Source organism: Nicotiana sylvestris, chromosome 4, assembly GCF_000393655.2.
Source record: "Nicotiana sylvestris chromosome 4, ASM39365v2, whole genome shotgun sequence".
NCBI lineage: Eukaryota > Viridiplantae > Streptophyta > Magnoliopsida > Solanales > Solanaceae > Nicotiana > Nicotiana sylvestris.
This window is the reverse complement of record NC_091060.1, coordinates 163071606-163215784: the sequence shown is the minus strand read 5'-3', so window position 1 is coordinate 163215784 and position 144179 is coordinate 163071606. Positions and strand designations below refer to the sequence as shown.

The window sequence follows — 144179 nt, the reverse complement described above, 5'->3', positions numbered from 1 at the left end:
AAATGAAACACAATGAATTCATTATGCTGCAGGAAGAGTACGTAGAAGAAGCTAACTTATGGGCAAAGTCTGCATCAAAAGGACTTATCATAGAAGTTCTAAAGACCAAGCACCTCAACGACTTTGCAGCGGTCATTTCGGCAAATGCCTTATATTTTAAAAGTACATGGAAAGATAACTTTGATGAATATCGCACCATAAACAAAGACAAGATGGTTGTTCTGATGGTAAGCAACCTCCACTTCCAACCAAGAAGTTGTGAGTTCGAGTCTACCCAACAACAAGGTGGGAAGTTCTTGGAGGGAAGGATGCCGAGGGTCTATTTGGAAACAGCCTCTCTACCCCAGGGTAGTGGTAAGGTCTGCGTACACACTACCCTCCCAGACCTCACTAAGTGGGATTATACTGGGTTGTTGTTGTTGTTGTAAACAAAGACTTTCACCCACTCAACGGTGACAAATTTACAGTTCCATTCATGACTGGCTGCGGCGAATTTCTTTATGGATCATATGAAGGTTATCAAGTTGCTAAAATTTGATATGGAATTGGAGAAGACAATAAAGAGATCTCTATGTTTATTTTCCTTCCAAATGAAAAAGATGGATTGCCTAGTCTATTGACAAAAGTGAATTCTAATCCAAAATTCTTTACCCAAAAATTCAGGCTTTGGAAGGAAAAACTTGATGCATTCTACATTCCAAAGTTCAAATTCTCATACGCTGCTATGGATCAAGTGATAGAAACAATGAAGGAAATGGGATTGACTCTGCCTTTTGACGAAGAATTCAGAGAGATAACTGAGATTGTGGAAGATAAAGGGTCATTCTTTATCAACAGGATATTACAAAAAGCATTTGTGGAAATAAATGAGAAGGGTACTGAGGCAGCAGCTGTTACTTTTGAGTCAGATGATGACCTGGGATTTTCATTGGAGGATTTAAGTTTTGTAGCAGATCACCCTTTCTTATTCATGATAAAGGGAAAAGGTTTCAAGATTGGTGATATTCACTGGAGCTGTACTAAATCCTTTGAGTTCGTCAAATGATTCAGATGACTAAGAAAGAGACATGGGATTTTTTTTTTTTTTTTGTGTGTGTGTGTGACATTGGCTATTTGTAGAGGCGGATCCAGAATTTAAAGTTTATGAGTTCCTATAACGACCTTAAGTAAATATACAATAAATTACATGGGTTCAAAATAAAAAATTATGGATATTTAGTGAATTTTTTAAATATATATACAGGATATGTACAAAAGCTACTAGGTTCACGGAACCCACATGTAATAGGTTGTATCTGCCCCTGGCTATTTGTATAAGAACTTTGACGGTCTCCTATTGGTAAAGCCTTGTTACTGAGGGACGTCCCTCAGTAATTCGCATCGATAAAAGGTGGATATTTGGTAGTGATATTAGTGTTAAAACACAATCATTCTATCTTGTTTATCCTCCAACTTTATTGTTAACATGTCACTACCTGGCCAATTGGTTTTGTGGCTTATTACAAACTTGTTTTTAATTTTATGACCTCATCTCTATTTTTACACGTGAGAGATTTGCATTTACATACGAAAGATCTATCTTTTACACGTAAGAGATCTAAAAAAGATATTTTGTAAAATTCAACATTGTAAAAAGCCGTGAAAGCCTAAAACCCCACATGAAAGACGATAATGATTTTCCTAAGTAAAATATCCTCTACATGAAAATATTTCCCGTAAACCATTTTACATTATCCTACTAAACATACCTAATACAAGGTATAAAAGAAAGACCCCTGAAAAGAAAGAAGAAGAATCTCTTTACCCCCTTTGATGCATTGATCCATTCTTGTTGGGCTACGTAGTATAGTCGATACCCATGTTGGGACATGCTCTTCTTTTTTCCATGTGAGTTTTAAATTTGATGTATTGACGTATAAAAATATTTATACAATCATGTTATTTAACAGGTAATTGTACATAATTCTATTTAATATCATTGATTTGTTAACCTATAATAAATGGTAAGTAACATATTATAAGATGTAAGAAGTTATATTACTCTTTATCAGGGGCGGACCCATATTGATTCAACCGGGTTACCCTCTTCGTTAAGAAATTGAATTATTTTTTAGTGAATTTATTTTTCTAAGAAACAAATTGTATAGATAAATAAAGTTGAACCCACTTTGACATATGGAAGGTGTGATAGCTCATGTGGGTTCATTATGAATGAAAAGTCTTGAGTACGATTCTCCTGCATTACATTTTGACTAGTGCTTTATTCTACTCTTTCCAAAAAATGGATCACCTTTGTTGCTCTTATTGTTTCTTCCTAAACCCCACGCCCACTTTATCTATATGTACATATACCTTTTTTTCTCTTTCAAATATTCTTCTGTCTCAATTTTACACATTTTTTATTTGAAGTGTTTCAAATATTTTGTACTAGTCTACTTATGCCGCTCCCTCACCTTTTTTTTAATTATTTGTTCTCATTTAGCTTATTTTCATAGTTCCAGAATTATATACTATTAAATTATTAATTTACTTTAGTTTATAGTCTATTTTATTATTATTGTATCCACTGATTCATTTGTTACAATAAATACTTGAGCGCTTGTTAATTTGTTGAAGTTAATAAACAGTTTAGTATTTTAGTATAGATTGAACTGAATTTTATAAGTAAAATTTCAAAAAGTTGTGAAGTTAATATATTGTCAATTTGGGAAAGCAAACAGATTTATTGTTATTTTATTTTCTTAAGAACACGACCTTAAAATAAAGAGTAGGGGGGAAAATTCTTTGAAGTTATTGTCACGGCCCATTTCCATAACAGATCGTGATGGCGCTCAACACCATTGCCGGGCAAGCCAACACAGAAAATACTAAATAAGTTCTCACTTACTTTTACCAAAATAGTTGCAATAATTCTCTAAGTTAAAGTAAAAACCAGAAATGAACAGTAAGGTGCCAAAAATAATCATACAATCCCAAAATATCAGTCTACTAGTGTGCGTGCCAAGACCTGGTGTCACAAGTTGTGGGCAACTAGTGGAATATACAAAATAATCAATCTATCCTACTGTCCGAAATAGAATAGACAACAAAAATAAATAAGAGAGACTCCTTCAAGCTGCTGAACGGCATGGGAAGGGAAACAACTCACCGTAGAAGTCTCGAAATATGCTCAGGGATGCGCACCAGACTGATAGCCAGAGACACCTGCCTCAGATCCTGTACAATTAAGTACAGAAGTGTAGTATGAGTACATAAACAATATGTACCTAGTAAGTATTGTCACACCTCGTTTTTCCACCTCCGCGAGGGGTGAAGGAGTTTTTTCCAATTAAAGGACAATCGAAACGGGATTTATTTATTTATTTCAGAGTCGCCACTTGGGAGATTTAGGGTGTCCCAAGTCACCAATTTAATCCCGAACCGAGGAAAAGAATGACTCTGTATTACAGTCCGCGAACCAAAAATCCGGATAAGGAATTCTGTTAACCCGGGAGAAGGTGTTAGGCATTCCCGAGTTCCGTGGTTCTAGCACGGTCGCTCAACTGTCATATTCGGCTTGTTTATCTGATTTTATACAATTATGCGCTCATGTGCAAGTTTTAACTCTTTACCGCTTTTATCATTATATTTTTTAAAAGAATGTGAACATCGTTTAAAAACATGTCTTTGGATTGCGTCACATAAAATGCACCCGCGATCCGGAACGTATTTTTATTCAATGTTTTGGGATTTGGATTTGGGTCGCATAAATGCGCACCCGTGTTTAAGAATGTATTATTATTAAAATCGTGCCTAAAGCAATTAGCGTATTATTATTTATGGGTAAGACCGTAGAATTCACTAAACAGTCCATCCCGAATTCTAAATACTTAATTAAACATTTATTGAGGGCCCCGCAATTGGTTCATTTTATTGGGCGAGACTCATCTCATTTTATTTTTTAAAGGACAGTCCTAAAATGCCTACATTTTTCTATTGAAATTTGTCTCTACAAAATAAATAAAAAATATCTTAATTTATTTACATGTTATTACCTAGTTACATTATACTAGGCATGTTCTCAGTTTGTCAAATAAAAAAAACATAGCAATCTAATTTTAATCCTAGACCATTTACATACTGAAATTAACCAATATTATTTAACTAAACAATATTTCTACCAAGTTCCTATTAGATGGCCTATTCGTTTGATTTTTGACTCGACAGAGTTACTACACCATTTATTTATTTTTAGGCAATATATGTAGATAGTTCATCTGTTAAGCTATCGTCGGATGTTCCACTATATGTATTAAATAGCTACATGATTCTGATTTTTGCAAGCTAAATAATTTGTACATACAAATAAAATTCAGAATATAATTAAAGCAAATTTAGAATTTCAACTCTTTTTTCGTATTCATGCTTCATATTTCGGATTACAATAACCAGCGTGTCAGTTGTGTACCTGATATTGGAAGCAAAAGAAAATGAAGATGAGAATCAGCAGCAGTAATAACAATACAGCACAGCAACAACAGTCCAACAACAGTAACAACCCAGGAACAGAGTTTGCAAACCAGTGGAGCAGTAATCCCAAAAACAAAAGCTTCAAGCTTTGATGAAACAACAACAATTAATGTTGATTTCAAACAATGAAAGAAAGCAGAAGATTCTTTTTTAGTTTTTTTTTTATATATTTGAAAGCTTTAATATTTTTCAGAATTTTTCTTTCTCTCTTAAATATTCAGCTCTTTTTTTTTCTCTCTATCTCTGTCTGTTTGTGTTTTTTCTTATATCTGTCCAAGACCTCCTATATATATCACATTCCCAAACCCTTTAATTAACTAATAAATCAATACTTTTTCCTACCAAACCCATTATTCTTCTCATTCATCCCCATTACATTAAATAAATATATCAACGTCACCCCATTATATTTTGTCCCTCATGCCTACCATAAACAATTACCATATTCCCCTCCACTACATTTTGTTTTGTCCCCCATTATGTTAAACAATTATATCAAATACCACCCCATTATATTTTGTCCCTCATGCCTACATAAACAATTATAATAATGTTCAATTACCAAACTACCCCTCCGACTTTATTGCAATTACCATTTTACCCCTGAACGATACTGCAATTTACCAGACTACCCCATCGGCTCTAAACAATCAATTAATCATAACTTAACCAAAATATAGCCAAGATGACCAATTTCTCAACAATCTTCAATAACAAATCATATGAACACGATGAACAACACAACTCAAAATTAATGGAAGTAAATTAACCATATCGGGGACCAATCCTGGTTAACTTAGACCAAAAAATGAATGAGCAAAGAAACAACAAAATACATGATTCAAACTAAATCAACAAATCAAAAACATAAACTCACATTAAATCACTGGATTAAAAATGAACTTCAAACAAAGATGAACATGAACTAAATATATTTTTAAACAACAAATATGACGGATTAAATGATTCAAACAACATTAACAATTTCTGGAAAATACGTTACAACATGAAACAAATTGAAGAAATAATTAATTAAATTTCAATTTGAATCTAACAAACATTAAACTAACAAATTTTTAACTAAACAATAAACAAGAACATGAAATAAACATGAAAAACAACTAATTAAATTTCCATTTGAAATCTGAAAATTAATTCAACAAAACATATGAACATGAACTAAAAAAAAATTATTTCAACGACGAACAAACAAAACAAGAATTGAATCATTTATCGATTTTGGATCCGAAAAATAACGAACAAAAATATGGACGAAATTTGAAACATAAACCAACTAACCGATTCAAAACAACGACGAAGAAACGAAGAAGATGGAGCAGCATGAAGCAGTAGGGGAGGTCGACGGACAGTGGCGGACGCGAGGAGGAGGAAGGCAGCCATGGTCGTCGACATGCTGCTGCGTTCAACAACTATGGTTGTCGAGGAGGAAGAAAACTGAAACAGTAGCAGCAACATATTGCAGCCAAATCAGTGGCACTCTTCATGGTTGCAGCTCGATTAGCTGAAGAAGCGGACGACGCAGCTGGAGCGATGACACAGAAGCAGCTGGAATGGAGTATCAACGACAGGCTGGTCGTTTGGAGTGACGAACTGGACGACGCAAGACGCAGATGAAGAAAAGAAGTCGACGGACTGCCTCATGTTGCTGAAAAATGGTCGACGAGGAGGTCGACGGACTGGTTGTTGACGACGAAAATGCAGCAGTGGTGACCATGATAATGGTCGTTTGGCCGTGCGAAGGGGCTGGTTGGAGGCGGGTCACGACGGGAAGCTGGGCAGCAGGGTCGTGGGGGCAACGACGGATGAAGCAGGCGAACGGAGGGAGTCTATGGCGACGATGAGGGTGGCCTGGGTGGACGAAGAAGAAGGTAAAGGGCAGCCATGGGAGGTGGGGTTTGAGTTTTGAGAAGATGAAAGTAAGGAAGGGGGCGGATAGTTTTAGTTTTAGGGTTTTTGGTTTTGTTTTGTGTTTTGAAAAATGAAGAAGGGTGTTGGGTATTTGGGTTAATGGGGCGGACCGGGTCGACCCGTGTGGAGATGGACCGGGTCATGGGGAAGGTTGGACAATTGTTTGGGCCTGGGGTTGAAATTTGAAGAAGTGGCCCAATCCGATTTTTCTTTGTATTTTTGTTCTCTTTTCTTCTTTTATTTTTCTAAAACTAAATTATAAAAGTACTTAAATTATTATTAAGAACTAAATTAAGTTATAAAAGCGCAAATTAACTCCCAATAACAATTAACGCATAATTAAGTAATAATTAAGCATAAAATTGTATATTTGGACATTAAATGCTAAAAATGCAAAAGATGCCTATTTTTTGTAATTTTCATTTTTTGTAAAACAAACTTAATTACTAACAATTGTACAATTAAATCCTACATGCAAAATGCGACATATTTTTATATTTTTTTAATTTAACAAATAAACATGCACAGACAAATACAAATAATTATTCAAAAATATCACAAAATATCACAAAATTGCACACCAAGGAAAATTATTTTATTTTTTTTGAAGTTTTTGGGAGTAATTCTCATATAGGGCAAAAATCACGTGCTTACAAGTATCCCGTCTAATCTCGAAGAAGTAGAGACGAGAGGTCGACTTGATACTTACTAAGGTCAAATAATATGAGAAAGAATTTATTTAAGCATGGATAACACAATTAATTAGCATTTTATGGCAAGGAATAACAGTTCTTTTTCCAGATAATATTATGGGTATCCCTTTACATTTCAAGGCATATACAAAGTTCAATCCATAGGAAAATACTAAGTAAAGCATGCGCAAGTAACACCGAGGGTCGTACGGCCCGATCCAACATAAAAGTAAATTGTGCACTGCCGAGGGTCGAATGGCACGAACCATAGATGTATCTATTACCCCGCTCATGAATCACACGTGCGACACGGTCAAATATAAATAAACTCAACAACAAACAGACAATAGTGTATATCTGAGGAGCAGTCATTTGCAGAAATATTCAATTTCTCTTTAAAAGGTCAAGGAAAATAAGATTCCCCTTGCTAGTCTCATTTACATTAATCAACATGATTTATACGAATCCGAATTAAACATCAAGTTACAAGAATATCACATAGAGCATGTTTATGGGTCCTAGACTACTCGGACTTAGCATAATAGTAGCTATGCACGGACTCTCGTCATCTAGTGCGCATGTAGCCGCCGCATATAGTAGCAATTTATTCAATTATTACACCTATGAGGACTGTCACACCTCCTTTTTTCGCACCCGATAGGGCGCAAGAGAGTTTTTTCCAATTAAAGGACAATCGAAACGGGATTTGTTTATTTATTTCAGAGTCGCCACTTGGGAGGTTTAGGGTGTCCCAAGTCACCAATTTTAATCCCGAATCGAGGAAAATAATGACTCTATATTAAAGTCTGCGTACCAGAAATCCGGATAAGGAATTCTGTTAACCCGGGAGAAGGTGTTAGGCATTCCCGAGTTCCGTGGTTCTAACACGGTCGCTCAACTGTTATATTCGGCTTGATTATCTGATTTTGTACAAGTGTGAACTTATATGCAAAGTTTAACTTTTAACCGCTTTTATCATTTACTGTGTTTATCAAGAATTGCAACGTTGTGAAAATGTATCTCGAACCGCGTTACAATCAATGTACCCGTGGTCGTCGACATACTTTGACTCCGTTGAGATTTGGATTTGGGTCACATCAATGTGCACCCGAGTTTAAGGAAATTAAATTATTAAAGGCGCGCCTAAAGCGACTAGCATATTTATTTTGGGTAGGACCGTGAAATTTTACTAAACGGTCCATCCTGAAATCTAAACAATTTTTAAAAACAAATATTTACTGAGGGCCCCGTAATTTGTATTTTATTTGGTGAGGCTCATCTCATTCTTATTTTAAAAATGAATTTGCAACATCATGGACACGCACTTCGAACCACGCCACAATCAATGTACCCGTGGTTAGTAAAACATTTCGACTCCGTTGAGAATTGGATTTGGGTCACATAAATGTGCACCCGGGTTTAAGAAGGTAAGATTTATTAAGGCGCGTCCTAAAGAGTCTAACGTATTGTTATTTTAGGAGGGTTGTGAGATTTGCTAAACAACCCGTCCTGGAAACTAAATGCTTCGATAATATACATTTAACAAGGGCCCCGCATCTGCGCGTTTTGTTTATTTTCGTCGAGGCTCATCTCATTCTTATTTTAAAGGGGTATCCTATAGCAACTACGTTTCTTGTCGTGTTTGTCTCTATCAATTGAAAACAGTAGATAGTCCTAATTAATTACATGCTTGCAAGTTATTTGTAACGGAATTCGGAAATGCTTAAAAAAAATCAGGAACGAGGCTGCGTGCACAGTCAGTTGAATAAATAATCACGGGCCCAAATCCAACCCATGCGTGATGGGCCAAACCTGGGCCACTGCTTGCTCGAAGCAGGCCTGCTTGGCCTGTTTTGACCTGAACTCGACCTTCATGGGGTTGATATTGCAAGTTTTATGTTCTTTGTCTTAACAGGTGGTTTACTAGTTATATGAGACCATTAATCAGAAAAGGAAGAACTTAACCCATGATGTACAGTTTTCATGCTTGGCATACGTTACAGCATATACTGCAAAGTAAACTAAATCTGAGATGCAACCTAATTCATTGAGAATACTTTTATCTAACAGCATACATATACAACTATCATTCGATCCCCTACATTGACATCAACTAGGCTTGTAAGCTACCTTCAGTATCCAAAAATGTGAGCTATTAGACACTACATGACATTCAACACAACAATACATGTATATAAACAACATCTGCAGATCTCCTCTTTTATACTCATTGCTCAAACTTTCGAGTTACGTTGGTAGTGTAATTGTGTACCTGGTATAGAGGACAAAGAAGAAAGGAATGATCAGCTGGGCAGTATGCAGTAAACACAGCAACAGCAGATACACAGCAACAACAAAGCAACAAACCAACAATCAAATGTTTTCCACAGCCCACAAACAACCAGCAATATTTCCCAGAACAAAAGAACTAGCAGATAGTCGAGTACCAAACCAGCAATCCCAGGAAAGAGTAAGGAAACAACAGCAGTAACAGCGTATTCGATGCAGCAACACCAACAGTTCAACAAACACAAACAGCTCAGTCAATGCAAACAAACAGAACTTGGCCAAGGCAGCTTGACCAATATGAACTCTTATACCACTTTCAGACAGTGTTTGGTTACAATGTTTACTGGAAACTACCTTATGTTTTCAGTTTTCTTTAAACTCAGTAAACCTCTCTTCAGACTAAAAGTTTTCAGCCTCAAGACTAAAAATTCCAGCCCCTTTTTAAGTTCTCAAATGGCTTATTTATAAGCCAAATGACCCAGTGCAGCTAAGCTGCCTCCCTCCTACTTGCAGACTGCCCATACTCCTTTAAACCCATGCTTAAACATCTTTTGATGCCAGCCATTGGTTCCCCACGCCTGGTTTTCTTTAATCAAGAGTTATGGGCTCATTTTATTATTCATTTTAAGCCCCATACCCTTGTGTCTTGTTCCCCATTGGCATTAGTTTAATCCTAATTTAGTACCCTACTTGTCAGCTTATTTAAACTAATCCTTTCTGTCCTTTTCAAACCCCAGATTACCCCTGTTTAACCTTGATTATCACTGTATTACCCTAACTCTTAATAGTTAGTATATAAACCTCTCTGATTTCAACCAATACCTGACTACTAGCTAATTAAACTCAAACTGCTTTCAGGCTGATTTGTTAGATTTCTAAAGCTAATTGCCAATTCTCTGCCTAAGTTCAGGCAATGATTCAAACTTTTAAGCAAACAGGGGTGCCAATCAAATGGTATGAGTTGGCCACATTGGGAGCCAAGCCTGACCAACTCACAACCAATTGATCCAATATGCAGTCAAGGGTGTAAACTATAATCGACGTGCTACTATATCAGGCTTACAAACAACATCAAAAAATAAAAGAAATAGGCACAGTAGTCGTACTGAAATGTAGGCTCCTGAGTTTTCAATCTTTCAAGTGAATTCAGTTGACGACACTTATTTAGATGACTACACAAACTATAATATACAGCAAACAACCAATAAAACCAACAAACAAACTCATCATTAACTTAAAACGTACACACATGGACAGACGAGTCACAAAACAAAACAAACCAGAACATGAACGACAGATAGACTTTAGGAGGACAAAAGAAAAAGGAAAAATACCTCAAGGAAATGAAACTAAGATTGACACAAGCTCGAACTCGGACCAGGTTTTTTGGGGTCTAATGGAATTTAACTGAAGTGTTCTCAACTGAGAACACTTTGGTAAAAGTCCGCTAGACCCTGATCCTGCCACTGATTCGGACAGACCTCCATAACTCTAAAGTCTAGGGTTTCTGGTGGTCTGATGTGGGATCTGCTCAGTTCCAATCAGATTCGAACAGAACCAAAGTTATTCGGGGGGTGAGGGAGGTCAAGAGACGCTGTGGTGTGAGTTTGGGGTTAATCGGTGTAGATCTGGTTTTTGCTCGAACCTTCGATTGAAGATTCGAGAAGATTCGGGGTGATTCGAGGTGAACGGTTGACAGATTCGTGTTCGGGGTGGTTGGGTGCATCGGGGGTGTTATTTTGGTGGTCATCGGAATCCGAGTGGCCGGGGTTGCAGAGGAGGAACCTAAGGTTTCTTAGGTTTTGAGAGGAGGGGGGGTTCGGGGACGAAGGTGAACAGTGGGGCTAGGGGGGGTTTGGTTTGGAGCGTGGGGGTAAGGGGTCGGGTTTATATACGATCTAGGGGTTTAGATCCTGGCCGTTGGATCAAACGAGATCTATGGCCAGGATCTATTCACTTAGGGAAAACGGTGTCGTTTGGGTTTTGGTAGTGGGTGAGACCGGGTAAGGCTGGATCGGGTCAAAACTGGGCGGGTTTAGGGGAATGGCCTAGGTCCGTTGGATCAAGGGGTTGGACGACTCAGATCACCTTCCTAAGACGACGTCGTTTGGGGTCGAATGATTGGCCCGATCGGGACCGTTCGTTTGAGTCAGATCAACGGTTCTAATCAGGGGTACTGATGCGACGTCGTTTGGGGTCCTGTTGGGGCAGCCTGATTTGGACTGGGTTTTGGGCCTTCAAAATTTGAAATGTCATAGGCCCAATCCGATTTCTTGGGGTTTATTTTGTTTTCTAATTTTTGAAATATAACTAAATTAAAAAAAATGAATTTGAAATACCCAAATCAATATTTAACACAATTGTTCACACACATATATAAAACTTTTTGAATGGTTAAATTACAACCTAGAAATGCATACCCTTTTTTTTTGTATTTTGCTTGATAATGATTAAATAATAAAAAAAATGGACAGACCCACAAATGATTAACAACACATGTCACGGAAAACTCGAAAAATTGTACAGCGAAATCATTTGTCACTATTTTTATTTTCTTTTGGAGCGATTGTCCGTAAAGCAAAAATCACGTGCTTACAGCTGCCCCTCTTTGCCCGAAGACACGGAGGGTTTTCGCGCAAAGATAAAGCGGGCGATTTTTGCTCGTCCGAGTACTCCGTGTGAAGCATTTTTTGAAAAAGATTTGACCGCACCTTTGCTTCAAAGGTTTCCTACATATCCTGGGCTGAACAAGAATCAGGTCAATGTAGTTCGGAAAATTTTTGGTAGCTGGGACTACCGTGTGACTGTAGTGTTTGCTGCTGTTGTGCGCTGTTGCATGTTGCTGTAGGATGCTACCGCTCACTGATCTCCTTGTTACACTGATCTTGAAAGGAAAAACAAGAAGCTAAGCTAGAGTAGGAGATCTCATCTATCTCCGACTTGTTCTTGTTGTCTTGCTTTCTTGTCGGCTAATGCTTTCCTCTGACGCCTTCATTTTGTGAACTTGGCAGATTATGCTGGCCCTTCGCCCTTTCTGAATGCCAGTTTTCATTACTTTGCTTGATTTGCTGGGAACATGGCTTTCTTCTTTAAATCTTTCAATGGTTTCTTCAGTGGTATGTTTCTTCATCAACATTGTTATATTGGGCAATGCTACAACGTTTCCAAACTGCTTCTTCTGAGACGCGTTCCTTCTTCCTCTTGCATTTGCAGCCTTCTGCTTCTTGGCGCTGGGGGATTTTATGGTTTCCTGCTTGGGGGATCTCTGTTGTGACCTTCCGTCTTCAGGTGGGGGGCTACTGATTCCAAAATCTAGGGCTAAAAAGTATTCCCGCATTTTACTGGTGGGCGACCTAGAACTTAAATGTATTCCCGCATTATACTGGTGGGCGACCTAGAACTTAAAAGTATTCCCACATTATACTGGTGGGCGACCTAGAACTTAAATGTATTCCCGCATTATACTGGTGGGCGACCTAGAACTTAAATGTATTCCCGCATTATACTGGTGGGCGACCTAGAACTTAAATTTATTCCCGCATTATACTGGTGGGCGACCTAGAACTTAAATGTATTCCCGCATTATACTGGTGGGTGACCTAGAACTTAAATGTATTCCCGCATTATACTGGTGGGCGACCTAGAACTTAAATGTATTCCCGCATTATACTGGTGGGCGACCTAGAACTTAAATGTATTCCCGCATTATACTGGTGGGCGACCTAGAACTTAAATGTATTCCCGCATTATACTGGTGGGCGACCTATAACTTAAATGTATTCCCGCATTATACTGGTGGGCGACCTAGAACTTAAAAGTATTGAAATTGCTTCCCCGTTCTTCCGAGAAAATTTTCGACAATCGGCAGAAAATTTTCTGCCCCGGTTTTGGTGACTTCCCTGGCGTTGCGTATTGCTGCCATTATCAATCCTTTGTTCTCCTGCAGCAGACAAAAGGATTTAGTCAGTTTTAAACGTGGTGGTAGAGAGTGCCTTTCCGGCGACCGATTTTTCTCTCTTCCCCTTTTCTTGCTCTATGTTCTCATAATTGATTACTGGGTCGAGTTGCCTGCTGGGGTCTCTAGCCTGCTGGGGATTGGCTTTTAATTAATCCCCTTTTCCGCTTTCTCTTTAAGCACGTGCTGTGGGAGTCTGCTTTTAACTCCTGAAACCACTCCCTTTATGAGCTTGCTTCCTCCAAAATTGCCGGGCGCGATTACTGCATTACCTGGGGTCGGCCTTTAGGACTGTTTGTATTATCCTGCATTGGATGAATTCCCCTCCGGTTTCTGGTAGTAAGCTTTGAAAAATCCTTTCAAAACGCATTTAGGAAAAGAAGTAAAAGGTAGAAAAAGAAGAAGATTTTTCTGAACCAATATTTTGGTGGGAGAAGAAGCTCAAAAGAACTTATCTGGAGGATATGACTGGTCCCCGTGATCATGACGTGCACCATAGATTCCCGACCCAGTCTATTTGTATCAATCGATTCGCCCGATGGTCTGACTTGCTGGGGATGATAAAGGAGTGTCCGTTTCGGATGTTGTAGCTTTTGTTGATCTGTCTTGTCGCCTCATAGTGCCCTTCGAGGGGTTTTCACTAATGAGACTCTCTCTTTTCTCTCATATCCCGGCGCCTTATGGTGCCTGTGAAGGTTTTCACCAATAAGACTCTCTCATTTCACATCCCTCATCTTACATCGCCTCTCGGTGCCTGTGAAGGTTTTCACCGATAAGACTCTCTCATTTCATATCCCTCATCTTACATCGCCTCTCGGTGCCTGTGAAGGTTTTCACCGATAAGACTCTCTCATTTCATATCCCTCATCTTACATCGCCTCTCGGTGCCTGTGAAGGTTTTCACCGATAAGACTCTCTCATTTCATTTCTTTCGAGGAATCGGGGCGTTGTAGATACGACCCTCTCTTCTGGAGATTCCTTTGACCATCAATTCATTCCCAGTCTTACGATCCTCTTCTTTGCTGGGGATCGGTGTATTATTCTCGGCCTCATTTGCCTGACTCGACATCTCTTGAACATTGATCGGGAGGTCTTTTGGACGTTGATGTTGGTTTTGGTGTGGAGTTAAAGAAAGGCTATGAAATTGAAAATAATTTGATGGGTGGTGTGCTACAACTTTTGGAATCAAATCTTTGTTGGAACTTAAAACATAACCTCTGCCCCAGTTTTCTTGCTTGGGGAATTTGTTTTTTACACTTATGTTGCGTTATGTGCGTTACGCACAATGTGCCTATTATGCACACTATGTACCTTATGCATCCTATTATTCACTATGATGCATACTATGACCGAGCCGTGAGGCGCCTACGTATCCTCTTTGAGGAATCAGGTCAAACGTAGTTCCCACGGTTTTGTATTTTCTTATGATTTTATCTTTTTTTTTCTTTTCTTTTCATTTTCTTTCTCTTTTCTCTTTTCTTTTCTCTTTTTTTTTTCTTTTCCATTAGTGATTCCAAAAGAGGGGTATGAAAGAATTACTTAAGGCTCAAAGGGGGAAGCAAGGGTTAAAAGTGTTTGGATAGAAGAAAGAATTGCCTCCGTCATCTCATTATCCAACAAATGCCAAATACAAACAAATAAACCAAAAATTGCCATAATTAAAGAAATTACGCATAATATCTCTTGACTGCATCTGAATTGATAGCCATGTCGACACATCTACCCTCGACATCTGTCAAACACAAAGCACCGTTGGACAATACTCTGGTCACGATATAAGGCCCTTGCCAATTTGGGGCGAATTTGCCTTTTGCCTCGACCTGATGTGGGAGGATCTTCTTCAATACCTGCTGCCCTACTTCAAACTTCCTGGGGCGCACCTTCTTATTATATGTTCTTGCCATTCTCTTCTGGTACAGCTGACCATGGCACACTGCTGCCAATCTTTTCTCATCTATCAGGCTCAACTGTTCCAATCGAGCTTTGACCCATTCATCATCATTAATCCCGGCTTCAGCGACAATTCGGAGGGACGGAATTTCGACCTCCGCTGGTATTACGGCCTCAGTTCCATACACCAACAAATAAGGAGTTGTGCCTATGGAAGTTCGGACGGTAGTGCGGTAACCCAACAAAGCAAAGGGTAATCTCTCGTGCCATTGTCTGGACCCTTCCACCATTTTTCGCAGTATCTTCTTGATATTCTTATTGGCTGCTTCGACTGCTCCATTCGCCTTGGGACGATATGGGGTGGAATTGCGGTGTGTAATCTTGAATTGTTGGCATACCTCTCTCATCAAGCTGCTATTAAGATTCGCACCGTTATCCGTGATGATCACTTTTGGGATCCCAAATCTGCAGATGATATGGGAGTGAACAAAGTCCACCACTGCCTTCTTGGTTACTGATTTGAAGGTTTTAGCCTCAACCCATTTGGTGAAGTAATCAATGGTCACTAGAATGAACCTATGACCGTTGGATGCTGCCGGCTCGATGGGCCCAATGACATCCATGCCCCATGCCACAAACGGCCAGGGTGCTGACATCGTATGTAACTCTGTTGGCGGAGAATAAATCAAATCTCCATGTATCTGGCACTGATGGCATTTCCTCACGAAAGTGATACAGTCGTGTTCCATGGTGAGCCAATAACACCCTGTTCGAAGGATCTTCCTTGCCAATACATATCCGCTCATGTGTGGCCCACAAACTCCAGCATGTACCTCTGCCATAACCGTCGTTGCTTGACTGGCATCTATGCATCTCAACAATCCCAAATCCGGGGTTCTTTTGTACAATATTCCCCCACTGAGGAAGAAACCATTAGACAAACGCCGAAGGGCTCTTTTTTGGTCCCCAGAGGCATGTTCTGGATATATCCCCATCCTGAGGTATTCCTTGATATCATGAAACCAGGGTTCGCCATCTGCTTCTTCTTCTATGGCATTGCAGTAGGCGTGCTGATCACGGACCTGGATGTGTAGAGGATCAACATACATTTTGTCAGGGTGGTGCAGCATTGATGCTAAGGTGGCTAAGGCATCCGCAACCTCATTGTGAACTCTCGGGATGTGTTTGAACTTCACCGATCGAAATTGCTTGCTCAGATCATGCAAGCATTGTCGGTATGGTATGAGTTTTAGATCTCGTGTTTCCCATTCTCCCTGAATTTGATGTACCAAGAGGTCCGAGTCTCCCAAGACCAAGACGTCTTGGACATCCATGTCAGCAGCCAAGCGCAGACCCAGAATGCAAGCCTCATACTCGGCCATATTGTTGGTGCAATAGAAGCGTAGTTGAGCTGTAACAGGATAATGCCGTCCTGTTTCAGAAATGAGTACCGCTCCTATTCCAACCCCCTTTGCGTTTGCAGCTCCATCGAAGAAAAGCTTCCAACCCGGTTCCTCAGTTAATTCCATCTCATTAGTGTGCATTACCTCCTCATCGGGAAAGTATGTTCTTAAAGGCTCGTACTTTTCATCAACGGGGTTCTCTGCCAAATGGTCTGCCAGCGCCTGGGCTTTCATGGCCGTCCTCGTTACATAGACGATATCAAACTCTGTGAGCAGAATTTGCCATTTTGCCAACCTTCCCGTGGGCATAGGTTTCTGAAAGATATACTTCAATGGGTCCAAGCGGGATATGAGATAAGTAGTATACGAAGACAGGTAGTGTTTCAACTTCTGAGCTACCCAAGTTAGGGCGCAACATGTTTTCTCGAGTTGAGTGTACTTGACCTCATGTACTGTGAATTTCTTGCTAAGATAGTAGATGGCTTGCTCCTTCCTTCCTGTGTCATCATGCTGCCCCAGTACACAACCAAATGAATTTTCTAGGACCGTTAGATAAAGAATTAAAGGCTTCCTGGGCTTAGGCGGGACCAATACGGGTGGATTAGACAGATACCCTTTGATTTGGTCGAAAGCCTCCTGACACTCTGCCGTCCAACCTACCGCAGCATCCTTTCTCAGCAGCCGAAATATGGGCTCACAAGTTGCTGTGAGTTGAGCGATGAACCTGCTGATGTAATTGAGTCTACCCAGCAAACTCATTACCTCTGTTTTGTTCCTTGGCGGTGGCAAATCTCGGATGGATTCAATTTTGGATGGGTCTAACTCAATCCCCCGTCGACTGACGATGAATCCTAGCAACTTTCCTGATGGAACCCCGAATGCGCATTTGGCCGGGTTAAGCTTGATATCATACCTCCGGAGTCTTTGGAAAAATCTCCTTAGGTCTGCTACATGGTCCTCCTGACGCCAAGATTTGATGATCACATCATCGACGTACACCTCAATTTCCTTGTGTATCATGTCATGAAACACCGCAGTCATTGCTCGCATGTACGTTGCCCCGGCGTTCTTTAACCCGAACGGCATTACCCGATAGCAGTAGGTTCCCCATGGCGTAATAAACGCTGTCTTCTCAGCATCCTCTTCGTCCATTAGGATCTGATGATAACCCGCATAGCAATCCACAAAGGATCCGATCTCGCGCCCAGCGCAATTATCGATCAGGATATGAATGTTGGGTAACGGAAAATTGTCCTTGGGACTTGCTTTGTTGAGGTTGCGGTAGTCGACGCACACCCTGATTTTTCCATCCTTCTTTGGGACTGGTACCACATTGGCCAACCACTCGGGATATCGAGTGACCCGAATGACCTTCGCTTGCAACTGCTTAATCACTTCTTCTTTGATTTTTACACTCATTTCTGTTTTAAATTTCCTTAGTTTTTGCTTGACCGGAGGGTATGCCGGGTCAGTGGGCAATTTGTGAACCACTAAATTGGTGCTTAATCCAGGCATATCGTCATATGACCATGCAAAAACATCTTTGAATTCCATGAGGGTTTTGATCAATTCTTCTCTGACATTCGGCTCAATGTGGATACTAATTTTGGTCTCTTGGACGTTATCAGCGTCTCCTAGATTCACAGCCTCGGTGTCATTTAGGTTAGGCTTGGGTTTCTCTTCAAATTGGCACAGTTCTCGGTTTATCTCTTCGAAGGCTTCCCCTTCGTCACATTCAGATTCATCATCACAAACGACCTCTTGCATCATTGAGTCAGATTCAGATTGATTTATTAGACTAGGTCGAAGATCCGCTGTGCATGCCATGTCATTAGAACCAGTAAAAAGAGAACTGTTCAGAAAGAAAAAGAACAAAACAAAATTAAAATGGAACAAAAGAAAAGAACTTTATTAAACTTGCGGGATAAAAGGGTTCACACTTTTACAAAAACGAAAGTAAAATTTGGATTACACCCTTGAATAATCCGAACAAAACAAACAAACAAAACATAAATCAAAGCCTACTACCAAGACTCCCTCGGACAGGAAGAGGAGTAACCGTCCAATTGTTGGTCTTGGCCTCAGGCCCCACAAATTGTATCTTTGCTCTGCTGGAACCTTCTCCAGCTTCCACCATACTGACATCCGCGAATAGTCTCTCAAAACTCTGATTCAGGTCTTCATTTATATCGATCAAAGGTCCTAGAATCTTTGGGACCGGTGACCCCTTGGCACTTGCTTTGACAAAAGACCTTGAGAGACGTGGCACTGGTTTAGGCAGAAACCAAACCCTCTTCTTCATTTTTCGCGCTTGCTTCCTATCTGCTGCGGTTGGTTTGAACCCCAATCCGAAAGTTTCCAGATTTTTGGGAAGGGAGACAGGTTGGACAATCCCTTGAAGCTCGACTCCCAGGCCTTTTCCTGGCACAAATCCATTACCCAGCATTTCTGAGACCATCATGACTGTTGCAGCAACTACCCTAGGGTGCGGGATGATTTCTCCTTCCGAAATTTTGTTGACCGATCCTGTATCGAAAATCTGGTAGACCCAAGGACTTTTGTCATCAGCGGTCTCTATGAAAGGTACAATGGCTCCGCCCATGGTGCATGTTGTATCCTCGCCGTGTAACACGACCTCTTGTCTTTCCCACTCGAACTTCACTATCTGATGTAGGGTGGAGGGCACCGCCTTGGCTGCATGAATCCATGGTCGTCCTAACAGCAAGTTGTAAGATACTGCGGCGTCTAATACCTGGAATTCCATGGTAAACAGGACTGGACTGATGATCAGTTCAAGTACAACATCCCCTACAGTGGCTGTTCCGTTTCCGTCAAACCCTCGGACACAGATGCTATTCTTCCGGATTCTTCCGCGGTCGATCTTTAACTGGTCCAGAGTGGATAATGGACAAATATTGGCGCTTGAGCCGTTATCCACCAACACTCGAGTTACCACCGAGTCTTCACATTTGACGGCTAGGTATAGAGCTTTATTGTGCTCCGTACCTTCCACCGGCAGGTCATCATCTGAGAATGTTACCCTGTTCACCTCGAAAATCTTGCTGGCAATGGTTTCCAGAAATCTCACTGGGCACATGAGCTTCATTCAATATCTTCAGCAGGGCCCGACGATGCTCCTCAGAGTGGATCAGTAACGACAACAGTGAGATCTGGGCCGGTGTTTTTCTCAGCTGTTCGACCACAGAATAGTCATGTACTTTCATCTTCCTCAGGAACTCTTCAGCCTCTTTTTCGGACACAGGTTTCTTGGTTGCAACTGGGTTGGTTCTTCTTAGCTCCACCGGAGCAAAACATCGACCTGATCGAGTCAGCCCTTGCGCTTCACAACTGACTTCCTCCACCTGTTTTCCTTTGTACATCACCACCGCCTTTTCATATTTCCAAGGCACAGCCCTGCTGTCAATCATCGGCAGCTGGACCACAGGCTTTATGGTCACCCGTTCTCTACATACCCCTTTCAACACGACCGCCGGTGTGGGCGGGATCCCTGGTATTACCAACTTGCTTGGCTCGGGTTTGCTTGTTATGGCGGACGGGCTCTTTCCCAATATCACTACCGGCTTGACGCCTTCTCCCTGCGACTGTACACTCGTTCCTCCACTGGTTGAGACTTCTTTCGGGGCGGCTTGGATCATCATCACTGTTTGTGAGGGTTTTCTCAATTCTCCTCCCTCACACACCAACTCAATCATGTGAGTTTCGTGGTGCGCTGGCAGTGGGTTTTGGTTGATGTTAGGAGCTTCTGGTGTCTGGACCTCGATCTTATTGGTGTCGATAAGATCCTGTATGGCATGCCTTAATTTCCAGCACTTCTCGGTATCATGCCCGAGCATCCCTGAACAGTATTCACAACTGATTGATCGATCCAAATTCTGAGGTGGGGGATTTGGTTCTCGAGTCTGGACAGGACTAACCAAACCCAATTGCCGCAGCTTGTGGAACAAAGCGGTGTAGGTTTCTCCCAGCTCCGTGAAGGTTCTCTGCTTCCGCAACCTGTCATTCCTAGCATCTGGATTTCCCCGGAAGCCTGCCCCTGAAGGGTTTCTATATGCCCTTGGTGGAGGGTAGGTGTTTTGTGGTGGTGCATATATGTTCTGGGGAGCCGGTGCGCGCCATTGTGGGCGAACCAGAGGCTGAGTGTATACCTGGGCTTGGTGTACGGAACAATGTGGTTCTCGAGGTGGATAGAAATTTTGTGGTGGGCTGTATGGGTATTCTGACCTGTGAGGTCTGGGTTGGTTGTAGTGTGGCCTGCCAGCCCTGGACCAACTGCCTGCCTCGATCGTGGCAACCTCTTCTTTCTTTCTTCTCAACGCACCTCCCGTGCCGTTTTGAATAGCCTGGGTTGTGGCCTTGAGTGCCGAATAGTTCAAGATCTTGTCAGACCTCAAACCCTCTTCTATCATGACCCCTATCTTGACCACCTCGTTGAAAGATTTTCCAACCGTTGTCACCAAGTGACCAAAGTAGGTTGGATCCAATGTCTGCAAAAAATAGTCCACCATCTCTCCCTCTCTCATGGGAGGATCGACTCTAGCTGCTTGTTCTCTCCAGCGGAACCCGAACTCGCGAAAACTTTCCCCGGGTTTCTTCCCAGTTCTCAATAATGTGAGACGGTCAGGGACTATCTCGAGATTGTACTGGAAATGACCTGCAAAAGCCTGCGCCAGATCATCCCACGTGTACCACCTGCTGGAATCCTGCCTGGTATACCATTCTAGTGCAGATCCGCTCAGACTTTGGCCGAAATAAGCTATCAACAGCTCATCCTTGCCGCCTGCCCCTCTCATTTTGCTACAGAATCCCCGCAAATGTGCCATGGGATCACCGTGCCCTTCATATAAATCAAACTTAGGCATCTTGAACCCAGCCGGGAGTTGGACGTCTGGGAAAGGGCACAGATCTTTGTATGCTACGCTGACTTGATTGCCCAGCCCGTGCAAGTTCCTGAAGGACTGCTCCAGGCTTTTGAACTTTCTCAATACTTCATCCTGTTCAGGGGCCTTAGCCGGCTTCTCAATCTCTGCCGGCACTTCCAAATGTGGATTGTAAGCCTGTGGTTCGGGGGCATGAAACGTAGGCTCGGGGGGGTAGTATTGTGTATCGTGAGCCTGAAACAATGGCTCACTGGTCGTTCTTTGCAAAGGGGCTGATGTTGGTCCCACAAAAATGGGAATATTGGGTGTTGGGAGAGGTTGATGGGGTGGTGGAGCTTGGGAATCATGAGGGCTTCTTTCTTGATGATAAAGGGGATTTGGACGGCTTGTGGAAGGGCCAGAGTGAGGGTATTCCGGCATGTGTCCCAGTGTTTCAGGGCTCTTTTGTGTTTTGGCTAGGGCTAGCTGCATTGCATTCATCTCTAGTCCCATCCTTTCAATCTTTTCCATCGCTTCTTTTAGCAACTGGCTCATTGGCCTTTCTTCCTCATTACTATTCTCTGAAGTAGTCATGCTTGTTGCTACCGGTCCTTTGGATCTGGTTTGGTAGGAGTGTGTTGCCAGAGTTCTTTAACAACTAACTTGTCTGGTATAGACAACAACAAACTTTGTTAGCGTTAGAGTTTAACAGATTTGATCATAACACATAGAGGATGCAATGCACCTAGGCAGTTAACCGTTTCTACATGCTTTGCTTCAAACAACATGCGTCATCCCGGTTTGCTCATTCGTCCCTTTAAAGTATTTTGGGAAACCCTGTGTTTTATTTTGTATTTTCTCTTTTCTTTATTAAAACGGTCGAATCTTATGGGGATTGCCTACGTATCACGTCCCCGCGTGAATCAGACCAGGCGTAGTTCTGCCTCGAAGTAAAGACACATAGAAGTTCTTCTGGAGTTGCTTAATTTCATTATCAAAATTTGCTATTACACATTGCTTTAAACAAAATAGCCACAGTACAGACTCCACGGTTTTAAACTTGGTTTGAGGAAAAGAAAACAACATATGGGGAAACAACAAACAAAACGACCAGGACTCGATCAACAACTAATTTTCCAACTTAGGGACCCACGAGGCATCTTTCGCGGCCCTAGGTGTAAGGTCTCTTTGCAGGCTCTTCAACTCGTTCATAATCCGGTGGACGCAGCCCATGATGGAAGCAATGAGGGTTTCCCGAGGTGTTTGCTCGCATGCCAAACATTTTAGGTAGATGTAATGCCCGATTTCGTCAATTCTTGCTCGAATGTTGTCCCTTTCTGCGAACAACTGCCTTATCTGTCGGCTCTTTAATCCTAGCGTTTGTGCATTGGTGGCGAGCTGATCCTGGAACATATCCATTTGCCTTTCCATCCTTGTCATTGCATTGTAATAGCGTGTTCGGTCGGCTTGGGCATCTTGTGTTTGCTTGAAGATCCGCCCTTGCAGGGCGGAATTTGTTTCTTTTGCTGCTTTGACGCTCAGTTCACAATTCCTCATGACTTGCTGTAGGCGCTTCCTCCGGGACATTGTACCTTCTGCCCATTTGACCCTCATCCTTGCTATGCAAGCCTCTGATTGGTCTAATTCTTCTTGGCTCTGGATGACCTGATTTCTCAAACTGGCTATCAATCTTTCGTCGGAGCAGCGCTTCTGTCGGTCGATGTTATTCTTACTGGCTTGGCGAAGGCGGGCCTTTCAGGGTTTGGTTCTCTTGGGCTAGCTTGTCTTTTTCAGCCTGCTCTTGGGCGACTTGCACGTTGTTTTCGAATACAATCCTTTCAACTTGTCGCTTCAGCTTCCTGATTTCAACCAGGTAACCTTCTTCTCTTGCGAGCCAGTCCCATTGTTCTTGCGATGACTCAACAAATTCTTGGAGGTGAGGCCGTTTGGTTGGCCGTTTCACAATGTTCTTCTTGTTATGCCAAGTGAGATAGGCCGGCGAGACTTCACCCCTAGACACATCATTTACCCAGGTATTTGCCGTCAAGTACTGGCATTCACTCCATATGCAACGAACTGTCTTTTCAGGAAATTGGCCGTCACTGCTGACCTCGACTGCATAAGTGCTGAGATCTTCGTCCGGGTGTAGTACTTGACATCTTCCCAACTGTCTCATTACCCTGTAAGGGGCATAAGGTTGAATACCCCTGAGTCCCATCAAGAGGAAGTGAGGACCAGTGGCGGGCATGTATATGATTTCTTCCACAGAAAGCCAACCCAAAGTCCAGTTTATTTGGTCTGCGGTGATGACCCGGAGATAGGATATCCATTCTTCAAACCCTCCCGGTGATCGGAAACCTGAAACCCTTAGGCTATAACCCTCGATGCAGCCCCCATTTGTAGACATGTAGCGCATATACTGAGGATGGTGACACAAGTGTTCGATCATCCACATCTGTAACAACAAGTTGCACCCTTCGAAGAAGTCTGCTCCGGCCTTACAAGCCGTGAGGGCTCGGTATATTTCTGACATTATCATAGGAGCAAGGATGCTTTTATCGTTGGTAATCAGGATTTTGACGATTCCAGCCACCTTCAGGTCGATATTTCTATCTTTTCGGGGAAACACCACAAGGCCCAAAAATGCCACCGTAAAAGCGAACCGCCTATGCTCCTTCCATTTTATCAGATTTCCCCTGCTGCAAATACCACTTTCTGGATCATTAAATCCCCCTTTGCTCCCGTACCTCTAGTATATGAATTGTAGGGTAGAAAAACCTCTATCCAGTTCAGCGTATGGGACTCCTTTGCTTATCTTCAACAGATCCATGAATTTGTGTGAATTCACAGCCCTTGGAGCGATCAAGTATTTGTGTCTCAAACCTTCAGTGACGTCCATGTAACCCGCCATTTCTTCTAAGGTTGGGGTGAGTTCAAAATCTGAGAAACGGAACACGTTGTAGGCCGGATCCCAAAATGTAACCAAAGCCTTTATGATGTCGCACCGAGGCCTGACTTTCAACAAATCAACCAAACCTCCCAGGTGCAGTTTGACCTTGTCTTGCTCTGACTTTTCCAAATCCTCCCACCATAATCGCACTTCCAGGGGGATTTTGCTTCTAACTGTTACCGGCAAACTTGGACTCATGCTCATTCTGCATGTTTATTGGGGTGATTAAGCAAAGATCCAGACTCATTGGACTCAAATACACAAATTGACACACTATTTTTTTTCTAGAAAAACGAAATTTTGGTTGTTTCCGAAAAGTACGATGTTACCTTAAAAACTTTCGTTATTTGGATTGTACCTATATTTTGAAAAACAAGTTGAGCCCGATGGGGGTTGCCTACGTATCTTGCACCCTGCGAGAATCAAACTGACGTAGTTCAGGCATAAGCCGAATTTTGGAGACACACTATTTTTCTCTTAGAAATGAATCAAAGACCCTTACTAAAACAAATTAATAAGACACACATTTTCTTTTCTTTTTTTTTTCAAAATTCTGGCAGAGTTTTAACCATTTTCTGGGTATTGATCTTTCAAAAATAATTATCTCCTTATCCGTGATTGATCAACATAACAATTCACCCTTGAATAAGTACAACATGTAGCACATAGGATGCCAAAAGATGGTCTATTATTTTCAGGTTGCTTGTCCTAGACGGACCCAACCCCTGTGTTGAGTCCCCTAAGTCAAATGCACATGATGCAAATAAACGTTCCTACTAGGGATCCGGCATGTGGCTTTGTTATACTAAGTTCATAACCTGGGTATTTGTTCTAGACCTGGCTTACCCGAGCGGACAACTCGAGCCAAGGATGGGAGCTGTGTACCGGTAACCAAAAGGCCATCCGATTTTGCAACTCCTCCGAATCCTCGTTCTATTTTGGTATATGACACTAACAGAAAGAAGTAACGACCAGCGTGCACTCCTCAAGAGAGAGAAGAGAGGGGTTTCGGCACAGTTTATATGTACAGTCCAAATAGTATCAAAGCGGTAAAAGCAACATTTAGCACAACAGGCTCAAACATATAATAAAATCAGATAATAAATAAAGCCAAATAATAACAATTATTCTAAGCTCGAATTCTTAACCCTGAACCAGTGGTTCTGGGTTATAATACCCAGCATAGTCGCCAGAGCTGTCACACCTCCTTTTTCCGCATCCGATAGGGCGCAAGGGAGTTTTTTCCAATTAAAGGACAATCGAAACGGGATTTGTTTATTTATTTCAGAGTCGCCACTTGGGAGGTTTAGGGTGTCCCAAGACACCAATTTTAATCCCGAATCGAGGAAAATAATGACTCTATATTAAAGTCTGCGTACCAGAAATCCGGATAAGGAATTCTGTTAACCCGGGAGAAGGTGCTAGGCATTCCCGAGTTCCGTGGTTCTAACACGGTCGCTCAACTGTTATATTCGGCTTGATTATCTGATTTTGTACAAGTGTGAACTTATGTGCAAAATTTAACTTTTAACCGCTTTTATCATTTACTGTGTTTATCAAGAATTGCAACGTTGTGAAAATGTATCTCGAACCGCGTTACAATCAATGTACCCGTGGTCGTCGACATACTTTGACTCCGTTGAGATTTGGATTTGGGTCACATCAATGTGCACCCGAGTTTAAGGAAATTAAATTATTAAAGGCGCGCCTAAAGCGACTAGCGTATTTATTTTGGGTAGGACCGTGGAATTTTACTAAACGGTCCATCCTGAAATCTAAACAATTTTTAAAAACAAATATTTACTGAGGGCCCCGTAATTTGTATTTTATTTTGGTGAGGCTCATCTCATTCTTATTTTAAAAATGAATTTGCAACATCATGGACACGTACCTCGAACCACGCCACAATCAATGTACCCGTGGTTAGTAACACATTTCGACTCCGTTGAGAATTGGATTTGGGTCACATAAATGTGCACCCGGGTTTAAGAAGGTAAGATTTATTAAGGCGCGTCCTAAAGAGTCTAACGTATTGTTATTTTAGGAGGGTTGTGAGATTTGCTAAACAACCCGTCCTGGAAACTAAATGCTTCGATAATATACATTTAACAAGGGCCCCGCATCTGCGCGTTTTGTTTATTTTCGTCGAGGCTCATCTCATTCTTATTTTAAAGGGGTATCCTATAGCAACTACGTTTCTTGTCGTGTTTGTCTCTATCAATTGAAAACAGTAGATAGTCCTAATTAATTACATGCTTGCAAGTTATTTGTAACGGAATTCGGAAATGCTTAAAAAAAATCAGGAACGAGGCTGCGTGCACAGTCAGTTGAATAAATAATCACGGGCCCAAATCCAACCCATGCGTGATGGGCCAAACCTGGGCCACTGCTTGCTCGAAGCAGGCCTGCTTGGCCTGTTTTGACCTGAACTCGACCTTCATGGGGTTGATATTGCAAGTTTTATGTTCTTTGTCTTAACAGGTGGTTTACTAGTTATATGAGACCATTAATCAGAAAAGGAAGAACTTAACCCATGATGTACAGTTTTCATGCTTGGCATACGTTACAGCATATACTGCAAAGTAAACTAAATCTGAGATGCAACCTAATTCATTGAGAATACTTTTATCTAACAGCATACATATACAACTATCATTCGATCCCCTACATTGACATCAACTAGGCTTGTAAGCTACCTTCAGTATCCAAAAATGTGAGCTATTAGACACTACATGACATTCAACACAACAGTACATGTATATAAACAACATCTGCAGATCTTCTCTTTTATACTCATTGCTCAAACTTTCGAGTTACGTTGGTAGTGTAATTGTGTACCTGGTATAGAGGACAAAGAAGAAAGGAATGATCAGCTGGGCAGTATGCAGTAAACACAGCAACAGCAGATACACAGCAACAACACAGCAACAAACCAACAATCAAATGTTTTCCACAGCCCACAGACAACCAGCAATATTTCCCAGAACAAAAGAACTAGCAGATAGTCGAGTACCAAACCAGCAATCCCAGGAAAGAGTAAGGAAACAACAGCAGTAACAACGTATTCGATGCAGCAACACCAACAGTTCAACAAACACAAACAGCTCAGTCAATGCAAACAAACAGAACTTGGCCAAGGCAGCTTGACCAATATGAACTCTTATACCACTTTCAGACAGTGTTTGGTTACAATGTTTACTGGAAACTACCTTATGTTTTCAGTTTTCTTTAAACTCAGTAAACCTCTCTTCAGACTAAAAGTTTTCAGCCTCAAGACTAAAAATTCCAGCCCCTTTTTAAGTTCTCAAATGGCTTATTTATAAGCCAAATGACCCAGTGCAGCTAAGCTGCCTCCCTCCTACTTGCAGACTGCCCATACTCCTTTAAACCCATGCTTAAACATCTTTTGATGCCAGCCATTGGTTCCCCACGCCTGGTTTTCTTTAATCAAGAGTTATGAGCTCATTTTATTATTCATTTTAAGCCCCATACCCTTGTGTCTTGTTCCCCATTGGCATTAGTTTAATCCTAATTTAGTACCCTACTTGTCAGCTTATTTAAACTAATCCTTTCTGTCCTTTTCAAACCCCAGATTACCCCTGTTTAACCTTGATTATCACTGTATTACCCTAACTCTTAATAGTTAGTATATAAACCTCTCTGATTTCAACCAATACCTGACTACTAGCTAATTAAACTCAAACTGCTTTCAGGCTGATTTGTTAGATTTCTAAAGCTAATTGCCAATTCTCTGCCTAAGTTCAGGCAATGATTCAAACTTTTAAGCAAACAGGGGTGCCAATCAAATGGTATGAGTTGGCCACATTGGGAGCCAAGCCTGACCAACTCACAACCAATTGATCCAATATGCAGTCAAGGGTGTAAACTATAATCGACGTGCTACTATATCAGGCTTACAAACAACATCAAAAAATAAAAGAAACAGGCACAGTAGTCGTACTGAAATGTAGGCTCCTGAGTTTTCAATCTTTCAAGTGAATTCAGTTGACGACACTTATTTAGATGACTACACAAACTATAATATACAGCAAACAACCAATAAAACCAACAAACAAACTCATCATTAACTTAAAACGTACACACATGGACAGACGAGTCACAAAACAAAACAAACCAGAACATGAACGACAGATAGACTTTAGGAGGACAAAAGAAAAAGGAAAAATACCTCAGGGAAATGAAACTAAGATTGACACAAGCTCGAACTCGGACCAGGTTATTTGGGGTCTAATGGAATTTAACCGAAGTGTTCTCAACTGAGAACACTTTGGTAAAAGTCCGCTAGACCCTGATCCTGCCACTGATTCGGACAGACCTCCATAACTCTAAAGTCTAGGGTTTCTGGTGGTCTGATGTGGGATCTGCTCAGTTCCGATCAGATTCGAACAGAACCAAAGTTATTCGGGGGGTGAGGGAGGTCAAGAGACGCTGTGGTGTGAGTTTGGGGTTAATCGGTGTTGATCTGGTTTTTGCTCGAACCTTCGATTGAAGATTCGAGAAGATTCGGGGTGATTCGAGGTGAACGGTTGACAGATTCGTGTTCGGGGTGGTTGGGTGCATCGGGGGTGTTATTTTGGTGGTCATCGGAATCCGAGTGGCCGGGGTTGCAGAGGAGGAACCTAAGGTTTCTTAGGTTTTGAGAGGAGGGGGTTCGGGGACGAAGGTGAACAGTGGGGCTAGGGGGGTTTGGTTTGGGGCGTGGGGGTAAGGGGTCAGGTTTATATACGATATAGAGGTTTAGATCCTGGCCGTTGGATCAAACGAGATCTATGGCCAGGATCTATTCACTTAGGGAAAACGGTGTCGTTTGGGTTTTGGTAGTGGGTGAGACCGGGTAAGGCTGGATCAGGTCAAAACTGGGCGGGTTTAGGGGAATGGCCTAGGTCCGTTGGATCAAGGGGTTGGACGGCTCAGATCACCTTCCTAAGACGACGTCGTTTGGGGTCGAATGATTGGCCCGATCGGGACCGTTCGTTTGAGTCAGATCAACGGTTCTAATCAGGGGTACTGATGCGACGTCGTTTGGGGTCCTGTTGGGGCAGCCTGATTTGGACTGGGTTTTGGGCCTTCAAAATTTGAAATGTCATAGGCCCAATACGATTTCTTGGGGTTTATTTTGTTTTCTAATTTTTGAAATATAACTAAATTAAAAAAAATGAATTTGAAATACCCAAATCAATATTTAACACAATTGTTCACACACATATATAAAACTTTTTGAATGGTTAAATTACAACCTAGAAATGCATACCCTTTTTTTTTGTATTTTGCTTGATAATGATTAAATAATAAAAAAAATGGACAGACCCACAAATGATTAACAACACATGTCACGGAAAACTCGAAAAATTGTACAACGAAATCATTTGTCACTATTTTTATTTTCTTTTGGAGCGATTGTCCGTAAAGCAAAAATCACGTGCTTACAAGGACAATTCCCTCTTACAAGGTTAGAAAGGAGACTCACCTCACTCTCAAGAACGAACCCGAACTCTCAATTTGGAGCGGAACGATCCAAAACTAGTTAAATGAGGTAGGAACTAATCAATACTAGCTCACAAGATCATATTCGAGCTATTTAAGCAATTTTCCAACCCTTAGCACAAGTTTCCTAAAATCCGACCCCGGGCCCACATGCCTAGATTCCGAATTTTTCCGAAGGAAGTTGCTCTCCATAACCTAAGGATCAATAATATATGATTTCTAATTCATTTCATAACAAATTTCGTGGTTAAATCTAATTTTTGTCAAAACCCTAGGTTTTGCTCTAACCCCTTGATTTCACCTTAATTCTAGTGTTTAATCTACCTAAGACACATGTATTAAACTAAGAATAGGTGGAATAAGCTTACCTCAAGATGCTTGGTGGAAGTCTTCTCTCAAAAGCTCCCAAAATCACCAATGGAGGAGTGAAAAGTGGCAAAAAGGGACTTAGAACCCGTATTAAATGAAGCTCACTGCTTCAGTGATTTCCGCATCTGCGGTCAGGGGACCGCATCTGTGGTCCCACTTCTGCGAGAAAGCGAACGCATCTGCGGAACTGGCCAAATGGGCTGTGACTGCTTCTACAGTCTTGAGGCCGCTTCTGCAGTTTGGGCCTGGCCTACCCTGGGCCGCATCTACGATAGGCGGACCGCTTCTGCGGTCTCGCACCTGCGGCCGACCCACCGCAAGTGCGGTTATGACAGAAGCAGATGCTTCAGCACTTCTCAAAAATTCCAACTTCACTCGAGCCTCGTCCAATTGACGCTCGGGGCTCCCAGGCCCCGCCCGAATATACCGACAAGTCTGAAATCATGAAACGTACCTGCTGAACCTTCGGAACGCCCGAAACAACGCTAAATCTAAGAATCACCCCCTAAAACCAATTGAATCAAACTTATGAGCTTCAAGTTCTTAATTTCTTCTAACGAGCCGAAATGCCTTTAAACTACTCGGATTGGCACCAAATTTTGCGGGCAAGTCTTAAATGTTATTTCGGACCTACATCGGGCTCCGGAACCAACATACAAGCCCAATATCCATGTGATCAATCGTTAATTAGTTTCTTTAAATCATTAGAATTTCAGTTTAACAATTTCTAATAAAAATTCATTACTCGGGCTAGGGACCTCGGAATTCGATTCCGGGCATACGCCCAGGTCCCATATTTTCCTACGGACCCTCCGGGACCGTCACAACACGAATTCGGGTCTGTTTGCTAAAAATGTTGACCAAAGTCAAACTTAGCCTTTTAAGAAAATCCTAAGGAGTCAAATGAGCATATTTCAACCCAAACTCTTCCAATTAGTTAAAGCAAGCGCGAGAAATTTTATTTAAGGGAACAGAGTTCTAGAAAGCAAAACGACCAGTCGGTTCGTTACAATTATGAACCAAAATAAAGAGCGGAGGGCACAACTAGTTTGTTTTGCCTAATGTCGCTTCTATGATAAGATTATATCGATGATTTAGTCTCCATCTTAACCCGCTTACTCAAAATTCTGGATCCGACAATGCTCTTGACAACATATATAACTTAAATACTCACCATATCTGCATGGGAAAATGAGGTATTAGTGTTCTAGCTACGTGCAGAGGCATATGCGCCTTATATCACGTGGTGTCACAGCCTCACGGGACACTACTTGGTTAAAAAATGTCACTAGATGTTTATATGAAAAATGAAAATATTATGGATACGCATAAAAAGTAATACCGCTTTAAAACGCTTGTGTAAAAACTTGTGCGTCCATTTAGTTTGGTTCTTTCAATCAATTATCCAAATTAATAAACATCAATATCTTGAATTTACCAGTCTAAGAGCGAGTACTACGTGGTCCTTCATTGATTCCTTCCTGTGTATGAATGCAATCTTCAGAAAATCAAGCTCCACGATCATGCATGTTCTTCATTCTCCATTCCTCCATATGAATTTCATCGGAATCAATTCAAAACCCCACGTGTTACTTCTAACTCTAGTATAAATTCTTGAAAAAATGTCAAATCACAATAGATGCTAGTCTCATCTTAAATAAAATTTTAACTAAATCTTAAACACTATGGGACTGTTTCACTCTCAATCGTCTTCCTCCCCTGTAGAAATCCATCACCATTCACCAACCAAACGGACGTTTCTTTCCTGCTTGCTAAACACGTTTTCTCCAGAGAGATTACAGGCGATTCGAACCTGGTGTTCTCTCCTCTCTCAATTCAATTAGTCCTTAGCCTAATTGCCGCTGGCTCTAAGGGTCCAACACAGAACCAGCCGCTCTGTTTCCTCAAATCCAAATCTATTAATGACCTCAACTCACTTTACTCTCATCTTGTCGATATCATTTTTGTTGATGGCAGTCCCAGAGGAGGTCCCCGTTCGTCCGTTGCAAATGGTGTTTGGATCGATCGATCACTTCCTTTCAAGCCTTCTTTCGAACAGGTGGTGGACAAAGTTTACAAGGCAACTTCAGAGTCTGTTGATTTTCAGAACAAGGTTAGGCCTTTATTCATTTCGTGAAATTAAATCCAGCTTGTTAATTTGTATCACGAAAACTTGTTTCTTCGTGCTGACAGATTGAAATTGTTTTACTAACTATCATAACCTCTCTCTAATATGTGCTCTAGGCTTTTGAAGTCGCCAATCTAGTCAATCAATGGGCTAACCAGAAAACAAACTCATCAAACAGATTCTTCCTCCTGGCTCAGTAGACACCACAACAAGGCTCATCTTTGCCAATGCTCTGTACTTCAAAGGTGCATGGAATGAGAAATTCAATGCTTCAAAGACAGAGGATTCCAAATTCTGCCTCCTCAATGGTAGCTCTGTTCTCGCACCTTTCATGACAAGCGAAACAGATCAATTTGTCAAAGAATTTGGTGGTTTCAAAGTTTTGCGACTTCCATATTACCAAGGTAATGATGACACGCGCAAATTTTCCATGTACTTGTGTTTGCCTAATGCCAATAATGGACTACCTGCTTTAATAGACAAGGTCAGTTCAAAATCTGGATTCCTAGAGCAGCATCTTCCTGTTCGAAAAGTAAAAGTAGGGAAGTTTCTTATACCAAAATTTAAAACATCTTTTGGATTTGAAGCTTCCAAGATTCTGAAAGGACTTGGTCTTATATACCTTTCTCTAAGGGTGATCTCACTGAAATGGTGGGTTCCCCTCAGGCTACAAACCTGCTAGTTTCAGACATTTCTCATAAGTCCTTTATTGAGGTTAATGAAGACGGAACAGAAGCTGCAGCTGTTACTGCGTCAACGATGTTTCTGTGTGCTGCGCCCATAAATGAATACAAAATTGACTTGTTGCTGATCATCCGTTCTTGTTCTTTATAAGAGAGGATACAACTGCAGCCGTATTGTTCATAGGGACCATGCTTAATCCTATTTTTAATTAAGTTGCCTTGTAGCAGTAAAGAGTACTTTGTACTAAGTGCGAATGCTAACATGCCTATGTTGTTGTTCATAAGTAGCTTATTTGAGACCTTAGTTGAGTCTAGAAGCTGGTTAAATGTGTGCTATGTGATAAACTAGTCTCTTGTATAGCTTAGTGTCTCTTTATACAGGTGCAATAATATGATATTTGGGTAAAAGAATTTTAAGCATGTTTAGCTTCTGCTGCTTAAAAGAATTTACCTGAACTTGTGTTATTAGCCAATTACTCCTAACATTAATCCCTGCTACAACTGTACGTGTTGTCAAATTCCACCAAGTATCTAGATGAAAGTTAAAATTTCTATCTTATGCTAAATAAAGGGCTCAATATTTACTCGTTAACCTGAATGATTAAAGTTAAAATCTACTTAAAGAAAAGGAAAACTCACTCACTCTCTCAGTCATCTTCTTCGCAAGGTGAAATCATGGAAGAATGCGTGAGAAAAAGAAAAAGAAAATTCAGAAGCAGTGAGAAAAAGAAGAGGAAAACTCACTCAGTCTCAGTCATCTTCTTTGCAAGCAAATATGGATATGAAAGAGTTCATCACCAACCAAACAGATGTTTCTTTCTTGCTAACTAAACACTTTTTGTCCAAAGAAGTTAAAGGCGATTCGAACCTGGTGTTCTCTCCTCTCTCTATTCAAATAGTTCTTGGCCTAATTGCTGCCGTCTCAAATGGACAAACTCGGGACTAGGTGCTCTCTTTCCTCAAGTCCACATCCGTTGACGACCTCAATTGTATGTATTCTCATATTCTTACTAACGTTTTTGCTGATGGAAGTCCCAGTGGAGGTCCGATTTTGTCCGTTGCTAATGGTGTTTGGATCGACCGATCAATGCCTTTTAAACCTTCTTTTAAAAAGGTTGTGGATGAAGTTTACAAGGCTGCTTCAGAGACTGTTGATTTTCAGAACAAGGTTAGTCTAAGGTTGCCAGTCAAGTCAGTCGGTGGGCTAAAGAGAAGACTAATGGTCAGAGATTCTTTCCCAAGGCACAGTAAACAATATGACAAGGCTCATATTAGCGAATGGACTATACTTTAAAGGAGTAAGGAATGAGAAGTTCAGTGCTTCAGACACTAAAGACCATGAATTCCATCTCCTGAATGGAGGGTCTATTCGAGCACCGTTCATGACACGCAAGAAGAAGCAGTACATCAGAGTCTTTAAAGGCTTTAAAGTGTTGGGGCTTCATTATAAACGGGCAAGGACATGACTCGCCGGTTCGGCATGTATTTAATTCTCCCAGATGCAAATGATGGGCTACCTGCTTTAGTGGACAAAATCAGTTCAGAACCGCAAAGAGAAGTTAAAGTGCGCAATTTTCTTATCCCCAAATTTAAAATAACTTTTGGGTTTGAAGCTTCTAAGGTTCTAAATGGACTTGGCCTCACGTTGCCTTTCACGATTGAGATGGTTGATTCCCCTTTATCCAAGAAACTGTTTGTTTCAGAGGTGTTTCACAAGTCCTTTATTGAGGTAAATGAGGAGGGAATTGAAGCTGCAGTTGTTACTGCTGCTAAAGCACGGGTAATGTGTTGTAAAATCGAGAAGCCAAAAGATTTTGTTGCGGATCATCCATTCTTGTTCCTTATAAGAGACAATGCTCCTGGAGTGGTGCCGTTCATCGGGAGCGTGTCGAATCCTCTTGCTGGTTAGCCTACAGAAGCAACATATAATGATTTTTGTTATTGTATTTTGACCTGATATATAGTATTTAAGAGCGACTTAAAAGTTTGATTAATCTTATTTACAGTTTCTTAGCTTTTTCTTATTCTTGGAACAACTTGGGTTCCAGACTCGGATTAGAGAGATCATAAAGAGGAGGGAGGACTTGTGATAATACGTCCTTATACCTATAAGAGGAAAGGACATGTGTAATCTTTTACATCTGAGATCCATATGCATGAATAGAACAATAGTGATATATCTATCTATATTTATATCTATTTATATCTATATCTATCTATATCTATATTATTATAAAAGTACTAATGTTTCACGCTAAATGTTGGTCGACTAAAATATCCTTAAAATATTGATCGACTTTTATGCCCTTCAAAATATAAAATATATCTTCATTAAATTAATTCATAATGGACAAAGTTGTAATGCGTAAGACTTTTCCTAATTTCACATAAATTTGTGATGTCGATCAAGTTCCGAATTTTTAGATATGATGTCCTATTCTTACTTGAAGTTTTAAATCATACGAATTCCACATTGAGAAGGAGATTGAAGCTCTCTTACCACTATATGAATAGTTTGCGGATTGAATTTTTCAATAATCGACTTTATCAGTCGTTGCCTCACATAATGTTTTGCTTAAAAAGTTAATTTGCATGCCTTGCAGTTTTTACACATAATTTGTATATATTGTCGTTTGATAGCATGCGATTCTCCCGGAATGCTCAAACCGATTACATGGACAATACATTTGCATCTGTAATATTGAGTTTTTATTTATTTTTCACTGATGAGCAGTAGAATACTCGAGAAGGAGATGACATAGAAAGGAATATGGTTGTGAACTTGTGATTCACATGCGCTACCATTTTAAATAACTTTCATTGTATATATTTGAGATGGGATGATCAGACAATTCTGATTTGTGAGATTTTGAGCAAAGCAAAAAATCGAGAAAGGCAATATTTTGACAAATATTTTATGAAATAGTAGCTGAATTACTTATAAGGTATGTTTATTCTTTGAGTATAAGCTTTTTGCATTGATGCTGTAAAAGTTATTTAATTCTTTTGTTGTTTCGTATTTAATGCTATTGAATCTCTTTCAGTATTGTATTATTATATGCATATATAACTTGTGATGCATATATAATGTACATGCTACAATTTCGGGAACTAAATCTATATATACATATAAAGCTGGGAATTGGCTAGCTGATGTGGCATCCCTATATGACCAACTTTCATATTTATCTTTTTTTTTTCCTAGATTTTTGAGATTTTTTCTTAATTTTAATACAAAAAATCATTTACTACCTAGAACTAATGACGAAACTAATGAGGCTTATGGATGAGGAGATTTCAGTTATGGAATATACAAAAAAAAGTGTAATTACTACTTTCTTTCAGTTATTGAATACAAAAAGAGAGAAATTAATTAATTAACTTGTAACTAAAGTGCACATTGGTTATATGGGCTACCATGTGGCAATTCACAAGATGTAATAGTGACGGGCTACATTATCCCATTAGTTGCCTTGCCCATTTTTTATTTATTTATTTACTAATATATATATAGAGAGAGAGGATGAAAAAAATGCTTACATGTCACCTCTTTTCATTTAGGATTGGTATTTATCTTTTACCTCCTTTTATTTGACTCCTATACCTTTTTTTTTATACCTCTTTGTTTTTTAATAGGTACTCTAACTCTTCCAATTAATTTTGAGTAGTTATTTTTGAAACTCTTCCTATTTTGAGGAGTTATTTCTCTTTTAACTTCTCATTAATTACGCTCCGAAATGTAACCTTCATCCCCTCTAAAACGTTGTCTTGAAAAGTGTAAATCTAAAATCTAAACCAACAAACAAATGTTAGTATTTTTCTCCTTTTTTCCCCTCTCTTCAAATTTGCAGGGGCTACGGTTATCTTTAATCCTTCTTCGTTTGATGTGGCTTTGGATCAATTGAGGCGAAATCATCATAATCAGCTTCAGATATTTTATTTTTGTTGACTTCTTTAACACTAACTAACTGTTGCGGAAGCCAAATGTATATAGTGTGAATAAGTCACAACTACTATACCAAAAATTATGACAGTCACCAAATAATAAATAAGACAATAAAGCAATAATAAAGGGAACACCAGAATTTACGAGGTTCGGCTAATTTTGCCTACTCCTCGGACACAGCCAATATTTTATTCCACTCCAAAATACAAGTGAAATAATACTAAAGAGAGAAGATACAAATGCCTTAAACAGATGAGAAGGCAAATGAGTGGTATGTTTAAATCCTAAACATTAGGCCTTCTTTTATAGGGGGAAAATCCCCCCAAAACTTAAGAGCCCACCGATGTGGGACAAAAATTTTCCAAATTCAACAAATCTCCACCTTGGCAAAATTCCACATCTTCAATTTTCTCTCAATAACAAATTTTGATTGTGTCTTCATCTTCAATCTTCAGTTTTCAAAAATGTTGATCAAATCCAAACAATGTTGAAACTTGATCGCAGTCACCACCTTAGTTAGCATATCAGTAGGATTCTCCGTAGTATGAATTTTCTTCACTGTGACTCCTCCTTCTTCTATGATTTCTCGTACGAAATGATACCGAACATCAATATGCTTCGTCCTTGCATGATAAACTTGGTTCTTCGCTAATTGAATAGCACTTTGACTATCACAAAAAATTGTGATACCTTTTTGTTCAACACCAAGCTCCTTTAGCAATCCTTGAAGCCAAATTGCCTCTTTCACAGCCTCTGTAATAGCCATGTACTCTGCCTCTGTTGTAGACAAAGCAACTGTTGACTGCAAAGTAGACTTCCAACTAACTGGTGCCTTTGCAAAAGTAAACACATAACCAGTAGTTGATCTTCGTTTGTCCAGATCACCCGCAAAATCTGAGTCACAATATCCAACTACAGACTGATTGTCTTCCTGCTCAAAAACTAACCCGACATCTACAGTATTATGAATATACCGTAGAATCCACTTCACAGCTTGCCAATGCTCCTTCCCTGGATTGTGCATATATCTGCTAATAACTCCAACAGCTTGTGAAATGTCAGGCCTTGTGCAAACCATTGCATACATCAAGCTACCAACAACATTTGCGTATGGTACCTTTGACATATACTCTCGTTCAGCTTCATCCATTGGCGACATAGTAGTACTTAGCTTAAAATGGGAAGCAAGTGGAGTACTAACTGGCTTAGTCTTGTCATCTATGCCAAAACGTTGAAGTACTCTCTTCAAATATTCCTTTTGAGATAAACAGAGTTTCTTTGAACGTCTATCTCTAATTATCTCCATGCCAAGAATTTTCTTTGCCTCACCCAAATCCTTCATCTCGAACTCCTTCTTCAGTTGAATCTTCAACTTATCAATTTCTTCCGAATTCTTGGAAGCTATCAACATATCATCAACATATAGGAGAAGATATACAAAGGAACCATCTTTAAGCTTGTGCAAATACACACAATGATCGTATTTGCTTCTCTTGTACCCTTGCCACAACATAAACTCGTCAAATCGCTTGTACCATTGTCTAGAAGATTGTTTCAATCCGTACAACGATTTTTCAAGTTTGCACACCATATTTTCTTTTCCAGCAACTTTGAATCCTTCTGGCTGAGTCATGTAGATTTCCTCCTCCAAGTTTCCATGTAAAAACGCAGTTTTTACATCCATCTGAACTAGTTCCAAATCCAATTGTGCTACCAAAGCCAACATAATTCTAATGGAGGAATGTTTTACAACTGGAGAAAACACTTCATTGTAATCAATTCCCTCCTTTTGAGCATATCCTTTGGCCACCAATCTTGCTTTGTAGCGAACATTTACTTGGTTAGGAAATCCTTCTTTCTTTGCAAATACCCATTTGCACCCAATTGCTTTCTTTCCCTTCGGGAGATTGGCCAATCTCCATGTATGATTCTGATGAAGGGACTGTATTTCATCATTCATGGCAATCCTCCACTTATCTTCTTCTGAACTTTGGACAACATCTTTATAAGTGGTAGGAACATCATCAGCTACAATTGAGGTTGCACAAGCAACTGTCTCTATGAGACGAACAGGTTTCGTTATTGTTCTTTTTGGCCTGCTGGTTGCTATTGATTCAAGTTGTTGTTGAGGTTCCTGAGTTGGAATCTCCTCTACTGGCTCTTCTTCCAGAGGGTAATCTTCATTTGTTTCCTCCTCTGCTTCTTGTGTAGGAAAAATAAATTTTCCCTCAAACTCCACCTGCTTAGAAGCACCTTTATTTTGTTTGGTGTCTTCTGTTACCTTATTTACCATAGCAGATTCATCAAAGGTAACATCCCTGCTGAATATTACTTTCTTTGTCATAGGACACCATAAGCGATATCCTTTGACTCCAGAAGTAATTCCCATAAAAATAGCCTTCTTTGCCCTTGGATCCAATTTTGACTCCGTCACATGATAATATGCAGTTGAGCCAAACACGTGCAAAGAGTTATAATCTACAGCAGGTTTTCCATACCATTTTTCAAATGGTGTCTTGCCATCAATAGCAGCAGATGGTAGACGATTAATGAGGTGGCATGCATATGTAATTGCCTCAGCCCAAAATTCTTTGCCCAAGCCAGCATTGGACAACATACACCGTACCTTCTCCAGCAAGGTCCGGTTCATACGTTCTGCCACTCCATTTTGTTGTGGTGTATGTCTAACAGTGAAGTGTCGGACGATGCCATTATTTTCGCAAACCTTATTGAAATGATTATTTTTGTATTCACCTCCATTGTCTGTGCGAATACACTTGATCCTCTTGCCTGTTTGATTCTCCACCATCGTCTTCCATTTGAGAAAAATTCCCAACACTTCATCTTTGCTCTTCATTGTATACACCCATACTCTTCGGGAAAAATCATCAACAAAGGTTACAAAATAGTGCTTCCCACCCAATGAAGGTGTTTTGGAAGGACCCCAAACATCTGAGTGTACATAATCCAAAATGCCTTTAGTATTATGGATCGCTGTACCAAATTTAACCCTTTCTGTTTCCCTTTAACACAATGCTCACAAAGCTCCAAGTTGCAAGCCTTTACTCCTTTTAACAATCCTTGATCTGATAGAGTTTTCAAGGATTTTCCTCCAGCATGTCCCAAGCGCATGTGCCATAGCTTGGTTGCTTCTGCCTCTTTGTCGTCACTGGATGTCACTGTCGCTGTCCCAATAACTGTACTGCCACGATAGCGGTACATATTATTATTCTTCCGATTAGCCTTCATTACCACTAGTGCACCGGAGCATACTCTCATCACTCCATTTTCTGCAATGATTTTGAACCCTTTTGATTCTAGGGCTCCCACAGAGATGAGATTCTTCTTCAAATCCGGTACATATCGAACATCTATCAATGTTCTGATCATTCCATCATGGTTCCTTAATCGTATTGAACCAATGCCATATGAGGTAAGAGGGCTGTTATCCGCTGTGTGGACGACTCCATATTCTCCTTCTTGAAATTCCACGAACCAGTCCCTGTTGGGACACATATGATAGCTACAAGCCGAGTCCATCAACCATATGTCTGATGATGTTGATGACTCTGTTGTAACTAATGAGAAGTCTGAATCATCACAATCAGCTACATTTGAATCCATAATAGCCTTTCCATTGTTATGTTTGGCCTTATTCTTCAACTTCGGACAGTCTTTCTTCCAGTGCCCTTTTTCTCGACAAAAGGCACATTCATCTTTGCTGGGTCTGGATCTTGACTTGGATCTTCCCTTCTTTGTCCTCGTTTGATTTTGAGGACGACCCCTCACAAACAGTGCTTCTCCTTCTCCGCCCTTCTGTTTTTCTCGCTTTCTTTGTTCATAGCTGTACAAAGCCGAACAAACTTCTCTGAGAGAAATTTCGTCATTTCCATGGAGTAGAGTAGTTTCAAGGTGCTCGTACTCATCAGGAAGTGACGCCAACAACATTAAGGCCAAGTCACCATCATCATAAGTTGTATCCATATTTTGCAAATCTGTGACCAACTTATTGAAACTGGTGATATGTTCATTCATCGTGGTACCAGGAACATAGGTGAAGTGAAACAGTCTCTTCTTCATGTACAATTTATTTTGACTGTTTTTCTTCAAAAATTTATCCTCCAGTGCTTTCCATAATTTACTTGCAGAAGTTTCCTTTGTGTATGGATATTTCTGCTCTCTAGCAAGGTAGGATCGAATGGTACCGCAAGCAACACGGTTGATAATTCTCCAATCTTCTTCTCCAATAACATCTGGTTTCTTTTCTTCAATGGCCAGATCTAGCCCTTGTTGAAAAAGGACATCTAGAACCTCGCCTTGCCACATCCCAAAATGTCCGGACCCGTCAAATATTTCGACCGCAAATTTCGCATTTGACACAATTCTTGTCATAAGCGAAGATGCCAATGATGACGTATTGTTGACACTTGATGTAGATTCTTCTTGTTTATTGTCTCCCATCTTTGACACAAATATTATTTAATAGCTGACGACACAAATCAAGATTATTTCCTTTCTGGTGTGGAAGATCAGACTAAGCTGCAACCACAGAGCATACTCAGACAGAACCTTGACTCAGTTACCAAGATAAATCTTTTCTGATGTGGAAGATCAGACTATGCTGCAACCACAGAGCATACTTAGACAGTACCTTGGCTCTGATACCAATTGTTGCGGAAGCCAAATGTATATAGTGTGAATAAGTCACAACTACTATACCAAAAATTATGACAGCCACCAAATAATAAATAAGACAATAAAGCAACAATAAAGGGAACACCAGAATTTACGAGGTTCGGCTAATTTTGCCTACTCCTCAGCATGTCCCAAGCGCATGTGCCATAGCTTGGTTGCTTCTGCCTCTTTGTCGTCACTGGATGTCACTGTCGCTGTCCCAATAACTGTACTGCCACGATAGCGGTACATATTATTATTCTTCCGATTAGCCTTCATTACCACTAGTGCACCGGAGCATACTCTCATCACTCCATTTTCTGCAATGATTTTGAACCCTTTTGATTCTAGGGCTCCCACAGAGATGAGATTCTTCTTCAAATCCGGTACATATCGAACATCTATCAATGTTCTGATCATTCCATCATGGTTCCTTAATCGTATTGAACCAATGCCATATGAGGTAAGAGGGCTGTTATCCGCTGTGTGGACGACTCCATATTCTCCTTCTTGAAATTCCACGAACCAGTCCCTGTTGGGACACATATGATAGCTACAAGCCGAGTCCATCAACCATATGTCTGATGATGTTGATGACTCTGTTGTAACTAATGAGAAGTCTGAATCATCACAATCAGCTACATTTGAATCCATAATAGCCTTTCCATTGTTATGTTTGGCCTTATTCTTCAACTTCGGACAGTCTTTCTTCCAGTGCCCTTTTTCTCGACAAAAGGCACATTCATCTTTGCTGGGTCTGGATCTTGACTTGGATCTTCCCTTCTTTGTCCTCGTTTGATTTTGAGGACGACCCCTCACAAACAGTGCTTCTCCTTCTCCGCCCTTCTGTTTTTCTCGCTTTCTTTGTTCATAGCTGTACAAAGCCGAACAAACTTCTCTGAGAGAAATTTCGTCATTTCCATGGAGTAGAGTAGTTTCAAGGTGCTCGTACTCATCAGGAAGTGACGCCAACAACATTAAGGCCAAGTCACCATCATCATAAGTTGTATCCATATTTTGCAAATCTGTGACCAACTTATTGAAACTGGTGATATGTTCATTCATCGTGGTACCAGGAACATAGGTGAAGTGAAACAGTCTCTTCTTCATGTACAATTTATTTTGACTGTTTTTCTTCAAAAATTTATCCTCCAGTGCTTTCCATAATTTACTTGCAGAAGTTTCCTTTGTGTATGGATATTTCTGCTCTCTAGCAAGGTAGGATCGAATGGTACCGCAAGCAACACGGTTGATAATTCTCCAATCTTCTTCTCCAATAACATCTGGTTTCTTTTCTTCAATGGCCAGATCTAGCCCTTGTTGAAAAAGGACATCTAGAACCTCGCCTTGCCACATCCCAAAATGTCCGGACCCGTCAAATATTTCGACCGCAAATTTCGCATTTGACACAATTCTTGTCATAAGCGAAGATGCCAATGATGACGTATTGTTGACACTTGATGTAGATTCTTCTTGTTTATTGTCTCCCATCTTTGACACAAATATTATTTAATAGCTGACGACACAAATCAAGATTATTTCCTTTCTGGTGTGGAAGATCAGACTAAGCTGCAACCACAGAGCATACTCAGACAGAACCTTGACTCAGTTACCAAGATAAATCTTTTCTGATGTGGAAGATCAGACTATGCTGCAACCACAGAGCATACTTAGACAGTACCTTGGCTCTGATACCAATTGTTGCGGAAGCCAAATGTATATAGTGTGAATAAGTCACAACTACTATACCAAAAATTATGACAGCCACCAAATAATAAATAAGACAATAAAGCAATAATAAAGGGAACACCAGAATTTACGAGGTTCGGCTAATTTTGCCTACTCCTCGGACACAACCAATATTTTATTCCACTCCAAAAATACAAGTGAAATAATACTAAAGAGAGAAGATACAAATGCCTTAAACAGATGAGAAGGCAAATGAGAGGTGTGTTTCAATCCTAAACATTAGGCCTTCTTTTATAGGGGAAAAATCCCCCCCAAACTTAACTCCCAACCAATGTGGGACTTTGGCATTTTGCCAAACTTCAACAAATCTCCACCTTGGCAAAATTCCACATTTTCAATTCTCTCTCAATAACAAATTTTGGTTGTGTCTTCATCTTCAATCTTCAGTGTTCAACAATGTTGATCAAATCCAAACAATGTTGAAACTTGACCGCAGTCACCACCTTTGTCAGCATATCAGCAGGATTCTCTGTAGTATGAATTTTCTTCACCGTGACTCCACCTTCTTCTATGATTTCTCGTACGAAATGATACCGAACATCAATGTGCTTCGTCCTTGCATGATAAACTTGGTTCTTCGCTAATTGAATAGCACTTTGACTATCACAAAAAATTGTGATACCTTTTTGTTCAACACCAAGCTCCTTTAGCAATCCTTGAAGCCAAATTGCCTCTTTCACAGCATCTGTAATAGCCATGTACTCTGCCTCTGTTGTAGACAAAGCAACTGTTGACTGCAAAGTAGACTTCCAACTAACTGGTGCCTTTGCAAAAGTAAACACATAACCAGTAGTTGATCTTCGTTTGTCCATATCACCCGTATAGGTTATATTATATCTCGAGACATCAAAGAAAATTGCCATACTAGACCATGAGAAGAAGAAAACCTATGTACTCCTGAAAGAAGGACTACAAGAAAATTGGCTTTTAATGAAGGGAAATCCAGTCGTTAAAAGTTCAAATCCAGTCGCTATAAGTCAATAACTAGCTACCAAATAAAATCCGGTTGTCGCCGGTCACTAAAGGCTCCATCGTTAAAAGTTAACGACCGAATTAGAATGCGATCGTTAAATTCCTTTAACGACCAGAAAACTTTCCGTCGTTGTTCCTATTTAGCGATTGGTGTTTCCGTCGCAAATTGCCAAATTTCCCTTCGCTAATGCACCTGTAACCATTTGATAATCCTGTTGTTAAAGAGTTTTAAAGACCACATTTTCCTTCGTTGATGTGAAATTTTAATAAATATAATTACACCAATTTATATTTTTTTCTGTAGTTATCCAATAATAATCATTACCATATGCTTTCTCTCACACAAATATATACAACAACTAAAAATATACCAAATAATCAAAATTCATACTCAACAAAATTTCATTGTTCATTACAAAGAACCGAAGGATCACAATGTCTATAAATATACTCAATCAAATTGCATGACACTATTTTTATCAACTCCTAAAAACAGACACTAGAACTATAGCACGATGTACAAATGATAAAATCCTAACAGAACAAAAACTATATTGTGCTTCAACTTGCTCGGCACATTCTTCAAGCATAGCTTTTTCAGACTTCAAGTTCCTGATCTGTTAAGAGAAGAAGTCATGTCACTTTAGTGAAAAAATTATGGACCAGTGCAAAACCTTAAGGATCTCTTGCGTAACAGTGTTAGGTCCTATTGATGAAAAGGTTGCCATGACTGGAGCGGCTTTGTTCCCAATTGAGTCGTTGGATGTGTAATGAAAACTGTAGGTGTACTGCATAAAACGTTTAACAAGAGAATGAAGTGGCATAGTGAGACGATCTACACCGTTAGTGTATATAAGTTAAATCCATTAATAAATTGTTATACCTTGTTGAATTAACATAAGCAAAGAGTTCAAGCCCATCAGTGTAACTAATTTGCGTAGTAGGTAAGACGTGAGGATCAGCAATAATTTCATCACTTATTTTCTATTTTTTGAAGAAGAAAAAAAAGCGAAGCATACGAGAAAAGAAATATGAAACACAAGATGATCTACTTCTCAATTCTCATACACGTAGAATAAAAACGCAAGACTATCTACTTCTCTTATCTGTAGAATAACAATTTAATATTATGATTGTCAGTTGTTATTTCACATATACAGAGTGGAGCAATATATTTCACATTCATTAATTAATTAAAGTTGTAACCGTTTTTAATGCCGCCTTTAGCGTTTCCTTTGTTATTTCGTGCAAGAAATATTATCTAAATTTTATAAAGTTTTCACTAAAATATTAGAAATATAGAACTTTAGATAGTTTCTTGAAACGCCCAAAATTATAAACTACAATTTCTCTTTCCAATTGAGAGGACGAGAGAACTCTATCATTATAGAAGTACAAAAAAGAATGAAATGATTCCATTTGCATTGATTTTTTATATGTATTCTTTCCTTATAAATTCGTTATATATATATATATATATATAATCTTTTATATTTTGCGCATACTTAGAAGAAGTTTTTATGAGCGCGCGAAAGCACGGGGTAATACACTAGTATATATATAAAGCTGGGCAATCAAAGAGCTTATATGGCAGGCCTCACAAGCCAAAAAAAATCTATTTTCCAATTTTCTCAGATTTTAGGCATTTTCGGTCTTTCTTTTCCTTCAAGATCTACCACGTCTCTTAAATTCTGAAACGGTCCATTAATTCATCCGTAACTGTTCACTCATTCTCTTTAACTTGTCACATCTCCTTGTATTCTAACCAACTCGTACCTCTACATGTGCTGATGAATTTCGACGGATTCTATTGTTCTTTCTATTCTATTCTATATTGTATTCTTTTTTCTTCCTTCTTTCTCTAGCTCTTTCTCTCTTCCTGATTTTGAAATTTCGTTGTCCAATAGGACATATATACACTAATGTGAATTTGCTACCAAGTCAAGGTAATTATGCTTTACAATGATTTTAGTTGTTACTTGAAATTTTATCATAACTTCTTCAATGAAAATTTGTCATTGTGTAAATTTCTACTGATGATTTTTGATTTTTACGGAAGTGGGTAAGATATTTTAGGATATATGTACATTACTATGACTCTATAAGTAAGGATGTAATAGCAATTTGGATCTCAATGTGATCTTTCCCTCTAGCTACTTCTACCTATTAATGATTTATTCTTTCCATGTTATTACTGCTTATTGACAATGTTATCCCTTTCTTAAGAAAAGTGGTTTATGATTTAATTTATTCCCATGCTATTTTTGATTTATGTCATATTAGTTGGAACTTCTCTCTTCATTTTCGCTGTATTGCATTTATCAGGTAATTGAATCTCACTTCTAATTTTATGCTCTGATGGAGTATGCGAGAAAAGAGATTTGGTGTTTATCTTTACTTTTATTTAATTGCATTTTTTCTCCTTTGTCCAAAAAGTCTTCACATTTTTTTTCTTTTCAAATCAAATTTTGAATAGAAATACTGTGCAAGTTAATTTTCCAAATTCTAAGGTTTTTGTGCATTCGTACAGGTCTTGATAACACTAAATGAGTTCCTGCTGGGATTTTAGAGAATACTTCATTATTTTCCCAACCGTTACAACCTTCATTACATCCTTTTTATTTTCCCAACTGTTACAACCTTCAACTCCTCCCTCCATAATAAGTAAGGAATGAAACACAATCTTCGTCCCACTTCCAGCCTTCTTCCCGAGGCTTATATTTGGCGAGAAATATGGGCTGTTAGTTTATTGTTTAATATGCCTCATCATTGCCTTTACAACAGAGTAGAAGAAGCCACGGTTTGAAGCTTCATGTTTATACGTAAATTGGTGTTTAATTTTCAAATATCTCTTTTAAGTTTTTGTTTTTCTATCTCGGGGCTTATATTTGTTTTCCTCGACTTTGTGTTACAGTTGTTGGAGGTAATTAAGAGAGTATCAAGGAACAAGAAGATTCGGTTCTTGCACAAGAAATGTGGATGTAATTCAATATCCTTCGATAGGACACAGTTGGTGCAATCTGATTTTTCCTTAATATTTTGTCTTCAGAGTGCGAGAGAAGAAGAAAGTCTCTTTTTGAAAGATTTCTATTATTGTGGAGGGTACTTGAGTTGATTAAACAATTCCTCTAGCAAATACGGCTTAAAAATATTATTAAAGTAAAAAAAAAATAGTTTCTTCTAGAAGTCCTTGATGTACGCTTCAGGTAATGTTGGGCGAAGTGAAATGGGCTTCCTAAAATTGCTTGGCCATAGTGTTAACTGCTAATTGTTCCTTGAACTGTTCATTCAGGAAGTTCTGCAATACATTGATAGTTGTTGCTTGTTGTTCTCTTTTCAAAAGAAAGGAATAATTGGATGCTCACTGCCTGGATAGCAACATTCGAAATATTGAGAAAATAATCCTTGCGTTCCTTTATAACTCCTTCTGTATATTTGGCATGTTTTTTCCCCAAAGGATATAATCAATTGTTCTTCTCTCGAGTAGTTATTGTTTTCCTCTAAATTCATATGGTGTGTTGTTGAGAAATTATTTATTTTGAAGCCTTCATTTGGAGAAATAATGAGGAAGCATGCTCAAAGAAATAAATAGCATGCAAAAGCTTCATCAAGTTCAAGTCCTCATACGACTATATTTCTATGTCTGAACTATATTGATGTATTTTTGTTGGGAATGTATATATAATGGTTCTTGAAAATTAATTCCATATTCCTGTTCCAAGATATGGTAGAATTCTAACGCCGTCCAATGCATGATATAGTGATATGCCATAGAAATCTCATCTTTGTGGCCATGGAGGAGTTTGTCACATTCTTTTCGGGTAACTACTTTGAACATTTGCTAAAATAATAGACAGTTGTACTGCATATTATGCATTTTCTTTTTGTGAATTTCTGCTATGTTTATGTAGCGATGTTGTATCTATATACTTAGTGATTGCCGGGTTAATTGCCTTCTATAGAGCTGCTCATTCTGATTTTTAATACCAGCAAGGCGTACTTATTTTCTATTTTTTGAAGAAGAATTGGGTAAGATTCTTTAGGATATATGTATATTACTATGACTCTATAAGTAAGGATGTAATAGCAATTTGGATCTCAATGTGATCTTTCCCTCTAGCTACTTCTGCTTATTAACGATTTATTCTTTCCATGTTATTACTGCTTATTGACAATGTTATCCCCTTCTTAAGAAAAGAGGTTTATGATTTGATTTATTCCCATGCTATTTTTGATTTATGTCATATTAGTTGGAACTTCTCTCTTCATTTTCGCTGTATTGCATTTATCTGGTAATTGAATCTCACTTCTAATTTTATGCTCTGATGGAATATGTGAGAAAAGAGATTTGGTGTTTATCTTTACTTTTATTTAATTGCATTTTTTTCTCCTTTGTCCAAAAAGTCTTTACATTTTTTTTCTTTTCAAATCAAATTTTGAATAGAAATACTGTGCAAGTTAATTTTCCAAATTCTAAGGTTTTTGTGCATTCGTACAGGTGGAGATTTGTTGAAGTTTGGCAAAATGCCAAAGTCCCACATTGGTTGGGAGTTAAGTTTGGGGGGATTTTTCCCCTATAAAAGAAGGCCTAATGTTTAGGATTGAAACACACCTCTCATTTGCCTTCTCATCTGTTTAAGGCATTTGTATCTTCTCTCTTTAGTATTATTTCACTTGTATTTTTGGAGTGGAATAAAATATTTGGTTGTGTCCGAGGAGTAGGCAAAATTAGCCGAACCTCGTAAATTCTGGTGTTCCCTTTATTGTTGTTTTATTGTCTTATTTATTATTTGGTGGCTGTCATAATTTTTGGTATAGTAGTTGTGACTTATTCACACTATATACATTTGGCTTCCGCAACAATTGGTATCAGAGCCAAGGTACTGTCTAAGTATGCTCTGTGGTTGCAGCATAGTCTGATCTTCCACATCAGAAAAGATTTATCTTGGTAACTGAGTCAAGGTTCTGTCTGAGTATGCTCTGTGGTTGCAGCTTAGTCTGATCTTCCACACCAGAAAGGAAATAATCTTGATTTGTGTCGTCAGCTATTAAATAATATTTGTGTCAAAGATGGGAGACAATAAACAAGAAGAATCTACATCAAGTGTCAACAATACGTCATCATTGGCATCTTCGCTTATGACAAGAATTGTGTCAAATGCGAAATTTGCGGTCGAAATATTTGACGGGTCCGGACATTTTGGGATGTGGCAAGGCGAGGTTCTAGATGTCCTTTTTCAACAAGGGCTAGATCTGGCCATTGAAGAAAAGAAACCAGATGTTATTGGAGAAGAAGATTGGAGAATTATCAACCGTGTTGCTTGCGGTACCATTCGATCCTACCTTGCTAGAGAGCAGAAATATCCATACACAAAGGAAACTTCTGCAAGTAAATTATGGAAAGCACTAGAGGATAAATTTTTGAAGAAAAACAGTCAAAATAAATTGTACATGAAGAAGAGACTGTTTCACTTCACCTATGTTCCTGGTACCACGATGAATGAACATATCACCAGTTTCAATAAGTTGGTTACAGATTTGCAAAATATGGATACAACTTATGATGATGGTGACTTGGCCTTGATGTTGTTGGCGTCACTTCCTGATGAGTACGAGCACCTTGAAACTACTCTACTCCATGGAAATGACGAAGTTTCTCTCAGAGAAGTTTGTTCGGCTTTGTACAGCTATGAACAAAGAAAGCGAGAAAAACAGAAGGGCGGAGAAGGAGAAGCACTATTTGTGAGGGGTCGTCCTCAAAATCAAACGAGGACAAAGAAGGGAAGATCCAAGTCAAGATCCAGACCCAGCAAAGATGAATGTGCCTTTTGTCGAGAAAAAGGGCACTGGAAGAAAGACTGTCCGAAGTTGAAGAATAAGGCCAAACATAACAATGGAAAGGCCATTATGGATTCAAATGTAGCTGATTGTGATGATTCAGACTTCTCATTAGTTACAACAGAGTCATCAACATCATCAGACATATGGTTGATGGACTCGGCTTGTAGCTATCATATGTGTCCCAACAGGGACTGGTTCATGGAATTTCAAGAAGGAGAATATGGAGTCATCCACACAGCGGATAACAGCCCTCTTACCTCATATGGCATTGGTTCAATACGATTAAGGAACCATGATGGAATGATCAGAACATTGATAGATGTTCGATATGTACCGGATTTGAAGAAGAATCTCATCTCTGTGGGAGCCCTAGAATCAAAAGGGTTCAAAATCATTGCAGAAAATGGAGTGATGAGAGTATGCTCCGGTGCACTAGTGGTAATGAAGGCTAATCGGAAGAATAATAATATGTACCGCTATCGTGGCAGTACAGTTATTGGGACAGCGACAGTAACATCCAGTGACGACAAAGAGGCAGAAGCAACCAAGCTATGGCACATGCGCTTGGGACATGCTGGAGGAAAATCCTTGAAAACTCTATCAGATCAAGGATTGTTAAAAGGAGTAAAGACTTGCAACTTGGAGTTTTGTGAGCATTGTGTCAAAGGGAAACAGACAAGGGTTAAATTTGGTACAGCGATCCATAATACTAAAGGCATTTTGGATTATGTACACTCTGATGTTTGGGGTCCTTCCAAAACACCTTCATTGGGTGGGAAGCACTATTTTGTAACCTTTGTTGATGATTTTTCTCGAAGAGTGTGGGTGTATACAATGAAAAACAAAGATGAAGTGCTGGGAATTTTTCTCAAATGGAAGACGATGGTGGAGAATCAAACAGGCAGGAGGATCAAGTGTATTCGCACAGACAATGGAGGTGAATACAAAAATGATCATTTCAATAAGGTCTGTGAAAATGATGGCATCGTCCGACACTTCACTGTTAGACATACACCACAACAAAATGGAGTGGCAGAACGTATGAACCGGACCTTGCTGGAGAAGGTACGGTGTATGTTGTCCAATGCTGGCTTGGGCAAAGAATTTTGGGCTGAGGCAATTACATATGCATGTCACCTCATTAATCGTCTACCATCTGCTGCTATTGATGGCAAAACACCATTTGAAAAATGGTACGGAAAACCTGCTGTAGATTATAACTCTTTGCACGTGTTTGGCTCAACTGCATATTATCATGTGACAGAGTCAAAATTGGATCCAAGGGCAAAGAAGGCTATTTTTATGGGAATTACTTCTGGAGTCAAAGGATATCGCTTATGGTGCCCTATGACAAAGAAAGTAATATTCAGCAGAGATGTTACCTTTGATGAATTTGCTATGGTAAATAAGGTAACAGAAGATACCAAACAAAATGAAGGTGCTTCTAAGCAGGTGGAGTTTGAGGGAAAATTTATTTTTCCTACACAAGAAGCAGAGGAGGAAACAAATGAAGATTACCCTCTGGAAGGAGAGCCAGTAGAGGAGATTCCAACTCAGGAATCTCAACAACAACTTGAATCAATAGCAACCAGCAGGCCAAAAAGAACAATAACGAAACCTGTTCGTCTCATAGAGACGGTTGCTTGTGCAACCTCAATTGTAGCTGATGATGTTCCTACTACTTATAAAGACGCTGTCCAAAGTTCAGAAGAAGATAAGTGGAGGATTGCCATGAATGATGAAATACAGTCCCTTCATCAGAATCATACATGGAGATTGGCCAATCTCCCGAAGGGAAAGAAAGCAATTGGGTGCAAATGGGTATTTGCAAAGAAGGAAGGATTTCCTAACCAAGTAGATGTTCGCTACAAAGCAAGATTGGTGGCCAAAGGATATGCTCAAAAGGAGGGAATTGATTACAATGAAGTGTTTTCTCCAGTTGTAAAACATTCCTCCATTAGAATTATGTTGGCTTTGGTAGCACAATTGGATTTGGAACTAGTTCAGATGGATGTAAAAACTGCGTTTTTACATGGAAACTTGGAGGAGGAAATCTACATGACTCAGCCAGAAGGATTCAAAGTTGCTGGAAAAGAAAATATGGTGTGCAAACTTGAAAAATCGTTGTACGGATTGAAACAATCTTCTAGACAATGGTACAAGCGATTTGACGAGTTTATGTTGCGGCAAGGGTACAAGAGAAGCAAATACGATCATTGTGTGTATTTGCACAAGCTTAAAGATGGTTCTTTTGTATATCTTCTCCTATATGTTGATGATATGTTGATAGCTTCCAAGAATTCGGAAGAAATTGATAAGTTGAAGATTCAACTGAAGAAGGAGTTCGAGATGAAGGATTTGGGTGAGGCAAAGAAAATTCTTGGCATGGAGATAATTAGAGATAGACGTTCAAAGAAACTCTGTTTATCTCAAAAGGAATATTTGAAGAGAGTACTTCAACGTTTTGGCATAGATGACAAGACTAAGCCAGTTAGTACTCCACTTGCTTCCCATTTTAAGCTAAGTACTACTATGTCGCCAATGGATGAAGCTGAACGAGAGTATATGTCAAAGGTACCATACGCAAATGTTGTTGGTAGCTTGATGTATGCAATGGTTTGCACAAGGCCTGACATTTCACAAGCTGTTGGAGTTATTAGCAGATATATGCACAATCCAGGGAAGGAGCATTGGCAAGCTGTGAAGTGGATTCTACGGTATATTCATAATACTGTAGATGTCGGGTTAGTTTTTGAGCAGGAAGACAATCAGTTTGTAGTTGGATATTGTGACTCAGATTTTGCGGGTGATATGGACAAACGAAGATCAACTACTGGTTATGTGTTTACTTTTGCAAAGGCACCAGTTAGTTGGAAGTCTACTTTGCAGTCAACAGTTGCTTTGTCTACAACAGAGGCAGAGTACATGGCTATTACAGATGCTGTGAAAGAGGCAATTTGGCTTCAAGGATTGCTAAAGGAGCTTGGTGTTGAACAAAAAGGTATCACAATTTTTTGTGATAGTCAAAGTGCTATTCAATTAGCGAAGAACCAAGTTTATCATGCAAGGACGAAGCACATTGATGTTCGGTATCATTTCGTACGAGAAATCATAGAAGAAGGTGGAGTCACGGTGAAGAAAATTCATACTACAGAGAATCCTGCTGATATGCTGACAAAGGTGGTGACTGCGGTCAAGTTTCAACATTGTTTGGATTTGATCAACATTGTTGAACACTGAAGATTGAAGATGAAGACACAACCAAAATTTGTTATTGAGAGAGAATTGAAAATGTGGAATTTTGCCAAGGTGGAGATTTGTTGAAGTTTGGCAAAATGCCAAAGTCCCACATTGGTTGGGAGTTAAGTTTGGGGGGATTTTTCCCCTATAAAAGAAGGCCTAATGTTTAGGATTGAAACACACCTCTCATTTGCCTTCTCATCTGTTTAAGGCATTTGTATCTTCTCTCTTTAGTATTATTTCACTTGTATTTTTGGAGTGGAATAAAATATTTGGTTGTGTCCGAGGAGTAGGCAAAATTAGCCGAACCTCGTAAATTCTGGTGTTCCCTTTATTGTTGTTTTATTGTCTTATTTATTATTTGGTGGCTGTCATAATTTTTGGTATAGTAGTTGTGACTTATTCACACTATATACATTTGGCTTCCGCAACATTGATAACACTAAATGAGTTCCTGCTGGGATTTTAGAGAAAGAACGTGGAGTCGGAGCATGAGATTTTCAATTAAGCTTTTACATAAGGCGACTGGGCATATTCTAAGGTCTGCTTCCTTCTGTTGCTTAGCTTTATCAGATAAAATTTGCTGTTGTTATCAGATATAATTTGCTGCTAGGATAAGATGTCAAGGTTTTTCCATATATATACTGATGTTTTCTTCATATTTAGTAGTAAGATGATGAAAAAATTCATGAACCATGTAGCATTGTAAGAATTCAATTGGTTTAACATCCTCACATAAAGTATCAGTTACTACAAAATAGGTAACCGTTGCTTTTGGAAAACAATATGCAGAAACGTTTCATTTTTAAAGAATCTATATATGCTGCATTCTTGCTCACGTATTTGAAGGTTTCCAAAGCTTTCGAGTATTAGATTGGTTTTTGAGACATTTTCAATTACTGAGACCAACAATGTTAATTATATTTGCTTTCTCAATTTCACCTTTCCCCTTAATTACCTCTTCTGTTAATATCTTTTTCCTCTGTTTAGAAAGGAATATCTGGACTTTCTTTTCGATTACTAATTTATGGTTGCATGAGTCTTGAATTCTTCTTTGTTTTTGTTTTTGTTTTTGTTTTCTTTTGCAGATGGGAGAGGCGCGTGTTTTTTATGCTCCATATGGAGATTTTCTGAAGCCAACAATCTATGAGGTTATGTAATTTACATATAACTAATTCAATAATTCGATGTGAGGTTATGTGTTTTGGTTATGCCAGAAGCTTTTATTGACTTTATGCCAATTAGAACCTAAAATCGGTATTTACTCATATATTTTTTATAACGACTCTATGAAATTTAATTTTTTATGATACATCTAAATATGCTTTATTTGCTTTTGTAATTGTATTTTTGGATATTTTAACATTTTAATTTTTGTATAATGTGCAGGTTGCCGAGCTATCGACTATATGAATGAATGTAACTTTGTTGAATGGGGCAAGTAGGGTCCTTCCTCAAGACAACCTTTCTTCATTAAACTGATTCCCTTCTTTGTGTTTTTTCTTGCGTGATAAAAATGTATAAACATTTTCCTTTACTTTTCGAGCATCTTATGTTATATACCTTCATCATGGTATTAGTTTCTTAAAATATCTCCTTTATTATTATATTTTGAGTGTTTTGGTTATTTACATTTATTATTGGGATGTTGGAGAAGGAGAGAGAAAAAGAAAACTTGATATTCTTTTCTGAAAAAGAACTGGTAGGGATTAAGGAAGGGAAAAAAGATATAGAAGGAAAGGAATAGATAAAAAGGTAAACAAAAAAAAATCAATGGAAAAAATTGTTACATCGGTTTTTTTTTTTTTTTTGCTTTTACTTATATACTTTAAGAATTGATTTATATTACCATTTTTATAGCCTTATACACATGGTTTTAATATTAATTATTTTTAGAAGCAAACAATAATAGTAGACTGCACATTTTCAAAGAATACTTCTTATTAGGAAAACATATCATATATATAAGATTATTATACAAAAACCAAGTACCTCTAGAACTTTTAGAATTATCTAATTGAAATATTAATAGCAAGATGTATAGCTTGAAATTTTTTAATTTATGAAGTTTACTAAACCGCATGACGCGCGAACAAATTAACTAGTAATATTACTATATTCATTCCAATAAGATTTATGGAATGTTTGATTTGATGATCAAATTTAGGGACCTCCGGTGGCATCACTTACAGGTTACAAAGTGCATCAGTTCAAATTAGCTTAGTTGGAAACTTATCCGTCAATATTGTAAGTTTTAGCGTGATCCTGTGTTAATTAATTTTTTTTTGTTAAGTATGTTCACCTTATCAAGAAAACGTTATCATGTTTTAATTTGGATTGCGTTAACAGTATTTTAAGAATATATGTGGAAATATCTCTCCACTATTATCCATATACGAACAAATATTTATAGTATCATCGAAGTACTTGAAATCACAGTTGTCGATAGTGATTTATCACCTAATAGCTTACAAGTCATACCACCTTAGCGATATCAATGAAGGAGCACTCATAAATACACCCAAAGAAATTAAGGAAGATACGACTAAAAACATATTTGTACCTTATAAATAAAAAGTAGTACAATCACAAATTATATGTAACCTTTTTATGGTGATCCTTTAGAGGGACAAGCAATAGCCAATTACGTTTTGAACTGAAATATTAGTTTATCCACAGCGGTAACTAAATAGATACATTAATTAGTTCTATTGTATTACTCTAACAAATAATACTATTACAATACATACGCGATTAAAATTTTAGTGTCTTCGTAAAATTATGTGATACTTGACTTATATTCGTGCGTACGAGCATAGAGACTAGTATGTATGTATGTGTGTGTGTGTGTGTATATATATATATATATATATATATATATATATATATATATTAAAGGAATAAAGTTGTCATATATAATTGGCATTGTGTTTAAGCCAAGTGGCAAAATATTAACAAGCCACTTGGCAATTTTAGAACAAGATAATAAAATAATGTAATTAATTGTTAGTTTATAATTAGAATGTGGTTAATTTTGTTAAAAAAAATTTTATTCATCAAAATCTGAATTAAAAGAAATCAGCCACGCCACAAAGATTCCTAATTGCTAGACGTAGATTTTTTAAGGAATCCTTAAACCGTCTTCCTTAATTAGCGGGACATTCAAATAGATAATCATGAACTTTTATTTTAATTTAGCATCTAGATTTTTTCTCATTGCTGTTTGGTCTAAATAAATAGTTCATTGGTTACAGTGTTATAATATTAACGTAGAAAAGGTCAATTTACTGATCTTACTCATTGTAAAGGTGAGTGCTTTTTCAATAAATAGATTAAAGTTCTATTTCTTGATCTTCCTTATTTAAATCTATTTATATTATATTAAAAGAAGGATAATCAAGCTTGATATTAAGCTAACTAGCAATTTTTTAGAAAAAGTTAATTGGCATTTTCGTATAAAATCTAAAAATATTTTAGACAAATATAATCTATATATCTATATATAAATTCAATCAAATTTTCTTTTATATTTACTAGAAATATAGAGGTAAAAATTTAGTAAAAAGTCATAACAGAAAGAAAGATAAAAAATACAGAAATATGCAGATTGGCTATTGGTGTTGAACCCAACCTTTGTTCTAGCTCGTCACTACTTTCAACCTAAGGTTAGGTTTGCTACTTATTGAGTACATGGGGTTGGTCGTACTCATACTACACTTCTGCACCTTGCGTGTAGATGTTGGATGCTGACATTACTGTAATCGACGGGAGCTAGAATTGAAGACGTACCTGCATTCCGGTTGTAGCTGCCTCTTGTTCATGGTAGTCTTAGATTTATAAAAATCTATTTATGTACATTTCGAATGGATGATGTATTTATTTCATACCAAATTTCTAAATTCTAATCCTAGAAGCTCATGATTTGTACTTCCCGTCCTTGGAGAATGTATAAAACTCAAATATTTTCTTTTGCTTAATTGTCTTATTAAATATCATTGAAAATGGGATAGTTGTTAATTGGCTTACCTAGCGGGTTGGGTTAGGTGTCATCACGACTTGTTAAATTTTGGATCGTGACAGATTGATAGTGGTACGATTAAAGTATATTCTTCCTTTGCGCCTCGTATAGTATATATGTGATTTGAAAGCCAGTCTTCTAGGTGTGACAATTCCATAGATAGTGGGCAACCCAAAGGAATTGATCCTTAGAATCAATCAAGATTGATTTCTTCCAAAAATAAGATAGTAACTTTCTATACTTGGTCCGTTGCTTTCGTGATTGATTTTCTTCCGCAAGTCGTTGCTTCCTTGATCGACGTGATTGATTATCCTCCGCAAATCTTCCATGAGATTGATTGTTGTGCCTTCCGTAAATAACTGGAATCAAATATTTGTTCTCCATGACGCTCGTAATTATATCATTGCTTCTAGATCTTCTGTGGAATCTTGATTTTTTATTTATTGGTACTCTTCCATTTTACCTTCTCACTTCCTTCTTTGGAGTTGTTTTCCTGCAAATAGAAGTAAGTTATTTTTCATCATTAAAATATATAACTAATATTGTAAACCTTAATTTACAAAATACCACCAAATTAGCAAGAAAACTATCATAATATGCTATTCTCCATCTTGTACAATTACTTTATGTCACCATATTTGTACTTAGCCAAACATCTATATATAAATATAAAGTTGGGAATAGAAAAGAAGATGTGGCATACTTTTTTAACAGTATGATAGTTTATCCTTTTCCTCAGATTTTTTAACCTTTTTCTTATTTTCTGTCAAAAAAATGTCCATTTTCTTACAATATTTTTTTATTTCTCTCTATAAAATCCAAAGCTGTAAGGGCAGGCATAAGACTGAGAAGAAGCTAGTGTTGGAGAAACCCTCCGATGATAAAACTATGGCGGAGAAGAAGCCGAACGCTGTGAAGATGCATCTCAAAGATTATTTTTTGGTGCTGCCATCAGCTTTTTGCCTTTTCCCCTTATTTTACTTTCTTTTTTTTTGCTTTTAACATTTACTTTTTCTATTCTCAATGATGTTAGTTGGAAGTATTGTGCTTTGTGTTTGAGGCCTTTTTCTCCTCGAATTGTTGAAAATTGAAATATATATTGTGTTTAGCATGTTATTCTCTGGTGTTATATTTATTGCAATTTCATTGTTTAATATTTTGGGTTTGGTTGTCTTTGAAGGTTAATTTTGTTGCATTTGGATTATTTTGATTTTGAAGATGTTGTTAGAGCTGTTTTGAAATTGGGATTTGGAGCAAAGTTTTGGTTATGCTGAATTTGCTTGTGAGAAAATAAAAACACGCTTCGCATACAAGTCTAATTCTACAAGAAATAGAAAAGAATATTAAATAGTTTATTATTTTCCTCCCTTTCCCATCTCTTTTGTTGCTTGATTTTTCAGTTAGTATGTGAAGTTTTTGTCATTACAAAATAAATTCGAGTAATGCATAATTTATAGTAAAACCTTGGGGGGTTCATGCAGTAATATTATGATGAATGAAATGTGAAGAATTTAAAATATATTTATCATACACTTATATATTTATCATACACTTCTATTAGTACTAGCTACAAGGTAAAAAAAGTTTAATTGTTATCATAATATTATGGTAAAATTTTAACTTTTTGGAGTGTAATAACAACTATGGGGGCGGGGAGGTGAAAAAATGAAAATAAAGAACAGCACAAGAGTGAAACTAAAAGCTACAACATGAACTTCTTTTTAATTTGATTCAGTATTAACATGGAAATTTGGCATTGTTTGTTTTTTTATTCTTTTTTTTACTTTGAATTTTGTTTTCCTTAAAAAAATTGAAAACTTGAGATAACGAAATCACATGTTATATCACGTGTATAAAATTAGATTTCAAATAAACGGGAAGAAATTCGAACATACAACATGAATTTTTTTAGTTCAATTTTGTCTTTAAACACGAAAAGTTGGCATTGTATGTTCTTATATTTTTTTCCTACTTTAATTAATTCGTTTTTCTACTTCGATTAGTTTCGTTTTTTTTTATACATCTTACATTGTAGGGATAATGCATAAAATTTTCCCCGACCTATGATCATATTACCAACTACACACTTTTTCTTTAAAGGGGTCTTATTATCCTCCTGAATTATTTTGAAATGTAATTAATTCCACCGTGTTGCTGACGTGGCATAAAACAACCAAACAAGCATCCGATAGTGTTTTGCACGCGCGTCACTGCCCTTTTTTATTTTCTTCTTTTTTTATCATTTAAAACCTTTTTTTCATTTCCTCTCATTTTCAATGGATGACCTTTTCCATTTTCGTTCTTTCTTTCAGTTAGCTTTTCGATTTCAAGCTTATAATTCTTTTATTTTTCAGCAATTTCAACTTCTTCTTCTATTTCTCTCTTTTCTTTTTTTCCTTCATCTCTGTGACAGAACCTCCTTTTCCACCGCAAATTTTGCAAAATTAGTATTGCGAAGCTAGCTATATTCCTCAAAGATGTATGGAGGGGAAATTGACAGCAATTGTGAAAGCATTATTTTATCCTTTTCTCATATGTTCTTGGAATAAAGATTTTGGTGCACTGGAAGAAAAACAAAGAGGATTTTTTCATGGATTTTATCTCGGAGAAAGGATTTGCTTTAATTGTGAAGAGAAGCAGATTGCTTCCGGGGTTTTTATTTTGTGAGTGGTCATAATTTGTACTTCACCATTGGAGGGGTAGATTGAAGAGAAATTGTGGTGGCAGTGTTGAGCAGGTTATGATTAGAGGAGATTCAGGATTTAAATCCCGTGGGTTCAATTTTAAGGTTTTTAGCATGGAAACCATTAGATTTTTAAAGTTATGCGTTCAAATCTATTTTTTTGTAATTTTAGTGAATTTTTACATATAAATTTTTACTTCGCGTCGAAAATTATGGGTTCAGTTGAACCCAATCACAACACTGCATCCGCCCCTGGTTATGATATGGAGGAAGTGGTTGTGGGCGGTCATGAGTGGTGGGATAAGTTGCAGATTTGAAGAGAAATGGAGAAGAACCTTAAACAAAACTTAAAAAAAAAGAAGAAATGTATCTCTTGGACACGTGGCATAAAGACCATGTATCTTTAGTTTGCATTTGTCTTTCTCACGCGCTAGATGCATGTGCAATACACTGCTAGTGCCACGTCAGCTAATAAGGTGGAATTAATTACACTAAAAAAAGTTCGGGGTAATAGGACGCCCAAAAAGAAAAGATGTATAATTGATAATATGATCATAGGTCGGGGAGGATTTTATGCATTATCCCTATATTGTAGGTGTAAGAATTGGATTTCAAATAAAAAGAAGAAAATCAAATAATAAGACGTCCATTAAAAAAAGCGTTTACTCAAAAGCATATAAATTAATTTATACATCGGAATTACTATTTGAGAAAATTTAACCAAATATATATGCTACAGTGTCATATAATAAAAATATTACTATACTTTTTATAAAGTTACTAGAAACGGTTAATGCAGTTCTAAAATTAGTAGAAAATAATTAACTGTGCTTTCTATTGTCCTAAAAGAACTAAAGTAAAATATTAATCGAAACCTAATCCCTTTTATTTGAGAAATTTTTTTAGAACAAATTATGAGGAAAATATTCAAAATAAATTCACTATTAAATGAGATGTAATATTAATAGAAACTCTACTTTTTTTTTTTTCGCTCACTAAACTTTTGATTTTCCCCTTACACGTGATAACCCTTTTTGGGTAACTAACCTTTTTTCTTTTCAATCAATAGATTTTTTACTTTTTTCGTTATTGTTATATTCAAGGACTCAATGTGAAATTAAGACTTCCGAAGAGCATCACTTTCAAGAGCATTTGATGGTAACTTTGAAGTACTGAATGTTGACATAGTGTGACATAAAATAATTTTATTCGAATTATATTGTAAATTCTCATTCAAAAAAATTTAGAAGCAAATATGTTTGTGCATTTTCTTTCATTGTTCTACTTGACTAAATTTTTATTGATATGGTATTAGAGCTTGATTTATATAAATAAGAATGTATTTCACCATTTCTCACAATTCTTCATATTTTTCAACAAAATTCACACAAAAAAATTATTTTTGTAATGTCATTTGTGTTCTTCCAGAAAACTACGCGAAGAGCGTATTCATTTACTTGTTAAACTAATAATTTAGAAAATAATTTTGTAAGATAAAATAATTTATGGAATGTAGTTTTGAAGCAACGGTAAAGTTGACTTTGTGTGACTTTCTAAAATAATTTCACTTGCATTAGGTTAGACTGTCTATATCGCGCACAAAAGGGTCATTGATGCTGGATGCTTTGTGCACCGGGACTGCCGTTCCAGAGGAAAAAGAATTTATGTTATACCAGATACACCATAAAAAAATAAACAAAAATATTTGCTTAATTTGGACGCCAGAATATCAACTGTTATTTATTTGGGACAGACTGCATTGATTCTCTTCTTGTTGGGCTAACAGCTGGGACATAATCTCCTTTCTCTCCATATTTTGTGCACGAAGAAGACGACTTAATTTCCAAGCTACGTGCTTCAATCTCTGTACTTCGTGTTTTTATTCAATTATCCACTCAATAAACAACAATATCTTGACTCTACTTGTTGAAAGTGAGTGTTAACGTGTTCCCTTCCTCTGTTCTTTCTTGTGTATGAACGCAATCTTCTAAGAATAAAGCTTAATGTTAAAATTTTTATTTTCTTTATTCATCATTTCTCCATATGGGTTTTGCGGAATCGAATTCAAATTCAAAAACCCCACATGTTAGTTATCAGTGATTGTTATATAAATTCTTGCAAAGCTTTCAACTTTGTGATCAATTTGCCCGTCATGGGACACTCTCACTCTCATTCTTCTCATTCTCACTCTCACTTTCACTCATCTAAATCTTCCGATGATCAAAATATGGATATGGGGGAATCGATCACCACCCAAACAGACGTTTCTTTCATGCTCGCTAAGCATGTTTTCTCCAAAGAAGTTAAGGGCGATTCCAACCTGGTGTTTTCTCCTCTCTCAATTCAAATAGTACTTGGCCTGATTGCGGCCGGTTCTAAGGGGCCAACTAAGGATCAGCTGCTCTGCTTCCTCAAGTCCAAATCCATTGATGAACTCAACTCTCTTTATTCTCATTTTGTCAGCGTCGTCTTTGTTGATGGCAGCCCCAATGGAGGTCCTCGTTTGTCTGTTGTTAATGGTGTTTGGATCGACCAAACACTGCCTTTTAAGCCTTCTTACAAAAAGGTTGTGGATAAAGTTTACAAAGCAGCTTCCAATTCTGTTGATTTTCAGTGCAAGGTTAGGCCTTTATTCGTTTGTTTCATTCAAATCTTGTTTCTTTTGTGCTGGGGTTTAATATTCTTTGTTCATGCTGACTGCTGAAAATTGGTTCTTTAACTAGTATAATTGACCCTGCATATTACTCTCATCATAAGCCCTCCAAATATATCATATAAAATGGATATACATATAGTAAACTGCAACTAATTAACTTGGGATTGAGGTATAAATGATTGATTGACCAATCTGACTTTAAAATAATGAAAAGTGTTAAACAATTAGGACAGAAGCTGTATTGCTTAGCCTCAAGTAGTAACAAAACTAAATAATGTCAACGGTTGATACTCGTTTCACAGAATTGAGGCAGTTTAAAGAGTAAAAAGTATTGGTTGTTAATTTGAAAAGTAAGATGAAAGAGTCACAATTCATCTTCATCAATGCTTATTGTTTAGCAGGTTAGTTGACTAGTTCGACATTTTACTGAGTGGTAATAAGCTTCTTTTTTGTAGGTAGCTAAAGAAGCCTAAGTAGTTCTAAGCTCAACTGGATATGTGGCCGTGCTTAATTTTGTAAAACTTCAGTTTTTGGCCTAAATCTACACCCAATCAGTGCTTAAAATATACCATGTAAAGCATCCAAATTCTCACTTACCCCTTGCAAGTACTGTAATCAATCTTCTTACTGCAAACTCCCTTTGTTGGCTAAAGCATATACGTGTTAATTCTGTCGTATACTCTGTTTGTCTTGCTAATTGAATAAGGCTGCTGAGGTTGCCAATCAAGTCAATCAGTGGGCTAAAATGAAGACAAATAATCTCATTAAAGAGATTCTTCCTCATGGAACAGTAAACAATATGACAAGGCTCATCTTTGCAAATGCATTATATTTTAAAGGAGTATGGAATGACAAGTTCAATGCTTCAGAAACAAAAGACCATAAATTCCATCTCCTCAGTGGAGGGTCTATTAAAGCGCCGTTCATGACTAGCAAGAACAAGCAATATGCAGTAGCCTTTGATGGCTTCAAAGTGTTGGGACTTCATTACAAGCAAGGCAAAGATATGCGTCGTTTCTGCATGTATTTAATTTTGCCAGATGCTCGTGATGGATTACCAGCTCTATTGGACAAGATTAGTTCAGAACCTGGTTTTATAGATCATCACATTCCGTTTGAAAAAGCTAAAATGCGCAAGTTTCTTATCCCTAAATTCAAAACAACTTTTGGTTTTGAAGCTTCCAAGGTTCTAAAGGGACTTGGCCTCACATTGCCTTTCTCCAGTGGTGGCCTCACTGAGATGGTGGATTCCCCGTTAGCTGGGAGGTTGTTTGTTTCGCAGATTTTTCACAAGTCCTTCATTGAGGTAAATGAGGAAGGAACAGAAGCTGCAGCTGTTACAGCTAGTGTAATAATGACCAAGTCCTTGATAATTGAGAAGGAAATGGAGTTTGTTGCTGACCATCCATTTCTATTCCTTATAAGAGACGAATCTACCGGTGCTGTGTTTTTCATAGGGAGCGTGCTGAATCCTCTAGCTGGTTAGCCCACGGAAGCAACAAAGAAATCTGGAAGGAAAGAGATCTGAATCCGAATTATTGCATGAATAATATAAAGCTTAGTTTAACATGGCGAGATCTTATATTTGTAAAGAAGGATTGATCTATACTGGACAAGGATAAGTGTTATGTATATAAATAACCTGTTTCTTGATTTGTGTATCTGCTTGATGAGAAGTGTTATGTATCTAAATAATCAGTTTCCTGATTTGTGTATCTGTTTGATGAGATCTTGTACTTCATATCTGGCATCTTATATAATTGACTCGTCTTTGCTTGATTTTTTGTGCGTATTGTGACATGATATAGAGTTTAAGAGTAACTTAAAAGTTTACTATGGACTTGATTTATTTATGTCCACAACTTAGTTATCAATTATGACTGTTTTACTTATAAAACTAATGGTACCCATATTATGGTGTGTTGAGTAAAATTACATTTTTTGGTGCTGATAATGTTGAAAGCTGTTGAAATAGATAATTCAAATCAACTTTGGGCTGATGAAGAGAAGGGGAAAAAATAACAAGTCCTTACTAAACACTATACTGTAACTTTCTGAATACTAGCAAATTAAGATAATACTTTATTGTGACATTTTTTTCTCAATTTCTCATTCTTATCCGAAAAATTTAAACCATCTTTTGGTCTTACATTAATTTCTCTGAGGCGGTGTCGGTGATATTGTGGCTTCCTTTCAAGCTTAAAACCTGTTAGTTTCAGACATTTTCATAAGTCCTTTGTTGAGGTAATGACCAAGGAATGGAAGCTGCAGGTGTTAATATTGCCTTGTCAATACTATTATGTTCGGTGCCCATTAATGAAATCTCGTCGACTTTATTACTTATTCTGTTCCTGTTCTTCATAAGGGCTGATACAACTGCAAGTCTGCAACTATATTATTCATAGGGAGCTTGTACTTATGTTGGCTCTGTAGCAGTAAGGAATTTGTCCTAAATAAGTGTATAAGGTAACATGTCATTTTCTCTTTCATGTACTCATTTTTTAGATATTATTTATATACCTTAACATCCACCTAAAAGCTGACTTGATCAAGACAACGTAATTACTAAAATGAAAAACTAACACTAGTCTGTTGAATAGTCACAATTTTACACGCTTCTAACACAACAGGTTGATAACTCCCAAGTCAACGCCAGGTGGACATTACATGCTCTGCTTGCCTTTTCCGTGTCATTTTGTTGTTGTTTCCCTCTAACAGCTTCCCTTCGTTTCCATCAATTACAATTAAATAATACTACCTCCGGTAAACTCATTTGACTGGACATGGAGTTTAAGAAAAGAGAGAAGATTTTTGATTTTGTGGTCTAAAATGAGTCACATATATTATGTGTGGCTATAAATCTTTGTGTAAAGATAAATTGTTTCTAAATAAGGAAAGGGGTCATTCTTTTTGGCACAAACTAAAAAGGAAATAGGTTTACGTAAATTGAAACGGAGTGAGGGAGTAGGTGCATTGAACTTCCTGTAGAATATAATATTGATTTTGTTGTGGAAAGACAATGCTACGTGTGTGTTCCTTTCTTCCGGCGTATGAATGTGATATTTAAAGATTGTTTCCTTATTCGATCGCCATTTCTCCAAATTCAAAACCCCACCTGTTAAGCAACAGTATAATATATAAATTCTTGCCTCCTCCTACTTCTTCTTTGCACGCATAGCGCAACTATGGATCTCAGGGAGTCAATCAACAACCAAACGGATGTTTCTTTCATGCTCGCTAAGCACATTTTCTCCAAAGAGGTTAAAGGCGATACCAACCTTGTGTTGTCTCCTCTCTCAATTCAAATTGTACTTGGCCTTATTGCTGCCGGATGTAAAGGACCAACGCAGGATCAGCTGCTCTGTTTCCTCAAGTCCAAATCGATTGATGAACTCAACTCTCTTTATTCTCATCTTGTCAATATCGTCTTTGTTGACGGCAGCTCCAGTGGAGGTCCTCGTTTGTCTGTTGCTAATGGTGTTTGGATCGACCAAACACTCCCTCTTAAGCCTTCTTTCAAGCAGGTTGTGGACAATGTTTACAAGGCTGCTTTAGAGTCTGTTGATTTTCAGAACAAGGTTAGTCCTTTTCTTTAACTAGTCTTACCGTAAACGGGATGTGCGTGTACTCATGTGTTGAATAAAAACTTCTTAAAACTGACATAAATATCATTTAAAAAATATATTTTGCGTGTAAGATATTAGGATTCACAATGTTAAATCTCAGTTTGCATTTTTGTTGTAGTATGTTTGTACTTTAACGAAATATTTTCAAAGTTTTAATTCTAGTCTTTTATTAATTATAGGTAAATATTAACTCATTAGTACTATTTAACTTGATATTGTTGGAATTGAAAATATGAAGGGTACGACATCTTTATTAATGAAGGATTTGGGAGATTGGCAGAATAAACGTGGTAAAGATTTTGTGATTTAGTTGTTAATTTTGGGTCGTTGGAGATTTTTCTTTATTTTAATAATTTATATATAAGGTAAAAGTTCATTTAATTTTAAAGTCCTAAATATTTTGACTTCATACAACAACAACAACAACGGCCCAGTACAATCCTACAATTGGGGTCTGGGGAGGGTAATATGTACGCAGACCTTACCCCTTCCCCAAGGGGCGGAGAGGCTGTTTCCAGGAGACCTTCGGCTCAAGAAAGCAACAAGAGAAGATATATTAGTATCATCAATAAACTCATAATAAAATAACAGTAATATAAGAAATACGAAATAGATGGATGACACAATAATAACCAGCAGATAAAGCCCTGCATCAGTAGATGACCAGTAGCAGCCAAAGACTAACTCTTAATTGGCTAGTCTCACTCTAGTGCGCTGTATAAATATTCACAACTTCCCCTAACCTACAACCTTAATGCTCGACCTCCATAATTCCCTGTCAAGGGCCATGTCCTCAGTAATCGTAAGTCGCGCCAAGTCCTGTCTGATCACCTCTCCCCAATACTTCTTAGGTTGCCCTCTACCTCTCCTCGTGCCCACCACAGCCAGCCGCTCATACCTCCTCACCGGTGCATCAGTGCTCCTCCTCTGAATGTGCCCGAACCATCTGAGTCTTGCTTCCCGCATCTTGTCCTCCATGGGGGCCACACCCATCTTTTGTCGAATATCTTCATTCCTAATCTTGTCCATCCTTGTATGCCCACACATCCACCTCAACATCCTCATCTCTGCTACTTTCATCTTCTGGACGTGTGAGTTCTTAACCGGCCAACACTCAGTCCCATACAACATGGCCGGTCTAATCACTGCTCTATAAAACATACCTTTTAGTAACGGTGGCACTTTCTTGTCACACAGGACTCCCGACGCTAACCTCCACTTCATCCACCCTACCCCTATGCGGTGTGTGACATCCTCGTCGATCTCCCCAATCCCCTGAATAACCGACCCAAGGTACTTGAAACTACCCCTCTTGGGAATGACTTGAGAGTCCAGCCTCACTTCCACTCCCACTTCCGTCGGTTCGATCCCAAATTTGCACTCGAGGTATTCTGTCTTCGTCCTGCTCAACTTGAAACCTTTAGACTCAAGGGCATGTCTCCAAACCTCTAGCCTCTCGATGACGCCGCCTCGTGTCTCGTCAATTAGAACTATGTCATCAGCTAATAACATGCACCATGACACCTCCCCTTGAATATGATGAGTTAGTGCATCCATCAACAGGGCAAATAGGAAAGGGCTGAATGCAGACCCTTGGTGTAATCCCATAACAACTGGAAAATGCTCGGAGTCGCCTCATACTGTCCTAACCCGAGTCTTAGCTCCATCATACATGTCTTAATCACTCTAATGTATACTTATTTCAAAAAAGGAATAATTTAGTAAAAAATATTTTAGTTTTTTTCAAAGTCTTAAATATTAAGAAATAATCAAATGACTATTTTGTCTAGTGTGAACTCTATTTAAAAAAAAAAAACACGAATGATATTTCGTTAAAAGTAGGGTGTGCACTTTGCGCGTCTTCCCCTTGTCAATAAGTAGATAACTTCTTTAAATATTACATAAATAATATTAAATAATGTTTTGAGTTATAATAAAAATAAAATAAAATGTATAACTTTCTGAAAATATTTTTGTTGATCTCATATCCAGCGCAATGAAAGTCCTTGTAGTTTTATAAGAATATCTCATGATAATTATTGTTATTTTATGCATTGGTAATGATCAAATAATTAAAATTAATTACTTTTATCATGACGAGGTTGGCTTGAAAAAATTGATATGTGAAAATATAAGCGTTAAAAATAATAATTATTGAGAAAATAATTAATATATATATATATATATATATATATATATATATATATATATATTAATTATTTATCTTTCATTTATTAAAATATTTGCAAAAAGAAAAAGATAATTAACGGCGACTCATTTAGAATCAATTTTTTCTTCTATTATTTTATCGTTATTATTTTAAGTTTGCATACATTAATAAAAATAATAAGTGATTGTATGTTGTTTTATAATTAGTATTAGATTCTACACATTGAGAATAAATGATGTTTGGATGTCGAAATAATTATTGAGTGTAGTTTCAAATATTATACAAAAGCTCAATAGATAAAATTTAGTTGATTTCAAAATTCCAGATACTAAAAAATTAATATGAAAGATATTACTATAAATGTGTTACACACTTCAAATAAGTAAATAATTTATTTAATATTTAAAATATTATAATTTTGTATATAGCTATAATAAAGAGTTATTTAATAACTAAAATTTTAGTTTATTTAAAAGTTTTAAGTATTAAATTATAACTTTATCCGATAATTAAGTTAAGAGTATTTTACTTTGTTTTCCAACTATACTGAATTGTACACTATTTATTTTTCATTATTTTTTTGTATAGTTGTCAAGTATTATTTCAAAAATTCGATTTTAAGTTTTTCATAGTACTCATGATTTTTAGATGGTTAGAAAGGGCTAAAGTTATAGATAACAAAAAAAACTACAATTAATAACATAAGTATATTTTCAAGTAAATAATAATATAAATTGATGTATATAGAGTAGTTTAAATATTTTATTGGAAGAAAAGTGTGTACTACATTGAATGGAGCTTTGCACGTTCCTAAAATATTCTATGCACGTAGAATAAGAAGAAGAAAATTATAAACTAATTGTTTGATTTTTAAATGGTAAACTTAATTTATTTTGATGTCCTAAATATTATGATTTTTTGTGTAAGGAAAACTTTAATAAGTAAAGTTTTAATTGACTTCAAAATAGTAAGTATTATGGGAATAATTAATGACTATTTTGTCTAGTGCGAACTCTATTTTAAAGGGATAAAAAAGACGACCGGCATTTCGCTAAGGGCCTTCGTGCTTTTAATATAGTATAGATATAGATATAGATTTGTTTCATTGAATTCTTATTACTTTTTCGTGTTGACCGTGATACACCCGAGATTACAAACAAGAAATTAATAAGAAAACCCAATCTTCTAAGGTGTTAAAAGAGAAGATCTCCTGAACAAAGACCGAAAAGAGAAGAGACGAATTCAGTGAAGAAGAAGAAGGGAAAGAGATTCCATTTCATCATATGAATGTGTACATTTGAATTCCCTATCTATTTCCAACTAATCACTGTAAAAATCCCTAAGGCCCTCCCTAATTCTGTTAACGACCTCCGCCCTTTTTAACCGTCTAACTAACACCTTCAAACGACGCCGTAAGACACTTTTCATTAGCTACGAACTCACTTATCTAAACGACAACATTTTATTTATTTTCCCTTATTCTCTTATCACTAAACCAAACGACACAATATAGCTACTATTTACATTTCAGAGTATATCAGACTGATTAAAATTAGTTTGTAAACTATCATAACCAATATTTACTATTCACATCATTAGCCTGGAAACACTAACATATGAGATGAGTGCAGATGTTTGCAATTAATATGGGATGGACGCATAATTGATTATTTGATTAATAGCTTGATCAATCTGACTCTAAAAGAGCGGAAAGTATCAGACAATTAGGACAGTTGAAAGAATCAAAAAAATTATTTGATAAGCAGCCAAGAATGAGAGGAAAAATTTATGAATGCCCTATCATGAATGTGATACGGTAGTTAAATAATTGGGCATTTTATTGAGTGATAGTAAGCTTCTTCAGTAAATAAGCATAAATGGTTCTAAGCTTAACAAGATACAGGTCTGTGCTTAATTACTTAAGCTCAGATTGGCCTCACTTGTGCACTGCCTAATCCCAAATCATTGCTTAACTAACATGTAAAACAGCCAACTTCTGATCTTACTTACCCCTTCCTTGTACTGTGATCGATTTATTACTGCAATTCCCCTTTGTTGGCTATATTTTAAAAAAAAATATTGGCTGAAGCATATATGTGCTAATTCTATCATTACCTGTTTGTCTTGAAAATTGATTAAGGCTGCTGAGGTTGCCGATCAAGTCAATCAGTGGGCTAAAATGGAGACAAATGGTCTTATCAAAGAGATTCTTCCTCGCGATGCAGTGAACAACATGACAAGGCTGATCTTGTCCAATGCACTATATTTCAAAGGAGAATGGAATGAGAAGTTCGATGTGTCAGAAACGAAAGATCATGACTTCCATCTCCTCAATGGAGGGTCTATTCAAGCACCATTTATGACTAGCAAGAAGAAGCAGTACATAGCAGCGTTTGATTGCTTTAAAATATTGAGGCTTCCTTATAAACAAGGCACGGATACGCGTCGCTTCTGTATGTATTTCATTCTCCCAGATGCCCATGATGGATTACCTGCTTTACTGGAAAAAATCAGCTTAGAACCAGGATTTTTAAATAACCATGTTCCATATGGAAAAGTTAGAGCGCGCAAGTTTCTTATCCCTAAATTTAAAATAACTTTTGGATTTGAAGCTTCCAACATTCTAAAGGGACTCGGCCTCACGTTGCCTTTTTGTGGTGGTAGCCTCACTGAGATGGTTGATTCTCCTATGCCTCAGAACCTGTCTGTTTCACAGGTTTTTCACAAGTCTTTCATTGAGGTAAATGAGGAAGGAACCGAAGCTGCAGCTGTTACCGCTACTGTAATAATGACCATGTCCTTGATTATTGAGAAGGAAATGGATTTTGTTGCGGACCATCCATTCCTATTCCTTATAAGAGACGAATCTACTGGTGCGGTGTTATTCATTGGCAGTGTGATGAATCCTCTAGCTGGTTAACCTACGTGAAATGTCTGAATTCAAATTATAGCATGGACGATAGAAAGCTTTATATTAGCATTGAGAGGAGTGTTATATTTGCAGAGAATGATATATTTATCATCTATTAGGACTAAGTTGAGTGGTGCTACATATTTTCCGGAAACAGCCTCTGCCTTCTTGAAGGTATGATCCTCCCCAGACCCCAGTTGTAGGATTACACTTTTTTTATTTGTTGTCATTGTTGTTGTTGTACCCTTATGATGAAACCTTAATTCATATATCTCTGGCATCTTATATAATTTTATTTGTGCTTTATATCAAAGAAAATCTAATTATGATCGAATACTATTAACACAAACCTAATTAAAGCAGGCTAGCAACTTCTATGTCAAGAATCCGATTATATCAAAAGACATAAAAAAGAAAAACTCGAGCAATCTCCAAGTTTTTACTCACCAAGTATATAGTATTTTTGACAATATGGATTTCTATAGATCAATCTTAAAGCAAACGGATGTTTCTTTAATGCTTGCAAAACATGTATTCTTCAGCAAACTTCGTCAGCCCAATGCCAACATAGTATTATCCCCACTCTCTATTCAAAAAGTTCTTGGTATGATTGCTGCTGGCTCAAAAGGTCGTTCATTGGACCAACTGTTGTCTTTTCTCAAGTTCAACTCCATTGAAGAACTTAACTATGTTTCTTCTCGGGTCATCACTGATGTCTTTGCCGATGGCAGCCCCTATGGAGGTCCTCGTTTGTCCATTGCTCATGGCGTTTGGATTGACAAAACTCTCTCTTTTAAGCCTTCTTTCAAACAGATTATGGACAATGTTTATAAGGCTGGTTGCAGTTCTGTTGATTTTCTGCACAAGGTTGTTGTGATTCTCGGATCAATATGAAGATTATTTGGGAGGAAAAACAACTCTATTTCACAATAATAAAATTACAGAGAATTTACACCAAGAATTTCTCTCTACAAAAAAACCTCACCAAACTCTCTTTTGTTCTCACAATCTCTTCCTGGATTGTATTTCAATCTCTCTGGATTGATATTTCTGTGTAAAACATAAGGCTCTATTTATAGCCTTAAAGAAGGTGGTTGGTGGTTGAATTCTTCATTCAACAATGGAGGCTTCAACAATGGTGGCTTCAACAATGGTGGACTTCTAGAATTGGTAGTTGGCAGCAGCTGAACTTATCAATTCTCCCCCTTCAGCTGCATTCCAACACAGCTACTATTTGAAAGTTATTCCAACTATGTCTCTGCACAGCTCTAACTTTTCTTGAGTGACCACCTTTGTTAACATGTCTGCTGGATTCTCCTTCGTATGGATCTTCACTAGTTTCAACAGTTGTTGATTCATCACCTCGCGTATCCAGTGATAGCGAATGTCGATGTGCTTTGTCCGAGAATGATACATTGAGTTTTTGCTTAAATCAATTGCACTTTGACTATCACAATGTATCTTATACTCTGTTTGATTTATCCCTAGTTCTTGGAGAAACCGCTTTAGCCACAACATTTCTTTTCCAGCTTCCGCTACAGCAATATATTCTGCTTCAGTTGTGGATAGTGCAACACATTTCTGCAATCTTGACTGCCATGACACAACTCCCCTTACAAAAGTATAAACATATCCTGAGGTTGATTTTCTTCCATCAGGATCTCTGGCCATATCTGAATCTGTATAGCCTTCCAAGACTGGATCAGCTCCCCCAAAGCACAGACTTGATTTTGAAGTACCTTTAAGATACCTGAGAATCCACTTAACTGCCTCCCAATGTTTCTTTCCAGGGTTAGAAAGAAAACGACTTACCACACCTACCGCATGTGCGATATCTGGCCTCGTGCAAACCATGGCATACATTAGACTTCCAACTGCTGAAGAATATGGAATTGTAGACATCTCCTCAATCTCTTTCTTGGATGAGGGGCACAAACTCTTGCTCAACTTGAAGTGATTTGCCAAAGGGGCACCTACCGGTTTGGCATTACTCATATTGAACTGTTTGATCACCCGTTCAATATAATTTTCTTGAGATAGCCATAACTTCTTGTTTCTCCTATCTCGAGTTATCTGCAATCCCAAAATATGTTGAGCTGGACCTAAGTCTTTCATTTCAAAGGACTTAGAGAGTTCTTTCTTCAACTGTCTAATTTTTGTTGCATCTTGTCCGACGATCAACATGTCGTCTACATAAAGTAGAAGTACAACAAAATTGCCATCCGAAAATCTCTGAATGTAAACACACTGATCTGCAACAGTCCTTTTATATCCTTGACTTACCATAAATGAGTCAAACTTTTTGTACCACTGCCTTGGTGCTTGCTTTAGGCCATATAAACTTTTCGTAAGCTTATAAATGAGGTTTTCTTTTCCTGAAATCTCAAAACCTTCCGACTGCTCCATATAGATTTCTTCTTTTAGATCACCATGAAGAAATGCTGTCTTGACATCTGTCACACCTCCTTTTTCCGTCCCCGCAAGGGGTGAAGGAGTTTTTCCAATTAAAGGACAATCGAAACGGGATTTATTTATTTATTCAGAGTCGCCACTTGGGAGATTTAAGGTGTCCCAAGTCACCAATTTAATCCCGTATCGAGGAAAATATTCGACTTTCCAAATGAAGTCTGCGAACCAGAAATTTTAAGTAAGGCATTCTGTTGACCCGAGGGAAGGTGTTAGGCACCCCCGAATCCCGTGGTTCTAGCACGGTCGCTTAAACTGTTGTAATAGCTAAAATATCTGATTTTAATACATGTTCAAAAATTATAGTGCAATTTCAACTTTTAACCGCTTTATTGTTATTATTATTATATAGAGAATTGCAACATCGTGAAAATGTATCTCGAACCACGTCACATCAATGTACCCGTGGTTATCGACATATTCCGACTCTATTGAGATTTTGATTTGGATCACATAAATGTGCACCCGAGTTTTAAGAAAATTAAATTATTAAAGGCGTGCCTAAAGCGACTAGCGTATCACTTACTTTGGGTAGGGCCGTGAAAGTTTGCTAAACGGTCCATTCCGAAGTCTAAGCAATTTTTATAGTAAATATTTACTGAGGGACCCGCAATTTGTGATTTACTATGGCGAGGCACACCTCCATTTTTAAAAGGATCGTCCTATAGTAACTATGTTTTTCTATTTCCGTCCGTCTCTAAAATAAAATAAGAAAAAGTACCTAATTTATTTACATGCTTGCGGGTTATGAGTTAAGATCCGTATACGATTTATTAATTCTGAAAATGATGCAATAAGGGCGATCCGTTTGCCATTTATTGGGCCCAAGTCCAACGTATGTGAGGTAAAACTGGACCCGGGCCATCCTTAATCCAATAGGGCTAATTAATGGTTTCTACACATTCATAGCTTGTAAAAATGGTATCATCTTATTAACAAGTTTCTTCAAATTTAAAGTGGCGTTCTACTGGAATGTAAGAACTTGGAAATCTAATTAATTTTTTTTCTAAACCATTTACATGCATTAAATTAACTACTTGTATCTAATTAAACAATGTTCCTATCAGTTTCCGAAACAGGCCATTTGTTCAATGAGATAACTATTGAATGTTTGATAATAATCTAAATGGCCTAACATGCTTTTGATATATGCAATTTAACAAATAATACTGAAGTAACAGAACAAGAGTTACTATATCATCAATCCTTTTAACTAAACATACATGGGTAGTTTTCTTACTAAACTATTACAAAAAGGCATGTCCAATTATACATAAATAAACACTTACATGATTCTAATGAAAAAGGTATTCTAATACGTATACAAATTAATAAACAACTATAATGAATTTAAAACTTCAACTCTTCACTTCTTTGTATTCATGCTTCAAGTTTTAACCTACAAGAACCAGTGTATCAATTTGTGTACCTGGTATTTGAAAAGCAAAGAGAAGAAGAGGAGGATCAGTGCAGAAAGCAACAATAGCATACACAGCAACACAGCAGTACAACAACAACCAATAAATCCAGGAAATACTAAAACTGAAAACCAGCAGTACCAAAATGAAACACAGACAGATGCAAGGAAACAGTCTTCTGATTTGTTAAACACTCAAGAAAAGCAGCCTGAAACTCTTAATGTAAAAGTTTAGCCTTAACACTCTAACTCTTAGTGTAAAAGTTCTGATTTTTACTTTCTGAATTTTTTCCTCTCTTTTCCAGTATTTTTCCAGATTCCTTCTCTCTTTCAGTCTGCTCTTTTTACTTTAAATCCCACTAAGGAAGCCTTTTCCCTAATTTTCAGCCCCCCATTACCTTTTGTTCCCTATTAATGTATTAATTAATACCCCCATTAACAAAGCACTAACACTAAAATATAAACCTAACTGTTTCAATCCCAAATCACCCCTGAAACCAATGTATTTTACTGTCCTAGCCCAACCCTTTGTACTTTATCAGCTATAACCAATTTCCTTAGTCAAAACAAAACAGCAATTCAAACCTCATAGATTAGACCAAACAACAAACTATAATAGCTATAATCAATCCATCCTACCAAATTTTAATAACTAAATGACTAAGGCTAAATTCTAACTGGAAACAACAGACTCAACTTGAATCCAAACCGTATTAACACCACACAGGACTTAACAGAACCAACCATTAGAAACTGAAATTGGAAATTGAAATCAAAATCAACATCAGGTAGGATCATTGTCAGCATATTGACAAGCTTTGAAGCTAATTGTCTAAAGATCAACACATACAACACTTGACCTTAAACCATTTGACGAAACTACTAATAAAAACTTGAATTAATTGATGATAACTATTTATAAAATTGCCTACAACACTTACAACAATCAATCAGAAATGGACAATTAGGCAATTCAAATAGCATTGACAAAAACAAAGGTTTGTAATAAAACTTAACTAATCGGCGAAACTTATTTGAATCGATTACACACATTGTAACTCATAATAATTACAGCAAACAGAAACAATGCCAGAATTGGATCAAACAAACAGGTCCACTGGAGATGAGCAGATGAATTGAAAAGCAGGGGAAATTAATAAAACTAACTAAGCAGAATACATAGATAGAAAGATCATAAATAGAGGAAAAGATAAATACCTCAGAACTTCAGAATTATACGGACCCAGGCTCGAACTCAGACCTAAGCACTTTGAGGTTGAACAGACTTTAATCGAAGTGTTCTCAACTGAGAACACCTTGATTAAGGTCTATTAGACCCCAGCCCTTCAATTAATTTGGACAGATTCCATGATTTGAAATTTTAGGGTTCCGTTTTGGGGTTTGAACCTTTCTGGTCAGATTCGAACCAAACCAAGTTTGGTTTGGTTATGAGTGAGGTCAGGAGAGTGACTGGTGTGATTTTGAGGTACATTAGGGTAGTTTTAGGTTTTGCTCGGATCTTCGAATGAAGATGCGAGCAGTTCTAGGAAGATTCGACCTATGCTACTACCGGATCCATGACGAGGATGGTTAGGGGGTGTTGTGGTGTCAATTAGGGACTGGTTGGTTTGGATCTGAGTTTGGCTCGAATCTTCAAATGAAGATTCGAGAAGCTCGATGAAAATTCGAGCTAAACGGTTACCATATTTGGATTGAGGGTGGTCAGGTGGTCTTAGGGTGTTGGTTTGGTGACCAGCAGCGTAGTGGCTGCCGGGTTTCAGGCGCGGGGGAGTTAGGGCGGCTAGGGTTTGGGGGAGGGGCATCATCTTAGGGACGATGATGAACAGGAAGACGAGGGGGGGTTTAGTTAGGGGGCTAGGTTGGGAGATTGAGTTTATATAGGGGAGGGGTGTTTTGATCTTGGCCGTTGGATCCATCACGATCCACGACCAGGATTAATTCACTTAAAGGGGACGACGCCGTTTTGTTTAAGTTGGGGGATGGGTTGGCCCGGGGTGAAGTGGATCGGGTTGTAGTGAGGCCTTGAGGCCGTTGGATCAAAGAAAATGGATGGCTAAGATTGAACATTTGAAACGGTGTCGTTTCAACTATGCAGGGACTGAACTGGGTCGTTCGATCCAGTTTGATCAACGGTTCAGACTTGAGGTGCCAATACGACGTCGTTTGAACTGGTTGCAGGTGGACTGAATTTTGGCCGGGTTTGGGCTGGTTTTTTGGGCAGGTTTAGGGTATATTTCGTTTGGGCCTTGAAGCTTTTGGCCCAAATCCGGATATTCTAATTTTGAACTCTTTTCCTTTTTCTTCTTTAATTCCTAATTTTACACAATTCCTAATTAAATTGTAAAATAAAAAATACAACTAACCAAATATTAATTAACACTTGACAATAAATATCACACAAAGGCATACTTAAATGACAAAATTACAACAATTACATATTTTTGTGATTTTCCCTCTTTTAAAACCAACTATGGTTTATTTAATTCCTAAATATATTTTTATTTTATTTTATCCTTTTATATAAACCAATGATTAATTAATTATGAAAATGCAACATTAATTCCTAAATGCACATGTACCTATATTACTATTTTTCTGTATTTTTCTTTAATTAGAATAAAATAAAAATGTACATATAAAATGCCACGAAAAATTCAAAATCGTATACAAAGAAAAATTATTTATGATTTCTTTGGGAGTAATTCTTGTGAGGCAAAAATCACGTGCTCACAGCTGCCCCTCTTTGTCCGAAAACATGAAGAGTTTTTGTACAAAGATAAAGTGAGAGGATACGAGCGATTTTTGCCCGTTGGAATACTCCGTGTGAAGCATTTTTTGAAAAAGATTTAACCGAACCTTTGCTTCAAAGGTTTCCTACATATCCCTGGCTAGAAGGGAATAAGGTTAATGTAGTTCAGGAAGTTTTGGTAGCTGGGACTACCATGAAGCTGCTTTTGCTGTTATTGCTGTTGCTACTGCCTCCCGATCTCCTTATTACACCGTTGCCAAAAGAAAATAAGAAGCTAGACTAAGCTAAGAATTACAAAATCTTATCTGTCTTCCCCTTGCTCTGGTTGTCTCGCTCTTGTCGGCTTGTGTTTCCTCCGGTGCCTTTCTTTCGAAAACTGCTGGGGATGACACTGGCCTTTTGCCTTTTTGAGCATAAGTTTTATTATTCCGTTCTGTCTGCTGGGGACACTGCTTCCTACATTAAAGCTTGTTATGCTGGGGATCTTTGTTGTACTCCTCCTGATTACTGACTTCTGTTTGATCTTGAAATGTATTCCTCTGTTCTGCAGGCGGGCTCCTGACTTCAACATCTTCCTCAGAATTTTAACACCTCCATTCTCCAGGCGGGCTCCTTACTTCTTCAACTTCCCAAAATAATCCAGCCTCCATTCTCCAGGCGGGCTCCTGACTTCAATAACTTCTTAAATTCTAACACCTCCATTCTCCAGGCGGGCTCCTGACTTCTTCAACTTCCCAAAATAATCCAGCCTCCATTCTCCAAGCGGGCTCCTGACTTCAATAACTTCTTAAATTCTAACACCTCCATTCTTCAGGCGGGCTCCTGACTTCTTCAACTTTCTCAAAATTTTAACACCTCCATTCTCCAGGCGGGCTCCTGACTTTTTCAACTTCCCAAAATAATCCAGCCTCCATTCTCCAGGCGGGCTCCTGACTTCTTCAACTTTCTCAAAATTTTAACACCTCCATTCTCCAGGCGGGCTCCTGACTTCTTCAACTTCCCAAAATAATCCAGCCTCCATTCTCCAGGAGGGATCCTGACTTCAATAACTTCTTAAATTCTAACACCTCCATTCTCCAGGCGGGCTCCTGACTTCTTCAACTTTCTCAAAATTTTAACACCTCCATTTTCCAGGCGGGCTCCTGACTTCTTCAACTTTGAAAATAATTCAGCCTCCATTCTCCAGGCGGGCTCCTGACTTCTTCAACTTCCTCAAAATAATTCAGCCTCCATTCTCCAGGCGGGCTCCTGACTTCTCCAACTTTCTCAAAATTGGTGTTTTATTCCTCTGAAAATTGCTGGGGATAACATCGATATTTTATTTCATCAATGTGTCATTTTCTTTCTTCAAAGACTATTTCCTTTAAAGCTGGTGCTTTCACTTCCCTGAAACCTGCCGGCAATAACACTGCTGGGGAATTATCTTTCTCCTTTTAACAATGGTGGGGATGATACTGATTATCTTGCTTCTTCCAAGATTGCTTTTCTCTTAAAACTTGTATCTCCCTTCTCGTATACTGCTGGGGATTTTTCTTCCTTCAACACTTGTGTTATCTTCTCTCTTTCCCAAATGACTATCTGATTTTAAGAAAATTTTCGTAATGAGAGAAAATTTTCTGCCCCAGTTTGATAATCTTCTTTGTGACCCTGTCTTCCTGCGGTCAATAATATTTCCTTTCCATGTTTCAAATCAAAGAAAAACTTATTAGTTTAAAACGGGGCGAGTGGTCGTGCCACTTCTGCTGAGGATGGTTTTTTCCCTTTTCTTTTCCTTGCATTGCTATAAAACTTGTTGGGGAGAATATTGATTGTTGGGGCTGATATTCCTGCTGGGGATGGTTGTCGTTTTTCTTCCTTCCCCGCTCCGTGTTGTCCGACCATTGTGGAGCTTGGAGAGAATCTGTCAGAGTTGTTTCTGTATCTCACAAATCTGCTGGGAATCATCTTGGAATTGATCTGTAACTTCCCTTGGAAATGTGGGCCTCTTAGGATCTAGACCCATTCATCATTTGGTCTTGCGACAAACTTCTTTTCGCTTTGTCGCCTTATCTTTGACTTGTCCTTTTCGTATTTTGCCTTGCACCATTTTGGCAACTGGTAATAAGCTCTGAAAATCCTTTTCAAAAATAAACTGTTGGGGAAATAAAATCTTTTAAACCAAAAATGAAAGAGTGATAATTTTAAAGATAGAAAAAGAAGTCTTTCTGGACAAATGCTGGGGAAAAAGAAAAGAAGAAAAAAAAACTTATCTGAATGATATAATCAATCCCAACGATCATGTCGTGCATTCTGGATTGATCAACCCAGTCTATTTGTATCAATCAATCTTTCGGATGGCCTCATCTCGCTGGGGATAAATAAATACTCCACTTTTGCCAAATGTGGACCTTTTCCGCCAATCTCGCCTTGTCGCCTCATAATGCCCTTCGAGGGGTTTTCACTAATAAGACTCTCTCATTTCTCTCAACTCTCGTCGCCTCATGGTGCCTATGAAGGTTTCCACCGATAAGACTCTCTCATTTTATTTTATTTTTCAGTTGGGGATTGGAGCGTTGTCGATATGACGCTCTTTGTTGGGGATTCTTTCGGCTATCAATTCATTTCCAGTTTATGATCCTCTTCTCTGCTGGGGATCAGAGTGTTGTTCCCGACTTCCACGTGCATGAACTTGGCACTTCTCGGATACTGATCGGGAGGTCTTTTTTGGACATCAATATGGTTTTTTTTGTGTATGGCTAAAAGGAAAAGGGGTATCAAAAGTTTAAAATAATTTGGAGGGGTGAAACAGTACAACTCTTGGAATCAAACTTTCTTTTCACAACTTCTGCCCCAGTTCTTCTTACTTGGGGATTTTTATTTTTTGGTTACACTATGACCGAGCCGTGAGGCGCCTACGTATCCTTCTTGGAGGAATCAGGTCAAACGTAGTTCCCACTTTCTTTGTTTTTCTTGTGACTTTTCTTTTGTCTTTATTATTATTTTTCTCTTTTTATCTTCTATTTTAATTACTGACTCCAAAAGAGGGATATGAAAGAATAAATAAGGCTCAAAAGGGTAAGCAAAGGTTAAAGTGTTTTGATAGAAGAAAGAATTGCCTCCGTCATTTCATTCTCCGATAAATGCCAACCACAAACAAATGACAATTACAATCAAAAGAGATCATACATAATATCTCTTAACTGCGTCGGAATTGATAGCCATGTCGACGCATTTTCCTTCGATATCTGTTAAACATAAAGCGCCATTGGACAATACTCTGGTTACAATGAATGGTCCTTGCCAATTCGGGGCGAACTTGCCCTTTGCTTCTGCTTGGTGTGGCAGGATTCGTTTCAACACTTGTTGCCCCACTTCAAATTTTCTGGGGCGCACCCTCTTGTTGTAGGCTCTTGCCATTCTCCTTTGATATAACTGGCCATGACACACAGCTGCCAATCTCTTTTCATCAATCAAGTTCAACTGCTCCAAACGGGTTTTGACCCACTCGTCATCATCAATCTTAGCCTCAGCGATAATCCGAAGGGATGGAATTTCAATTTCCGCCGGTATTACTGCTTCAGTTCCATATACCAACAAATAAGGGGTTGCATCTATTGAAGTCCGGACGGTAGTGCGATAACCCAACAATACAAATGATAATTTTTCATGCCATTGCCTGTATCCTTCTACCATCTTCCTCAGTATCTTCTTGATGTTCTTGTTGGCTGCTTCAACAGCTCCATTCGCCTTGGACGATATGGTGTGGAGTTACGGTGTGTAATCTTAAACTGTTCACATACTTCCCTCATCAAATTTCTGTTAAGATTGGCACCATTGTCCGTGATTATCACTTTCGGGATCCCAAATCTACAGATGATATGGGAATGGACGAAATCCACCATTGCCTTCTTGGTTACTGACTTGAAAGTTTTGGCTTCAACCCACTTGGTGAAATAATCAATGCTTACCAGAATGAACCTGTGACCGTTCGAAGTTGCCGGCTTAATAGTCCCAATGACATCCATGCCCCATGCCATAAATGACCATGGTGCTGACATTGTGTGCAATCCCGTTGGCGGAGAATGAATCAAATCTCCGTGTATTTGACATTGATGGCATTTCCGCACGAAATTGATACAATCCTCCATAGTGAGCCAATAATACCCTGCTCGAAGAATCTTCTTCGCCAATACATATCCGCACATATGTGGCCCACAAACTCCAGCATGTACCTCTGTCATAACTGTCGTGGCTTGACTGGCGTTTATACATCTCAGCAATCCCAAATCTGGGGTTCTTTTGTACAACACTCCTCCACTGAGGAAGAAACCATTTGACAATCGCCGAATGGCTCTTTTTTGATCTCCGGTGGCCTGCTCCGGGTATATCCCCATCCTGAGGTACTCTTTGACGTCATAAAACCATGGCTCGCCATCCATTTCTTCCTCTATCATGTTGCAATAGGCATGCTGATCAAGAACCTGGATGTGCAACGGGTCAATATGAATTTTGTCTGGGTGGTGCAACATTGATGCTAAAGTGGCCAATGCATCGTCAACCTCATTGTGAACTCTTGGGATGTGTTTGAACTCCACTGATCGAAATCGCTTGCTCAAATTGTACAAACATTGTCGATATGGTATGAGCTTCAAATCCCGTGTTTCCCATTCGCCTGAATTTGATGTACCAGGAGGTCCGAGTCCCCCAAGACCAAGACGTCCTGGACATCCAAGTCTGCAGCTAATCGCAAACCCAAAATGCATGCTTCGTACTCAGCCATGTTGTTGGTGCAATAGAAACGCAGTTGAGCTGTAACATGATAATGACGTCCTGTTTCAGAAATAAGCACTGCTCCTATTCCAACTCCCTTCGCATTTGCGGCTCCATCAAAGAAAAGCTTCCAACCTGGTTCCTCAGGTAAGTCCAACTCATCTATATTCATTACTTCCTCGTCAGGAAAATACGTCCTCAACGGCTCGTATTCTTCATCCACAGGATTCTCAGCCAAGTGATCTGCCAACGCTTGGGCCTTCATGGCTGTCCTTGTCACATAGACGATGTCAAACTCCGTGAGTAATATTTGCCATTTTTCTAACCTTCCCATGGTCATAGGCTTCTGGAAAATATACTTTAACGGATCCAAACGAGAAATGAGATAAGTAGTATATGAGGATAAATAATGTTTCAATTTCTGGGCCACCCAGGTTAGGGCGCAACATGTCTTCTCGAGTTGAGTGTACTTAACCTCATATACTGTAAACTTCTTGCTGAGATAATAGATGGCTTGCTCTTTTCTTCCTGTAATGTCGTGTTGCCCCAACACACAGCCAAATGAATTCTATAACACCGTTAGATAAAGAATTAACGGTCTTCTTGGCTCCGGGGGAACCAATACAGGTGGATTTGATAAATATTCTTTGATCTGGTCGAATGCCTCCTGGCATTCCACCGCCCATCCTACTGTAGCATCCTTCTTCAACAGCCGAAAAATGGGTTCACAGGTTGCTGTGAGTTGAGCAATAAATCTGCTGATGTAATTCAACCTTCCCAACAGACTCATTACTTCTATCTTGTTCTTCGGCAGTGGCAAATCTTGGATAAATTTGATCTTTGACGGATTCAGTTCAATACCTCGCCGACTGACGATGAATCCCAAAAGCTTCCTAGATGGAACACCAAATGCACATTTGGCCGGGTTGAGCTTAATATCATACCTTCGAAGTCTTTGAAAGAACTTCCTTAGGTCTGCTACGTGGTCTTCCTGATGCTTGGACTTTATGATCACATCGTCTACGTACACCTTAATTTCTTTGTGGATCATGTCATGAAACACAGTGGTCATTGCTCTCATGTACGTCGTCCCAGCATTCTTCAAACCAAATGGCATTACCTGGTAGCAATAAGTTCCTCATGGCGTAATGAAGGTTGTCTTTCCGCATCTTCCTCATCCATCAGAATCTGATGATACCCAGCATAGAAATCCACAAAAGATCCGATCTCTCGTCCGGCACAATTGTCGATCAAGATATGGATGTTGGGTAAAGGAAAGTTGTCTTTAGGGCTTGCCCTGTTCAAATTGCGGTAATCGACACACACCCTGATCTTTCCATCTTTCTTTGGTACCGGCACCACATTAGCCAACCAATCAGGATATCGAGTGACACGAATAACCTTTGCTTGCAGCTGCTTGGTTACTTCTTCTTTAATCTTCACACTCATATACGTTTTGAACTTCCTCAACTTTTGCTTGACGGGAGGGCATGCCGGGTCAGTGGGCAATTTATGAACCACTAAATCTGTGCTTAACCCCGGCATGTCATCATATGACCATGCAAAAACATCTTTGAAATCAATAAGTGTTTTGATCAATTCCTCCCTGATATTTGGTGCAATGTGGATGCTTATTTTAGTTTCTCTGATATCGCCGGCATCCCCTAAATTGATGGCTTCTGTATCATTTAAGTTGGGTTTGTATTTTTCTTCAAACTGGCTTAACTCCCTGTTTATCTCCTCGAATGCTTCATCCTCATCGTATTCTGATTCATTATCATAATCGAACTCTTGTATGGTTAGCTCAGAATCAGATTGATCTTTTAGACTAGGTTGAAGATCCGTTTTGCATGCCATGCCATTAGAACCAGTATGAAAAGAACTGTTCAGAAAAAGAAACGAAAGAAACAAAATTAAAATAATAAAAAATAAGATAAGAAATAAAGAAGAAACTTTTCATTTTATTGAATTATGGGATAATAAGGTTTCACACTGTATTGAACACAATAAAAAGAAATCTGGATTACAACCCTGGAATAATCCAGAAAACAGAAAAGGAAAATCAGAGCCAACTACCACGACTCCCTCCAAGTAGGAAGAGGAGTAGCCATCCAATTGTTGACCTTGACCTTAGGACCCACAAACTGTATGTCTGCCTTACTTGAACCCTCTCCAGCTTCTATCATGTTGACATCAGCAAACACTCTTCCAAAGCTTTCATTCAAATCTCCGTTTGGCCCCATCAGAGGTCCAAGAATTTCCGGGACTGGCAACTTTCTGCACCCTGCTTTGACAAATGATCTGGACAGGCGTGGGACTGGTTTAGGAAGGACCCAAACTCTTTTCTTCAATTTTCGGGCTCGCTTCACATCCGCTGCAGTACGCTTGAATCCCAACCCAAAAGTTTCCAGGTTCTTGGGCAAAGAAACTGGATGGATCATTCCCTGCAGATCAACCCCCAGGCCTTTTCCTGGTACAAACCCATTATTCAACATTTCTGATGCTACCATGAAGGTTGCAGCTGTGATTCTGGGAAGTGGAAGGCCCCCGCCCTCAGGAATTTTGTCTACTGAGACTGCGTCGAAAACCTGATAAACCCATGGGCCCTTATCATCGTCGGTTTCTATGAAGGGCACAATAGCATCGCTGACGGCATGTGTGCCGCCATCACCGTGTACCACAATCTCTTGTCTATCCCATTCAAACTTGACCATTTGATGCAGTGTAGAAGGCACTACTTTGGCTGCATGGATCCAGGGTCGTCCCAACAAAAGATTGTACGACACAGCCACATCTATTACTTGAAATTCCATGGTGAACTCGACCGGACCAATGGTTAATTCCAGTACGATATCACCCACTGTGTCAGTGCCACCCCCATCAAAACCTGGGACGCAGATACTGTTCTTATAGATCCTATCATCCGCAACCTTTAGTTTGTTCAGAGTGGCCAAAGGGCAGATATTGACACTTGATCCATTATCAATTAGTGCTCGAGTGACCATCGATTCTTCACATTTTACCGTCAGATAGAGTTCTTTGTTGTGTTAAGTACCCTCTACCGGTAACTCATCGTCAGAGAATGTCACTCGGTTTACTTCAAAGATCTTGTGCGCTACTTTCTCCAAATGGTTCACTGAGAGCTTTTCCGGGATATAGGCCTCGTTTTGAATCTTCATTAAGGCCTGACAATGATCGTTTGAATGGATTAACAAGGATAACAACGAAATCTGGGCTGGGGTCTTTCTCAATTGCTCTATAATTGAGTAATCCTGCGCCTTCATCTTCTTCAAAAATTCCTCTGCTTCTTCCTCTGTTACTGGTTTCTTTATTGTTTCAGGATTGACCCTTCTCAATTCTGCGGGAGCAAAACACCTTCCCGATCGAGGTAACCCCTGTGCCTCGCATACGTCTTCCATAACCTCCTTCCCCTTATGCGTCACTGTCACTTGACTGTAACTCCACGACACAGCTTTCTCACTCGTTATCGGCAACTGTATGACCGGCTTGATAACAAATGGTTCCACGTGGACCCCTTTCACTACTAACATTGGTTTGTTTGCTACTCCTTGCAACACTGCTCTGACTGACTTTGGCTTCTTCGCAGTAATAGACGATCCTTTCCCTGCTACCACAAATGGCTTGTCATATACCTTTCCCGACTGTACCATTGCCTTTCCACTGGTCGACTCTTCATTAGCACTGGCGCGAATCATCATTACCGTTTGTGAGGGTGTTTTTGGTTTCCCTCCTTCGTGCACTAGTTCGATCATATGGGCTTCATGGTGCACCGGTAACGGGTTTTCATTGATGTTGGGTGTCTCTGGTGCTTGAACCTCGATCCTATTTGTGTCAATAAGATCTTGTATGGCAGTCTTCAACTTCCAACATTTTTCAGTACCGTGCCCGGGAGCACCTGAACAATATTCGAAGCTTACTGAATGGTTCAAATATCTGGGAAGGGGATTTGGCAATTTGTTTTTAACAGGACTTAGTAGGCCTATCTGCTTCAACTTGTGAAATAGAGTAGTACAGGTTTCTCCCAACGGAGTGAATGTTCTTGGCTTCTGCATTCTTTCGTTTCTGAAAGCCTAATTTCCGCGGAAGTCTGGCCCTGAAGGATTCCTGTAGGCCCTCGGTGGTGGATATGTGTTTTGTGGAGGTAGATATGTATGTTGGGGATCCGGTGCACGCCATTGCGGACGAGCCGGAGGCTGGGTGTAAGTTTGGGCGTGATGGACGGAAAAATGTTGTTCTTGTGGTGGGTAGTAGGGTTGTGGAGGGTAATTTGGAATGTGTGAGTAGTTTAGATGATGGGGTCTGGGTTGGTAATGAGGGGAAGGACCTCTAGATATGGACCAATTGCTTGCCTCTATTGTCGTGACCTCCTCTCTCCTTTTCTTTCCAAGCGCACCTCCCGTGCCGCTCTGAATGGCCTGAGTTGTTGCCTTAATTGCCGAGTAACTCATGATCTTATTGGACTTAAGTCCCTCTTCTATCATACCTCCCATCTTCACCACTTCATTGAAGTATTTTCCAACTGACGTCACCAAGTGACCGAAGTAAGTCGTCTCTAGAGTTTGTAGAAAGTAATCTACCATTTCTCCCTCTTTCATTGGAGGATCAACTCTGGCTGCCTGTTCTCTCCATCAGAACCCAAATTCCCTGAAGCTCTCTCCGGGTTTCTTCTCAAGCTTTAGCAATGTGAGACGGTCTGGGACTATCTCAAGGTTGTATTGGAAGTGTCCTGCGAAAGCATGTGCCAAGTCATCCCAGGTGTACTACCTGCTCGGATCTTGTCTTGTATACCACTCCAGTGCCGACCCGCTCAAACTTTGGCCAAAGTAAGCTATCAGTAGCTCATCTTTTCCCCTTGCTCCACTCATTTTGCTACAAAAGCCCCGTAGATGTGCCATAGGATCGCCATGACCTTCGTACAAATCGAACTTGGGCATCTTGAACCCTGCTGGTAATTGAACGTCAGGGAAAGGGCATAGATCCTTGTAGGCCACGCTGACCTGGTTGCCTAACCCGTGTATGTTCCTGAAGGACTGCTCCAGGCTTTTAAATTTCCGCATCACCTCGTCCTGCTCTGGGCTCTTAGCCGGCTTTTCAATCTCCGCTGGGACCTCAAAGTAGGGATTATAGGTATGTGGCTCGGGTGCTTTGAATGTGAGTTCAGGGGGGTAATATTGTGTGTCGCGAGCCTGAAACAGCAGCTCAGTGGATGATCTGTGCAATGGGGCTGGGGGAGGTTCCACAAAGACGGGAACATTTGGTGGAGGAGGGTTTTGACTGGGTGGTGGAGCTTGGGGATCATAGGCCTCTCTTCCCTGATAGTAGTGATGGCTTGGGAAACTCGTCGAAGGACCGGGAGAGGGGTATTCTGACGTGTGTCCTGGTTGGAGAGTAGGAGTAACAGGTAGTTCCTGCCCTTTTTGGGCTCTAGCTAAGGCTATCTGCATTTCATTCATTTCCAGCCTCATCTTTTCCATTTTTTCCATGGCTTCCTTCAGCATCTGATTTGCCGTCTTTTCCGACTCAACACTTTTGTCTGAACCAGTCATGCTTTCTAGTATGGGCCCTTTTGATCTTGTTTGATAATGGTACGGTGCCAGTACGCTTTAACAAACTAACTGGTAGTGATTGCAAAAACAACAAACTTGTCAGTGTTAGAGTCTTAACAGATATTGTATTTGCACGTTGGGGGGTGCAATGTTCTTAGGCAGTTAATCATTTCTAACATACTTTTGCTCCGACCGCATGCATCATCCCGACTTATTTTATTTGTGCCTTTTCGAGTGTTTCAGGGACCTTTCTTTTCTTCTTCTCTCTTTTTTTTCCTTCTTTTTTTCCTCTTTTTTTTTTAATTACGGTCGAATCCTATAGAGATTGCCTACGTATCGTGACCCCGCACGAATCAGAACAAGCGTAGTTCGTGCCACAAGTAAAACAAAGACCCAATTTTACTTTTTATTACCCAAATATGCTATTACAAGCCATCATTTGAAAGAAAAACAAACAAAAATACAGTCTCCATACTTTTTAAGAATGTTTGAAGAGAACATAAGGGTAGACAACAGACTCTGACGAACAAACAAGTGCAGGATTTAACTAAGGATACATTAAAGCCTTGAATTTTGGTGCCCGCGAGGCATCATTCGTCCTTTCCGCGGGCTTTGGTGTTGGGCCTCTTTGCAAGCTTTTTAATTCCTCCATGATCTGGTGGACATAACCCATGACTGAGGCAAAAAGGATATCACGAGGCATTTCTTCACATGTTAGGCATTTCGTGGTGATGTAGCGCCCAATCTCATTGATCCTACTCCTGATTCTATCCCTCTCTATGCACAGCTGTTCTATTCGTTGATTCTTTAGTCCCAATATTCGAGTATTGTCAATGAGCTGATCTTGGAATCTCTCCATTTGTTCTTCCATTCGGGCTATCGACTCATAGCAGCGTTCCCTATCTGTTCTAGCATCCCGGGCTTGTTTAAGGACCCGATCACTGAGAGTGGAATTTATTTCTCTCAATGTTGTAACACTCATTTCGTAATGCCTTTTCACTTGCCATAAGTGCTTTCTCCGCGTTGCTGTAACTTTTGCCCACCTGGTCCGTAATCTTGCTATGCTAGCCTTGGATCTTTCCAAGTCTTTCTGGCCTTCAGCGACCTGATTCCTTAACCCTGCTATCAACCTTTTATCAGCCCGACTTCTCAGTTGGTTGTCGGCATCCATTTTCATCTTCCGGATCTGAGCTTTGAGGATCTAGCCTTCTCTGGCTAATTTGTTCTTTTCTCCCTTGTTGGCAGCAAACTGCACTTTGCTTTCAAATTTCAGATCTTGAATCTGTTGTTTCAGTTTGCCTATTTCGGCAAGATATTCCCGCTCTTTGGCCAACCAGTCCCAATGCTCTTGTGAGGACTTGGCAAATTCTTGAAGGTGAGATCTTTTAGTCGGCCTTCCGGACGACATTTCCCCTTTGTACCAAGCCTGATATCCAGGTGAAACTTCCCCTCTTGCCTGATTCAGCACACAAGTATTTGCCTCTAAGTATTGACACTGACTCCAAATCTGGCAGACTCTTGCTTTAGGAAACTGACCATCGGAACTGATCTCAATTACCTAGGTACTTAGATCCTCATCTTTGGGCACTATCTGAAACCTCCCTAGTTGCCTCAACACCCGATACGGCGCATTAGGTTGAATGCTCTTAAGTCCCATCAAGAGAAAATTGGGCCTAGCTGCTGGCATGTATATGACTTCGTCGACCGGTAACCATCCCAGTGTCCACTGTATTTGACTGGCGTTGAGGGTCCGGAAATATGAGGTCCATGCCGAGACTCCTTCAGGTAGGTGGGCCTCATTAATTCTGGTGTAGAACTCCTCTATGCAGGTCTTTTCAGAAGATCCATGGCTCAGGAACTGGGTTCGGTGACATAGGTGTTCGGTCATCCACATTTGAACAACAAGTTACAACCTTCGAAAAAGTTTCCTCCGGCTTTGCAGGCCGTGAGAGCTCGGAACATATCAGATATAATCATGGGCGCCAGCGTGCTATCTTTTTGAGTGAGCAAAGTACTGACGACCCCAGCTATCTTTATGTCGATATTCCCGTCTTTTCTTGGGAACACTAAGAGACCTAAGAAGGTTATCATGAAAGAAACCCGTCTATGTTCATCCCACTTTCGACGGTTACTTTTGCTGCACAACTTATTTTCTGGCTTGTCGAATCCTCCTATGTGACCATATCTTTGGTATATGAAACTCATAGTGCAAAAACCTTTTGCCAAGTCAGGGTTATGGATTGTTCTGACTATCTTTAATGAGTCCAAAAATCGGTGTACCGCTACGACTCTTGGAGCAACCAGGTATTTATGCCTCAATGGAACCTCAGCACTGCCGATGTACCCTGCTATTTCCTCTAATGTTGGGGTAAGTTCAAAGTTCGAGAAGTGGAAGACATTGTGCGCAGGGTCCCAGTGAGGGACCAGTGCCCTTATAATATCTCCTCGAGGCCTGATATCCAACAAACTCGTGAGACCTTTCAGATGTTTCTTGATTTCGTCATGCCCTTCTTTGCCTAAATCATTCCACCATAGCTGCAATTGGAGGGGAATTTTATTCATGATTGAAAAAGGTTCATTTTGAGTCGTGCTCATTCTGCACATTTATTAATAAGATTTAAACAAGCGAAAATTTATTCGACTAAAAAAAATATGATCATTTTTCCTAAAAAAGAATTTCTGAACACGACCTTTCAGCACTTCAGGGACGAAGATTTTAAGGTTGTGTGATTTAACCAAAATAAAAAATAAGAAGTGGCCGTTTATACAAAGGCATCCTTCCGGAGTTCTTTTTGGGAACATTCGGCTATTTTTGATATAAACAGCATCACCCGACTCTATGATAGAAAAAATGAAAATTTGACATTTTTATTATTTATTAATTTTTTACCAAAATGGGAGGTTGGACCCGACGAGGGTTGCCTACGTATCTCACGTCCTGTGAGAATCAAACCGGCGTAGTTCGCCCAACATAAACTAAACTTGTAAACAAGACTTCTTTTTTTTTTTCAAACACATTAAACTAAAAAAAAACATTTTCATTTTTTTTTTCAAAATTTCGGCAGGGTTTTGATACTACTCGGACATTGGTTTTATTTTTCTAAAAAGTAGTTATCTCCCTACACTGCTATTTTTCTCTTCTTTTTTTTTCACAAATTTTTTTTCAAAAATTCTTGATTTCAGAAGCCAGTCAGCATGCAGATCTGAAGCAAATAAATGCGCACAACATACAGGATGCAACAGGATGGTCTTTTTCCATTTCAGGTTGCTAGTCCTAGACGGACCAAACCCCTGTGTTGAGTCCCCTAAGTCAAATGCAACATGATGCAAATAAACGTTCCTAATAGGGATCCGACATGAAGTCACGTTATTCTATGTTCAAAACCTGGGTCTTTGTTCTAGACAGTGCACCCGAGAGGACAGCTCGAGTTGAGGAAGGAGCTCCTTTCCGGGAACCAAAAGGCCAGCCGGCTTAGAAACTTTCCGAGCCTTTTTTATTTAGGGTACGACACTAACAAAATAGGGAGTCTTAACCAGTAAGCATATCCCCGGAGGTAAGAAGAGAAGGCTTCGGCATAGTTTATATGTACAGTTCAAATAATATCAAAGCAGTAAAGAGCATCATTTTGCACATTTAGCCCAAAACATGTAATAAGATCAAATAATAAATAAAGCCAAATATAACAATTCATCTAAGCTCGAATTCTGAACCCTGAACCAGAGATTATGGGTTCTGGTCCCCAGCAGAGTCGCCAGAGCTGTCACACCTCCTTTTTCCGTCCCCGCAAGGGGTGAAGGAGTTTTTCCAATTAAAGGACAATCGAAACGGGATTTATTTATTTATTCATAGTCGCCACTTGGGAGATTTAAGGTGTCCCAAGTCACCAATTTAATCCCGTATCGAGGAAAATATTCGACTTTCCAAATGAAGTCTGCGAACCAGAAATTCTAAGTAAGGCATTCTGTTGACCCGAGGGAAGGTGTTAGGCACCCCGAATCCCGTGGTTCTAGCACGGTCGCTTAAACTGTTGTAATAGCTAAAATATCTGATTTTAATACATGTTCAAAAATTATAGTGCAATTTCAACTTTTAACCGCTTTATTGTTATTATTATTTTATAGAGAATTGCAACATCGTGAAAATATATCTCGAACCACGTCACATCAATGTACCCGTGGTTATCGACATATTCTGACTCTATTGAGATTTTGATTTGGGTCACATAAATGTGCACCCGAGTTTTAAGAAAATTAAATTATTAAAGGCGCGCCTAAAGCGACTAGCGTATCACTTACTTTGGGTAGGGCCGTGAAAGTTTGCTAAACGGTCCATTCCAAAGTCTAAGCAATTTTTATAGTAAATATTTACTGAGGGCCCCGCAATTTGTGATTTACTATGGCGAGGCATACCTCCATTTTTAAAAGGATCGTCCTATAGTAACTATGTTTTTCTATTTCCGTCCGTCTCTAAAATAAAATAAGAAAAAGTACCTAATTTATTTACATGCTTGCGGGTTATGAGATAAGATCCGTATACGATTTGTTAATTCTGAAAATGATGCAATAAGGGCGATCCGTTTGCCATTTATTGGGCCCAAGTCCAACGTATGTGAGGTAAAACTGGACCCGGGCCATCCTTAATCCAATAGGGCTAATTAATGGTTTCTACACATTCATAGCTTGTAAAAATGGTATCATCTTATTAACAAGTTTCTTCAAATTTAAAGTGGCGTTCTACTGGAATGTAAGAACTTGGAAATCTAATTAATTTTTTTTCTAAACCATTTACATGCATTAAATTAACTACTTGTATCTAATTAAACAATGTTCCTATCAGTTTCCGAAACAGGCCATTTGTTCGATGAGATAACTATTGAATGTTTGATAATAATCTAAATGGCCTAACATGCTTTTGATATATGCAATTTAACAAATAATACTGAAGTAACAGAACAAGAGTTACTATATCATCAATCCTTTTAACTAAACATACATGAGTAGTTTTCTTACTAAACTATTACAAAAAGGCATGTCCAGTTATACATAAATAAACACTTACATGATTCTAATGAAAAAGGTATTCTAATACGTATACAAATAAATAAACAACTATAATGAATTTAAAACTTCAACTCTTCACTTCTTTGTATTCATGCTTCAAGTTTTAACCTACAAGAACCAGTGTATCAATTTGTGTACCTGGTATTTGAAAAGCAAAGAGAAGAAGAGGAGGATCAGTGCAGAAAGCAACAATAGCATACACAGTAACACAGCAGTACAACAACAACCAATAAATCCAGGAAATACTAAAACTGAAAACCAGCAGTACCAAAATGAAACACAGACAGATGCAAGGACACAATCTTCTGATTTGTTAAACACTCAAGAAAAGCAGCCTGAAACTCTTAATGTAAAAGTTCAGCCTTAACACTCTAACTCTTAGTGTAAAAGTTCTGATTTTTACTTTCTGAATTTTTTCCTCTCTTTTCCAGTATTTTTCCAGATTCCTTCTCTCTTTCAGTCTGCTCTTTTTACTTTAAATCCCACTAAGGAAGCCTTTTCCCTAATTTTCAGCCCCCCATTACCTTTTGTTCCCTATTAATGTATTAATTAATACCCCCATTAACAAAGCACTAACACTAAAATATAAACCTAACTGTTTCAATCCCAAATCACCCCTGAAACCAATGTGTTTTACTGTCCTAGCCCAACCCTTTGTACTTTATCAGCTATAACCAATTTCCTTAGTCAAAACAAAACAGCAATTCAAACCTCATAGATTAGACCAAACAACAAACTATAACAGCTATAATCAATCCATCCTACCAAATTTTAATAACTAAATGACTAAGGCTGAATTCTAACTGGAAGCAACAGACTCAACTTGAATCCAAACCGTATTAACACCACACAGGACTTAACAGAACCAACCATTAAAAACTGAAACTGGAAATTGAAATCAAAATCAACATCAGGCAGGATCATTGTCAGCATATTGACAAGCTTTGAAGCTAATTGTCTAAAGATCAACACATACAACACTTGACCTTAAACCATTTGACGAAACTACTAATAAAAACTTGAATTAATCGATGATAATTATTTATACAATTGCCTACAACACTTACAACAATCAATCAGAAATGGACAATTAGGCAATTCAAACAGCATTGACAAAAACAAAGGTTTGTAATAAAACTTAACTAATCGACGAAACTTATTTGAATCGATTACACACATTGTAACTCATAATAATTACAGCAAACAGAAACAATGCCGGAATTGGATCAAACAAACAGGTCCACTGGAGATGAGCAGATGAATTGAAAAGCAGGGGAAATTAATAAAACTAACTAAGCAGAATACATAGATAGAAAGATCATAAATAGAGGAAAAGATAAATACCTCAGAACTTCAGAATTATACGGACCCAGGCTCGAACTCAGACCTAAGCACTTTGAGGTTGAACAGACTTTAATTGAAGTGTTCTCAACTGAGAACACCTTGATTAAGGTCTATTAGACCCCAACCCTTCAATTAATTTGGACAGATTCCATGATTTGAAATTTTAGGGTTCCGTTTTGGGGTTTGAACCTTTCTGGTCAGATTCGAACCAAACCAAGTTTGGTTTGGTTACGAGTGAGGTCATGAGAGTGACTAGTGTGATTTTGGGGTACATTAGGGTAGTTTTAGGTTTTGCTCGGATCTTCGAATGAAGATTCGAGCAGTTCTAGGAAGATTCGACCTATGCTACTACCGGATCCTTGACGAGGATGGTTAGGGGATGTTGTGGTGTCAATTAGGGACTGGTTGGTTTGGATCTGAGTTTGGCTCGAATCTTCAAATGAAGATTTGAGAAGCTCGATGAAGATTCGAGTTAAACGGTTACCATATTTGGATTGAGGGTGGCCAGGTGGTCTTAGGGTGTTGGTTTGGTGACCAGCAGCCTGCCGGGTTTCAGGCGCGGGGGAGTTAGGGCGGCTAGGGTTTGGGGGAGGGGCATCATCTTAGGGACGATGATGAACAGGAAGACGAGGGGGGGGTTTAGTTAGAGGGCTGGGTTGGGAGATTGAGTTTATATAGGGGAGGGGTGTTTTGATCTTGGCCGTTGGATCCATCACGATCCACGGCCAGCATTAATTCACTTAAAGGGGACGACGCCGTTTTGTTTAAGTTGGGGGATGGGTTGGCCCGGGGTGAAGTGGATCGGGTTGTGGTGAGGCCTTGAGGCCATTGGATCAAAGAAAATGGATGGCTAAGATTGAACATTTGAAACGGTGTCGTTTCAACTATGCAGGGACTGAACTGAGTCGTTCGATCCAGTTTGATCAACGGTTCAGACTTGAGGTGCCAATACGACGTCGTTTGAACTGGTTGCAGGTGGACTGAATTTTGGCCGGGTTTGGGCTGGTTTTTTGGGCAGGTTTAGGGTATATTTCGTTTGGGCCTTGAAGCTTTTGGCCCAAATCCGGATATTCTAATTTTGAACTCTTTTCCTTTTTCTTCTTTAATTCCTAATTTTACACAATTCCTAATTAAATTGTAAAATCAAAAATACAACTAACAAAATATTAATTAACACTTGACAATAAATATCACACAAAGGCATACTTAAATGACAAAATTACAACAATTACATATTTTTGTGATTTTCCCTCTTTTAAAACCAACTATGGTTTATTTAATTCCTAAATATATTTTTATTTTATTTTATCCTTTTATATAAACCAATGATTAATTAATTATGAAAATGCAACATTAATTCCTAAATGCACATGTACCTATATTACTATTTTTCTGTATTTTTCTTTAATTAGAATAAAATAAACATGTACAGATAAAATGCCACGAAAAATTCAAAATCGTATACAAAGAAAAATTATTTATGATTTCTTTTGGAGTAATTCTTGTGAGGCAAAAATCACGTGCTCACAACATCCATTTGTTCAAGCTCCAAATTCAAACTGGCTACCAATCCAAGGATGATGCGGATTGAAGTCAATTTTACAACTGGTGAAAATATTTCATCAAAGTCAATTCCCTTTTTCTGTAGGAATCCTTTGACTACTAACCGGGCTTTGTGCTTCACCACCTTTCCTCTGCCATCTTTCTTGAGCTTGAATACCCATTTACTCTTTAGTACCTTCTTTCCTTGTGGAAGTTTCACAATCTCATAGGTGTTGTTTTTCTATAAAGAGTTCATCTCTTCGGTCATTGCTTGCAACCATTTTTATTTATCCTTATGAGATATAGCTTCATGGAAACTCTCTGGTTCTCTATCTTCAGAAAGTAGAATATACTCGGTTTCTGGGTATCGAGTTGATGGAATCTGACTTTGTTCAGATCGATGAGGTTGTTGATTATTAGCTTCAGGAGGTGTACCATCATCGTTCCCCTGTGATGGTTCTGTAGTTTCCTGAGGGGTTTGTGCCTCCCCCTGCCAAACATCCTCCTGTTCTGCTTCTGGTACTGCTTCATGCTCCCCCATGCTATTTGTGTCAAACTGCAATGGTAGTGGATCTGGACCAACTTTTTGGGCACTGGAACCTCTTTCATAAGACATTGTGGGCTTTTCAATGTCTTCAATTGTCTGGTTTTCGTGGAATACAACATCCCTACTTCTGATCACCGTCTTCTGTATTGGATCCCATAATCTATACCCAAATTCTTCATCTCCATAGCCTATGAAGATACATGGTATAGTTCTACCATCAAGCTTCTTCCTGAGCTCCTTGGATACATGTGCATGTGCTAAACAACCGAATACCCTTAAGTGAGAATATGAGGGATTCTTACCCGACCATATTTTCTCTGGAACCTCAAAATTCAACGGGGCTGATGGTGACCGGTTGATTAGGTAGCAAGCGGCGCGAACAGCTTCTCCCCAGAATGGCTTAGGCAGCTTTGCCATACTGATCATATTTCTGACTCTTTCCATAATTGTCCGGTTCATTCTCTCGGCTACTCCATTGTGTTGTGGGGTGCGTGGGATCATCTTTTCATGTCGAATCCCTTGTCTCTTGCAATAGGAATCGAACTCCTTGGAGGTATACTCGCCTCCATTATCTGAGCGAAGGCATTTTAATTTCTTTCCCGTTTCACGCTCTACCATGGCATGAAATATCTTGAAATAATCAAAAGCCTGGTCCTTTGTCTTTAAGAAGTACACCCACACCTTTCGAGAAGCATCATCAATGAAAGTCAGAAAATACCTATTGCCGCCAAGTGACTTCTCCTCCATGGGACCACAAATATCAGAGTGTACCAGACTGAGTAACTCTGATTTTCTGGTTGAAGAAAATGTAAAAGAGACTCTATGTTGCTTTCCGAATAAGCAATGATTACAAGGGTCTAAAGCAGCATTCTTGTCCATTCTGATAAACTGTTTTTTCGTTAGAATTGATATCCCCTTTTCACTCATGTGACCGAGTCTCTGGTGCCACAGGTTTTGAGACGCCTCTTTTTCCATAACATTGCGGCTGTCTGAACATACCTTCACATGAGTTTTATATAAGTTGCCACAAATATGTCCTCGAGCGAGAATCATAACCCTTTCCAGTAATTTCCATGTGCCTTTTCCTAAATAACTTTCATAGCCCTGTTTGTCAAGAGCTATACCTGATATTAGGTTTAGACGAAGATCTGGCACATGACGGACATCCTTCAATATCATTGTACTCCCGATATTTGTTTGTATTTTGATATCACCAATTCCAACTATCTCACAGGAAGAAGTGTTCCCCATCTTCACTACTCCAAAGTCTCCTGCTTTGTATATGTTTTGAAGAAATCTTTTCGGGATGTGGCGTGGTATGATGCTGCAGTATCTACCACCCATTCGTTTTCTTCTTGACTTGAGACGTGAAGGCATGTCTCTTCTTGGATGAAACAAATGGCTACCTCTTCGTGGGTAGTGACTAATGCATCTCCATCCTTCTTCTTTAACTTCTCCTTCTCCTTATGCAATTTTCTGCAGTTCTTCTTTAAATGGCCCTTTATTCCACAGTGGTAGAACGCATAAGATGACTTCCTATCATCTGTGGATTTTCCCCTACTCTTGCTTCTGCCTCTCCTCTTATCTTGACTTCTTTCTTGTTGTCTCCCTCTTTCTGTAATAAGGGCATGCGACTCACCATGATCGATGTCCTTTCTTCTGGCTTCTTCATTAAATAAGGCATCTTTAACCATAGACATGGTCAGATTTCCACTAGGAGCTGAATTACTAAGAGAGACTACCATCGTCTCCCAGCTATCAGGAAGAAAACTAAGAAGTAGTAGGGCTTGCATCTCATCCCCGAGCGGCATGTCAACAGACGATAATTGATTTATCAAGCTCTGAAACTCACTGGTATGCTCGACAACTGAAGTTCTGTGCTTTAACTTCAAATTTACCAAACGCCTCATCAACAAGGCTTTGTTCCTAGCGGTCTTGGCTTGATACATCCCTTCTAACTTCACCCAGAGGGCATACGCGTCTATCTCTTGTGCAACATGATGAAAAACGCTATCGTCAATCCATTGTCGAATTTGACCGATAGTTTTTCTGTTTAATTTCTTCCACTCTGCTTCTTTGGTGGAATCAGGGTTCTTACCCTTTGCTTCTATGGGATCAAACAAATCTTTACAACTGAGGAGATCTTCCATCCAAGGTCTCCACAATGTGTAATTTGTGGCAGTAAGCTTTATCATAGCTCCAGATGATGATGACTCTTCCATTATATCTTTAAAATGGCTTGGTCAAAATTTTGGAGCAGAATCTCACCAAACGGACCTCACCAACGCGTCCGAAATGATGAAAATTGGTAGGATTGACTCTTTTTGGGTCAAAATAGGGCCTCCAGAAAATTTTCAAAATTTACACCAAACTTTTTGGGGTTAAATCGAAAATATACTGAACTTGTGGGGCAGATTTATAATTTCAGTAACTTTAGGGGTTATTTCATAAATTTCTGAAAATTTATGATGACTGGACACTGACTAGATGCTGACTGGATGATGATATGGCGCTGACTGGGCAATTACTATTCATCATCTTCTTCCTTGGACAGAAGAAGAAAAATAGTAAAATTTAAATTGCCATAACTTCTTTGTTTTAGCTTTGTTTTGCCTCCGGAAAATTGCGTTGAATTTGTATCGACGCAAGGAATCTAATGAAATGATCAAAACACACCGAAGATCACGTTTTCGAAAAACGTAAATCCGGGTTGAAATTTTCAGTGTTCCGATATTTCTCGATGAACACAGAATTGAAGGCTCTGATACCACTTGTTGTGATTCTCGGATCAATATGAAGATTATTTGGGAGGAAAAACAACTCTATTTCACAATAATAGAATTACAGAGAATTTACACCAAGAATTTCTCTCTACAAAAAACCTTCCCAAACTCTCTTTTGTTCTCACAATCTCTTCCTGGATTGTATTTCAATCTCTCTGGATTGATATTTTTGTGTAAAACATAAGGCTCTATTTATAGCCTTAAAGAAGGTGGTTGATGGTTGAATTCTTCATTCAACAATGGGTTGGTGGCTTCAACAATGGTGGGCTTCTAGAATTGGTAGTTGGCAGCAGCTGAACTTATCAAAGGTTAGTCCTGCGCTGATAGTCAAATCAACTACTTTAACATTTTAACTGTAAATAAGTACAGCACAAAAGAATTTGCCTTTCGAATATTAAGACTTTAGATTACTTTAACTTTTTCCCTTTTTAACATAGAGGTACGGATTTAACGTGATGCGATCAGGGACGAAGATACATGTCTTAAAAGATCGTCAATTTGTGGGGTCCATCCCACAAATTTAGGAATACTTTTCTTCCTTTGTTGGTTTTTCAAAGTTGGCAGCAACTTTTTCTTCTGCATTGACAAAAATGGTAGGCTGCAGAAGAAAAATGACAAGTGTAGTAGGCGAGGCTCTGCCTATAAAAGGAGAGCTTCGACTCTCATTTCTACACACCAAAAACCTCAGACAATACATCTGAGTGAGAGAGAGAAAGGTATTTCATAGACTATAAAAAAATAGTCTGTGAAGAAAAATAGAGTGTGAGAAATATTATAGTAAAGTGGAAAAAGCAAAAGAGTGTTATTTTTGAGGGTGTAGTAATTTTAGGAGTATTTGTACTCGTTACTGCACAATGTAAAATTCCTTGTTATAGTGATATCAGTTGCTCTTCTTGGCCGTGGTTTTTCCCTTATTCAGAAGGGTTTCCATGTAAAATCTTGGTGTCATTTTTGCTGCATTTTTATTCTTGCTGATTTAACCATAACTTAGTGGTCCGCGTTTCTCACTAATACCGTGAATATTATTTTTACGGGATTTATTCCCAACAAGTGGTATCATAGCCAAGGTTCTGTCTGAGTATGCTCTGTGGTTGCGGCACAGTCTGAACTTTCACATCAGAAAAGAATTACTTTGGTCTCTTAATAAATAGTATTTGTATTTGTGATAAACGATGGAAGCCAACACTAGTAGAATGGTTACTTGAGTGGCACAAATTATGTCATTTGGAAGGGCAAAATGGAAGATTTGTTCTATGTTAAGAATTTTTATCAACATGTCTTCGCTACTATAAAGCATGATAATAAATCAGATGAAGAGTGGAATTTGTTACACAGGCAGGTTTGCGGCTTTATTAGATAGTGGGTTGACGATAACATTTTGAACCATATTTTTGGGGAGACATATGCTCGGACCCTATGGGAGCACCTTGAAAGTCTGTATGCTCGAAAAACTGGAAACAACAAGATGTTTCTAATAAAGCAGATGTTGGGTTTAAAATACCATGATGGTTCCGTGATGACAGATCATCTGAATAATTTTCAGGGGATCATGAACCAATTATTTGCTATGGGCATTAAATTTGATGAAGAAATTCAAGGCCTGTTTCTACTTGGTTCCCTACCATATCCTTGGGAAATTCTTAGAACTTCATTATCAAATTCTGCTCCGAATGGTGTGATCTTTATGGATCTTGCCAAGAGCATCTTTTTAATGAAGAGATGAGAAGAAAATCTCAAGGTTCCTCCTCATCAGATGTCTTGGTGACTAACTCTAGGGGGAGAAGCAAGAATCGGGGTTCTCAAAATAGAGAACATAATAGAAGCAAATCCAGATGCAGACTTAAAGATATTGAGTGCTATCATTGCGGGAAGAAAGGGCACACAGAGAAGTTTTGCCGGATTTTGAAAAAGGATAATAGAGACAAGGAAGAATAGAAAGAAGATGGCAATCCTGTAGCCACCATCACTACAAAAGATATTGTTACTGTCCTTGATGCAGATCTGATAAATATTGCTTGTGATGAGTCAAGCTGGGTTGTGGACAGTGGTGTCGCATCTCATGTTACATCAAGGACGGAATTTTTCACATCCTATACTCGGGGTGGCTTTGGAACTTTGAGTATGGGTAATGAGACTGTATCTAGGGTGGCTGGTGTTGGAACGATTTGTTTGGAAACTAGTATTGGATGGTGATGTTCGTTTGCACTTGATCTCTGTTGGTGTTTTGGATGATGGGGGATATGTCAGTACTAATGGTGCTAGAAAGTGGAAGCTCACTAAGGGTTCCATGATTGTGGCTCGTGGGAAAAAGCGTCGTGGTCTATACTGGACTACGGCCTCTACCTGTGTTGATATGTTAATGCCATTGAGAGCAATAACTCTTCAATGTTATGGCATAAGAGGCTTAGCCACATTAGCGAGAAAGGACTAAATGTTCCGGCCAAAAATAAATTGTTGTCAAATTTTGAAAGTGCAAAATTAGAAAAATATGAACACCGCTTGGCTGGAAAACAAAAAAGAGTTTCTTTCAAATCTCATCCTCCTTCAAGAAAGACACAGTTGCTTGAGTTGGTGCATTTAGATTTATGTGGTCCAATGAAGACAAGGAATTTGGGTGGTGCACTTTATTTTGCTACCTTTATTGATGACTGCTCAAGGAAACTTTGGGTCTACATCTTGAAGACTAAAGACCAAGTGTTGGGTGTCTTTAAGCAGTTTCAGGCTTCAGTTGAAAGAGAAACTGGAAAGAAGCTGAAGTGTATTCGTACTGATAACGGTGATAAATATTGTGGACCGTTTAATGAATACTACAAGAAACAGGGTATCAGACACCAGAAGACTCCTCCTAAGACTCCTCAGCTTAATGGTTTAGCAGAAAGGATGAACATGACCTTGATGGAAAGAGTCAGATGTTTGCTTTCTGAAGCAAAATTGCCGAATTCCTTTTGGGATGATGCTTTATTGACCGCCGCACATGTTATTAATCTATCCCCTACGGTTGCTTTGCAAGGTGATGTTCCAAACAGAGTTTGGTATGGCAAGGATGTTTTCTATGACCACTTGAAAGTGTTTGATTGCAAAGCTTTTATATATGTACCTAAAGATGAGAGGTCAAAATTAACTGCCAAGATAAGACAGTGCATCTTCATTGGTTATGGCCTTGATGAGTTTGGTTACAGGCTATATGATCCAATTGAGAAGAAGGTCGTGAGAAGCTGTGATGTTATCTTCGTGGAGGATCAAACCATTGAAGATATTAACAAAGCGGAGAAGCTAAAATCTCCAAGTTCTGAAGGTTTAGTTAATATTGATCAAATTCCTCATACAAATGCGGATGACGTTGGTGGGCTCAATGATGATGGTGATGCCCAGAACCATATTGCAAATCAGCATATTGATGGTGATGGTAATAACAATGCTAATGCTGATGAGGTAAATGCTCCTACTCACGAAGCTGTGGACGAGTTAGATATTCCACTCAGGAGGTCTTCTAGACCTCGTACTCCTTCCTCCCGCTATTTACCCAATGAGTATGTATTACTCACTGATGGGGGAGAACCTGAATGTTATGTGGAGGCCATAGTAGATGAGCACAAAGATCAATGGATTGAAGCCATGCAAGATGAGATGAAATCTCTGCATGAGAACCATACTTATGAGTTGGTGAAATTGCCTAAGGGCATGAGAACTTTGAAGAACAAGTGGGTGTTCAAAGTTAAAGCTGAAGAACATAGTTTGAAGCCTAGATACAAAGCTAGATTGGTTGTCAAGGAATTTGGTCAAAGGAAAGGTATTGACTTTGATGAAATATTTTCTCCTGTCGTGAAAATGTCCTCCATTCGGACAGTTCTTAATTTGACTGTCAGTCTTGATTTGGAGATTGAGTAGATGGATGTGAAGACTGCTTTTCTTCACGGTGACTTAGAAGAGGAGATTTATATGGAATAACCTGAAAAAGGTAAAGAAAATCTTGTATGCAAACTTAGGAAAAGTCTATATGGATTGAAGCAATCTCCCAGACAGTGGTACAAGAAGTTTGAGTCTGTTATGGGGAAGCAAGGCTACAAAAAGACTTCTTCAGATCACTGTGTGTTTGTACAAAGATTTTTTGATGATGATTTTATCATCCTCTTGCTATATGTGGATGATATGTTGATTGTGGGCAGGAATGCTTCCAAGATTGACGAATTGAAAAAATAGTTGAATAAGTCTTTTGCAATGAAAGACTTGGGTCATGCTAAGCAGATTTTGGGCATGAGAATTACTCGTTTGAGAAACGAAAGAAAGCTTTACTTGTCACTGGAGAAGTACATAGAACGTGTACTGGAGCGCTTCAATATGAAAAGTGCTAAGTTGGTTCGCACACCCCTTCCTGGTCATCTGAAGTTGAGTAAGAAGATGTGTCCTACAACAACGGAGGAAAAAGAGAGAATGATCAAGATTCCTTACTCCTCTGTTGTCAGAAGTTTGATGTATGCAATGGTATGCATTCGACCAGATATTGCTCATGCAGTCGGTGTTATTAGCAAATTTCTCGAAAATCCATGAAAAGAGCACTAGAAATTTGTAAAGTGGATACTCAGGTATCTAAGAGGAAGCTCACATGAATACTTATGTTTTGGAGGATCAAATCCAATTCTGAAGGGCTATACAGATTCTGATATGGAAGGTGACCTTGATAACAGAAAATCCACTACTGGATATTTGTTTACTTTTTCAGGGGGAGCTATATCATGGCAGTCGAAGTTGCAGAAGTGTGTCGCACTATCTACAACTGAAGCGGAGTATATTGCAGCTACTGAAGCTGACAAAAAGATGATATGGCTCAAGAGATTTCTTCAAGATCTTGGATTGGAACGGATGAAGTATGTTGTCTATTGCGACAATCAGAGTGCAATAAACCTGAGCAAAAACTCCATGTACCATGCGAGAACAAAACACATCGACGTCAGATATTATTGGATTCGTAAGCAAGTGGAGAATGAATCACTTCAAGTCAAAAAGATTCACACGAGTGAAAATCCTACAGATATGTTGACCAAGGTAGTACCAAGAGACAAGTTCGAGCTTTGCAAAGAACTTGTCGGCATGCACTCAATCTAGAATCTCAGGTGTTACCTCCTTCAGGTGAATGGGACTGGAGGGGGAGATTTGTAGAGTCCATCCCATAAATTTAGGAAGACTTTTCTTCCTTTGTTGGTTTTTCAAAGTTGGTAGCAACTTTTTCTTCTGCATTATCAAAAAGGGTAGGCTGCAGAAGAAAAATGTCAAGTGTAGTAGGCGAGGCTCGGCCTATAAAAGGAGAGCTTTGGCTCTCATTTCTACACACCAAAAACCTCGGACAATACATCTGAGTGAGAGAGAGAGAGCAAGATATTCCATAGACTATAAGAAAATAGTCTGTGAAAAAAAAATAGAGTGTGAGAGATATTATAGTGAGGTGGAAAAAATAAAAGAGTGTTTTTTTCTTTTGAGGGTATAGTGGTCTTAGGAGTATTTGTACTCGTTACTACACAATATAAAATTCCTTGCTATAATGATATCAGTCGCTCTTCTTGGCTGTGGTTTTTCCCTTATTCAGAAGGGTTTCCACGTAAAATCTTGGTGACATTTTTGCTGCATTTTTATTTTTGTTGATTTAACCATAACTTAGTGGTCCGCGTTTATCACTAATACCGTGAATATTATTTTTACGAGGTTTATTCCCAACACAATTGACCGCCCTTCGTCGAAAAATTATACTGCGTATATTAGGTAAAATATTAGGTTTTAGAGGTATATAACATATATTGAACACCCTTTGTCGGGAAAATTTTTTCACTTCTTTCAAATTTGAACATCCTCGAGGAAATTCCTAGCTTCACTACTGGATGTAATGTAGGGGTGTTCAAAACTGAACCGAACCGAAACCGAAGCTTAATGGCTTATCGGTATCGGGTTAACGGTTTAACGGACGAGGAACAGATTGAAATTTTTTCATTAACGGCTTATCGGTTTGGGGGCGGATTATTCAATTTTCTTAACGGATAATCCGTTAACCCGTTAAGAATATATATATATTAAATATTAAAAACTCTTCCACTTTAGTCTTCCACTCTTCCAGTATAATTTTCTCAACGTCTGACTCTCAACCATCAAACTGCAGCCTCTGCCCGCCCTCTTTCATCTACTTACATGATGGTCACTTCTACTACTGATCTAAAGCTGAACGAAAGGGATAACCTGACAACCTTGGAGGAGATGTTGCTCCAACTGGACGTGGGGGAGAAAATGGCAGGAAGAGAAAAGCTGAATGAATATGGGCATCATAGAATGTCTTGTGTCAACAGTTCAGACATTCTTCGAACTGCAAGGAACACGCTAAACCAGTATCCCCGCTTTTCTCTGGATGGCAAAGATGCCATGTACAAGTCTTCTTTCCATGTTGTGTCTCCTTTGCTAACCACAAGTGTTGGTGCAAGAAAATCAGTATAGATTGAATTAGGCTTATAAACCGTCCGATAACCGCCCAATAAGAGTTAAATCGATACCAATCAGCCCGATATCTTATCGGGTGATTAGCATATTAATATATTTAAAAGCCGATAACCGATAAGCCAAACCGTTAAGAGTAAATAACCGCTCATTCCGTCCGATAAGCAGCCCTAATGTAATGTTTAGTGCAAATTTTTGATAAACCCTTTCCCATATATGCTGAAAAAAATGCTGATCAGCATGTTTGTTGACAACATATTTTCAAATTAGTAAGTAGTATACGGGAATCTTATTTAGATACGGACGCCGCCCTTGCTTATATTAGAATTTATACATTCATCAATGATAGGCAGGGCGGACCTACACGGTGTCAAAAGGCTTCCTATAAACTCGCTTCATCGCAAAATTATAGGGTATGTAAATATAAATATCATCTAAAACAGAAGAAACTTTAATATATAATAGAAATTGAATCCGCTTGACATTAAACATTATCCTGGGTAATGATCAGGTTGGTTAAAAATAACCGGGGGGTCTCGTGTTCTATCTTTTAGTGCCATCACTTTTCCTTGCTTTTTGCAATTTCTGGCGTTTATGCTTGAATGACGTGCAAATTTGGTCTGTACTGAAACTGTATATTTGCTCTATGTTGTCCTTTTGTTTATTTATTATTATTTGTATTAGTTTAGTTTAATTCACAACTCTTTTGTTCGATTTTTTCCTCTTGTCAACAACAACTTTGTTTTTGTTATATAATAAGTAAAGAAATTCAAGTTTTGTCGTATGTTCTAGCAGATTTTGTAATTCCTTTTTTTAAATACATTACGTGGTAAAAAGAATGAAGAGCGGTGACTTAAAAATGATGACATCATTTTGAGGTAACGAATAAGAAAATAGAGTAGCTAGCAAATCTTGCTTGCTAAGCCTAATGTTAGATTTTATTTTCGCCTATCCTCATGTAAATTTGAATCTGATGGATTATAATAAGCAGCGGAAGCAATCCCAGTATCAAAATCACATGTAATCTAGACAACTAATATATACGGGGTTTCACGGGTTACCTCTTGAAGCGTGAACATATCTCTTCTATCACGTGAGCCTTCAGTTCCATAACTTGTCAATGGAATCTCCATCACCCGCACAATCGTGATCCTCGAACGTTCCACGATTTTCTACTGTGTTACCCAAATAATACCGAAAATAGAAATTTCGTGTAGGCGAAATTTCTAGGAAAACTTGGCTGAAAATTTCAGCCACCATCTACTCATCCCTCTAGGTGGAAAACCTTATGTATTTATAGCACAAGTTTTAAGGGTTAAGACCCTTTTCCAAAACCTGTTGGGTTTTCTTTTCCACCAGAAAAATGATTCCTTTATTTCCTATTATTTAGGCACAGTAGGGACCACAAAATTTAATTAACAAGACTTCAATTATGGAATTAATTTCTAATTTTCGAAATTAATATCTACCATAATTAATTACGAATTATTCTACTAAAAATCCGTAATTGCACTCTTTATCCAATTTCGAAATTCATCCATTAAATCTTATTTAACTCCACATATTAAGATTCAGATATTAATCAAGTAAATTAAATTACTGACGATTTAATTTATTGATTATTTCCTTTAGACTTTCGCTTAACTTATTTCATGTGTCGGATACAAAATCCACCGGCCGGGTTTACACATGAAAACTTATAAGCTTTCATAAAGGTGTATCATCAATCTCTAAACCGAGACATGGATTCCATCAACTAGCTATTACTTCACCAATGTACATTATTATTATCCAATTTACCAGGCATATTGACCCACGAAAGAATCTCGCCTTTTAATAAATCAAAACAATAATAATATACACAGCTAATAATAATTATATCAAGATTAAGAGTATAAGTACATTTAATGGCTAGAGAGTTTATTTTATTAAATCAGTATAAAATACTTATCTCTACCTGGTCCGTTCAATACATACAAAATGTATTAGCACAAGAAGTTGGAATTAAACCATTCCCATAATCAAGATAAATTATATTTAATCTTGTGCTACAATCATTCCTGATGGTTTGTCCAATTCCATCATTAGATTGTGAACTCAAACTTTATACTTATAAGAACCGATGATTTAATCTTCCGTATATAAGCTAAACTCTATACACTAAATCATCTACTATATAAGCAAAGGACACAGACTAATATATGATCTATTTAAAACTTTATTAAAACTGAATAAATAATTATTTCGTAATAAATACTATATCTAAATCAAACTCATGGTTAATAGTATATATCTCAACAATCTCCCACTTAGACTTTTAACCATGATAATATTAGAATATACTATATCCAAATGCATGGGTAATAGTATAAACTAAAGTTATATCTGATGCAATATTTGTCCAGAAGTACTTTGTCGTAATTATCTAGTTTGGTATTAACCTCTTCAGGGATCCTGTTACTGAAACTATCCCAAGAATGAACACCGAACTATGATTTTATTTAGCTTTATTAAAAGGCGTTCATAAAGGTGTATCATCAATTTCTAAACCGAGACATGGATTCCATCAACTAGCTATTACTTCACCAATGTACATTATTATTATCCAATTTATCAGGCATATTGACCCACGAAAGAATCTCGCCTTTTAATAAATTAAAACAATAATAATATACACAGCTAATAATAATTATATCAAGATTAAGAGTATAAGTACATTTAATGGCTAGAGAGTTTATTTTATTAAATCAGTATAAAATACTTATCTCTACCTGGTCCGTTCAATACATACAAAATGTATTAGCACAAGAAGTTGGAATTAAACCATTCCCATAATCAAGATAAATTATATTTAATCTTGTGCTACAATCATTCCTGATGGTTTGTCCAATTCCATCATTAGATTGTGAACTCAAACTTTATACTTATAAGAACCGATGATTTAATCTTCCGTATATAAGCTAAACTCTATACACTAAATCATCTACTATATAAGCAAAGGACACAGACTGATATATGATCTATTTAAAACTTTATTAAAACTGAATAAACAATTGTTTCGTAATAAATACTATATCTAAATCAAACTCATGGTTAATAGTATATATCCCAACAATCTCCCACTTAGACTTTTAACCATGATAATTATTAGAATATACTATATCCAAATGCATGGTTAATAGTATATGCCCCAACAATCTCCCACTTAGACTCATAACCATGCATCTACAACTTTCTCAGGCATTCTTTTACATGACTATTAAAAGTCTTCACCAAATAAGGTTTTGTTAAAGAATCTTGCCAAGTTATATCTGATGCAATATTTGTCCAGTAGTACTTTGTCGTAATTATCTAGTTTGGTATTAAACTCTTCAGAGATCCTGTTACCGAAACTATCCCAAGAATGAACACCGAACTATAATTTTCTTTAGCTTTCTCCCACTAAGACGAAGTACCACTAATATTACCTTCGTTACCTCACGACATTGAAATATTAGTGACTTCTTACTATAGTGTTCAATGTTCAAACATCACTCCCACTCGATAAAGGCATATTATGTCTATTAACGTTCTCCCACTACTTAAATGCAATGGAACGTCAATTCTGATGTATGGGTTTTGATGTTCTTGAACATCTAGTTATTTCTTTGCCCAGTTCTTGTAAAAATAGTTTACTTCTCGGAACATGTTTTATTAAACATTCCTTATCTAGAAAAATGCATTTGTTTTAACAATTGCCTTATTTTCTTTAGGACAATAAAATAAAGCTTCATTCGTTTTCTTGGATATTCGATAAACATGCACCTATCCATCCTTAGTTCCAACTTACATATCTGTTTTCCCTTTTAGCACATATGCGGGACAATCCTATATCTGAACATGCCACAGACCAAGCTTACATTTAGTCCACAGTTCTATAGATGTCCCAGTACTAACTTAGAAGGAACTAAATTCAGAATGTAATTTGCAGTTTCCAGGAAATATTCCAAAAACAAATAAGGCAAATCTGAATAACACGTCATTAGTCTATGCATATCCAAAAGAGAATTATTTGTTCTTTCTACTACACCACTCTATTATGGAGTTTACGGTGTAGTCAATTGAGATGTAATCCCTTATTCTGATATGTAACTAAAAAACTCTTTAGAGAGGTGCTCGCCACTATAATCAAATTGTAGTAACTTAATATATTTCTTTGGTGCTTCTCTGTTTCAAGTCTTAAAAACCTTGAATTACTTAATTCATTAAGACTTACAGTGCATCAAATAAATATATTAATATTTTGAGTAATCATTTATGAACGTCACAAAATACTCAAAATCTATCTCTTACGAGTATGTTCATTTAACCATACAAATCAGAAAGGATTCATTCTAGCTTATGACTAGTTTTATTTCCTTTTAAAGGGAAACATGTTTTAGTCAAATTTCCTTCCAAACAGGATCCACAAGTTGGTAGTGCCTCTACTTTCAATAAACCTTATGGTCCATCCTTGACCAACTTGAAATCCTATCCAGATTAATATGGCTTAGACAAAAGTGCACAGATAAGTTTTACTCAATTTTGAAGAATATATTCTCTTATGGGGTAGACTAATATTGTTCTGTTCAGGAGAGACATCAATATACAATAACAAAGTCATGCATTTATGTACCACAAGAGATAAAATATTTATTAAGCTCAATAACTCAAGAGTTATTCGAAAAATAAAACAAATATCCATCTCTTATTTTGCCCAAAAACCGGAATTAAATTCCTTCTAACAAAAGTACATATATTGCATCCTTAAAATTAATGCCTTATCACTAAAAGAAAATATTAACAAGTAATACGACCAATTGCATAAAATCATTGTGGAGTTGAGATAAAAACATTAAATAGATCATAATAAGTCAAAACACTGAATAGTAAAATTCAGACTGCATTCAATATTTATATACATACATGCATCTAGAATAATAAATTTCGATAGGAAAAGAATCATTCATGCAAAGTATATTATATAATGCAAGAATTATAGAATCCAAAAATAAATAGAACCAACTCAGATGGAGAGCATACTATTATTTTCAGTCAATTGTATATAACTTTTTAATACAAAAATTTTAAACACACTACACATATATGTCATGCATCTTGAATAGCAATTTCGATGGGAAAAGAACTACTCATGCAACATACATATGCAATGCCAGATTATTCACTCCAATAATTAAAACAAACCCAACTCAGATGGAGAGTATACTGTTAATTTAAGTCAAGTGAACATCATTTATAATAGCTCTAGTTCCATTGATCCAACATGTATACTCAGATGGAGAGTAAGTACACGATATCAATTACTAGTATTTCACCTAGTGAGCTTACAATAAATTTATCCGATATGGAGGAAGACCTAAAGTCAACGCGTAAATTTATTACTCACTTGAAATTAATAGTGAAAGACCATAGAAATATAATTCTATCACCATTTAATCATGATTGTATTTTAGTTACAAAATTGATTCAACCCTTAAACTCAGATAGAAAGATAATACAGGTTATCAATAACTAGTAACTATATCCAGTGAGTTCATAATAAATTTATCTGATATGGAGGAAGACCTAATGTCAACACGTAAATTTACTATCTCACTATAAATAAAAAAAATGGAGATCATAGGGGTTAATTACTATCACCACTTTATCACAACCACGAACATTTCTCTGAGGATTAAGTTCCATAATTTAAAAAAAATACTCAATACCCCATTTAAACAGTCTTAAAATACTAAAATTATTCTTGTTCACTGGACTGTTTCTGATAAATCTACCAAACTTCATATCAATCGGAGATCGTTAAAATCACAATCTCCAAAAATTGCGACCAAATTTGGAAAATTATCATTTTAAGTATTTTTTAAGAATTTAAAATATGACCTACATTTTTATCATATACCAATTCATGTCAAATCAACATGTGTTATCATGTTCCAGATTAGACATAAATAAAATGATAGAAAGAATGACTTTTCGTATGTAAATCGCATTTTAATCTGTCAAACCTCCAAAATACTCATCTAAACGATCCTGAATCGTCAAAATACGATGTGATTCACTGCATAGCAGTGAGTTCTTCTTTAATGATCGTTTCCGATGATCCTATCGAATTTCAGGTCATTCGGAGATCGTGGAATTCATGATCGCCAAAACTAGACCAAATTCGAATAAATTATTTTTGGCATAGTTAGGATTAAATCCATGTGATTTGCATTCTTCATATATATCATATCAAGTTAAATCACATGCTTCAGATTTAACACAAATATAGCCGATATATAAAGAATAATTTTTCATATTTATAACAAATTCAATTTAATAAACTGCTTGAAAACCCATCTAAACGACCTCAAAATGCCAAAAAAACAACATGATTCACTGCATAGCAAGGAGTTTTTTTTTCACTAGATCGTTTTCGATGAACCCACCAAGTTTCAGGTTAATCGGAGTCCGTCAAATTCATGACCACTAGCCTGTAACCAAACTCGGAGAATAACCGTTTTAAGTAGTTTCATGAATTAAAATAAATATGATATTGATTTCCATTCTCTTTATAATTACACTATGAGCTCAAGGCATATATTATATTCTTCCTATTTCTAGGATATATAATATATTCTTTTGCAATAAATTATTCTTTTATTAAATACACAAGAACCTGAAATATTATATTTTCTCCCGTTCGGCGAAAAACTTAATATCTCTTCTCATGGTGGAGTTGGTATCACTAGTACCCAAAGATAAAACTCTTTTTCTAGTTAAGAACCTCCACCACTAATGTAGGTTTATCAAGGATAATTTTCACATGGTACATTAAGCAGATTTTAATGACTCAAATAAATAGGCCGTTTTGTGGATCCTACTTATTAATCATCATGCTCAATCCATGAATAGACACAATTTCACATGTACAAATTTATTAAATTTTTTTCATTTGTTCATATAAACAAACCACTTCAGTGATAACTATTTATTACTCATAAAATTCTCAATTTACAAGTGAATATATATGTAGCTCATAAAATTATTTTATGGTAGAATATGGACCACATCTTAAAAGCCATACCAACAATATAAAACTCATACAGAATACCGTCATATTTCACTTAATTAGAACCTCCAATCAAAGAACAAAAAATTCGTCATAGAAAATCCAAAACTAATAATCACGTAGGGCATGAAAACATAAACTTAAATTTGAGAAATTTTTTATGCATAAATATGCCAAACGCTCCAATCATTAGTCATCCAGGATATCAAATAGAGAATTTTACTTTCTTACAAAATAATTATATCATCACACAATATCAATTATACCTTGCAAGACCTAGTCAATAAAATCCTACACCTCTATTATTGAATTTAATACAACAACACGTCTATTTGCTAATAGCCAATGTGTAAACCTATTATATGACTAGTATTTAATCATGGGGACCATGGGGAGTCACCCCACCACCATTGAATTAAAAAGGAATTAAAATTATTAAGAAATAATTTTCAGAAAATAGAAAAACGTCCAAAACACAGTCCAAACGACCTCAAAACGCCGAAAATACCATGATTCATTGCAAAAGCAGTGCGTTTTTCTCACCACGTCATTTCCGATGGACCCACCAAATTTCAGCTTAATCGGAGTCCGTCAAGTTCGCTGACCTCCGAAAATACCGGCTATTCGGTCAAAAACAGGTTTTGCGTTTTTCTAGGGTTTACCCCAAAAAATTCAGATAATCTTAATCAAATATCAATAAGAAAACAGATCTCTCATGATTACAAGAATGGTCCAAAAATTTTGCACAGTTAATTCACAAAACAGCAGTGCAGTTTTTGAGAAAACCACATATATATGTAATTCAAAAAACGCACATAAATACCATATTCTTGTTTCACGAAAAACTTAGTTATCTAATTAGATGTGAGTGTGCTCTGATACTAATTGATGGATTATAATAAGCAGCGGAAGCAATCCCAGTATCAAAATTACATGTAATCTAGACAACTAGTATATACGGTATTTCACGGGTTACCTCTTGAAGCGTGAACATATCTCTTCTATCACGTGAGCCCTCAGTTCCATAACTTGTCAATGGAATCTTCATCATCCGCACAATCGTGATCCTCGAACGTTCTACGGTTTTCTACTGTGTTACCCAAATAATACAGAAAATAGAAATTTCGTGTGGGCGAAATTTCTAAGAAAACTTGGCTGAAAATTTCAGCCACCATGTACTGCTACTTCTAGGTGGAAAAACTTATGTATTTATAGCACAAGTTTTAAGGGTTAAGACCCTTTTCCAAAACCTGTTGGGTTTTCTTTTCCACCAGAAAAATGATTCCTTTATTTCCTATTATTTAGGCACAGTAGGGACCACAAGATTTAATTAGCAAGACTTCAATTATGGAATTAATTTCTAATTTTCAAAATTAATATCTACCATAATTAATTAGGAATTATTCCACTAAAAATCCGTAATTGCACTCCTTATCCAATTTCGAAATTCATCCATTAAATCTTATTTAACTCCCCATATTAAGATTCAGATACTAATCAAGTAAATTAAATTACTGACGATTTAATTTATTGATTATTTCCTTTAGACTTTCGCTTAACTTATTTCATGTGTCGGATACAAAATCTACCGGTCGTGTTTGCACATGAAAACTTATAAGCTTTCATAAAGGTGTATCATCAATCTCTAAACCGAGACATGGATTCCATCAACTAACTATTACTTCGCCAATGTATATTATTATTATCCAATTTACCAGGCATATTGACCCACGAAAGAATCTCGCCTTTTAATAAATCAAAACAATAATAATATACACAGCTAATAATAATTATATCAAGATTAAGAGTATAAGTACATTTAATGGCTAGAGAGTTTATTTTATTAAATCAGTATAAAATACTTATCTCTACCTGGTCCGTTCAATACATACAAAATGTATTAGCACAAGAAGTTGGAATTAAACCATTCCCATAATCAAGATAAATTATATTTAATCTTGTGCTACAATCATTCCTGATGGTTTGTCCAATTCCATCATTAGATTGTGAACTCAAACTTTATACTTATAAGAACCGATGATTTAATCTTCCGTATATAAGCTAAACTCTATACACTAAATCATCTACTATATAAGCAAAGGACACAGACTGATATATGATCTATTTAAAACTTTATTAAAACTGAATAAACAATTGTTTCGTAATAAATACTATATCTAAATCAAACTCATGGTTAATAGTATATATCCCAACAATCTCCCACTTAGACTTTTAACCATGATAATTATTAGAATATACTATATCCAAATGCATGGTTAATAGTATATGCCCCAACAATCTCCCACTTAGATGCACAGGTCGGCAAAGCTCTTCAGGCTCTAGTTAGTCGATTTCCTGCTGCACCACCCACACCAACTCCTAATAATAATACATTGGAGAATCCCCGTTTTAGTCTTGTTAATTCTGGGAATGGAGGAACCACCAGTGAACCACAGGAAGGGGGACCAGGTAATTCAAATAATTCCTATTTGCAAAATTTAGTACTAACCTTGCAGAAACATATTAAGGAACAAAATGAGCGTATTGAACAAATCCCTGGAGTTCCGCCTGTAATAAAGGGAGTTGACATGGACAAATACTCACAACAACCTTGGAAGCCAAGTGCTGCTCCCCTTCCAATTCCGAAAAAGTTCAAAATGCCTGACATCCCGAAATATGATGGTACTACAGACCCACGTGACCACGTGACTGCATTTACAACAGGCGTGAAAGGCAACGACTTGACCAAACAAGAAATTGAATCAGTACTGGTCAAGAAATTTGGAGAAACACTCACCAAGGGTGCATTAACCTGGTATTCTATTTTATCTGAAAATTCTATAAATTCTTTTGTTGAGCTTGCAGATTCTTTTATTAAAGCATATTCGGGAGCTCAAAAGGTTGAGAAAAGAATGGAAGATATTTTCAAAATCAAACAAGGGGATTCAGAGTTGCTCAGAGACTTTGTTGATAGATTCCAGCGTGAAAGAATGACTCTACCCCGTGTGCCTGACAACTGGGCTGCAATAGCTTTTGCAAGTAATTTAAATGACAAAAGTTCTGAAAGCCACGAGAAGACTCAAAGAAAGCCTTCGAGAATTCCCTGCAACCACGTGGAATGATGTTTACAACAGGTATAGTACGAAGCTGCGAATTGAAGAAGATACCGTACCTAAGTTTCATCATGAAGAAAGGGGCGGTTCCAGAAGATCAGAAACCGAAAAAAGATCAGGTAAAAACAGGTACGATCCATATATGGGACCTGCAGGAAAAGACTCACGGTCAAAACAAGATAGCCAGCAATATGATAAAAAATCGAGGAACAGGGACTCTGGTTCTTCATCAAAATTCATAAATGATCGGAACAGACAAGAGTCATGAGATGATGACAAAAGTTTAAAGGCACGGTTCGGCGGATATAACTTTAATGTCACTACCTCCGAGCTCGTGGCTGTTTTGAGAAGCATGGGAGATAAGGTACGGTGGCCAAAAGAGATGCGGTAAAATCCAAATAGACGCAATCTAGATCATTGGTGCGAATGCCACAATGATCACGGGCACAAAACTTCAGAATGTAGATTCTTGCAGAGTGAAGTGGATCATCTATTGAAGCAAGGGTACCTCACTGAGTTATTTAGTGAAAAGGGTAAACAAGCCTATATGAAAAATAGGCAAGAGCCACCAAAGCCTCATTCACCCAAGAGAACAGTGAATGTGATAAGTGGGGGAGGAGATATTCACGGTATAACCTACATAGCTTCCAACAAGGTTTCTAAAGTAACAATTACACACGGGAAATGGGTATGGCAGGTTTTAGAAAATGAAAGTATTTCATTCGATGATACAGATACCAAAGGAGGGATAACTTCACATAATGACGCACTGGTAATATCTTTACTTGTGCATGATACTAATGTAAAACGAGTTTTGATTGATCCAGGGAGTTCCGTAAATATTATACTACTAAGGGTATTGCGTGAAATTCAAGCTGAAGACAAAATGATACCCAAGGCGCATACCTTGTCAGGCTTCGACAATTCAAGTGTGATAACAAAAGGAGAGGTAATTCTAACAACTTTTGCTGCAGGTGTTGTTAAAGAAACTAAATTTCAGGTAGTTGATATGGAAATGGCCTACAATATGATCATGGGGAGGCCTTGGATCCATGATATGGATGCTGTTCCATCAACTCTACATCAGGTTGTTAAATTTCCATCACCGTGGGGGATTTGTCAAATTCGAGGGGATCAGCAAACAGCCAGGAGTATCAATGCTGTAACAAATACGAGTACCGTAAACAAAGAAAAATAGCAATTATAGGAAATAGTTGAAGGTGCCAGCAATCAAACCTCAACTGAGCAAGAGAAAATAGATTTAAACTCGAGACCTGATACAATTCAAGAACCTGAGGAGAATGAAAATATCAAAACAACCATCGAAGAACTCGAGGCTGTGATATTATTTGAGCATTGGCCTGAACGGAAAGTTTATGTTGGAGCTAATTTAAACTCAAACATGCGAGGTATGTTAATTGAATTTCTAAAATCTAACGTGGACTGCTTTGCTTGGTCCCATGCTGACATGACAGGAATACCACCGAATGTGATGACTCACAAGTTAAACGAAAACCCATCCTTTACACCAATAAAGCAAAAGAAAAGAAAGCAAGGGTATTTCAAAAACCAGGTGATTCAAGATGAGGTCCAAAAGCTATTAAAAATTGGGTCAATCCGCGAGGTAAAGTACCCTAATTGGTTAGCCAACACAGTTGTTGTACCTAAGAAAAATGGTAAGTGGCGAGTCTGCGTAGATTATACAGATCTTAATAAAGCTTGTCCAAAAGATTCTTTTCCTTTACCACATATAGATCAATTAATTGATGCAACTGCAGGACATGAACTTTTAAGTTTTTTAGATGCATATTCAGGGTACAACCAAATTAAAATGGACCCTAGTGATGAAGAAAAAACTTCTTTCATCACAGACAGGGGGACTTACTGTTATAAAGTAATGCCCTTTGGTCTCAAAAATGCTGGGGCAACCTATCAAAGGTTGGTCACCAAAATGTTCCAGGAACATTTAGGAAAGACAATGGAGGTATATATAGACGATATGCTCGTCAAAACCCAGCAGTCTCATGATCATATTTCTCATCTATCTGTAACATTTGAAATTTTGCGAAAATTTAATATGAAACTCAACCCAGAAAAATGTGCATTTGGAGTTTCATCAGGTAAATTTTTGGGTTTTCTTGTTTCTAACCGTGGTATTGAGGTAAATCCTTCTCAGATCAAAGCAATAGAAGAAATCCCTGATATCCTTACTAATAAAAAGGAAGTTCAAAGATTAACGGGAAGAATTGCAGCTTTGGGGAGATTTATTTCCAAATCTTCAGAAAAATGTTTTAAGTTTTTCTCTGCACTCAAAAAGCAAGATTGTTTTGAATGGAATGAAGATTGTCAACAAGTCCTTAGAAATTTGAAAGCTTATTTGTCAAAACCACCGTTATTGGCAAAACCAAAGGTGGGAGAAAATCTTCTCATCTATCTGGCTGTGTCTGAAGCTACGGTAAGTGCTGTTTTAGTCCGTGAGGACCGAGGTAAACAATCTCCTATTTATTATATAAGTAAGTCCTTACTAGATGCTGAAACACGATACCCACAGCTAGGAAAGTTAGCATTAGCTTTGATCATGACATCTAGAAAATTAAGACCTTATTTTCAATGCCATCCCATTGTTGTAGTTACTGCTTTTCCGCTTCGAAATATTTTGCATAAACACGAACTGTCAGGAAGATTAGCAAAATGGGCTATAGAACTAAGTGAATACGAAATCATTTATCAACCCAGGACCGCTATAAAATCTCAAGTACTAGCTGATTTCGTGGCTGATTTTAGTCAGGGGATGCATTTAGAAGCAGAAAAAGAATTACAAGTTTTTAATGGTGCAAACCCGGGGACTTGGGTTTTATTCACTGATGGTTCATCTAATGTAAAAGGAGCAGGTCTGGGTATAGTTCTCATACCACCTACAGGTGAAACTATTAGGCAAGCTATAAAATATCATTCTATAACTAACAATGAAGCAGAGTACGAAGCTGTAATTACAGGTTTGGAATTGGCAAGAGAACTCGGCATAACACAAATTATAATCAAGAGTGATTCTCAACTCGTGGTCAATCAAGTGCTGGGGACTTATACAGCCAGGGAAACTCGAATGCAAGAATATCTCGAAAAGGTACGTGAACTAATTAAGCAATTCCAAATTTAGAAGGTAATGCAGATCCCAAGAGATGAGAATGTGGAGGCAGATGCTTTAGCTAATCTCGCATCTGCAGCTGACGTAGCAAACGACGCAAATGCTTCAGTCATACATTTATTTCATTCCGTTCTCGAACCTGATAAGAATGAGGTAAATTTTAATCATCTAACATGGGATTGGAGAAACGAAATTATTGCTTTTTTACAGCACGGAATCGTGCCTATTGACAAAGGGAAGGCTCACGCGCTTCGCAAAAAAACCGCTCGATATTGTTTATATCAAGGAAATCTTTATCGAAAGATGTTCGGTGGACCACTAGCACGGTGTCTCGGACCCTCTCAAACAGAATATGTGATGAGGGAAGTGCACGAAGGACATTGTGGAAATCACGCAGGGGGAAGGTCGCTGGTAAGAACATTGATTCGAGTAGGATATTATTGGCCTAAGATGGAAGAAGAGACAAACAATTTCGTGTCCAAATGTGATAAATGTCAAAGATACGACAATAATATGCACAAACCAGCTGAGTTACTACACCCTGTTATAGCCCTGTGGCCCTTTATTAAATGGGGAATGGATATCGTAGGTCCATTACCACAAGCAAAAGGTCAAGTAAAGTTTCTACTTGTACTCACAGATTATTTCACTAAATGGGTAGAAGCAGGAACATTTAAACAGGTACGAGAGAAGGAAGTTAAAGACTTCATATGGCGAAATGTAATATGCCGCTTTGGAGCACCAAAGGAGATCGTGTGTGACAATGGACCACAATTCATAGGAGCTCAAATCATAGAATTTCTTCAAAGTTGGAAGATTAAAAGGATAATATCTACGCCATACCATCCAGTGGGTAATGGACAAGCGGAATCCACTAACAAAGTCATTATCAAAGAGGTTACAGTATTCAAAAGGTAATTGGCCTGAGATATTACCTGGAGTATTATGGGCTTATCGTACAACAACAAAAACAAGCACTGGAGAAACACCATTTTCAATGGTTTATGGTGCGGAAGCCTTAATTCCAGTTGAAATAGGTGAACCAAGCACACGGTACGTTCAGGCAACGGAGGAATCTAATGATGAAGAGATGTGGGTCAACCTTGATTTGCTTGAAGGAAGAAGAGAAGCTGCATTGATAAGAATGGCAGCACAAAAGCAAGTAATTGAACGATATTACAATAGGAAAGCACGCCTCAGATTTTTCAAAATTGGGGACTTCGTGCTTAAAAAGGTGTTCCAATCTGCAAAGGCTGCTAATTCAGGAAAGTTAAGTCCAACGTGGGAAGGACCATACAAAGTTCGTGACATTGCGGGAAAAGGAGCATACGAGTTGGAGATAATGGACGACAAAGTTTTACCCTCAAATTGGAATGCCGTCCATTTAAAGAGATATTACTTCTGAGAAAGTACCCACGGTCAGGTATCGCCATGTTAAAATTTTTCTTTTGAATTATTAACGTTTTACTAACGATTTTAGATGCTAGGCAAAAACCCTAACTCGTGCCAAATGATGAGTCACGACCTGCAAGGTAAAATGGAGTATTCTAAAATTCCTAGCCCAAGGTTACAATTAATCTCATGGAAATACACACGAGTTAGGCAGTCTTCATCTATAATCGCACCTTCGAGTCCCATATATTTTTCTGTTTCAGGAAAAGGACCAAATTGAAAGAAATAAACAAGTGCTTGAGGCTTTATACTTCACCGTTCCAACACTTGGGGGACTACATATCATATACAGATATGTGCATAAAAACAGATACGAATATCGAACAAAGGTCGGCCACAAAGAGACGAGTGTTGAGAAAAAGTTACGAAGTCTTCAGCATTCATCATCGTGTTCAACAAACACAAGACATTCATCATAGTGTTTTTCCAGAGGGAACAACAGAGTCATCTCTCAAACTCATAAATGAAGTCACCTCTCAAACCCTTCCTAATATATAAAGATATGGTCATGACTATGTACTGAAACAGTTTATGAAGAAAAACCTTGTTTATTTTATATTATGTAAAAATCTGTTGCAAGAAAACAGTTACAAGAAAGTTATAGATGTATTTTAATACATGTAATAATCAAAAGAGAAAAAAAAAACTTGTTAAAGTTCATGAATAAAAACTTGTCAAAGTTGTTTCATACAAAACATGTGTATTCCTATTTCTTTCATCGTATTATAACACCATTATGAAGTTGAGACGTCTTCTTCATTAAGTGTCGATAAAATAAAAGGGCCCTCTTTTATAAGTCTCATGTTGATAATCCATGAGAAGAATCATAAAGCATTTTCAAAGGATAAAAATACTAAGTTATTCTATAAGTCCTAGATAAATAGGCAAGAATAGAATATACAGAAATATTGATAAAACTTCTTAATATAAAAGACTAAGTACAAACTTAGTCAGCAAAATATTTGTTTTATACAAATGCTCCATTACGATATCTGGGGACTTCATCAAAAGATCCCTTAAAGTTACCAAGGGATAACACCACCAGTTAATAAAAAAAATAGTAAAGTTTGAAATACATTCAACTAGTCACTGAAGGGGTTGGAACATCAGAAGTTGCAATCTCATTTTCAGGGGCAGTCACAGGCACGGTAACAACTTCTGAAGGAGCAGCAATAAGAGCGATTTCAACTGGGCCTGGAATGTTAAAATCACCGGGGGAAGCAAGAGTCACGGGAACTTTAGCTTCCATGGACTGTGTCATAGAAGTTTCACCCTTAGGAGCTAGAATTACAACTCCAATTGCCGCTGTAGCTACTTCTTCATTTAAAAGCTCTTCTGCCCCAGGAGTTCCAAGTGCAGGAGAAGGAGTATCAACTGGTTGTTGGATTTTTCCAATAGTGTCTAAAACTTTGGCTAATTCAGATTGCAAATCAAAGTTTTCTTGAGTAGCTTCCATCAAAGCATCACGGCGAGATCTTAGAAAAGCCCAACTTACCTTTATGTTGAAGTTCTCCTCAAGAAGTCCATATTCCCTCTCCCACATAGCAAGATCGTTCTTCAATATCTGGTGTTCAGCTAAGTGGGAGTCAAGGGAAGCTTCAAGGGAGGCATGAGAACTCTTCAAAGCACGTATTTCGTCAGAGGAGATCCTTAAGTCAGCCTGAGCTTGAGTCAAGCTTTGCACCAACTCCCCTGCATATTCTTCTTTCTTCTCCACAAGTGCCTTAAGCTCTCTAATTTCTTCACTAGCCTTTGATAGTTGTTTTGAAAATGAGTCCTCCAAAAGCTCCTTATCTTTTTCAAGTTGCCTTGAAGAAGCCTTGGCAATTGCTAGCTCAGAAGTCAAACCACGTTTTTGCTGCTCCAGGAAATTTCTACTTTCTTGCAACTCCTCTATGGTCCCCTGAGCATTCTCAAACTGCTCCTTCCAGTTTGCTGCCTCAAGCTGGGTATCCTTGGATATTCTCCTAGCCTCAGAGTTAGCCTTCGCAGACTCTCGATCCTTCTTCTCTAGAGTGTAGACTCTTCCCATTAACTCAGTACCAATAAGATTAGCCTACAAGGGAAAGACATCAAATGTGAGAATATAGAGAGATATATATAAAAAACTTGTAAGTTAAAAGAGAAGTACCTTCAAGGTAGAATGAACTATGTCATTCATCAGAGTCAAGCAACTGTGGCTCTCCATCTTCTTCTTCTCAATATCTCCGATTAAAGGCTCGAGCCAAACATCAGCTCCACCAGTCTTTCTCAAAAGGCTATGATTGGCAGGAACTTCAAGAGTAACACTTCTCATAGCCATGCCTCTACAGCTAGAACCCGCCTCTGTATGCTGAACAGAGGGAGAGAGAACAATGGAAGGAGGAGTAGTAGAAGTGGTAAAAACAATGGGAGCTGTGGGAGTCAAAGCAGGGATGGTAGGTGTAGATATGGGAACCAAAACAGGTAAAGAAACATGAGTCGACAAAATAGACAAAGAAATACTCGTGGTTGTCAAAGGAATAGAAGGAATAGAAGAAATGGGAATAGAAGAAGAAAGGGGAGTTTCATCAAGAGCTGGTCCAAACTCTCCACTCTCAAAACCACTAACAAAGAGATATCGAATTGATTCATTAGAGCCTCTTGGAGTGGTATCCTCATCAGAAAGGATTTGAACAGGCTCGGAGATAGAGGCTCGAGCAGGAGTATCTTCAACTTCATCTCCATCAATGACGCGTCTCCTGGTTCTTGGCCTAGCTATCAAAGAGGTATTCTCTTCTTCCTCATTCTCAGAACTTTCTTCTACAACTTTTCTTTTTGGTATTGTGGCCCGAGTCTTTTCCAAATCAAGTGAAGCGGTTGAAGACGCTCGAATGGCAACGACTACCTCAGCTGTCATACCCCTGATACCAAATCCTGATAAAAAGAGGGATAAGGAATTGAAATAAGAAAGAATTCAATATACGACAAAGTATAAGGAAATACATACCATGGGTCTTCACTTTCCAACCATTCAAAAGAGAAATTGATTTCCAAGTTCTCGCCTCCATAGGCACAATCTTCAAAATTGAATCGACCCAACCACGGAAGTTAGGAACGTGTTCCACATATCCCATGGTTGCTACAAAAAGCCAAAAAGAGATGAGATTAGAAAAGAAATCAAAATTCTTAAAAACTAAGATACGGTAGGAAAAAGAAAAACTTACGTGCAAAATTCCACTTCTCAGGGAAGGGAATGTTTGTTTCACCCAACAAATCCACCGTACGTACAACAACATAACGAGAATATCACCCTCGATCCTTGTCATCTTCGGGGTTTACTAAAACCTTCTTGCTTCTTGTAGTTAAGGTAAAAACTCTATGGCAGAACAATTTGGGGTGGTATAGGTGAATAAGATGGGAAAAGGTAAAATTAACATTGGCTTTAGTAGACAAATACCTTAAGCAAGCCACAGCTCTCCAAACAAGAGGCCCTACTTGAGCTAAGCAAATTTTGAAAAAGCGACAAAATTCAAGAATAATTGGGTCAATGGCAGGATTAAATCCCAAAGTAAAGGGATAAGTATAAACGAAAGAGAATCCAATTCTGAAAGAAGAAATTCTTTGGTTTGGGGCAGGAATCATCATACGAAGATTATCTCTCCAATTACAATCTTTCCTAACAGTGGGAATCACAAGTTCAGTTATTAAAGAAGGATAGGTGTCAGCTTTTTCTAAATTTTTAACTTGTTCTTGGAGAGATCTTCTATCATTCCCAAAAGATAAATCATTGGGTACGATTTCTTCAACTAAAGGCTCCTGAGTAGGTTCAGAGAGTTCTTTATCTTTAGAAGAGGGGGTCTTTGGGATAGAACTCCTAATACCAGAAGAAGAAGAAGCAAAACCAGATGAACCACCATGAGTGGATCCTAGGCTCAAGCTCCGAAGCCTACCTCCTCTGCCTCTCCTATGTCTTACGGGGACATTGGGGAAGTGATCTAGAATTGGAACTTTTCTAGGGTTAGGGTTTGGAGATGACATTGTTGAAGAAGGATGAACTAAATGGGAGAAAAAGCAGAAGTGAATAATAAATTGCTTGTTGAAGATCTACGAAGAAGAAAACAAAAGAAAGAGGGTTAAATATGTTTATAATGACAATCGTCAAAATTAGAAGTGTAATGATGGAAAGCCTATAATAAAGGCAACTAACACTTCGTGAATAGTGGGAATGAAAAAGCCTTGAAAAAAGGGCGCAGAATTGCAGAACCAATCAAAAGGTGACACGTATGTAAAGCATTAATTAGAAGGGACAATTGAAGCGTCAGTACTGTCATAGTATTAATTACAACAAAAATTCCCTTTTTATGAAGATCCACTTCCCAGATATTTAATTGATAAATAAATGGAAAGTGAGGGGACTATCTGTATTGGGAAAAAATTGAATTTACATTGAAGGTGACGTGGCATGACACGAGGACTGGTCAAATGGTCAAAACATGATGATCAGTTAAGAGGCACGAGTGACAACAGATACGGGGAAAGGAAAGCTAAATAGGCACGAGAGGCAATTCGAATAATACAAGTTTCGTACCTATTTAGGTCATTTAAAGCCAAGAGATCAGAAGGCATTGAAGACATGGATATGATGACAAAAAGGAGTCCAAATTCAATATTAAATACCCAATACGTTAGAGAATTGGTATTAAATAGGAATGATTCTGTAACGTCTTATTTAATGTCATTTATTGCTCATAATTGTTTCATTAAGGCTAAGGTATTACTCCTTTATTTAGGATTAACTATAAAAGGAGGAGGTTAGGTCATTTGTAAGGACAGAGGATACCATCAACATTACATTAAAATACAAACTTATCTACTGCTTATTTGTCATTCTCAAAATGTCTATTATTTTTTTCTCGTCTCCTGATTATCAGTAGTCCGAATTTCTATTTGTCTTTAACTTTGGCCAAAGAATCATATTTTTGGTTAAACACTGAAGTCAATAAGTGGGCTGAAGAGAAAACAAATTGTCTCATCAAAGAGATTCTTCCTCCCGGTGCAGTCGACTAGAGAACATCGCTCATCTTGGCCAATGCATTATATTTCAAAGGAGCTAGCATGGTATGAGAAGTTCAGTGCTTCAGATACAAAAGACGATGAGTTCCATCTCCTCAACGAAGGATCTGTTCAAGCGCCCTTCATGACCAGCCAAAAGAAGCAATACGTGGAGGCCTTTGATGGTTTTAAAGCATTAAAGCTTCCTTATGAACAAGGCTATGATCGAAAGCGATGTTTCAGTATGTATTTATTTCTTCCAAATGCCCGCGATGGATTAATTACCAACGTTACTGGACAAAATTAGTTCGGAACCTGGATTCTTAGATCAACATATTCCATTACACAAGAGTTAAAGTGGGCAAATTTCTTGTCCCTAAGTTCAAGATATGTACGTGAAGGAAGATCAATCTTCCATTTTTCTATTGAAGGTGTTCTTCTTGATGATTTATGTCTCATTTAAAATAATGTATCCAATAACTGCAGGGATTTGCAACTTCCTTAAGCTTTATGGTTATGAATTGCATTTGAAGATCTCTTACTTGCATAATTTCCGCTCCTTATAAATTATTGGGTCTATTATTAGATTACGTTTTCTGGTACTACTTAATCTTTTTTCCCTCCCTTTCTACTCTCTTTCTTTCTTTTTCTTCTTCTTTTTTATCCTTCTTCTCCTCCCTACTATTTAAGTCGTGGGTCTATTGAAAACATGTCTCTTTACCTTCACAAGGTAGAGTAAAGTCTCCATATACACTATTCTTTCCAGACCCCACATATAAAAATATACTGGATAGTGTTGTTGTTGTTATAATTAGATTAAGTACTTCAAGTTCTAACTGACAAAGAGACTACCTTTTGAAAATTTTAGTCTCTTACCTTCTAAAGCAAATATGATTTGATTCGAAATAATACGTCAACTGAATTTGTATTCTCCTTTGAAATATTTGGTGGGGTGGTAATTATGCAGTCCTTTGGCCGAGTATTGAACAGAAAAGCTTGCAAGGTCTTTTTTAAAACAAAGATACCCTTACAGCTTGTTTGGATGGTTGTTACCCTTGTATCGTATTGTATTGTTATCATAAAATTAATGTTTGTTTTGATTGTTTATTTAAAATTGATTGTATCGTATTGTTAAATTCATTATTTTGGGACAACCAAAAGTCCCATTTTATGAAACAAACGAGTTGGTATGGTGGGATCGTTTCCTATTTTCTTTTCTAATTATGCCCTTACTTATTATTCTATAATTCTATTTTATCATTTATTTTTTTTATTTTAACACCAAATCTCCAACCTATTGACCTACTTTGTCTTCTTGCATCTTTTCTAGAGTGGGTTTGCCCTGTTCTTTTTATAATCCAAGTCTCCATCCGATTCTTTGTCTATTTTCATCATTTTAACTTTTTTTTTTTGGTGTTGCTAATATTAGTTAACCTCTTTTTTTCTAGGTTTTTTCTCTTGTTTCCACGCTATGTAATTCATGATAAATTAGTAGAAAGTGGTTTTTTAAAATTATTTTTATGTATAATTCTTGATAAATTTTTTTAAAAACAATTGCGGGTATTTTAGTAAACTTATCAATTACAGTACTGTACGATACAGTCAATCCTAACAACAAAAACGTTATTTAACAACGGCATACGATACAATCTATTCAAACGTTTTATCTATAAAACTATACAATACAATACAATACAGTACAATACAATACATTATAAAACAATGAGTAACAATGATCCAAACATAGTGTTATAGAGTATAATTTCTAACAGTGGATCATTTTTTTGGAAAAATCAAATTGAAAATTATAACTATTATCAAATTCTAGAGACTACAGAAAAGGTCTAAGTCTACCCTTCTACCATATGAAATTACTCACTCAATTTTATCTTCCGTTATACTATTAGGTTCATTCATAACCTTGTTGTTTATAAATCTTCTAGTATTTGTCCTTGAAGTTATCCTGCGTGAATTGTGTGGATTCTAAGACTCAATACCATAAACTACTAAAGAGAAAAAAAGTACCTTTTGCTTTCCACTTTGAATAAAAGAACAATTATCAAATAACTAATATTAAGTGTTTTAGTGAACCATGTAAAACGAACACCAAAATTTCAATATTTAAAAGGTTCTTTAAAATCTATAGGCATCTTTTTGAAATGTGTCACCCACTTTGGCAATTCAAGTTTGGTGTTATTACATCTCATCATTTTGTAGTAATCATTCAAGGGATAACTCTTTTTTCACATGAATTATCATTTCAGAAGCCTATAAAGGCTTCAATGTTGGAACTGGCGTTAAAAGCCTGTTTATGGTGAAAATAGCAAAGTTTATTGTACGGAATAATCATCAAATCTTACTGTGCGAATATATACCACCGTTATCATTGTTTCATACCGGGCCGGGGGGAGGTTAAGGCCACTAAGACAATGGCCTTAGGCCCCCAAAATACTCAGGCCCTAAAATTTATAAATTATATATATAATATTTAATAATTACACACTATTGATAGAGGCAACTTCAAGTACCTTGGGTCCGTTATTCAGGAGAAGAGGAGATTGACGAGGATGTCACATCGTATTGGGGTAGGATGGATGAAGTGGAGGTTAACATCTGGAGTCTTGTGTGGCAAGAGAGTGCCACCGATACTCAAAGGTAAATTCTATAAAGCGGTGGTTAGACCGACCATGATGTATGAGGCTGAGTGTTGGTCTGTTATTAAGAACTCACACATCCAAAAAATAAAAGTAGCAGAAATGAAGATGTTGAGGTGAATGTGCGGGTACACTAGGATGGATAAGATTAGGAATGATGATATTCGGGAGAAGGTGCACGTGGCTCCCGTTGATGACAAGATGTGAGAAGCGAGGCTCAGATGGTTCGGACATGTTCAGAGGAGAAGCCCAGATACTCCGATAAGGAGGTGTGAGCAGTTGGTTGTGGAGGGCACGAAAAAAGGTAGAGGGCGACCTAAGAAGTATTGGAGAGAGGTGATCAGGCAGGATTTGGCGAAACTTCAGATTTACGAGGACATGAACTTGATAGGAAGATGTGGAGGTTGAGTATTGGGGTTGTAGGTTAGGAGGTAGTTGAGTCTTGCCTTACTTTGTACCTTTGGGAGACTAGTCTGATAGGGGTTTTGTCTAAGATAGCTAGTGGCAATACTGTGTCTTAATTACTATTTCGCTTTCAGTGTAGGACCTATTTACTAGCTATCGCTTTTGCTTTGCATCTTTATTCTGGATTTTATGTTGTTCATATTTTTCCTATGATTTCTGTGGTGATACTAATATTGTCTTCTTTTGTGTTTTTATTTTCTTGAGCCTAGGGTCTTTCGGAAATAGCCTCTCTACTCCTTCAGGGTAGGTATAAGGTCTGCGTATACACTACCCTCCCCAAACCCCACTAATGAGAATTTACTGGGTTGTTGTTGTTATTGTTATTGTTGCACTATTGATAGAATTTTAAATTATTTGGTGCAAATAGTTAAAGCTAAAAGTTTTACAACTCTTAAATTGTAGTTACTAGTTATTTCTTGTCTTTAATTCGTCCCAACTTAAATCGATTTTCTTACAATTATTAGTTTAGAATAATTTTTCTTAATTCTTTGAGTGCCTTTGTAGACATTTTTCAAGCTACTTTGATAAGTAACTATTAAAATTTGTCCTTAATATTGAATGACTCTTGAAACATAGTAGTTATAATTACAATATTATTTGTTTCAACTTATATTTAGAATTAAAAGTGTTAAGAGAAACTGTATAAGTAGAAGAATACTCTAATTGGCAAACTCAATCAGGTAAAAAGTATTAATTCAATTACCGTAAATAATTTCTATATCAATTCCTCAGTTGAATTTTTTTTAAAAACTAAATCAATAAAGTTCAATATGATAGAACACAAGAAAGATTAAACAAGTTGGTTTGACATTGACAATAATTAAAACTGATTATAACTTCTTTAGTAAAAAATTTAAGAGTAAACAATAGTAACTAAAAAGAATTTAAGGCCTCACTTTTTATTTTCGTCTCATACCCCATATTATGTCGAGCCACCCCTGGTTTCATATTTGGAAAGCAACTAATGATTGCATTAGCAACACTTTCAAATATAATTTTCTTCAATTTGCTTCACTTTTAGTATTATTTTAATTTATGTATTTGGATATTGAGTCAGGTTGGGCCGGGTCATTCCTATTTTAAGGGAAAAATATAAATTACTCGGTCCAACAATAACAATAATAACCCAGTATAATTCTACTAGTGGGGTCTGGGGAGGGTAGTGTGTGCGCAGACCTTACCCCTACCCTAGGGTAGAGAGGCTGTTTCCGATAGACCCTCGGCTCCCTCCCTCCAGGAACTCCCACCTTGTTCTTAGGGTGACTCGAACTCACAAAATTAATCGGTCCGCTGAAACTACTTGCATTCGTTAGCCGAAAAATATATAAACTATGTATATACACAGTTACACACATATACACATATATAAAAATATATATTTTATCCGCTATTATTTTTTAGAGAGGCTAAAAATTATATGACTCCTATTTTAATTTGGTTATTATCTATTAGACTAAAAATAAAAAATACCGGAAAATTGTGTTATTTTTGTATGAGTTAGTAAGAGCTTTATGATTTTTGTGTAAGAAAACAAAGTTATATGATTTTAGTGCAAAAAAGTTATAATTATATGACCATTTGTGAAATTTACCCTAACAATTAGAATGATGGAAAAATATTTTCATGAATAATTAATAAATAAAGATGAGAATGACTAAGCAAATCGGAAAATCAGAGGCGGTAATCGAGACTGCGTCTAGTATAGGGGTGTCATTGGTTCGACCGGTTATTTTATAAATTTTGTACCATACAAATTTTTTGGTTATTCTATTATGTATAGCCAAAATTAGACTTTTCGAAACTGTCCCAATCATGTAAATTTCTCTTCGGTATCAGTACGGTTCGGTAATTTTCGGTAAATTTTTTAAATGTCATGTAAAAGTCACAAGTAGAAATAGAATACAATAAAATACGTACTTTTATAGGACTAACAAAACTCTCTAGATATTTTTATAGTTTAAAGGGTAATGAATTAAAAAAATATGAAAGATGGATATAGTATAGATCCCTACAGCAGCATAAATGAAACTAAGCAAATGCAAAGAAATTATAAATCACACGAGTGAAAATATATTAACCAAGTTGGAATTCGCGAATAAAGTCTATAGAAGATTAAACATTTCAAAAAGATAAATCTAAATCATACGAAAGGAAACATATTCAATACATTGTAGGTTGCTACTCCTAAATCTCTACAATACCTTGTGCTTGCTAGTGAATATGTTGGAAATAATTTAGTTTCAATAAAAGTAGCATAATAGGTTTGGAAATTAGGATTTTGAGTTTAATGACTTGTTGGCAAAACTATCTCATAATTCGGCCCAAAAAATAAAGTTTAATGCTTTATTATTTTTAAACTTAACATGTAAATATATTTTTTTACATTGTAAATTTATTCAGTACGGTTCGGTATTTTTCGATTTATTTTCATAAAATAAAAAACTTACCCTAATTATCGGTACAGACGATTATAAATATATATAAAAACCTACGATTTTATTTTAAAAAATTTAAAAATCGGTTTCAGCCGGTTTAGTCGGTTTTAAACTACAAATCGACACCCGTAATCTGGTAAACACAATTAAGTCCTCACCTTTTTAATTAGAGTAGGAAAAAGTAATTATGGTACTGTAATTAAGTAGCGTACTACAGTATTACTTTTCCTTCGAATACGGGATTAACACAAACCCTAATTAGACTAGGCAACTCTCTATATAAGGAGTCTCAACTCTCTTCTCTAGTTTAATTTCACATCAGAATTTTAACCATCTCCGATCTGCAATATGGATTTCTGTTCATATTTTAGCAACATGAGTCTCCGGGAATCGGTTAAAAAGCAGAGCGATATTCCTTGGATGCTCGCGAAGCATGTATTCAGCAGCGAACTTAAAGGCATTGATTCTAACATGGTGTTTTCACCACTCTCAATTCAAATAGTTCTTGGTCTCATTGCCACTGGCTCCAAAGGCCAGACGATGGACCAACTGTTGTCTTTTTTCAACCTCAACTCCATTGAAGAAGTCAATTCTCTTTCTTCTTGGCTCGTCGCTAATGTCTTAGTCGATGGCAGCCCAAGGGGAGGTCCTCGTTTGTCCGTTGCTAATGGGGCTTGGGTTGATCTAACTCTGTCTTTCAAGCATTCTTTCAAACAGATTATGGACAATGTTTACAAGGCTGCTTCGGCTTATGTATATTTTCAGAACAAGGTTAGTCTTAGCCCTTCACTCGTTAATAAAGATTTTAGTTTAAAGATAACCGATAAAGGAGAATTAACTCAAATAGTCATCCACCTAATCTCTTAAACTAAAAATAGTTATGTATAATTTTTGTATAGTAAAATATAATTTATATATACTGGCTAGAAAAAATAAATATTGAATCTGACGGCTATAAAAATCCCAAAGATGATAAACCATTTTACATATAGTATATGCTTTTACCAAAGTATTTACGAGGCATGCTAAATCTTTTCAAATTAGTAAGAACATAGATATATTTATTGGAGTCCATTACTACCAAAGTCGTCTTTTTAATCTTTTTTTTTTTTACTTTTTTAATATTATGAATTTTTCTCATTTTAATCAACATTATGGACTTACCTATAGAATAAAATTATTTTATTTAAAAATAATATATAAAAAAATATTTTTCTCGCATATATAATGTCGAAATAATAATATAATTGAACATAATATTCATGAATATGTAATGTCTATTACAAAAATACCTTTATTTTAAATAATTATTTTCTATAGTACGTATATTTTAAAAAATTTATTTTCTTTCATTCTCAATTGTGTAAATAACTTTTTGAGTTTTTTTGTTAATATCAAAATTATTATTACGAACAAATTGTTTAATTAACTTTCTACTATGCTCAATATTTTATTATTCCAATATTATATATGCTTAAATACTATTTTAATTTTTTTAATTTGTAAATAATTTTTTTAGGTATGTCCATAATATAAATTAAAAAGAGAAAAATTCTTATATTAAAAATCTAAAAAAAAGAAGAAGATAAAAGTTGATAATGTAGAGGCTAAAATAGGTATTTGGCGATCAAAAATTTGAGAAATTTAGTTAAGTGAGCTTCTGAGTGCTATTAGCATAGTTAAGTAACTTTGTTCTTACAAACGGAAGAAAGATGACTTTGGTATATAATTTCGGATAGTTGAGTGTCCATTTGAATAATGGACTTTATTTATTGTGCTTTTCCAACATAATGCTACTCACTCTGCTCCATTTCTGGAGCTTTTCGCTCTTTGAGAGCCACTTTGACTAATCTTTAAAGCTATATTGGATTAGATCAACTCAATATTTTAAAATTAAAAGTTAGATATTCAAAGCTGTAGATCTTCTCATACATAAGATGAAAAAATACATTTCAAAATGTTGATCAAAATTTACATAGTTTGAAACTCGAAAAGCGAAAAGGTTCAAATCGGAACGGCTAGAGTTTAATAAGATACGAACCGACATAAAGCATCTTTTCTATTTTATTTTTGAATATCACCTATATCCGTCTAGTAGCCTGGTCTGATGTTATGTTCCCTGTTTGTTTTAACTTATAATTTAAGCCTCTTGAAGTTGCCAAAGAAGTCAATAAGTGGGTTGAAGAGAAAACTAATGGTCTCATCAAAGAGATTCTTCCTCCTGGTGCAGTACACAACATGACTAGGCTCATATTGGCCAATACACTATATTTCAAAGGAGAATGGGTAAAGAAGTTCAACGCTTCAGAAACAAAAGACTATGAGTTCTATCTCCTCAACGGAACATCTATTAAAGCACCATTTATGACTAAGAATGGATTTTCCACAGTTGCAGCAGCCTAATGGATTTTCCACAGTTGCAGCAGCCTATGATGGGTTTAAAGTGTTGGGACTTCCTTATAAATATGGCAATGACAATCGTCGCTTTTGCATGTATTTTATTTGTTGCGGAAGCCAAATGTATATAGTGTGAATGAGTCACAACTACTATACCAAAATTATGGCAGCCATCAAATAATAAATAAGATAATAAAACAACATTAAAAGGAATACCAGAATTTACGAGGTTCGGCCAATTTCGCCTACTTCCTCGAACACAACCAATATTTTATTCCACTCCAAAATACAAGTGAAATAATACTAAAGAGAGAAGATACAAATGCCTTAAAATGATAAGAAGGCAAATGAGAGGTGTATTTAAATCTTAAACATTAGGGCTCCTTTTATAGGGAGCAATTTCCCCCAAATACAAGTCTCCCACCGATGTGGGATGAAGACATATTCAACAAATCTCCACCTTGGCAAAATTTCACATCTTCAATTTTCTTTCTGTAACAAATTTTGGTTGTGTCTTCATCTTCAATCTTCAGTGTTCAATAATGTTGATCAAATCAAAGCAATGTTGAAACTTGACCGCAGTCACCATTTTTGTCAGCATATCAGCAGGATTCTATGTAGTGTGAATTTTCTTCACCATGACTCCACCTTCTTCTATGATTTCTCGTATGAAATGATACCGAACATCAATGTGCTTCGTCCTTGCATGATAAACTTGGTTCTTCGCTAATTGAATAGCACTTTGACTATCACAAAAAATTGTGATACTTTTTTTTTTTCAATACCAAGCTCTTTTAGCAACCCCTGAAGCCAAATTGCCTCCTTCACAGCCTCTGTAATAGACATGTACTCTGCCTTTGTTGTAGACAAAGCAACTGTTGATTGTAAAGTAGACTTCCAACTAACTGGTGCCTTTGCAAAAGTAAACATATAATCAGTAGTTGATCTTCGTTTGTCCAGATCACCCGTAAAATTTGAGTCACAGTATCCAACTACAGACTAATTGCATTCCTGCTCAAAAACTAACCCAACATCTATAATATTATGAATATACCGTAGAATCCACTTCACAGCTTGCCAATGCTCCTTTCCTGGATTATGCGTATATCTGCTAATAACTCCAACAACTTGTGAAATGTCAGGTCTCGTATAAACCATTGCATACATCAAGCTACCAACAACATTTGCATATGGTACCTTTGACATATACCCTCGTTCAGCTTCATCTTTTGGCGAGATAGTAGTACTTAGCTTAAAATGGGGAGCAAGTGGAGTATGAACTGGCATAGTCTTCTCATCTATGCCAAAACGTTGTAGTACTCTTTTCAAATATTCTTTTTGAGATAAACAGAGTTTCTTTGAACGTCTATCTCTTATTATCTCTATGCCAAGAATTTTTCTTTGCCTCACCCAGATCCTTCATCTCGAACTCCTTCTTCAGTTGAATCTTCAACTTATCAATTTCTTCCGAATTCTTGGAAGCTATCAACCTATCATCAACATATAGGAGACGATATATAAAGGAACCATCTTTAAGCTTGCGCAAATACACACAATGATCGTATTTGCTTATCTTGTACCCTTGCCGCAACATAAACTTGTCAAATAGTTTGTACCATTGTCTAGAAGATTGTTTCAATCTGTATAACGATTTTTCAAGTTTGCACACCATATTTTCCTTTCCAGCAACTTTGAATCATTTTGGCTGAGTCATGCAGATTTCCTCCTCCAAGTTTCCATGTAAAAATGCAGTTTTTATATCTATCTAAACTAGTTCCAAATCCAACTGTGCTACCAAAGCCAACATAATTCTAATAGAGAAATATTTTACAACTAGAGAAAACACTTCATTGTAATCAATTCCCTCCTTTTGAGCATATCCTTTGGCCACCAATCTTGCTTTGTAGTGAACATCTTCTTGGTTAGGAAATCATTCTTTCTTTACAAATACCCATTTGCACCCAATTGGTTTCTTTCCCTTCGGGAGATTGGCCAATCTCCATGTATGATTCTGATGAAGGGACTGTATTTCATCATTCATAGCAATCCTCTACTTATCTTCTTCTGAACTTTCGATTGCGTCTTTATAAGTGGTAGGAACATCATCAGCTACAATTGAGGTGGCACAAGCAACCGTCTCTATAAGACGAACATGTTTTGTTATTGTCTTTTTTAGTCTGCTGGTTGCTATTGATTCAAGTTGTTGTCGAGGTTCCTAAGTTGGAATCTCCCTCTCTACTGGCTCTTCTTCCAGAGGATAATCTTTATTTGTTTCCTCTTCTGCTTCTTGTGTAGGAAAAATAAATTTTCCCTCAAACTCCACTTGCTTAGAAGCACCCTCATTTTGTTTGGTATCTTCTGTTATTTTATTTACCATAGTAGATTCATCAAAGGTAACATCCCTGCTGAATATTACTTTCTTTGTCATAGGACACCATAAGCGATATCTTTTGACTCCAAAAGTAATCCCCAGGAAAATAGCCTTCGTTGCCCTTGGATCCAATTTTGACTCTGTCACATGATAATATGCAGTTAAGCCAAACACGTGCAAAGAGTCATAATCTACAACAGGCTTTCCATACCATTTTTCAAATGGTGTCTTGCTATCAATAACAATAGATGATAAGCGATTAATGATGTGGCATGCATATGTAACTGCCTCAGCCCAAAATTCTTTGCCCAAGCCAGCATTGGACAACATACACCGTACCTTCTCCAGCAAGGTCCGATTCATACATTTTGCCACTCCATTCTGTTCTGGTGTATGTCTGACAGTGAAGTATCAGACGATGCCATCATTTTCACAGACCTTATTAAAATGATCATTTTGTATTCACCTCCATTGTTTGTGCGAATACACTTGATCCTCCTGCCTGTTTGATTCTCCACTATCATTTTCCATTTGAGAAAAATTTCCAACACTTCATCTTTGCGCTTTATTGTATACACCCACACTCTTCGGGAAAAATCATCAACAAAGGTTACAAAATAGTGCTTCCCACCTAATGAAGGTGTTTTGGAAGGACCCCAAACATCAGAGTGTACATAATCCAAAATACCTTTAGTATTATGGATCGCTGTACCAAATTTAACCCTTGTCTGTTTCCCTTTGACACAATACTCGCAAAACTCCAAGTTGCAAGCCTTTACTCCTTTTAACAATCCTTGATCTGATAAAGTTTTCAAGGATTTTCCTCCAGCATGTCCTAAGCGCATGTGCCATAGCCTGGTTGCTTCTACCTTTTTTTTGTCACTGGATGTTACTGTCGATGTCCCAATAACTGTACTATCGCGATAACTGTACATGTTATTGTTATTCCGATTGGCCTTCATTACCACTAGTGCACCGGAACATACTCTCATCACTCCATTTTCGGCAATGATTTTGAACCCTTTTGATTCTAGGGCTCCCACAGAGAGGAGATTTTTCTTCAAACCCGGTACATATCGAACATCTGTTAATGTTCTGATCATTCCATCATGGTTCCTTAATCGTATTGAACCAATGTCATATGAGGTAAGAAGGTTGTTATCCGCTGTGTGGACGACTCCATATTCTCCTTCTTGAAAATCCACGAACCAGTCCCTGTTGAGACACATATGATAGCTACAAGCCGAGTCCATCAACCATATGTCTGATAATGTTGATGGCTCTGTTGTAACTAATGAGAAGTCTGAATCATCACCATCAGCTACATTTGAATGCATAATGGCCTTTCCATTGTTATGTTTGGCCTTATTCTTCAACTTCGGACAGTCTTTCTTCCAGTGCCCCTTTTCTCGACAAAAGGCACATTTATCTTTGCTGGGTCTAGATCTTGACTTGGATCTTCCTTTCTTTGTCTTTGTTTGATTTTGAGGATGACCCCTCACAACCAGTGCTTCTCCTTCTCCGCCTTTCTATTTTTCTCCCTTTCTTTGTTCATAGCTGTACAAAGCCGAACAAACTTCTTTGAGAGAAATTTCGTCATTCCCATGGAGTAGAGTAGTTTCAAGGTGCTCGTACTCATCAGGAAGTGACCCTAACAACATCAAGGCCAAGTCACCATCATCAAAAGTTACATCCATATTTTGCAAATCTGTGGCCAACTTATTGAAACTGATGATATGTTCATTCATCGTGGTACCAGGAACATAGGTGAAGCGAAACAATCTCTTCTTCATGTACAATTTATTTTGACTGTTTTTCTTCAAAAATTTATTCTTTAGTGCTTTCCATAATTTACTTGCAAAAGTTTCCTTTGTGTAGGAATATTTCTGCTCTTTAGCAAGGTAGGATCGAATGGTACCGCAAGCAACACGGTTGATAATTATCTAATCTTCTTCTCCAATAACATCTGGTCTTTTTCTTAAATGGCAAGATCTAGCCCTTGTTGAAAAAGGACATCTAGAACCTCGCCTTGCCACATCCCAAAATGTCCTGACCCATCAAAAATTTCTACCGCAAATTTCGCATTTGACACAATTCTTGTCATAAGCGAAGATGCCAATGATGACGTATTGTTGACACTTGATGTAGATTCTTCTTGTTTATTGTCTCCCATCTTTGACACAAATATTATTTAATAGCTGACGACACAAATCAAGATTATTTCCTTTCTGGTGTGGAAGATCAGACTAAGCTGCAACCACAGAGCATACTCAGACAGAACCTTGACTCAGTTACCAAGATAAATCTTTTCTGATGTGGAAGATCAGACTATGCTGCAACCACAGAGCATACTTAGACAGTACCTTGGCTCTGATACCAATTGTTGCGGAAGCCAAATGTATATAGTGTGAATAAGTCACAACTACTATACCAAAAATTATGACAGCCACCAAATAATAAATAAGACAATAAAGCAACAATAAAAGGAACACCAGAATTTACGAGGTTCGGCTAATTTTGCCTACTCCTCGGACACAACCAATATTTTATTCCACTCCAAAAATACAAGTGAAATAATACTAAAGAGAGAAGATATAAATGCCTTAAAAGGATAAGAAGGCAAATAAGAGGTGTATTTAAATTCTAAACATTAAGTTTCCTTTTACAGGGAGCAATTCTCCCCCGAATACAAGTCTCCCACCGACGTGGGATGAAGACATATTCAACATTATTTTCCCTGATACCAATGATGACTTATCAACTATATGGGGAAAAATGACTTCAGAACCTGAATTCTTAACTCGTCATCTACCATCTAAGACAGTTGATGTGCGCAGGCTTCTTATTCCCAAATTCAAAATAACTTTTAATTTTGAAGCTTCCAAGGTTTTAAAAGAAGTTGGCCTCACACATCCTTTTTGTGGTGATGGTCTCGCTGAGATAGTGGACGATACTGTCCCTCTGTCTGTATCAAAAGTCCTTCACAAGTCATTTATTGAAGTCAATGAGGAAGGTACAAAAGTTGCGGCAGTTACTGCAGCTACAATGATGTATGGGTGCCCAGCTATGATGATTAAAGAGGAGCCGATAGATTTTGTTGCTGATCATCCCTTCTTGTTCCTTGTGAAAGATGATGTTACTGGTGTCATTTTGTTCATAGGGACTGTTGAATCCTCTCGCTGTTTAGCATATTTTGGTTTAGTATTATTTTTGTATGATTGAAACAATTCTAATTAGAGAAGCTGTTTCGTTCTCAGTTTATATTTATAGTCATTAAGTAGTATTTATGTGAGGTTAGTCTGATACGATTTTTATTCCTATGGTTTTTCATGGTTATTGTTTTTGCTTTTCATTTACTTTTTCGTATTTATGATGTTGTTATTATTTCTATAGTTTCTGTTGATGGTACTGATATATTGTCTCTTTTTGAACTGAGAGTCTTTCAGAAACAACCTCTCTACTCCCTCGGGATAGGGGTAAGGTCTGCGTACACACTCATGGGCGAAGCTACCTTTAGCAAAGGGTGGTCAACTGACCACCCTACGCTGAAAAATTACGAAAAATTACACTGTGTATATAACTAAAATATTGATTTTAGATTTATAAAACCTATATTGAACACTCTTTGTCGCAATTCTTTTTCTACTTCTTTCAAGTTTGAACACCCTTAGAAACATTTCTGGCTTCGCTATTGTACACTATCCTACCAAACACCACGAGTGAGATTTTATTGGGTTGTTGTTGTTGTTTATATTTATAATCAAGTTTTTTTCTTTTCTGTCGGCTGTTATAGTATTTAATTTAATTAGTACACGAGTATTGGTCATATATGTACAAAAGTTAATCCGCCAAAACAAAATACATAGAGGAAAAAACAAACAGAAGAACAGTATTACAAAAAAAGTCACTCCATCTCCTACCAGCATACGCTATTGTTTTGGTCTGTAATTTTGGTCTTTGGAAAAAAAGTAATGAAAAATAAGAGAAAAAAATTGCTATCCTTTTCTTGCCTCCAGCACATCAATCACAACAAGAAAATGTGATATGTAAAAATTGTTGAAATTGTCAAAAAGTCCCATCGGTGGGTGACAATTTTGGATGAAAATTTTTCCCTATAAAAAGAGGCCTAATGTTTAGGATTAAGAAACACCTCTCGTTTTGCTTTCTTATCTTCATAAGACATTTGTATCTTCTCTCTTTAGTAGTATTTCACTTGTATTTTTAGAGTGAAATAAAATATTGGTTGTATCCGAGGAAGTAGGCAAAATTGGTCGAACCTCGTAAATTCTGGTGTTCCTTTTATTGTTGTATTATTGTCTTATTTATTATTTAGTGGCTGCCATAATTTTTGGTATAGTAGTTGTGACTCATTCACACTATATACATTTGGCTTACACAACAATTGGTATCAGAGCCAAGGTACTGTCTAAGTATGCTCTGTGGTTACAGCATGGTCTGATGTTCTATATCATAAAAGATTTATCTTGGTAACTGAGTCAAAGTTCTGTCTGAGTATGCTCTGTGGTTGCAACTTAGTCTGATCTTCCACACCAGAAAGAAAATAATCTTGATTTTTGTCGTCAGCTATTAAATAATATTTGTGTCAAAGATGAGAGACAATAAACAAGAAGAATCTACATCAAGTGTCAACAATACGTCATCATTGGCATCTTTTCTTATGACAAGAATTGTGTTAAATGCGAAATTTGCGGTAGAAATTTTTGACGGGTCGGGACATTTTGGATGTGGTAAGGCGAGTTTCTAGATGTCCTTTTTCAACAAGGGCTAGATCTTGCTATTGAAGAAAAGAGACCAGATATTATTGGAGAAGAAGATTGGAGAATTATCAACCGTGTTACTTGCGGTACTATTCGATCCTACTTTGCTAGAGAGCAGAAATATCCATGCATAAAAGAAACTTCTGCAAGTAAATTATGAAAAGCACTGGAGGATAAATTTTTGAAGAAAAATAGTCAAAATAAATTGTACATGAAGAAGAGATTGTTTAACTTCACCTATGTTCCTGGTACCACGATGAATGAACATATCACCAGTTTTAATAAGTTGGTCACAAATTTGCAAAATATGGATGCAACTTTTGATGATGGTGACTTGGCCTTGATATTGTTGGGGTCACTTCCTGATGAGTACGAGCACCTTGAAACTACTTTACTCCATGGAAATGACGAAATTTCTCTAAGAGAAGTTTGTTCGGCTTTGTACAACTATAAACAAAGAAAGGGAGAAAAACAGAAGGGCGGAGAAGGAGAAGCACTGGTTGTGAGGGGTCGTCCTCAAAATCAAATAGGGACAAAGAAAAGAAGATCCAAGTCAAGATCTAGACCCAGCATCGTCGAGAAAAGGGGCACTGGAAGAAAGACTGTCCGAAGTTGAAGAATAAGGCCAAACATAACAATGGAAAGGCCATTATGGATTCAAATATAGCTGATGGTGATGATTCATACTTCTCATTAGTTACAACAGAGCCATCAACATCATCAGACATATGGTTGATGGACTCGGCTTGTAGCTATCATATGTGTCCCAACAAGAACTGGTTCGTGGATTTTCAAGAAGGAGAATATGGAGTCGTCCACACAGCGGATAACAACCCTCTTACCTCATATGGCATTGGTTCAATACGATTAAGGAACCATGATGGAATGATCAGAACATTAACAAATGTTCGATATGTACCGGGTTTGAAGAAAAATCTCATCTCTGTGGGAGCCCTAGAATCAAAAGGGTTCAAAATCATTGCAGAAAATGGAGTGATGAGAGTATGCTCAGGTGCACTATTGGTAATGAAGGCCAATCGGAAGAATAATAACATGTATCTTTATCACGGTAGTACAGTTATTGGGACAACGACAATAACATTCAGTGACAAAAAAGAGATAGAAGCAACCAGGCTATGGCACAGGCGCTTGGGACATGCTGGAGGAAAATCCTTGAAAACTCTATTAGATCAAGGATTGTTAAAAGGAGTAAAGTCTTGCAATTTGGAGTTTTGCGAGCATTGTGTCAAAGGAAAACAGACAAGGGTTAAATTTGGTACAACTATCCATAATACTAAAGGTATTTTGGATTATGTACACTCTAATGTTTGGGGTTCTTTTCAAAACACCTTTATTGGGTGGGAAGCACTATTTTGTAACCTTTGTTGATGATTTTTCCCGAAAAGTGTGGGTATATACAATGAAGAGCAAAGATGAAGTGTTGAGGATTTTTCTCAAATGGAAAATGATGGTGGAAAATCAAACAGGCAGGAGGATCAAGTGTATTTGCACAGACAATGGAGGTGATCTATGAAAATAATGGCATCGTCCGACACTTCACTGTCAGACATACACCATAACAGAATAGAGTGGCAGAACGTATGAACCGGACCTTGCTGGAGAAGGTACGATGTATGTTGTCCAATGCTGGCTTGGGCAAAGAATTTTGGGCTGAGGCAGTTACATATGCATGTCACCTCATTAATCGCTTACCATCTGCTGCTATTGATGGCAAGACACCATTTGAAAAATGGTATGGAAAGCCTGTTGTAGATTACGACTCTTTGCACGTGTTTGGCTCAACTGCATATTATCATGTGATAGAGTCAAAATTGGATCCAAGGGCAAAAAGGCTATTTTCATGGGAATTACTTTTGGAGTCAAAGGATATCGCTTATGGTGCCCTATGACAAAGAAAGTAATATTCAGCAGGGATGTTACCTTTGATGAATCTGCTATGGTAAATAAGGTAACAAAAGATACCAAACAAAATGAGGGTGCTTCTAAGCAAGTGGAGTTTGAGGGAAAATTTATTTTTCCTACACAAGAAGCAGAAGAGGAAACAAATGAAGATTATCCTCTGGAAGAAGAGCCAGTAGAGAGGGAGATTCCAACTCAGGAACCTCAACAACAACTTGAATCAATTGCAACTAGCAGGCCAAAAAGGATAATAACAAAACCTATTCGTCTTATAGAGACGATAGCTTGTGCCGCCTCAATTGTAGCTGATGATGTTCCTACCACTTATAAAGATGCAGTCCAAAGTTCAGAAGAAGATAAGTGGAGGATTGCCATGAATGATGAAATACAGTCCCTTCATCAGAATCATACATGGAGATTGGCCAATCTCCCGAAGGGAAAGAAAGCAATTGGGTGCAAATGGATATTTGCAAAAGAAAGAAGGATTTCCTAACCAAGAAGATGTTCGCTACAAAGCAAGATTGGTGGCCAAAGGATATGCTCAAAAGGAGGGAATTGATTACAATGAAGTGTTTTCTCCAGTTGTAAAACATTCCTCCATTAGAATTATGTTGGCTTTGGTAGCACAGTTAGATTTGGAACTGGTTCAGATGGATGTAAAAACTGCGTTTTTACATGGAAACTTGAGGAAGAAATCTACATGACTCAGCCAGAAGGATTCAAAGTTGCTGGAAAGGAAAATATGGTGTGCAAACATGAAAAATCGTTATACGGATTGAAACATTCTTATAGACAATGGTACAAACGATTTGACAAGTTTATGTTGCGGCAAGGGTACAAGAGAAGCAAATACGATCATTGTGTGTATTTGCGCAAGCTTAAAGATGGTTCCTTTGTATATCTTCTCCTATATGTTGATGATATGTTGATAGCTTCCAAGAATTCGGAAGAAATTGATAAG

The 144179-nt window shown here is 37.7% G+C and overlaps 5 protein-coding genes, 1 long non-coding RNA gene and 2 pseudogenes across 6 annotated transcripts; all 8 read left to right on the top strand.

Annotated features, from left to right (window-relative positions):
• Positions 1–32037: 32037 nt before the first annotated feature.
• LOC104210084 (serpin-ZX-like) lies at positions 32038–33700 on the top strand (annotated as a pseudogene).
• On the top strand, positions 32813–35338 carry LOC104210081 (serpin-ZX-like; annotated as a pseudogene).
• An 18729-nt stretch (positions 35339–54067) lies between these two features.
• LOC138889118 (uncharacterized) lies at positions 54068–55065 on the top strand. Its single transcript, XR_011406657.1, has 3 exons — positions 54068–54142; positions 54690–54752; positions 54991–55065. It is a non-coding gene; the product is annotated as an uncharacterized lncRNA (long non-coding RNA).
• A 7005-nt stretch (positions 55066–62070) lies between these two features.
• LOC104210082 (serpin-ZX-like) lies at positions 62071–64699 on the top strand. The gene is made up of 2 exons (XM_009758889.2): positions 62071–62922; positions 63665–64699. Exons 1-2 carry the CDS (start codon positions 62386–62388, stop codon positions 64442–64444), a joined length of 1317 nt encoding a protein of 438 aa, XP_009757191.1. The 5' UTR covers positions 62071–62385; the 3' UTR covers positions 64445–64699.
• A 1304-nt stretch (positions 64700–66003) lies between these two features.
• On the top strand, positions 66004–71936 carry LOC104210083 (serpin-ZX-like). Its single transcript, XM_009758890.2, has 2 exons — positions 66004–66536; positions 70895–71936. The coding sequence occupies exons 1-2, from the start codon at positions 66144–66146 to the stop codon at positions 71672–71674; spliced, it is 1173 nt and encodes a 390-aa protein (XP_009757192.1). The 5' UTR covers positions 66004–66143; the 3' UTR covers positions 71675–71936.
• Positions 71937–72069: 133 nt separating this feature from the next.
• Positions 72070–126764, top strand: LOC104210085 (serpin-ZX). The gene is given in 6 exon segments (XM_070173838.1): positions 72070–72549; positions 126138–126258; positions 126260–126478; positions 126480–126545; positions 126547–126589; positions 126685–126764. Coding segments are annotated over 6 exon segments (942 nt in total). The 5' UTR covers positions 72070–72136.
• Positions 126765–132082: 5318 nt separating this feature from the next.
• Positions 132083–134284, top strand: LOC104226141 (serpin-ZX-like). The gene is made up of 2 exons (XM_009778035.2): positions 132083–132523; positions 133898–134284. The coding sequence occupies exons 1-2, from the start codon at positions 132101–132103 to the stop codon at positions 134153–134155; spliced, it is 681 nt and encodes a 226-aa protein (XP_009776337.1). The 5' UTR covers positions 132083–132100; the 3' UTR covers positions 134156–134284.
• Positions 134285–139295: 5011 nt separating this feature from the next.
• On the top strand, positions 139296–139742 carry LOC104235985 (serpin-Z4-like). Its single transcript, XM_009789822.2, has one exon. It carries the CDS (start codon positions 139296–139298, stop codon positions 139740–139742), a length of 447 nt encoding a protein of 148 aa, XP_009788124.1.
• The last annotated feature ends 4437 nt before the right edge of the window (positions 139743–144179 follow it).

Coding starts and splice junctions, on each gene's coding strand:
- LOC104210082 (XM_009758889.2), top strand. CDS start 62,386: ATGTTAGTTATCAGTGATTGTTATATAAATTCTTGCAAAGCTTTCAAC. Junction 62,923..63,664: donor CTGTTGATTTTCAGTGCAAG/GTTAGGCCTTTA, acceptor TAATTGAATAAG/GCTGCTGAGGTTGCCAATCA.
- LOC104226141 (XM_009778035.2), top strand. CDS start 132,101: ATGGATTTCTGTTCATATTTTAGCAACATGAGTCTCCGGGAATCGGTT. Junction 132,524..133,897: donor ATGTATATTTTCAGAACAAG/GTTAGTCTTAGC, acceptor TTATAATTTAAG/CCTCTTGAAGTTGCCAAAGA.
- LOC104210083 (XM_009758890.2), top strand. CDS start 66,144: ATGGATCTCAGGGAGTCAATCAACAACCAAACGGATGTTTCTTTCATG. Junction 66,537..70,894: donor CTGTTGATTTTCAGAACAAG/GTTAGTCCTTTT, acceptor AAATTGATTAAG/GCTGCTGAGGTTGCCGATCA.
- LOC104235985 (XM_009789822.2), top strand. CDS start 139,296: ATGACTTCAGAACCTGAATTCTTAACTCGTCATCTACCATCTAAGACA.